Source organism: Durio zibethinus, chromosome 9, assembly GCF_047325235.1.
Source record: "Durio zibethinus cultivar Kanyao isolate XHJ-2024 chromosome 9, ASM4732523v1, whole genome shotgun sequence".
NCBI lineage: Eukaryota > Viridiplantae > Streptophyta > Magnoliopsida > Malvales > Malvaceae > Durio > Durio zibethinus.
The window spans coordinates 26,498,429-26,621,235 of record NC_143170.1 but is presented as its reverse complement, the minus strand read 5'-3'; the positions used below and the strand labels follow the sequence as shown (position 1 = coordinate 26,621,235).

General features: G+C 29.0%; 6 protein-coding genes and 6 pseudogenes across 13 annotated transcripts; 4 read left to right on the top strand and 8 right to left on the bottom strand.

Annotated features, from left to right (window-relative positions):
• The first annotated feature begins 15,427 nt into the window (after window positions 1-15,427).
• LOC111313046 (transcription factor BIM1-like) lies at window positions 15,428-21,234 on the top strand. Of its 2 annotated transcripts, none has more exons than XM_022913785.2 (12): window positions 15,428-15,666; window positions 15,794-16,245; window positions 16,436-16,510; window positions 17,544-17,915; window positions 18,634-18,739; window positions 18,835-18,971; window positions 19,151-19,262; window positions 19,779-19,848; window positions 19,937-20,032; window positions 20,156-20,613; window positions 20,729-20,858; window positions 21,002-21,234. In XM_022913785.2, the coding sequence occupies exons 2-12, from the start codon at window positions 16,209-16,211 to the stop codon at window positions 21,113-21,115; spliced, it is 1,707 nt and encodes a 568-aa protein (XP_022769520.2). In that variant the 5' UTR covers window positions 15,428-15,666; window positions 15,794-16,208; the 3' UTR covers window positions 21,116-21,234. The 2 variants fall into 2 exon arrangements, with proteins under 2 accessions (XP_022769520.2, XP_022769523.2); XM_022913788.2 differs by having other exon boundaries at window positions 15,439-15,666; window positions 15,830-16,245.
• Window positions 21,235-23,896: 2,662 nt separating this feature from the next.
• On the bottom strand, window positions 23,897-27,836 carry LOC111313035 (rhamnogalacturonan I rhamnosyltransferase 1-like). The gene is made up of 8 exons (XM_022913781.2): window positions 26,953-27,836; window positions 26,522-26,589; window positions 26,304-26,392; window positions 26,012-26,177; window positions 25,555-25,844; window positions 25,254-25,458; window positions 25,005-25,162; window positions 23,897-24,632 (listed from the first exon to the last, which is right to left on the bottom strand). The coding sequence occupies exons 1-8, from the start codon at window positions 27,212-27,214 to the stop codon at window positions 24,386-24,388; spliced, it is 1,485 nt and encodes a 494-aa protein (XP_022769516.1). The 5' UTR covers window positions 27,215-27,836; the 3' UTR covers window positions 23,897-24,385.
• A 6,731-nt stretch (window positions 27,837-34,567) lies between these two features.
• On the bottom strand, window positions 34,568-38,294 carry LOC111312996 (uncharacterized). 4 transcript variants are annotated; one of them, XM_022913764.2, is made up of 6 exons: window positions 37,734-38,294; window positions 37,280-37,380; window positions 36,435-36,532; window positions 35,837-36,039; window positions 35,530-35,582; window positions 34,568-34,952 (listed from the first exon to the last, which is right to left on the bottom strand). In XM_022913764.2, exons 1-6 carry the CDS (start codon window positions 38,110-38,112, stop codon window positions 34,929-34,931), a joined length of 858 nt encoding a protein of 285 aa, XP_022769499.2. In that variant the 5' UTR covers window positions 38,113-38,294; the 3' UTR covers window positions 34,568-34,928. The 4 variants fall into 4 exon arrangements, with proteins under 4 accessions (XP_022769499.2, XP_089622142.1, XP_022769495.2 ...); XM_022913760.2 differs by having other exon boundaries at window positions 34,797-34,952; window positions 35,837-36,045; window positions 37,734-38,279; XM_089766016.1 differs by lacking the exon at window positions 35,530-35,582 and having other exon boundaries at window positions 37,343-37,380; window positions 37,734-38,290.
• Window positions 38,295-40,375: 2,081 nt separating this feature from the next.
• On the top strand, window positions 40,376-43,228 carry LOC111317694 (uncharacterized; annotated as a pseudogene). Its single transcript, XR_002693511.2, has 2 exons — window positions 40,376-41,362; window positions 43,096-43,228. The product of XR_002693511.2 is annotated as an uncharacterized LOC111317694 (transcript).
• Window positions 43,229-56,645: 13,417 nt separating this feature from the next.
• LOC111317683 (dof zinc finger protein DOF5.4 pseudogene) lies at window positions 56,646-57,985 on the top strand (annotated as a pseudogene). Its single transcript, XR_016345254.1, has one exon. The product of XR_016345254.1 is annotated as a dof zinc finger protein DOF5.4 pseudogene (transcript).
• A 5,351-nt stretch (window positions 57,986-63,336) lies between these two features.
• Window positions 63,337-65,819, bottom strand: LOC111303575 (uncharacterized; annotated as a pseudogene). The gene is made up of 4 exons (XR_016345402.1): window positions 65,704-65,819; window positions 64,771-64,847; window positions 64,605-64,675; window positions 63,337-64,029 (listed from the first exon to the last, which is right to left on the bottom strand). The product of XR_016345402.1 is annotated as an uncharacterized LOC111303575 (transcript).
• On the top strand, window positions 64,020-70,627 carry LOC111303568 (protein MICROTUBULE BINDING PROTEIN 2C-like; annotated as a pseudogene).
• Window positions 70,628-70,759: 132 nt separating this feature from the next.
• LOC111317672 (protein BREAKING OF ASYMMETRY IN THE STOMATAL LINEAGE-like) lies at window positions 70,760-72,443 on the bottom strand. The gene is made up of 4 exons (XM_022920113.2): window positions 72,029-72,443; window positions 71,846-71,944; window positions 71,328-71,497; window positions 70,760-71,236 (listed from the first exon to the last, which is right to left on the bottom strand). The coding sequence occupies exons 1-4, from the start codon at window positions 72,314-72,316 to the stop codon at window positions 71,128-71,130; spliced, it is 666 nt and encodes a 221-aa protein (XP_022775848.2). The 5' UTR covers window positions 72,317-72,443; the 3' UTR covers window positions 70,760-71,127.
• A 2,620-nt stretch (window positions 72,444-75,063) lies between these two features.
• Window positions 75,064-76,098, bottom strand: LOC111303560 (flavonol sulfotransferase-like; annotated as a pseudogene).
• Window positions 76,099-81,180: 5,082 nt separating this feature from the next.
• Window positions 81,181-82,354, bottom strand: LOC111303550 (cytosolic sulfotransferase 17 pseudogene; annotated as a pseudogene).
• Window positions 82,355-88,066: 5,712 nt separating this feature from the next.
• On the bottom strand, window positions 88,067-92,817 carry LOC111312980 (hexosyltransferase GAUT11-like). The gene is made up of 2 exons (XM_022913758.2): window positions 92,285-92,817; window positions 88,067-89,852 (listed from the first exon to the last, which is right to left on the bottom strand). The coding sequence occupies exons 1-2, from the start codon at window positions 92,435-92,437 to the stop codon at window positions 88,401-88,403; spliced, it is 1,605 nt and encodes a 534-aa protein (XP_022769493.2). The 5' UTR covers window positions 92,438-92,817; the 3' UTR covers window positions 88,067-88,400.
• Window positions 92,818-95,432: 2,615 nt separating this feature from the next.
• LOC111312965 (agamous-like MADS-box protein AP1) lies at window positions 95,433-108,186 on the bottom strand. Its single transcript, XM_022913757.2, has 8 exons — window positions 107,730-108,186; window positions 96,906-96,984; window positions 96,557-96,621; window positions 96,373-96,472; window positions 96,247-96,288; window positions 96,120-96,161; window positions 95,908-96,020; window positions 95,433-95,772 (listed from the first exon to the last, which is right to left on the bottom strand). The coding sequence occupies exons 1-8, from the start codon at window positions 107,912-107,914 to the stop codon at window positions 95,661-95,663; spliced, it is 738 nt and encodes a 245-aa protein (XP_022769492.2). The 5' UTR covers window positions 107,915-108,186; the 3' UTR covers window positions 95,433-95,660.
• Window positions 108,187-122,807: the final 14,621 nt, after the last annotated feature.

Here is a 122,807-nt window from a genome sequence, read left to right as displayed (position 1 = left end):
TTAATAAATAACATTCAATAAATTAAATATTCGAATATCACCACCTATAATCACTTTTTTATATCATCAAATTGCCACCTCTTTTTAATTAAAAAAAAATGTGAAGCTTTGACCAATTGAGATCATATTAAGATAGCTTACAATGGTGTCATAAGTACAAATACGGTTATTTTCAATATCAAGTTGGACCATAAAAGGGTACACAACTTTTTGCCAAATTAAAAACTATGAATTTAAAATATTAGAAACTATAAGAATTAAACTATATATTTATTACATAATTTTTTTTTTACAAAACAAGTTAAAAAATTAATTCAATTGAAATGATTTTATAATAATGTATTTCATCTCATTTTGTTTGAGATGAACACAAATTATTATATTATTTTTTTATACATATAATCTTTGTATAGTTTGGGATTTGTAAGATTATATTTTTATTTATTATTTTTTGTATTCTAACCACATTAGTTAGCACATTCTAAATTAAAATTTTTATTTATGAATCTGAAATTTAATTTAAGTTATTTTATATAATTATTTTTAATAAGTAATTTTCAATATATTTGAGATTAAAATATTAATAATTACAATTTTTTAATCTTCAAATTGAAAAATCTTTTTGGTGTAAAAAATATTTTATTTATAAAAGAAACACAAAATTAAAAAAACTAACTTTTGTTTTCCTTAGCATTGGCTTTAAAAAAAAAAAAAAAGTTACTAAAATGAAAATTCTTACAATTTGCCTTGTGTACTTGATGGTTAATTAAAGGTAAAGGGGAGTCCTTGATGGGCAACATCGTCGACTTCAAGTTGAGAGAAGTCTAGAAGACAAAACATGGACCGTCGGATTTGGAAGTGGAGGGAGGAAGACGGCTGAAGTGTACGGAGAATCAAAGCAGTTATTGACAGTTGGAGGTAGTTGATAGGGCGAAGTAGGTGGCAAATGTCACCGTCGAACAGGTAACCACTTGCTGCAGTTTACGGGGCAGCAGGCAGCAGCAAAACATTGTGACAGTGTTGCGACTGCATAACCAGACAGACCAACCAAATCCAAACGTCTTATTCTGCATTCCCCCTACCCTAAGTTACCTATTGCACTCTTGCCATAGGAGTGATTTTTTTGTTGGTTCAATGATTTTTCTAATTTAAATTTAACCTAAGTCGAATTAATTTAATTTAATTAATTATCAGTCATTAAATTAATTTAAGTCTGTTAATAAAAATAATTTTAAAAAAATTTTAATTTTTAATCAATTCGATTCAATTCAAAAATTAAATTAACCGAAATTTTAATTAAAATATAATATAATTCAAATATAAAATAAAAATATATTAAATATATCATTTACTTTCATAATTTATTAGAGTTTTTAATATAATATTTAAATATTTTATTGGATAATTTTATATATTTTGTTTAAAATATGAGAAATTAATAGTTTAAAATATAATTTAATTTTAATATATTTATTATTCGATTAATTGAAAAAATTAACTGAACTAACTGAATTAAATTCGATCAATTAATTTTTGAAATTCATAAATTCAATTATATTAATAAAAATTAAATAATATAATTCGATTAATTAAATTTTAGATAATTTAATTCGAAATTAATTGAATTGACCGAATAAACATTCCTATAACCGACCATAGGTCAGAAGTGAGAACATCAATAATCAAGTATATGATTTAATTTTCAAATTGTATGGAAAAAATAACAAAAAGTAAAAAATATATAAAAATAAGTAATAAAAACAATAAAAATATATATCAAACATAGCCTAAGTAAGAATGTAACTATGTTTTTCTCATGGGTTACACATCAAGATCAATGATAATTACCAATGAGCCAAAAATCTTTGATCATGAAAATGAAATAACATAGGCATGAAATCAAAGCATGCTTGGAGTATATATATATATTGGACAAAACCCATTCATTGATGTAAATCAAGTTCCCTATCATCTCAAGCTTTTAAGATTCTGATAATAAGTTATCAAAAATAAACTTTTTCCTCCAAACCCAAATTTTAAAAGAATTATTAGCTAATAGCCTTTAAATTTAAAGAATTCATTTGATATTCTATCAGTATAATTTTTTAACTTTACAAAAGATTGACGTTTACTTTAGTTTTTCTTTTAAATTTCCTTTAATTTGATGGAGAAATATTATACCTTCCAATACCAAGATAGAGAGATTCTTTTAATATTCTTCTTTTCCAACTTTATTTTATCTAATCCAATCTTATTATTAAGTGGTAAGCTTATTTGTCAAGAAAGTGACTACCATTTTAGCTGGATTGCCAGTTGGAGGAATTATTAGATTTGATCAATGTTCAAATCTTTCTCATCATTTCAAATGTTCTAAGGCTCATCATTCTTTCCACACTTTGATTTTTTTTTTTTTTTGTTTCCCCTTTGTAATTATGCTTTTGAATACATGTTACGATCATAATAGTTCTAATGTTACTTGTTAGGTCAAAAAGTTATAATCTAATTAAACATTCAAGCCACCGAAAGTATAATCAAATAATCAATCAATGACACAAGAGATATTAATTTAACGTAATTCGACCCAATAAACCATGTCCGCGGATAAGAAAAAAATTCATTAGTTATAGAGAATTATAAACATACAATTAAATCAAATATTAATAATTAATACACATAGACCTTCATTTCTTTTAGTCCTATAAAGTATTTTCAATCTAAACATATACATACTTATGTGCATCCATGCACCATAATTACGTGGATCATTTCAATCTCTTCTAATTCACTTACAAACATTCAAATATATACATTCATAAAACATAAATCTTTAATAATTCTATAGAGTGTCTATCTCATAAAATTTTATAACTCTCTTACATTTTTTTATACCTAACTTTATGAAGATTTCACTTATTTTTAAGTATATAAACTTGTCTATCAAAAAAAAAATTTTTCTTGAAATTTTTTTTTTGTAAATCTTCTTATTTATTAAATAATATTTAATCAATTTTAAATAAATGTGTTATGAGATTTGAGTAACTATTTTTAACAATAGTAATTGATACTTTTTTATAGAATAAAGATTAAGTTAAAAGCTTGAATTTATCCTCGTACCTTTCGTATAAATAAAAAAAATAGTATTATTTTATATATAAAAGAACTCGTAATTTTCAAGAATATGATCAAAATACATATTATTCGATTGGCATAATTGTTGCATATTTTGTAATAATATTCTGTAAGAAAAATGATGCAGAAATTTTTTTTAAAAATGTATTAAAATATTAATATTTAATATTTTTGAATTAAAATTAAATTTTAAAAAATATTTTTATTAATAATTTAATATCTTGTATCAAGTTAGGTTGAAGCTAAACACAAAATTTTATGGCTAAAGCCCAATCCGTGGATAGACCTACCAAATATATGTTAAGAAACTGCTGACATCGAATTGGATCAAACATTTTTGTTCTGCATCAATGTCTCTCCTTATCCTCCCACTAAAGCAAAATCCTAACCAACTACTCCTCCCTTCAGCTCTTAAAAGCTTTTTGACTTGTGAGTGGAACCTGGACAGGGATTCGGCTGGGCTAAGATAAGTCCAAGCAGCACTCAAAACTAACATGGGCTAACCTGAACACAAAACTTCATCTACATCCAAGGCCCTGTAAAAGGGTATCCAACCATTTGTGGTAATTGTAGTAATGGCGTATGAATAAAAAAAAATTGTGCTAAGATAAAAAAAAAAATTATTATTAAATATATTAATAGTGATTTTTTTTTAATTCTATAAATAAAATTAAAATAATGGCATGTTTTTAATATATAAATAAAAAAATATATGTGATTATTAAAAATGGTAACAGATCTAATTGAAATAAATTTTTGTTCATCTTAAACTCGATTTGATTTAATATCTGCAATAATCGAATTCAACCTAATTCAATGATTTTTTTTTAATTTTTTAATATTCGAATCTAATTCTATTCGATATTATATAAAATTATAATCTATTTAATTCGATTCAAAATTAATAAAATATTATTTTTAATATAAATATAAATATATAAAATTAAATAAATAATTAAAAATAATTTATATATATATAATCGAGTCGAGATAAGTTTACCTAAAATCTGACTCTAAATTTTTTTATTATTATTTGATTCGAAACTCAATTTAAAAAAAAAAAATTTTTAAATATCAAATCGATTTAAAATTTATAAAATACGAATTGAAATACCATTTCTAATTATTATCTTAATTTGACAAAGTTAAAAAATTATATTGTTAATATATTAATTTATTTCTCTAAAACATACACTCAGAGAAGTTCCAAGAAACTAATTTTGACAAGTGTAATGAGACACTTGTCCTGGAATATATAGGACCACGTTTCATTGGTTAAGACCACCCAAAAGCCTTTGAATATAAATAAATAAAACATAAAAGAATTTTATCTGTTTATTTAGTCGAAGAAATATTTTCTTTAATCGTTTATTAAATTTAATAAATAAGTATATTTATAAATTATTTATCAAATATTTTATTATTTTTCATTCTTAAGTGTAATTGGTCTAATATGAATAAATTTTATTATATTTATATTTATTTAATCAATAAAATATTAAAATATTATTTATAATAATTGTTAAAGTTAATAAATAAATATAAATAATTTTATATAAAAAATCTTATTTTGTCAGAGGTCAACATACTTTTTTTTAGCATTGACTTTTAACCAAAAATATAAATAATATATAATTATTTATAAATTATTCAAATTTTATTCGAATAAAATTTAAATTTAATTTAATTATTATAAAATTAAGTTCAAATTTAAGTAGTTTAATTTATTAATTGAATTAAATTTAAATATTTTTATATTTGATTTAAATAATTTATGAGTGTAATTAAATTTTTATATTTTAATTATTTTAATTAATAAAAAATATCAAAATCGAGTTCAAACTTAAATATAAATAATTAAATTTTTATCAAATATAAAAAATTAAATTTACTTTTATATATTAATCAATCATAATCAAACGAGTTTAAATAATTTAATTTTTATTTTGAATAAATTAAAAATTTTAGATTAAATTTTAATTAAATTTTAAACCCTAAAATTTAAATTAAATTTGAATTTAAATTTAATATTATATCAAATTAAATTAGTTCAGACTGTTACCTCTGACTACTAACCCTTACCGGCCCCCCTTTCTTTTAAAAGCTTAATTTTTTTTATTAGATGAGATAAAAAAGAAAAGAATGAACTATAAACGATAGGTGAGGTGAGTTGGGAAAGTTGAGCACATGCCCCATTTTTTTTCATTTTAGGAGTGACGCACCGCCGTCTCTAACTCTTCCCACCACGTGCTTTCCTTTTTGGGTCCTATAAAACAACCATTTCCTTCAATGCCCCATCGGCCCATCCCCTTCTCCTTTTTCTTCCCTTCCTTCTTCCCTATTCCCCCCATACCTTTCAATTTGCTACTACTAGTATTTTCCAAATTTCCACTTATTATTATTATGGATTTTTGAAAAAAATTGGTAAACAAAGTATTAAAAAAAAACAATATGAAAATGAATGGTTCTCCATTTTGACTGAAGACAACACAAGAATCTTATTTAATCAAATGCGACCATCCTATTAAATTATTATTAGATACAATCAAGTTAAAAGAAAAAAATTTACAAACATGTTATGATATTTAAAATTAAAAGTATAATAATAAATTTGTTTCAAAATTAACATACGATGATACTATTATATTTTAAAAATTTTAAAACAATTTCTAATCAAACATTTTACAAAATATTCTTCAATTGTTACATTTTGATTGCATTTATTCTAAAATTAAAAGTATAATGGTAAAATTGTACAAATTAAAAATTTAGTGATAAATTTATACATTAATACATATATATTATGTTTAAAACATAATCATATGGTATTAGGGTAATGCTAACATATATGTATTTAGCTTATATCAACATATATAAAACTAATAGTAGCAACCAATCCAAAGAATTATTTTGCTAATTATTGATTAATTTCATTCTCAGATTGTGCAAAGTAATTTTCTTTACAACTAGCATCCATGCATGCATGTTAGCTAGGAAGGAAAAAATAAAAAATAAAAATTTAGCATCAAAATTTAAAAACATAAAAATGCAAAGAAAAAAAAAAGGAAATTATATAAATTATTATACTAAAATGTAGATATCTGAATCTCAAAGCAGATAATAGTTTAAAATTTTTATGCATTTTACTGTTTATTAATGCTAACATTTTAAAATTTTTTAATCAACCATTAAGCCTCTTCAATGCTTAAGAAAATTTGAAGATTTAAAAAAAAAAAAAAAGGAAAGATAAGTACGAGCCATGTCCATGTGCCACGACGTAGAGCCTTGTTTTTTTTCTTTTTTTTTTCACTTACAGTAACTAACAGACCGCGACGTCTCCTAACTGTAAAATCGTTAACCCAAAAATCTAACGGCGTGAAAAAAAAAATATATATATATATATATATATATTTATAAACGGAAAAGCACCAAGGGAGAGCAAGAGAAAGACAGGGGGACCCCACCGCATTCGAGGCGGCAGGTAGTGTGGCAGATGAACGGCAGGGGATGGGCGCACGTGAGTCGTTGATCCTTTATCGAACCCACCTCACGTGCTATACGTACTACGCTTATAATTTGCATATTTTACTACAAAACACGTTAAAAAAAGTCCATGTATTATTTTTTCCATCTCAAAATAATTATTTATTGTTGATTTTTTTTGTTAAAATAATTCAACTTTGGCTTTATTTTTTTAAATATTAAAAAAATGTTTTGAACAATTTGAAACTCAAAGTTTAGAAATTTTATTTTTAATATTTTATAATTTTATTAAAAAAATCAAAATTGAGTTGGTTTGACAAAAAAAGTCAATAAAAGATAATAATTTTGAGATGAAAAGAGTGTATTGATAAAAAAAATATATGAAAAATTTAAATATAATATAATAATAAGATAAAAAAATAATACAAAAAATATAAAATTGATATAAGTTAAAATTTTAATAAAAATTATATATAATTTTAATAAAATAAAAAAAACATATTTAATGCATTTTATGTTGATAATAATTATGATATGTAATTTTTTTATAAAATAAAATACAAATATATAAATTATTAGCGTTTTACATGATAAAATGCATGAATTGGCATACCTAAAAAACCAAATAATTGGTAGAGATTTCCTCCATACCTAGAGAATTGGCATATCTAAAAAAACCAAACATTTGGTAGGAATTAAAAAAAATATTTGAAAATTATCAAATATATTATCAATATAATTTTTAATTTCATATATATATATATAATATCAATATTTTACATGATAAGATGTATGAATTGGTATATCTAAAAAACCAAAGAATTGGTAGAGATTTCTTCCATACCAAGAGAATTGGCATATTTAAAAAACCCAAACATTTGGTAGAAATTAAAAAAATTATACATGAAAAGTATCAAATATATTATCTACATAATTTTTAATTTTATAAATGAAATTAATATAATGATATATTTTTAAGATATAATTAAAAACAAAAAATAATTAAAAATAGAAATGTATTATGCTATTAACAATATTTACAAATTTTAAAAAATTACAGTGATAATATATTAAATAATTTTTCATATTATTTTTATTTTTTAGTTATAAAACATTTTTATAAATTGCGGGAGATTCTAAATTGAGGGAAACGAGAAAACGGATTCGCGTAATATCGTGGCAAGGGTCCCACAATTATCGCAGCGTGAGTTGGCCACGTGATTTGGGAGGCTGAGGATGCGGTAGACAGACATTTTTAATCACGTGATGCGATGCGGATTCTACGGGTAATCTGACACCTGTTCTTTCGCTAATAATTAAAAAATTAAAACCCCAATTATTAAAAGTGAAGTGTGTTATTAATAAGTAAGTATTATTCTAAGGGGGAAAAAAAAAAAAAAAACCATTGTTAACTGATCCCAAAACGGATTCCGTAGCAAAGGAATGTCGATGTACAGGGAAAACTCTGTCACTAAAACAATGCTTTCGTCGTTAAAAATATGTATTTGAAGTCAACTAATTACTGTCGGTTTCCGATATTTGCGCCCTTATGTTATTGTCTTTATATTCCTGTTCTTCTCTTTTTCTTTTTTACAACTTTATTTTGTGTATATTCTCCTTATAAAAAAAAACTTAAATTTGCTAATTAGCAAGTGAAAAAAAAATAAAAGTTTTCAAGCCAAATTAGTTTTTTTATTTTTTCTTATTTTTTATTAGTAAATTTTAATACAACTATTGACAAATATGAAATTTTGCTTTATCGCTTACAACATTGATTTTTTTCTTTTTTTCTTTTTTTTACAAAAGAAACTACAATTAAAGGTAAAAAAAATTATAAATGTTGGAATTAAAATCACATATTTATTAAATGTTATATTTTAAAAGTGGTTATATAAATCTGTTTAATTAAAATTCGGATTCAAATTATTGCTTTTCTTTTTCTTATAACATTACCCTTTGTGAACTTGATTTTTCTTCCATTCATGCAAATATTGAATATTTTTTAGATATATATCAATGAATGATGATATCTTTTTATATACAACAAAGATGAGATCTATTTAAAGGTTTTTACTACCTCCTATATCTCTAGTAATGATCAAATCAAATGAAAGTTTAAGTAATTCTAATAATCTTGGTCAGATGAGTTCTAGCATCTTTATAGTTTTTTTTTTTTTTTTTAGCCATAAAGACAATAATTCGGCAAAAAAAAAAAACTTTCTTAAACAAGTTTTTTCTGATAACCAGATTACATAGTTATTTATTAATTATTGCTATTTTTATGGCCAATCCATTAATTAAAAATAGTATAAAATCAGTAATAAATATCAAATCTAGTGAATTTTTTTTTATGATTAGTCGAACATTTTAATTAACACAAATGGTTTAGGAGTGTACTTAAGATACTGGTTAATGAAATCTTTTTAACATTTCTCTTAATTTATCATCAACATTTAGTCCAAAATATTGGTTCAACCAATTAACCATATTAAAAATTTCACTACATTATTCGTATCAAGAAACAAGTTCCACCTAAGTTCTTTTCGATTAAAAAGGGGGTGAGAACTCTTTTTTTTTTTTAATACATAAAACAGTTGCAATTTATGAATAAAAGAATAGATTACATGTGTTAAGATTTAAACGATACTCAAGCTTTATTGAATGTATGAACTAAATGAGTTAAGCTAAAAAAATTCTTATTTTATGCAAAAGAAGGATCATCAATCAAAGATGTTGATTCACTTTTGGCTGTTGTCTATTCTTGAAATAACATTAAAATAGATAACAAAGAAAAGAAAAAGTGCATATAGTGTACATGAACCTTATGTGCTGGCTCTCGTATTGGGAATCTGTAATTACTTTATTATCAAGTTGTTTAATTTAAATGTAAGGTAGGATTAGAGATGTTATGGTCTTAATTAGTACTTCCTATTCTCACAAAGTTATAAAATTTTGTATAATTAATTAATTTGGTTTTATAATATTATGACCTTTTATTTTATGCTTTAAGATTCCAATGGTGGGATAATGGATAAGCTAGCATATAAAAAAATTACTCCTAATTATTAGTAGAGGATAATTTCTCTTGTATACAATGTCAAATCTTTTTCCATAGTGAATAAAACCACCAAATATTTAGTAGGTAGTAGATAGGTGACATAAAGAGATAATAAAACTATGAAAATGACCAAAAAATGAATAGGAATTACCCTTTCTCTCTCTCTATATATATATATATACCCTAATATTTTAGTTGAATCAAAATAAACATCAATTGTCAATAGATAGCTAATACGATGAATTAGCATAAAATTTATATCTATATATATATATATATAAATAGTGAATGAAAATTATCTCATTTCAAGATCAGGACATATCGCAGATCTCAACAATGACTTACATTGATATATGCTTTTTATGTAGTTCGAATTTAGCTCTATCATGAAAATCATAGATGATTTGGATATTTAACTCAAATAATCGACTAAATGACAAAGCTTAGACAAGACCAAGACATTGCAATTTAATCGACTTGAAAACAAAACCATGGATAGGAAGTTTCTAAGAATTGGCAGAGGGATTTGATAAAGACTTTTACCAAGAATTAAAGGATTAGAGAATTAGTGGATCCACATGTGAAAATTTATGTGTAATGAGAGAGAGAAAGTAGAATATTGAGAAACATGGTATAAAAGTTTGAAAGGAGAGCCATGTTCTACTAATTAAAACATGATATTAATTACAATATTGTGTGATTGAAAGATATATAATATATCATTGAATTAACCCCTTATTAAAATTGATTTGAAAATTGAAGATTTTGAGTTCTAACTTCAATCATATTAAAAAAACATTAAAAAAAATTATATAATATATAGTCACCCCATACCATTCCATTGTACCTATACTATGCACCCCATTGTGTGTGAATGCTCGCCATGATGGTTGGTGTTTAAACAATTAATCATTTCCTAACATAATTTTTTAATGTCAAAATATCATAAAATGATTTTTTTTCCCAAGAAACTAATGCCAATTGAGTCAATCGATTAGTTGTGTGACCCCAAATTTGGAGACTAAAAGTAATAATTTTTTTTCCATTTTATATACAACCAACACTAAAGGGATTGGTTTCATAGCTTAGTAAGAACTTAAACACAATTATTTTTCAAATTCAAATAAATTATATCATACAATTATATTGATTACGTGCTACATTAACTAATTTTTTTTGAAAATTTAGTCATGATTTTTTTGTATGTCCAAAATATGAATTTCAAATGGTGAAATTATTTTTTTTTTGTAGCCAATTTTAGTGCATAAAAAATAAAATAACATTTTTATTTTAACATGAAATTTGCATCTTGGGTAACCTTTTTCTTTTCATATTTTCATAAAAAATTTTAGCTGAAATTAAAAAAAAAAAAGTGAAAGCTAAAATGATCCATTTTTCATAGTTCCAAGATCAAATAATCATATGTAACATATGTAGCAACAAACAAAAAAATCTATGATCATAAAGTGGATAATAATTCTCATTTCCTTATAAATTTAACACATGATCCAAAAATTTTTCTTGGAGCAAATATTGATCCAAAAAGAAAAAAAAAAAGCCATATATAAATATATGTAGGGTTAAAACTAGTGAAGTGGGGGGGGGGGGGGGGGGGGAGAATCTAAAAGAAGCACATGGGGGGCCAAACATGATGGGCCAAAACTAAAGTCCCGCGTTTTCCGGCATAGAGAGAAGAGGACAAAAGGGAGAAAGAAGAATAAAGAGGCGCAGCAGCACGTGAGTCTTTGCCCTATAATGCCACCAACGAATTGCTCTGAGCTCCTCCCTTCTCCAAAACACAAATTTCTTTTTTTTTCTTTTTTCTTCCGCATCACTTATTAAATTAAGAAGATAATTAGAATCTGTGCCCCTAATCATCACCTCTGAACTCTGCCTCTGTCACTGTCTCTACCTCTGCTTTGTTACCATTATCTTTGTTTTTTTAGTACTTTCCTTTTTATGGACTCAACGGATAACTGTGCTTAAGTCAACATTTTCTAGTTACGTGATTTTTTTTTTATTTAGTTATAAAAAGTTTGTACTAGTGTTAAGATATAAAAACAATTGCAAGTACGTGATTTGAAGGTAAAAAAATTATAATTATTGAAATTTAAGTTTTAAATTTATTAAATATTATTTTTTAGAAATAATTATATAAATTAATTTAATAATAATAATAATAATAATAATAATAAATTTTGAGAATTTTATTCCTCCATTAAATACAATTTAAACCAACAATTATTTATATTAGAGTTGATACAATTAATCGAAATTCAAAAAAATTGTTTGATTTAATTGAATAAAAAAATAAATAATAGGAATCCTTCACACTCAAATCTAAAATGATTAAAATTTCAAATGAGTTGAAAGATTAATTTAAAATAATCAATACTTGAATTGATTTAATTTTAAAATGAATAATTTAAATCCATTATTGACTGAAATTTTTTTGGTTAAAGTATTAAAAAAAACTTTTAAATAAATTTTTTAAATAAGTTCATATACTATCATTATATCTAAGTAAGTTTTTTTTTTTATTCGTACTCAAAATAAGTATTTATTTCAAACAAAAGATAAATTTCTATTAAAGATTTATTTGAACACAAGTTAAAGATTAAGAGCTCATTTGTGTATAAATTAGAATTTTAAAACTTATTTAAATATAATAAAATTTATAAAAATTTATCTAAATAAAGTAATAAAATTCAGAAACTTTTTTATCATGTTAGTCTATTTATTTCTACCTCCATAGTCAACCCACTTACAACAAATGAAACTATTATAAGGTCTATTTGGATGGGTGGTGAGATTGATTCTGATGAATTTAAAAATAACACTAAAGATGATATTAATCACTGTAACAATGAGATTAAAATCAACTATTGAATATATATTTGAATATAAAAATAACAATGGCGATAAAATAAATTATAATGAGAAAAAAAAATGATCATTAAGATTATCAGACTAAAAATTGTATATAATAAATATTTAAATTATGTAACATTTATAAAATTTATAAATTATTAAAAATTATTAAATTATATTTATATTAATAATAATTTTATTAATAAATAATAATAAATAATAATAAATCAAATTAATAAAATTATATTATAATTTATAAAAAATTTAAAAAGGAATTAATTAAAAATAAAAAAGAAAGATAAAAAATAAAGAAGAAAAGAGATGATCGGTGGCCAACTAGACAAAAAATGTCTAGTGGCTAATTGGACTTAAACTTGCTCGGCAATTAAGATTGAGCAAAATTTGGTTAAAACCAAAAAAATCGAAAAAAATTGAATTTTCAGAGAAAATCGAGTTGAATAATTCAGGTCATATGTGTATTTTAATTTTTATTTTGGTTTAAATGGTTAAAACAGTCGGTTTTTTGTTTTAAAATACTTAAACCGAATAAATTGAAATGATGGTGAGATTAGCTTTAAATGAAATTGAAAATAGTGATGGTGATGAGATTAATTATTGTAACAAAAAAATTGAGTATTATAGCAATTAAATTAAAATAAGTGATAGAATATGTGTTTAGATGTAAATGTAATGATAATGATGAAATAAAATGTAATGAAAAAAAATTATTATTAAAAAAATGAAGCTAAAGTTTGTATATAATAGAAAATTTAAATTATTTATTATTATTGTAATTATCTATTTTAGTTAATTCATATTAATAATAAGGACATTTATTTTTATTCATTTATTAATAATTTATTTCATTATAAAATTATTTATTTATTTATGTATTTATTAAATATTTTATTCTATAATTGTAAAAATTATTTATTATACTAAATTAAAGAATTTATTTGAAAATTGTTAAATAAAAAATAAAAAGAAAAAAGGTTAAATGGTTGGCATCTTTATCTCCATACTATAGTACCAAGTCTTACAAAAATGAAAAAAATGGATATAATAAAAAGAAGAATTGCGGTAAAAACTCAAAATTTTGACTGAAGCTTCAAGCGCCAGTCGCAATTCAAGACTGCAACACGATTAAAATAGCTGCACCGTGCCTCCAAAATCTAAACGATGTATTAATGCGATTGAGACTTGCAACCACGTCGCATCGGTGCCAACTCGGATCCAAAGACCTCCTTACATATTGAGGTCACTTGCAGGATGGTTAGTCACGTGAGTCAATTTTGCTGGTGCGTCGATTCCTGGCTCAGATTCGATAGCGTCTTAAGTTGGCGAAATGCAGGGTGGGGGCTGGCCTAAATGACCTGACAAGGAAGCTTGCTGCCTTCACATGCTGTCCAGATGTCCTCGTGAATGGTACAGAAATCTCCAAGTCTACCTTAAACTTATAGCTTTATTAGGGGTACCCTCTCCTGTACTACTTTTACCCACCCATGTTGCTGTTTCTTAGCTGTGAGTGAATAGCGATCACAGAGTACCAATGCGTACGTACTAATTTAGGTCATGCACACTTATTATTTACTTACATTAAATCTAACAAATTTATGAGATATATATATATTTTTTTATGATCACTTAAAGAATTTGAATTCAGCAATCAAAAGACAAGTAATTTTTTTTAATCATTTGAGTCAGTATCCATAAGTGATCTTTATTTGTTTCTTACTCAAAAAGTGTTAAATTGTGTCTTATGGGTCTTAATTAATTTTTCTACGTATTTATTTACAAATTTTCTTTGCAATAAGGCAAAAAAAAAGACCAAAAAAGAAAAAAAAAAACAATGTTTCAATATTTACAAATTTTAATTTCAGGTCACATTTTTTTATTTCCAAAGTGTATGGTTAACCAATAAATCCATATTCATATATTGCTAAATAAAAAATTTATATTTGATATATTGTAAGTATATAAATTTTATATACCATCAATAAATTAAATGATAATAATTTATTAATGAAATAAATCAAATAATAATATTTTATTAATAAATAAATTTTTTTAAAAAAATTTAATTTATGTACGTTTATTTTAAAGATTTATATTTACTTATTAATAAAGTATTATTATTTTATTTATTAAAATATATAAATTTTATATATTGATAATATATTAAATATAAATATTAAAATTTATGGGTTCTAGCAAAATATTTTATCTGTTATAACTTAAACTTTTAATTTAAAAATCTCATATTCGCGTTTAAAAAAAATAAATAAATAAAAGAACAAGTATATTGAACTTTCGCATGGAAAAAAGAAATCATAGTAATCGATCCGAATTCATCTTAACTTCACAACAAAAAAAAAAAAAAAAATTCTTTAAATTACAATTTCTTAGCTCTTAAGTTTAAAACAAAATTGGTAATTTCTTAAACTCCTACCATTCTGCCAAACAGACTCAAAGGTTGAACCAGGGAAGGGGAGGTAGAAGAAAAAACCGATGTGGCGTTAAATAAAATAAAACCCTAAATAAGCCGTTGTTAAAATACTCGAAATTAGCCACTTTAGCCACGTTCCCTTCCCGGCCTTAGACAAAAAAAAAATAAAAAATGACACGAGTAAAATATTAATCGGGATCGCCAAAAGCATTAAAATATTCTCTAAAATTAATATATATAAAAAAAACACAAATTATTAAAATCGTCGAGTTTCGTGATCCACATATTGCCACACCCAAATTACACCCCGAAAAATAAATAAAAAATCAAACCGAGCCCTCAACCTTAGCCTTAACGTCGTCAACCCCGCCGCAACGTCGTTACTTCAACGCCGTTAAATGAAACGCAATAAAGAAAGTGTATAAAAGCATCTTTGAAGCAAAGAGAGTTTATTTTCTCCGACCCAAAGCCTCGTCTTTCGCCGAATTGCTTCTTCTCTACAAAGTAAAAGGGAGTTCTTTTGGTGGTTGAATTTTGAAGGAGATGCTCCGTAGCTACATTATTATACGTTTTACTTTACGAGTTTTATTTCAGTGTTTAAAATTCAGTTTTTCCTTGCTTCAAATCATCACTTCGCTGAAATTCCACGTTAAAATCGTTTCAACTCAGATCAAAGAAGGTCCGTTCTCCTTTTTTTATTGGATTGTTGTTTGAATCGGTTTGCTAGTTTTGACTTGAATTATGCATAACTCGATTTTTGCATAATCATTTTTTTTTCTTTAAATTGTGATATTTTCTTGTGGCAGATTCCGTGACAAGAAACTTAATTCTGATTCGTGCAGTTAAACGTGTGGAGAAGATCTCTTGGAACTGAAATTGTCGAATTTTCACAAGAAAAAACAAAAAGAATCGAGGAAAATTTCATTTCAAGCGTTAATTACGGTTCACAATTTTGGAATCTGAAGTCAATTATTTGAAAAAGCTTTTTATTTTGAAAGCGTCGGTAAATGCGCCCCTAATCTCAGGTGAAGCCGTACTTCTTTTTCGCGACGAAATTCACTTTCTCGACGTGAAACGGATCTGATAAAGCAATCAGGATTGAAGAATTTTCCAGTTTTTTAAATTCTACCGTTCAAGCTCTTTGAATTCATTGAATTGCTGTCGAATTTTCTGATCCAAAGTTTCACAGCCAAAAAAAAAAAAAAAAAAACGAAGCCATAGATGGAGCTTCCTCAACCCCGGCCTTTCGCTGCTGAAGGTAATTTATTTTACTACGTCGTTTTATTTTTTTAAAATGATTTACTTTCAATTTATGAGATAATAAATTCAAAATAAAAAAAAATGGATGGGAATAGAAATATTTTGTTTGTTGGTTTGGTGTTAAAATTTTAAGAAACTGTGAATTAGAATTTTTTTTTTCAATAATAATTTTCGTTTTGGAAGAACAGGAAGGAAACCAACGCATGACTTTCTGTCACTGTACAGTCATTCTAGCGTCCAAGATCCGAGGCCACCTTCTCAAGGTAATTTTTATTTCTTATTTTTAGGATACAAAAATTTTTTTTGAAAAATTAGTATAAAAATATTTGTTTTTTTATCTTCTTTTATCTTGCCTTATTTTCATTTTCATTTTATTTTTTATTTTATTATTATTTTAAATTATAAATATCGTTACATTTAGAGTTGGTTTTATTTTTATTTTTGAAAATTTTGGCCATCTTTAGAGAATTACAGTTTTATTAGGGATCAGGATTTGGAGTAGTGCACGTGACTGCATTTTTTTTGCGAACGAATGGATCATGGCCCAATTGAAACTTTGGATGGGTCCATTAGAAGAAATTAAATTAAATACTAATAGTCTTAAAAAAATAAGATGGTAGATGAGAAAATTCCAAAAAAAAAATTAATGGATGGTGGTATAAGCGGCTAAAAGAGTTTGCATTTTTTTTTTTTTAGTTTTTTCAGTTCAAATTTATTAAAAATTGAGAAAAGATAAATTTTTTTATTAATTCATTAAATTTGATGTAAAGAAAATTTTATTTAAATTAATTTAAGCAGATGTACTGAACGGAGCTGAAGAGTTTTTTATACATAAAATCATTTAATAATTGCGGTTTTGAATTATTTTAAGTACTAAATGATCAATGAAAAATTTTATTCTAATTCAACACCAACCCAACCCAAAACCGTTTTTGACGAGAATGACTTTCACGTGAAACTGATGGAGATGGATAGGGTCAACATTTTTAAATAAGCAGCGTTTTAAGCTGTATTTGAACCCATTGTTTCGATTCTTATGTACTTAATATTTTTGTATTGTTGTTTTGGTGTGATTTATATGTTATAATCTTTAGAGCAGCCATGAAAAAGCAAGAGAAAAGGGAGAATTGTCTGCTTATTATCATTTTCGATCGCCAATTTGGAGTTTGCCATGGCTGATTATTCACTACATTTTTGTCCCAAAAATTGAATTATCCTACAAGCATATATGCTATATGCTGGAAAGGTCTTTTCTTATCCCAGATTTGATTTGTTTGGTCGTGTCTAAATGAGCAGGTGGGTATCTTAAAACTCATGATTTCCTCCAACTGGAACGACTAGGGAAGACAAGTGCCAAGGAGGAAACACCAGTCGAGGTAGCAACGGCTGAAAAGCCGCCACCGCCTGCACCACCTCCTTCTGTGGAACATATTCTCCCGGGTGGAATTGGAACTTACAGTATAAGCCACATTTCCTATTTTAATCCACGGGTTCCAAAAGCAGAGGAGGCATTATTCGCTGTAGCTCAAGGAAGTAGTAGCGAGAGAAATGACGAAAACTCCAACTGCAGTTCTTACACTGGAAGTGGTTTCACTTTGTGGGAAGAATCTGCACCAAAGAAGGGAAAGACAGGGAAGGAGAATACCGGAGAAACACCCGTTGTAAGAGGTAAAAGTTTTTCTTACTCTATGTGCGACACTTCTCTACTAGCTAGTACATCATTTTGAAATAGTACTGTCATGCATGACTAACCTATGCATTTATTATCACCATTATTCTTGCAGATGATTTATTTGGAAATGCAAAACTCCGCTGAAATACACTTAAAATAAACCTATGGAACGCATGCTAAACATATGCAACTGTTAGATTTGTTTCCCATTTCATCTGCATGCGCATGCAAAGTCTTCGCTATAAATTTCGGCTTGGTGACTAGCGTGGAGTTTCGTAGCATATAAAGCTGCCAGATGTTCCTAATTATTGATGAATTTAAGCATGGATTTAAATATTTCATATTTGGTTGATTTTGTTTAATTTTGGATATATAAAATCCATACTATAACAAATTTTATACAGTCAAGTTAAAAGTTTTTCTCACCTGTGCCAATTCAAAATAAAATCAAAATTAACATTTCATATTTGGTTTCACTTTACTTTCACTATATTATACGTACTCTATGTTATGGTCCAAGAATGCATGTTTATCCGTCGTAAGCAACACATCAGTCAAATAATGGAATTGGAACCTTAGTATAGAAACTGAATCTAATGTTTAAAGTTTTTTGTATTTGAGTGGCAAATTAAAACAAATCAAAGTATAATTAAGTCCTTATTATCCATGGTTATGCTCGTTAACTGATGTCATTTGGGCTCCTAATTTTGACAGAAGCGGCGGAGAAGGGGGAGCAATGGGCTACATCGTCGTTGGAGAGGGCGTCGCAGTCGTCAACCAACAACCATCGCAATATTTTCGGCTCTCCCTCTTCCTCTCAGTCGGTCACTTCCTGTTTTCATTTCTTTTATGGCTGTTTTATTTATGTTTATTTCTTAGTTAAAAATTAAGGATATCTTTGGATCTCCTTAACAGGCCATCATCAAAGCAGAAAAGCCAAAGCTTCATGGAAATAATAAAATTAGCCAAGGGTAGCGCACAAGATGATGATTTTGAAGAAGATGAAGGTTCTGTTCTCAAGAAAGAGAGTTCTACTACTACCCATTGTAAAGGTAATCACTTTTCTTGGATTACACTACTCTGAATACTGTATATTATTGTAAATAGTAGTGACCTAAATAAAAATGTTTCTTGCTTTTGTTAAAGGTACGTATTTGGATATGGGAACTGTAATTTTTGAGACCTCAAATAAAATTTTCATTGGCCTTGTAGTTTTTTCTTCTTTTTGCAGGAGAATTGAGAGTAAAAGTGGATGGAAAGAGTGCAACTGATCAGACAGCCAACACCCCAAGGTCAAAACATTCTGCTACCGAGCAGCGGAGGAGGAGTAAGATTAATGACAGGCTAGTATAACTTTAACCTGCTTCACATTTAATAATTGTTAACCTTTTTCTTTTAAATTTGGATGAGTTTTATTTCTTATTTTGTGAGCAATTATCTTTGGTGATTTCTCATGTTGAATTTTTCCCTTTGCTCTCACAAGAAAATCCTTCTAAAAGAAACAATTTGAAGAATATTGAACGCTTTTGGTTACCTCTTATGATGAGATGGATTCCTCTTGAGAAACTTCTAGATTCTATAAATACTAAATTTACCATGCCCATGTTCTTTTTTTTTTTTTTTATAGAATGCAGTGAAAAACGAAGCTATGCTTCAACAGAAAATCTTCATTTGTTTCACATATTGGTTCCGATGTGATATGAGGGGGAATTTCATGTGGATTTGTGGATAGTTCGTAAATTATGATTGTTTGGAAGTCTTTCTCAAAGTGAAATTCGAAATCAAATGCTGTTTAGTAACCGGAAAGTGGAAATGTCGTGATACTAAATCATCATTAGAATCTATCAATTCTTTTGCAGATTTCAGATGTTAAGAGATCTCATTCCTCATAGTGACCAAAAGAGAGATAAGGCCTCATTGTTATCAGAGGTACATAGATTTCTTGTACTAGTTATGATTTATTCTTTCTGATTTCAAAATTTTGAACAATGGTGTGTTCCATTCCATCTACTCACAGGTTATCGAGCACATTCAATTTTTACAGGAAAAAGTACACAAGTATGAGGGAACATATCAAGGATGGAACCATGAACCATCGAAATTGATGCCATTGGTAAATTCTACACTTGGCTCTTTTAAACGAAAATTTGCTCAGACGATGATGATTTTTTTTGGCATTATAGTTTTTGAATATCGACAATTTTCAACGACTGATCATCAACTTTGTCTGAAACAGAGAAACGACCACGGACACACAGAAAATTATGCTGATCAATCCATAAATGGTTTGTCGTCGGCTCCTGCCTTAATTTTTTCTGCAAAGCTAGATGAGGAAAACATCACCGTCACCTCAACTATTCCTGGAACTGCACGTAACCCTATAGAATCTGATATGAGCTCAGCTACTAACTTCAGAGCAATAGACCTTCGTCCTGGAATGACGAATAAGACAATACCCTTTCCTATGTCGCTACAGACAAGCTTCTTCACCTCTGCCCGGAGTGCTGGGGTGGCAGCTCAACTTCCACCTAGATTGCCATCTGATGCAGAAAATTGTGCATCTCAGCCTCAATCTGTACAATGTCATACTGGATCATATACTACTAATGGCGCTCTTCCTACTGAAAAGCTGAAAGAACAAGAACTGACAATTGAAGATGGAACAATTAGCATGTCAAGTGCATATTCACAAGGGTGAGTTTTTACTTATTTCATTTTTTAATTTGATGAATGATCTAATTTCAGAGAAATTTCTTCATAGTCCTTTTAGAAATTACATGATTTGATACTTGATCATGGTGTTTGATAGGTTGTTGAATACTCTAACGCAAGCGCTGCAGACTTCAGGAGTGGATTTGTCACATGCCAGCATCTCAGTGCAAATTGAGCTCGGAAAGCGATCTAGTAGTTGGCCTATTGCTCCAACGTCCACACTTAAGGTTGTTTGCCATTGCTACTTCCTTTCCATTTTCTCTTTCATTATTATTAGAATTTCACATGAAATTCTAGCATCTTATTTAATTTTCATCTTGTAAAAAACCAATGAATTCAACCTAATTCTTCCCCATTTACCATGCTCTAGGATAGAGAGGCTCCATCAACGAATCAGGAGACGGCAACACGTTCTAGAGTTGGATGCGGTAAGAATTCTGATAAACCCCTAAAGAAGCTTAGGGCACGAAAACAACTTTCTTGACAATTCCACTATGTTTTTTTTTTTTTTTTTGGTTACCGGAGGATGTTAAGATCGAGTACTGATCATTGAAATTAAGAATTCAACACTCTATCAATAGATCATATGACTGTTGCTCATGATATTTTTTTTTTATTTAATTAATTCATTTTTTTTTTGGAGTACCAACAAAGATCCATGTACATCTAGTAGGCAAGCTTTGATCTTTGTTGGGATATATGCATAGAATTCCCACCAAAACAAATATGCATTATTCATCTTTCATTTTGTTGTAATTCACCATATCCATGCCAAAAACCTGCTTTTCATTGAAGGCTTCCATCATCTGAAGTTTCTTTCAATGCTGTCATTATTTGTTAAAATTTTTTTTTTTTGGGATACATTCATCTCTCTTGTTGGAACAAAAGAATTTTGTTACCTTTCATATACTTGAAATGCTTAACTGCAAAAATTTCAATATCTTATGAAAAGATTTTATCATGATTTACATGGAAAAAAATTATGGCTTTAATTTAATTTATTTCTCTTTAATTCATTGCATTTAATTTGTTCCAATGCCATTTTTTTGTCAAGTAATTGTGTTTACTTGACAATTATAATTAATTATTATATGTATGTATAATATATCCTTGAATAATCAATTAATAAATTAAAACATAATTAAATAACTAAACACACAAAATAGGACATGAACATAAGATCTCAAGATTCTAGAGTCTTTTCTTTACCAATGTATCAATGCCTTTTTGGCCCGTAGACAAAAGAATGTTTAACCAACAAAATTCATTTCATTTTCCTTAGGTATTGCAAAAATAAATTAATTTTATTTATTTATTTATTTTTTACAAAAGCAATATGAAAATTGTGCAAGAGGATATGAGTGTTAGGATTTGAAATATTAATTTAGCCAAAATATGAAAAAAAAAAAAAAAAACTCTTGAATTATATCTTCTACTTTTTAAAAAAAATAATTTTATATACTTTTATTATATTCAAATTAACTTTTATACATTGATTTATATCTAAATAAGTACTTATTTTAAAGGAAATATTGATTTATGTAAGGATTTATTAATGTATAAATTAAAAGTTAAAAACTTATTTGGGTGTAAATTAAAATTTTTGAAATTATTTGTATAATAAAAATATAAAATATTATTCAAATAAAATGATAAAATTCAATTTTTTTTTAATTAATGTAACCTATCAATTTCTACAAAAAAGGCGAATTACCGAGCTTACAAATAATTAAAAAATATTTAAAATAAATAATAATTTGGAAATTAATGTGATTTGGATTCGGCTCTTCTTCATCAACAGACAAAACACATTGGCTAAAGCGAGAGTCAATGTTATAAGGCAAACATGGTTTGATACTGACAGGACATTGCCTTAGCCTTGCCTACTTCAACGTAAACTCTAACCGACCCTTTTGCACTTGTCTTCTACGTTGTATTAATAATTTAAATTAAAAAGTCTGTAATAATAATTTAAATTTGGAAGTTAGGTGAGAAAGCAAAACTTAACAAACCATTGTAGGCCGAGTCGTCCTTCATATTATCTTGTCTATAATTTTGAAGTTTTTACTTGGAAGTTGGTAGTTATTTTTCATGAATGGTTCCACGCAATTGTTTAAAGGTGGCTTTTGGGGACAAAAACAATGAATGCCAAAACAAAGTTTTCCCCTCCTTTCTTTTGATGCGTAAGCAATTAGAATTACTCTTTGAACACGACAAATGTTTATCCCCTCACGTCTCAACCAATCACTACCTTTTGGACCTAAGAAGTAAGAACCAATGTTGTATCATTGATTGTTGCCACATTATTTTTTGATATTTAAAGCTTAGAGAATTTGAATTCAAATCATTCAAATTACTTTTTGAAACTACTAAGATTTACATCTTTATCATTGAAATTGAAAGTCCAATATTTTATCAATAATAGCTATTGACATTGTTACCACATTGTATTATTATTATTATTATTAAATTTAAAATTTAATTAAGTAAATTTATACAATCATCTTTAAAAGATGATATTCAACAAATCTAAAATTAAATCTCAACATCTACTTCCTCTTTCTATATTTTCACAACCTCTTCCTAAGTCCTAAGACGGTCTGTACAAACAATAATCACTTAGTGGTGTCAATCGTTCTTTGATCTTCTCTTTTTCTTGCCTAGGTGCGTGTCAAAATCTGTCACCCTTCTTTCAAAAGTATCTTTTTAATGCATTATCAAAACCAAGTTAAAGTGAATGCCCTTTGTTTGCTTATCTAATATCCTATGACTGAAACAAAATTGGCCTCATTTATAAATAGCAAGCCTAATTCAAATAATTCACAAAAAATGGATCATAGTAAATGGAAAGAACCAAAAGTCGGAAACACGTTTAACCCGCATGATTGGTTATGCTTTCGGTATCAAATGTGAAAATTGACTGCTTCAAGGAACAGACTAAATGCTCACCAACCTTGGTAATGGAACAAGCAAAATTGACAAATAGCCTCATTGATAAGCAAAGCAAACTACCATACTATTCCAACTAGAAGTAAAAACCAAGTCACTTGACCCGAAATGTCAAGTACCAATCATTTCAGCTTTGCTTAGCAGGAAGGAAGGAAAAAGGTAAGAATAAAAAACTTGTTAATACGATGGTTAAAATTCATAACCACTTTCCTATTTTGTTTGCTTAACTATTAGATTAACAAATTTTTCATTCCAAGCTCTTTACATCCTCTCTACCAAGCAAAGCCTTAATTCACAAAGTGTAGTAAAGATGATATTCAATGCTTTTAACCATTCCCTGCATTGATGGGGCCATATTAAAAAGAAATACAATGAATTCTAGAAATGTGATGTATGCTATAAACTAATTAGATCGTAGTAAAAGAAACAAAAAAATGCACAGAAGGGCAAGGGATTAACCTTCCATGAATCCAGTCTCGGTTACCCAAATCTATACTTGCATCCCTCTTTGTGTACAACACATTTTGATTTGATATTACCCTATACTGGCAGGGCAGATCTTCTATACTCAGCTTCTGATTATTTGCATATATTAAAAATTTTGGTGTCCTCCATCTGCTTTGCAAGAACCTCTCAGGCTTTCTTCAAGTTTTACTGTCCCCAATCATCTCCACAACTGCCTCCTAGGAAGAAAAACTCCATTATCTTCATACTTCTGTAGAGAAACTACCTTGTGGATTCAGGCATGATACCTAGCACTCTCAGAAAAAAACCTGATAAACATCGCAATCCACAGACAGAAAGATCACGTGCTACTTAGTTGACCATATGATGGTTGCAAGCACTCTTGTGGGTTGGCATAGAAGTAATCTTCTTCTTTAGGTCTGTCAGGGATCACCAACCTATTTGTTGGTTGCCCTCTGCGATCTTCATGAGATTCCTTCACAGCATCTGAGAACTCATTCCAATTTAGAGATCCACTATTGTACTGGTCTATCAGATCAACCAAAAGCCTTCTGTTCAATAAAATAGTCTGCTTGAACCCCAGAAATCTGAAGGAGCATTCAACATTCAATTGTTACATTTATGAAAAATACCTTTGACTATGCAAAACAAGAAAAAACACTATCAGTATAACCACTTGGAAGAGAAACATCATAAAAAACACTCATAAAATGGAAGATAGTGATTGGTTGAAACACAATCACGACTGAGGAAACTGCCCTTATTTCACAGCCCGAAATAAACAAACTATTGCCCTCTTGATGATAGATATATAAAAATGGTGATGTTAAAACATGGGTGTATTAGAATTTCCAAAATTATTCATCTCATCTGAATAAAAAAGGACTTTTGAATCATTCAATAAAGGCAAGAAAAGCTTTCTGGAAGTATTAAGAACAAAACTATCTGCAGAACTATACCTGCGATGGCCTTCAACGACTTTAGCCATGTTTCCATCATATGTAGGAATAAAAATATCACTCTCCAATGAAACGAGATAATCTAATGCTGCCATCTGGGATGAATGATTTTGAAAAAACCCAAGGTCTGATGGCTCCAAAAGAGTCTCCTTTCTAACCTGTTTTAACAAACAAAAGACTGATCAATGATACAGGAGAAAAAAATATTTAAATTACTACATTGAGTTTGCTGAACTTCTACCTACTTACCAATTTTGGATAAGCTGCAGCAAGACTAGCCATTCTCCTCTCTCCACCATATATTTCACCGGCTGCAATATAGATCTGGTAACTGTTATCAATGTCCAGCGCCCTCAAAATAAGGGCAGTTTCCTCAGGCGTCAAAGGGCACAAACCATCCTTCCTTTTCAAGTCAGAATTTATTATTTTTTCTTTCCACCAGGGATAAGCATATCTGCAAAAATGGTTGTGCGAGAAGAATGAGATTGAAGTTCAAAAAAAGTTTAGGCCTGCCGGTGAACTAATTGCTGAAGATTCATGTACAGCTCACCTCATTCTTGTCAACTCCTCTATCTCCTCGTTGTTGCAACCTTGGGTACAGCCAGAAAATGCTAGCATGTCCATTTCATATCTAAGATGAAGCACTATAAAAGGGCCATTTTGCCTCAGAAGCCTACAAACTCGTTTACCCAACTCCTCTATCTGAGAAGTGAATCTCAAGGCACTAAAATTTACACGACATCGCAGCTTCTGAATATCTAAAGGCTGCCCATTGTTGGCAAGTCGAGTATCAGTTCTATTCAAATGTACAACTTTATACTTCTGTATCAGAGGAAGAATCTGCAAGAAATAAAGAACAAAACATACTACTTTAAGAGGGGTCTTGGAGGAAGGAAAAGAACTGGAAAAGAAAAAAAAATTGAAAAAGAGAAGAAAGAACAAGCTAAATTAAGTTAAGTCTAAAATGCTCTAGGTGCATAAAACACGTGGTAATAACAGAATTTGACCTGGTTATGGTAATAGGATATATCAGACCAGCTAATTGGTGGCATGGAGTACACCATTCCCATTTCCACTCTCCTCTTAAGCCTAGGAGGCAACTCCTTCAATATTCGAACCTCATCTCTCAGTGATGTAATGAAATGATCCACATCAAATATAACTTGAAATTCACTACCATATCAATTAAAAACACATTTACAGATATGTAAGAAAAAGAATCTCAGTTCAAGGACTATATTTTATACCATCCTTATATCCAATAGCTTCAATCATGAGAGCAAAGCTTAGTTAACACACCTGGGGTCAGCCCAGAAGGATGTTTTATCCAGCTCCGGGACTATAAGTGTCACATTCAAATATCTTGCAATGGTAACCATGTCACAAATCTGTCCCAAATATGAAAGAACACGGCATCAATTTACACAACAAACAATGCACGAACTTACATAATCTAGACGGTTAAAAAAAATACAATAAAAAAGCAATAGTTTAGAGTCCTTTGCTAAAGCACTCACTGCTGCTCGCATTTGATTGAGACCTCCGTTGCATGAAACCATCAAGTAACCATTGTTCTTATATACCCCTAATGTCAACAAACAAAACATTATAACACTTTAGGATCTAAATTCCATAACCAGAAAAATTAACATGAGAAAACAAATATACAGTAAGTACCAAGGATCCCTAAAACTTAAATGAAAGAAAATTCAAGGGATAAACGGATAATGATTTCAAGCAAATATACACAAGAACAGGAGGATAGAATTCGATAAAACTAAGACATATGATGGATACATTGGAGAGCATCAAATTGATGTAAATTCAATCTAAATCACTATATCAAAAGAAATGCACTTCAGGAATTTGCGAAATCGTCAATAGAAAGAGCTGAAAATCCCCACAACGGAGGAGGAGGAGGAGGTGCTGGTGGTGGAGAAGAACTTACTTTTGGGAGGAAGGAGACGGGCGGGAACAGAGGGGACTTTGTCTTCAATAACAGAAACAGAGGAATCATGGTGAGAAAAACACGAAGGCCAACCTTGAAGGACGCGTGGTCCCCAGGTCTCTCCTAAAGCCGTTAATTGTACGATGCAAGTCCAAAGCAACACCGATGTGGTGGCGCGTATCATCCACAGCTTCATTCTCGAGGTCTTCAACTTCTCCACTCTCTCCCCTCCGCCTCCTCCTCCCCCCTTCATTATCCCCATTCTTATCCCCTCTTTTCCCCTTTCCCTTCAACGCTGCACATCTCTAGCAACAACCTCAATCTCCACTCTCTTCATCCCCTCAACACGACACCGCTTTGTTCCTTCAAATTCGATGAATGCAGGTCGATTTTCAGACAATTTTCATCTAATTCAGTAGCCACCACAAAAAATCAAAAAATAAAACCTAAGAGAATCTACGACGTCGGTTAACTTCCAAAAATAGTACAAAAAAAACAAAATCAATCAAACAGATCCAATTTTCTCCTCTTCTTCCCAAATGAAACTCAACAACTTAACCTAGTCCAATCGAATTAATAAACTAATTTTCAAAAAAAAAAAAATTCTACTCCTTCCCGGCAAGAAACTGTCGTGTAGTCGCCATTGAAACCCGCATGACGATCAAGAGAATGAGAGAGAAAGAGGAAATTTAGAGAGAAAACAGAATTAGAAATGAGAACAAAACGCCGCGTACTTGGCTATGCATTTACGACCAGAGCGAGGGAGAGAGGGCGATTGGAGCCGTACACCGCTGGGTGCACTTTTTGTAACCATGGTTTACGGATCCAAAGAATTTGTTGACTAGGGTTAGCTTTTGACTAGACTCCATTGACAATCAAATTTCAACCAATAAATGCCTGCCAGCTGAGTTAATATCTGACCGGGCCCAGCATTTCCCCTTCGGGCGGCCACCTGGTAAAAGAACACGTGGCGCTCTGAGGATTGGTGGTTCTTTGGTCGCCGTTAGATTCTAGACGGCATTAAATCAACTGTCAAGACGCCGACAATATATCGCGAGAATTTCGGAATGTGGGGTCGCCTTGCGTTGATCAAATCTAGATATAGAAAAAAATATCGGGAAAATTTTCATTTGCCGTTATGGTTAAAAATAGAAAGAAGTGTTTTTAAAAGTACGGTTGAAATGAATTAAAATATTTAAATATATAAAAATAAGGATTATAAAATAATTTTTTAAAAATTATGAATAAAATTACGAAAATTACAAAAAATAAGGATTATAAATGGGTTTATAATTTTCTTTCTTAATTGATGAAAATTTTAAATAAATTGTTAATTTCAGTAAGGAAATATTTTTTTTTTCCACACAATAAAGAAAATAAGAAATTAGAAAACCACAATTTGGGTTGAAATTTGTTCTAGTTTTGCTGCCTGTTGCAAAACATTGATTCAAAATTTTTTTCATAACCGGCTCTTAATTTTAGCCGTTTCCAGTCAGTCTCCGTCGGAGTGTCGATTTCGCGTTGAAGACGGCGTTCGTCTGTCAGAACAGTTCACGCCAGCGGCCCAGGTGTCAAAATCTAACGCTCTTGACCTATCAGATTGCTTGTTCAAGGTCCGTGGGATCCATCAAAAAGTGATTAAGATGGTCGTGCCCACAAAAAGCATATGTCTTTTTCATTCACGCGCTCGAGGCAGTAGGGCGGTGAATCGAACGGAAAGAGTAGAAATGTTTGGACCGTGAATTGACGCCGTTGATTGGCGATGGTTTATTATTCATGCTTATTGTTGTTAATGGCGTTGCTACGTGGCGAGATCCTCGCAGGGGTACAAATGAGCCGGTCGGGTCTAGTTAGGCATGGTCGAGGATCCTCTGGGACACTAGTGGATAGGATCACCATCATCTTTTCGATAGATTTCATATGTAAACAAATCGCTTAGTTAATGTTGGATATTTTACGTGAGATCGTGATAATATAACTATTGATGTAATTTTATTGTTCGTTATTTAAAATTATTTTATTAGATTAATAATTATTCATAATTAATAATTTTAGATTATTATATTTAAATTATTAAAAATTATATATTATTTTATTTAAAAATATAAAATAATTTTACATATTATAATAGTTATACAAGTAATGATTTTAATATTATTTAAAGATAATAATTTGTAAAATATTAGTAATATTTTATTTATTTGGTAACAAGATATAATTAATTATTAAACTAATAAATATATTTATTGATAGATAAATTAATTTTTATAATATAAATTATGTAAAATTTTTTGAATTAAAAAATAAAATTAAACTATTAAATTCATGATAAATGAAAAACAAAAAGATTACATTATATATAAAATATTTACAAAAAAGCAAATTATTTTTTATTTTATTATAATAAATATTAATTTTAAAATATAAAATAATTATAATTTTAAGATAAAGTAAATTTTTAGTTCATATATTGAATGAGTAATATTGATTATTATTAATTTTTCAAATCACTTAATCTTTATGATAAAAATTTTCAATATTTTTTGTGAGAATTAAATTATCCTCTAATATAGTAATTTAATCACTCTCAATTATCCAAAATTATGTCACATAAGATCATTAAATGTTTACCAAATACAATAATTTAATCATTATTTGTAAATCATCATAATTTTTGAAACGATCACCTAAAATAAACACTACCTTAATCAAATAAAATTAACAAAGCAACTTATAAAAGAATAAATTCAACATAAAATTTTGATTGAATTCACACAAAATAAATTTTAAATTTTAAAATGTCAAAAGCTTTTCTTGTTGAAATCAAATCATTATTAACGAGTCGTTTTGATTTTAAAATAGGTAATTTTGATTTTTTTTTCATTTTCATTTTCATATATTGCAGGTTTTTTTCCCACAAATTCAAATTTTGCAAATATAAAATATTGGATTATGGATTAATTATAATTTTTGAATTTATCTACATTTGCAAATAAGTATTAAAAAAAAAAAGATGTATCTTGAGGTTAAAAGTTTTGAATTAAATAATAATTTTGTTCATAATAAAAGAAACAAAGATATGAACTTTTTTAATGGTAATGAGGTTATTTCCAATTTATAATTGGAATGTAAAACTATATCTTACAATCTATATATCTATTTATATTTATAATATTATATATCTATCTTCTATCTATTCAATTACTAAATTTACTTAAAAATCAATATTCTAACAAAAAAATTATTAAATTTTATAAAAATATATTTTTAAAAAGTATTCACTCATTTAAATATATTTATCTAATTAAATACAATCCCTAAAAAAAAAAAAAAAAAACTAATGATTGTGGCATTTAATAAAACTATGGTTGAAAATGGGATATTAAGAAAATCTTCTATAATTATGCAAATTTTAGATATGTATATCTGTGACTACATTTTATAAGAATGCCCAAAAAAAAAAAGTAATAGCTTATTGGCTTTTTCTTGGTATGGTAATTGGAAATGAACTTTCTAAATAAATACTAAAAGAATTTGGTTTTCTACAAATACTAAAGGATTGATTTATTAAAAAAAAAAAAATTTTTTTGTCTATATTGATAAAGTTTTTTTCCCATTTTTATTCTCTCATCCTATAAGTTGGGTATAAGAATAAAACATAAAGGGGCCATTAAAAGAAGATTAGATTAATGGTTTAATTAAGCTACAATGTCAAATTAAACCACCAAAAGATTGTAATATTATCCTTCGCAAAAATAATTGTAATTAGTAAGATAAGCGTGCAAAAAAGTATATTTCAATCATTATTTACTTCAATTAGCCCTTAATTATTTTTCTAGAATGTAAGTGTGAATTTTTAATAAAAAAGTTTTGCATGGAATATTTGAGACTTCATATCTTGATCTATAACACTAATATTTTGACTGATAAATAGTTAAATAAAAAAATAGAATATGTCAGAGATATTTATTTATTTATTTTTGAAGTTTTAAACTTTATTTATATCAATAAATTTCAAGATTTTGAATGTGTAATTAACTTAATCTTAATCTAGTTAAATTGTGCGATCACTTTTAAAAGATGATATTTTTGTAAATATAAGATTCCAATTCTAATATATGTATTTTTTTTATCTATTTTTCAAACTACAATTCCTTTGAAAAAAGAAAAAAACTAATTGATCTGTAGCTAATTGAAGCTTTTATGCGAGCAAATTTATTTTTAAACAAGAGTAAAATTATATTATACTTTTTTCTTAAATTACAGGCAATAAATTTAATTGTTCTTGTAAATAAAATGAAAATTTGACCGATTAATTCCTTCATTTGCCCACTTTCAATTCAATAATTCAGGAACTAAAAAAAAAAAAAAATCTGAAAGAAAAACTTGAATTAAAGTTGAAAATGATAGGGAAACAAAGCAAATATTCTAGTGGGGGAAACATGCTAGGATTCATGAAATGGCCATCCTAAGTCCTAATTATTGTCATATTGAAAGAACAGAAAATGACACATTTTGACTTTAGTGGGGTACAAATTGTGGTGTGGTTGCACTCTCTAGATTCCCCCTTTAAAGAAAAGATATTTATAGATAAAAATTCTGGCTTTTGTATAGATTTTGTGTCGAATGAAATATTAAAAATTATATTATATTTTATATAAAAATTACGTATTATAATTTATATTAACATAAAAATATAAAATATATATTTTTAGATTTTCTTTTTAAAGAAAATATAAATATAGATAAAAATTATGGCTTTTGTATAAATTTTGTGTCGAATAAAATATTAAAAATTATATATTTATATCGTATTTTATATAAAAATTACGTATCATAATTTATGTCAACATAAAAATATAAAATATATATTTTTTGTTTTGTTAAACATATATATAATTATTGTTATAATTTTAAGTTGTATTTTATTTTTCATATTGTATTCATATTATATCATCATATTATATTTAGATGATCAAATTTACTTTTGTATTTGTCTAATTATAAAAGCAAAGAGATGCTCCCCCAGACTTCCAGACCAAATTTCGAAGGTTCAACAAAGAAGATCCTTCGATTTGATTTTAATTGTTTATTATATATTTGTAAATTGAAGTTAAGAATATAAAATCTTGTATTATGATTAAAACTAAGCAAATAACATCAAATAAACATAATGTTTTCATAGAAAAACCACCTAGAAGTTCACTAAGTTTGCAATCATATATAGAAATTATTATTATTATTTTTTAGTTTTCAAGTGAGTTTATATGATTATCATGTATTTATTTATATATTAAATGAGTAATTATTTTTTAAATATATACTAAATGAACATTTATCAATCTTTTAATCCGTTTGTAGTATTAAAAAAAGTTCTAAACGCAATTCCAAGTAAGTTCTTAATTTGGGTTATGGAGTGAAGGCAAAACGATGGCATTTTTTGCAGGCAACCAGATACCTTACGGCAAAGAAGGCAGTGTGTAGTATTCAAAATTCGGCAAAGGGGCAGTAAAGCACTTGACGTTGTTTTCTAAATCATTGTAATAAGATGCAATGATACCTATCTTATAAGACAACATTCCAAAGAATCCAAACAGCATGGACAAGATTCTAATAATCTAAAAAGCCAATATTGTTGGCAATTACCAAAGAAAGCCGATGGATCTGGTCTCCTCTCCTTGATAATTGTCGAATGCAATAATATAAATTAAGAGACTGAAGAAGCAATGAGAAAATCAATGAAAATTAAACATGTTTTTTTTTTTTTTTAACTTGAGATTATAAAAAAAAAATAAAAAAATTTGATCACTAAAATTAAGAGTTTAACATTTTATTAATAAATCATAGAGCTGATATGAGCATAATATTCAGTATTTACGATAATTTCAATAATTTCATTATTGATGTTCAATAGTGTTTGCTATATAATAAGAGTGAAATGCACCTTGAACCATATCTTATACACATTATCCCAAAACATATATATAATTATTAAATAAACAAATTAACTAGAAATAATCTTTCAAGTACAAGGCGTATATACTTCTAGCTAGTATGTAAAAATATAAATAAATTAATTTTTGAGAAAAAAAATCTAATGTTATTATTATTAATATAGAATTTTTACTAACAACAAAAGTTTCATTTCTTTGTTACTTAGGGTTCTATTTTAATAATAAAATTATGAATGCATCAAACTGATAAAGAAAAACTAATCTTTAAGATAGTTCAAAAAGAAAATTAAACATAGATAAAACTTGAGAATATCCCTAACAATATTATCAATAAATATAATTATAAACCCGTCCATGTTTCAGTTGTTATAAATTGATATATTTAATTATTTAACTTATAAATATTTGGTTTTGTTGCACAATAATTTTGCTAAGAAGCTTGAATAATAAGTATTTATATTAATTTTTTCTCAAAAATTAATTATAAAGGTTAAAAAATAATCAATAATGTTGCTATTTTTTTCCTTCGAAAAAATTCTGGGGCAAAGGCTTTCCTATCATATACAATGCCAGACCTAACTCTTTTACCTGATCATATTTATGTGCTTATGTCACGGGTCGAGACTTAAGCTCCGATCCGTGCGGCTCCAGGACTCGGACATCCACTCATCCGGCGTCCCAGATTAACCTAACTGCTACGGTTCACACCCTTGTGAGGTATTGTCCGCTCTGGTCCCTTTGACCTCACGGTTTTGTCCTACAAAACATGCCTCACAAGAAAGAGGTGGTGTGAACCCTTTTATACCCTAATAACCCTCCTATTATGTTCGATGTGGGATTCAAGACTCTTCGTTAGGTCCGTGACATTCTACCCCACCCAACCTCGTGACGCCCTCGTAACGGAAGCTGGCTATCCTATCTACCTCCCTCGAGGTGCTTGACGTGGATCGAACGGTATAGGGCTGGCTCTGATACCACTTGTCACGGATCGAGACTTAAGCTCGGAACCCGCGTAGCTTCAGAACCCGGGCATCCACTCATCCAACGTCCCAGATCATCCTATCTACCTCCCTCGAGGTGCTTGGCGTGGATCGAACGGTATAGGGCTGGCTCTGATACCACTTGTCACGGGTCGAGACTTAAGCTCAGAACCCGCGTGGCTTCAGAACCCGGGCATCGACTCATCCAACGTCCCAGATCAACCTACCTGTCACGGTTCACACCCTTGTGAGATATTGTCCACTCTGACCCCCTGGCCTCACGGTTTTGTCCTACAAAAGGCGCCTCACAAGGAAGAGGTGGTGTGAACCATTTTATACCCCAGTGACCCTCCTATTATGTTCAATGTGGGATTCGGGACTTTTCCTTAGGTCCGTGACACTTACACTTGGATGACTTTATTTTTTAATCTCCTGAAGTTCTTGAAATATACTCACTGAACTAACAGCTCATTGGTGACCACTTTTTTTTATTGCTTTGGTCCAATAAAAAGTAAAATTAAAAGAACCAATTTATTTCTTGTCCTATGAAATTTGGTTATTTGAGCATTAATGAAATAATGTTCAAATCCATAATTTTTTTTTCCTTTCCTATGAAATAAGGTGCGTAATTCTTCTAATCCTAGACTTCATTGAATAGCAAAGAGAAACTATAGTCCTTGATTGTAAAACTTAACTTCTATATACATAAAAGAAGGGAGAGAAAATGAGTTAAAAGTTATACAACTCTGCCTTTACAGGAAGAAGCAGATGTGAATAAATTAAATGAAAATTACATTTACTAAAGCAGAGCTTCTGTGGGTGAAGTTTAAAACACAACCAAGTTGTCACCCCCACCTCCTTACCAAAAGAGAAAGAATGTGACAGAAAAAGAAACACCGATGTTTTCTTATATAGACAGAGAGCTATGAATTACCTGCTAGTTCTTTGTTCTACGGAAAATGCTTTAACTAACAACATGGAGACTTCCTCCTTCTGATCTGATAGCAATGATTCACCATGTTGGGACCAGTTTCTGGATCTTCTATGATTTGTCCTTCTCATCATCCTGGATGTTCCAGCTAGTTTTAGAATAAATGTAATTACATTCATTTAAAAGATTGTGAAACTCCTAGCTAGGATAATGAGCTTTGAGCATATTGACACATCAAAATGATAATGGTTGGAAGGAAAACCGAAATGCAAGGAAACCAAATATGTTGTGATACATTTGTCCAATAGCACAAGCATGCACCATCACATAAAGTCCTTGATAAAAGTACATCAGGTAAAATCAATTTTGGGTCATTTTGTTCTCGGAAGCTTGCATCCCTTTATTTGTTTACTTTTTTGTTATCAAATGGTAAAATGATTCTCTTAAAATGGAAAACTGGTAGAACCGTAAAATCAGGAAGCTACAAAAATGTAGAAATCACACTGCATCGTATTCAAGCTCACTATTTTTTTTTTTTTTTTTGAGTAAAAGTCTGACTTAAGGATATGAAGTCATTTATATTGAATAGCTTTCATTTTCACTTTTAGAAGTCCAATCTACTGCATGCAATCTGACAAAGATATGAAACAACAAGATCTAGTCCATAAATTTATACCCAGCTAAATGATGAATGAGACAGAACTGTGCTTACCGAACTGTCCACCATTTTATCAAAATCATCATCAAAAACCTCATCTGTGTCATCTGAAGCACCAGTCAGATGATTAGCATATTCAAAGCATTCACACACACACACAAAAAAAAAAAGAAACTAAAAAAGATCTGGAAGAGTCATTTTTCATTTACACCAATTTAAAAGTATATCAATAAAACTTGACCATAAAAACAGTGACGTAGACTCTAATGTAGAAAAAAATTTGCAGGAATAAGGACAATTAACAAGCTACCTTAATGAATCAAGAAAGAAAAAAAGGAACAAAAAGAAAGAAATATTGTACCAGGGCCTTCATCACTGTCACCACCCAAAAGAAATGCATCCAGGTCTTGTTCAGTAGATGAGGTTGAATATTTACTATGCTGTTTGGTTTCCTTTGCTTGTGAGTTAGAAGTCATTTCAACATTTGAAGATTCCTTCACTTTTTCATCTATGACTTGTTCTACAGATTTTTGCTCAATGTCTTCCGTGTATCGCTTCTCGTACCTATAACTAACCACAAGTTAGCAGAGTTTACTGCTAGTAACAGAACAATTAATACTATAACCTAAGTAAATCTGACTAAGGATATGTACAATTAATTCTGACTAAGGATGTGTTTTAACGAATTTGAAAAGTTAATTGAAAAGAAATCAACACTAAATGAATTAAAAACTGTGTTCTAAAGGCTAAACTATTTTATGGCAGAATCATAATTCGGTCAAACTTTATATTTATTTATTTTTGGTTCAAAATTTTGTAAATTTTTAAAATACAAACATTAAAGAAAGGAAAAGCTCAAGGAAGAATATGAATATATTGAGAGAAGCTCATTTAAATGAAGCTTTTAAATTCAGGAAAAGACAAAATGGAGGCTTAAAATTGAAAGACAGATTACTTACGGGGCAACATGACTGTTTACTAGTATAAAGTATATCCTCCAGAATTTCCTTTCTTTCATAACACGTGGGCACAACTCATATCTTAACTTCGAAATTTCCTGGAATATAGCATAAAAGAAAATAAAAGAATATTCTTAAGGAATGGTAGACTTAGTTACTGCAACTAACAACTAATATCAATATGCTTATGCGTGTATGATCATGGTTACCATGCTAAAAATACAAAGTTACATTCATAGTTTGTATGAAACAAATACACATTAGACTGGTCAATTTGTCCATGAAGTATTCAGGATAGAAATTCCATTAAAAATTTCAGATAAAGAGCTAGCATCACAGAATGGTGGATATGATTCAAACCTCATTGAATGTTATACTTCCAAGTTCCAACAAAAGGCCATATATCCAATAAAAATGGAAGCAAAACACCATACTCTCGCAGTTATGAAGTTTGATATAAACCACGATAGTAACAGAACATTGAACAAAGAAAAAAGGAAATTTGCATTTTTAACTAGGTGAACAGGATTGCATTTAGGATCATTATTCTTGGACAACATCTTTCAAGATCTCGCGAACTCTTTTCCTAAGGATTCTAGAATTTTCTAGCTACCATCTTTCTATTACTATATTTCATCAAATTAGAAAGTATATGACTACATGGATAATGCAAGAAAATTTGCTGGTTCCAATACATTGCGCATAACTAAGAATAGATAAACCAATAAATAAGTGGATGGAAAGTAATCAAATGCAATTATATGCATGTTACGTAGCACTTGAATATAGTGTTCTTAATGTTATTTACAAACAATTAACATTTTAATCAACATATATATTTACACCTCAACTGTTGAAAGTACAAGATTGGCATGTTTTTCTTGCCACTCCGTAAGATCTTGCCTTACATTTGAGACTATGGGAACATCAGACATGGGCGAATCGTCTGCAAATTGAAAAGCTCATCAAATAAACTCAGGGTTAAAGGCAGATAAAAGAAAGCCTCCAATTTTCCTTTTCCATTTTCAAAACTCAATTGAACTACCTAATTCCAAAAATACACTTCAGAAACAACATTTTTAATTAAAAAAAAAAAATCTAAATTTAGAACATATGAATTAAGCCTAAAGCTTGTGCCATTGCATATAACATAATAAAAATTTAGAATTTCTTTCTCAGTTCCTAAATTTTCTCAGTAACCAATCATAGTATTGAATTTTCAAGCTGTCAAATTTCCTTTCCAGTTTCCCACTGCCTACTTTTTCTTAGCATCCAAACAAAACTTAACGAAGAATTTACCAGGAAAAGGAAAATCCTGAAAGGTGCTCAAAGTTATCCCTTTGACAAAATCTCTTAATTCTTCATTAATTCCAAACCTCTCCAGTTCCTTCTCTTGCTCCACCTGCGTCTCCGTGTTTTGTGGCGGCGCGATCCCTTCGGCGAGCGACGACTTGAAGAGGCCGGTTCGCCTCGTGGCTTCGGCTCTGATCTGGTCAGCTCGTTTCGACGCCTCAACCGCGATCTCCTTCGACCGTTTCGTAGCCTCGTTTACTATATCAACGAGTTTGGTGGACCCAATGGTCAGATCCGACGATCGCCTAGCAGCTTCCTTTGTTAGCTCCGACGAACGTTTGGCTGCTTCCTCCGCGAAGTTTCGCGCCTTGTTCCAAATATCCATTTCCGTCCAAGCCCAAGCCAAATCCTAGTCTCAACACCTTCTTGCTTTGGTTTCTTCGTTGGGATGGTTAGAACTCAAATGGAAGGGCAGAATTTGAGTGTACACGCCTGCAATGACTTTTATTAGATTTTTTTTTTCTAATTTTTTATTGGTCATCTTTTGATGTCAATGTTCCAATAGATAGCTTTTGCTTATAATTTTATGAATTTATATTTAGGATTAGCAAGCCAAATTGATATTATATAAAAATTATTATTTTAATTAATTAATTATATATATTTATATAATTATATATTTAAATATTATATTTTTAAAAATAATATTTTATTAATTTCGAATCAAATCAGATACGATTTATATAATATCGAATTGGATCAGATTCGAGTATGAAAAAAATAAAAATTTTTAAATCGGATCGAATTCAAGTTTAATAAATATAAAATCGAATCGAATTCAAGACAAACAAAAATTTATCTCGATTTAATCTATTGTTAACTTTATTTATATTCAATATATTATTTGTGTATAAATATTATACATTAAAATATTTCATAAAAAATAATTTTAATATATTTTAAAAATAAATATACAGTTTATATTTTGATACATAAATATAATATTATACATTGTTAAATGCACTATAAATTATTACACAATTATTAAAAAATTTAAAAATAAATAATTATATTAAAATAGTTAACGATGTGAAGAATTATGATATATTAATATTATATAATATTAATATACAAATAGTTTATCATTTTGCTGTAATTTTGGGTAGAAAATGACCTTCCTGAAGATTCTGTATTTTCAAGTATGAATTTAGAAAGGTACGGTGATTTTTGAATTCATATATAATTATTATTAAAAATTTAAATTATATTAATTATATATTTTTATATTATATTTAAATAATATTTTCGTGTTCTATTTAAAATTTTTGTCTAAATTTGGAGATGGAAAGTAGCAAAGAATGCTGCGTCCGGCTTTGCAGCGATTAAGGTTGGATTGCTGTTGTGTACGTGCAATTCATTGAAAACTTCAATGAAAATTTTTCCTTTTTTTATTTTTTTTGTTCAAATGGGTTTAGGGCAACACTCTTGACGGCATCGCCCAATTTTTAATTTTCCTTTTCACTCTACAGCCTAATGTTTCCAAGAAAAAAAAATTTTTTTTTTAAAGTTTCGATCGAATTTAAGTTTAAATTAAACTCAATTGAAAATTAAAAATTTAAAATTAGATTTGAATTCAATTTAATATTATTTTTTTAATTTAAATTTTTTTAAAAATAAAAATTAAATTACTTAAATTTATTTAATTAGATTCGATTAATATATAAAAATAAATTTAATTTTTATATTTGATAAAAATTTAATTATTTATATTTAAATTTAAGCTTAATTTGAAATATTTTATTAATTAAAATAATAAAAATATATTTAAATATAAAAATTTAATTAAATTTATGAATTACTTAAATCAAATATAAAAATATTTAAATTTAAATTTTTTGATAAATTATATTATTAAAATTTAAATTAAATTTAATAATAATTAAATCAAATTTAAATTTTATTCAAATTAAACGTGAATAATTTATACGAATTAATCAATCATTTACATCCTTAATTTTAACTTTTAAAACTTCAAACTCTTCTTTCTCTTCCACATATCGCCACGTGTCAAAGAAAAGGACAAGAAGTTCCAAACTTATTACACAACTCAGTTTGACCTCCATTAATATGTGTCCACGAATCTAAAATCTGAACTTATGTTGCATAAAGACAAGTATAATAAATTTCTCCAATAGTTTTTTTTTTTTTTTTAATTCTTTCAGGTGTTGCTCTTGGTTTCCCTGCCCAAAGAAACCAAAACCAACACACTTTCATTCACTTTCCTTTCTGTTCACTATGGATAAATAAATTATATTTGTTGTTTTAGGCTGCCCACTTCAGCAACCCAGCGAATATTCCAATTTTGGAAACTTGCAAAAATTCAAACGTTTCTGTCACTGTTACTCTCTTCCCAGGTTCACTTCTTCACTTTTACTTTATCCATTTCAGCTTTATATTATTATTTCTACTGTTTTTATTTACCGAATATTGATGTAATTTGTTGTAGTTTTAATGATTTTTACATTATTTTAGTGGAGATTAATGGTTGTTTTGTGGTGGTATTTTATTTGGGTTTTGTTTGTTTCCTACAATTTTGTTTTTTAATTTTAGGCTGATTTTGTGGGTTTTTTTTTATGTTGTTAGGGTTCGATAAAAAGTAGGATTTGGTGTAAAATGTTGATCTTAAGCATAATTTTAAAAAGACAAAGGCGATCTACGTTAGATTAGAGGAAATGGGAGATTTATCCGCTGCTTTTGCATGTGGGTTTTCTCAGAAGACTAAGGAAAGTTTGGTACATAAAAGATGGAAACCTGATTTTATCAGTCCTCAAGAAAATGAATTTGCTATTGCTGTTGGGTTTTCTCAAGGAAACTCTCCAGATTTCGTGATATCTGACCATGGTGTTTCCCCGATGATATCAGCTGATTTGCAACAGAATAGAGAGAATAAGAACCCGAATTCTTCGTATTTTGATTTGGTTAGTGCCGATGAAATTGACATGATGAAGTGTAGTTTAAGTTTTGGTTACATAACTAAGAAGAGTAGGGTCATAAAGCGGCGAGGGCAGAGCAGGAAGGCAATAATTGTGTGTTTGGCGGTGCTTGGACTTAGAGTTCTAAACATAGCCCTCCATTTAGCAGTGAAGATAGAAAAGAGCATGGTAAGATAGAGTTCATGGGAATCAGATCAAATGCTTGTGCAGATTATTACCCTGTTAATGGTTTTCAGGACATATCAGATCATGAAACACCGTCTACCAGCAAATATGCTTCTGAATATGATGTGGATGAACCTTGTTATGATAGTTGGCAACATGTAAATGCTGACGATTGTTGGAAGGTTGGTTGTCATGAATGAAATAATGTGTTTCTTAAATCTGCTGAGGTCTGAGACCAGACGAGATCCACGTGTAATGTGTAACTAGTGTCAGAAGATGGTTGGAGGACCTGGGATTTGGCAGGTATGCTGGTATTTTTGAAATGCATGAGGTTGATGAGGAAAATCTACCTCTGCTTACTCTAGATGATCTCAAGGAGATGGGTGTATCTGCTGTTTGGCATCAACAGAAATTGTACACTGCAATGCAGCAATTAAGAGGAGGCGGTGATTCTTCTTGAAAATTCTTCCGATCAATGTAAGTAATCTTTTTCTTTTTGTGAACCATTATTAAATCTCAACATTATGTGAACTAAATGGTTGCTTTTGCTGCTTTTAAGTACCATTAATTTTTGGCCTAAATTAAAATGCAAATTACACGAAAATTTTAATGGTTGTACTTGATTCTGGCCTAAGTGAGAGCTATATCTACAGCTTCCTTTTCTATAATTATTGGTGCATGTAATTTGTGTATAAATGGTAACTTGCTTCTTATTTAGGCATATAATTCAGTTTAAGGTATCATGCACGTTTTGCCCCATCTCTCAGTTTAGAGTGTGATTTGCAGTTCTGGATTGATGACTTTTATAATTCAGTGACAAGGAAAAATTATGACATAGGTTCTTCTTTAGAACTTAGAGGTGAACATTACTTAGCATCAGTTCCTGCAAAGCTTAGGTGTGGATTTTTGGTTTAATGCTAGCATTGTATCAGTTCGTGCAAAGCTTAAGTATGAATTTTTGGTTTACTGCTAGCCTTGTTGTTACGAGCTTTGCATCAAAGATTGAACAACATATAATTTTGACATTCCTAATCTAAACTGATAAGTACTTGAGAAATCCCAATTCTTTTAGAATTTTGGATAAAAACTGTGTCTGCACGTGTGTGTGTGTTTCTGTCTGAGTAAATGACCATGGTGTGCCACTTTTTCCTTCCTTTTAAGTGTTTCGGAAACATATTTTGATGGAAATAAGTAATAGAATGGTGAAGCGTGCCTTTAAATTGTCTTAATTACTAACTTTTTTTTTTTCTTGGAGATTTTAACAGTTTTAGTTTAATTTGGATAGGTTTTCCATGAGTAAGAAGTATGCGCCTTAAGTCTTACAGTTGGCTGTTGTTTTAGCACTTAAACGAGCTCTTTTCTCTTTTGTGCTATAATGTGCTGCAAATTTGGAAATTATTTAAGGTAGCTGATCTCGGAAGAAAATATATGGATCTTGTTATGTAATCTGAAATGTAAATGCTAATGTACAAGCAGCTTAATTTGCCTGAGAAAGTTACGTATCTCTTTTGGTGATGCCTTTCCGCTTTGTTTATCAAGTTAGCTCCTGCATGCCTCTCATGGCCTTTGATTTAGAATAAGGAGGCAGTAAATGTTGTTGTACTGCCTCATTAACCCTCTATTTTCTTCCTCAGGTGCCCCTTAACTTGTTTTCTAACCATTCTGTTGATCCAATGGATTTTTTAAAACAATCATACCTTTTGCTGTTGTGCTCGTTTATTCTTTGTATATGTTATGGATTTTTCAAAACAATCATACCTTTTGCTGTTGTGCTCATTTATTCTTTATATATGTTGAAGTAGAGCTTAATACGAAGAAATCCTATGCTTTTAATCAGTATTGCCAATATAGTGCTTTGCAAAGATCCCTTATCTTTTTCTTTGATGGGCTCTTTGAAAATGCAAGATGCTGACTATAGTGTAGTTTTGAGAGTTTCTTACATGATTGTTAGCTTCATATGCATGCTTGGAATAGAAATGTTAGATGTTGCTTAAATGATCATTTAGCTATAGTTGAGAGACATGTATTGTTCTTGCTTATAATTTTTTATTTTGTTTGGATGGCATCATAAAATGATTCAAAAATGTGTTTGAAGACGGGTAAACCCGGACTCTTGTTGTTCCTCTTTTTGATTCATTTGTAAACAAAATGCGTTGTTTTCTTTCATTTCGTTGAATCCCCCTAATGGAACTTGAAAGTCTAAATGCCAGGTCAGCAATATGTAAGGCACTTAATTACTGCAGCTCCAGCTACTTCTAAGTTCTAAAGGACTTCCAGCAGTAAGCTTTGGATTGCTTCAAATGTCACTTTTAAAAGAGTTGTGTTACAGACGGCCCATTCTGACAAAACATGTTACTCGATGATTTTGCTGGATATGAATGGTTCACGAACATTCCATCTTAGGTGGAGTTTCTGTTGATTTGCAATGGAATGAGATGACCTTATGCCTTTCACAGGTTGCACTGAGTTTTCATTTTCTTGTGGTAACGACTCCCAGTCTTCTGAGGTAGATGGAGGAGATCATTTATCTGTTTCAGTTTTACAAGTTTGGTGAGATAAAATGATTTGGTTAAAATCAGCATTAAGATTGAATATTTTAACGATGAGATTACAATCAATAATAAAAATATATGTTTAGATGTAAACGTAACAGTGGTAATGGATATGGTAGTCAATTGATTCACCAAAAGCAATTGATTGTCATAATTGAAAAATATTTTTATTTTTATTTTTACATTAAAACAATTGACTACATTGGACCCTTCCCCTCCGGTTCTGACTGTAGGGGCACTCAGCGGTCTTGGATTTCAACCTGAGTGTCTTAATTTATGAATTAAATCAATCTGTGTTCTGTGCTCAAGCTTATTTGTTAATATGCTTTAGTACCGTTTGTTCACTTCAGAGGCTAACGGGAAAACAAGGCCCAGTGTGCCACTCTTCATGATTGGGCCTCTATGTAGTTTCTTCAAACTAAGACTTCTACAGTCACTCTCCCATCTGTGAAGTTAAAATTTTTTCCTTGATCAAAAATATGTGAAAGATTTATTACCAATAAATAAATAAATGTGAAGATATTTTATCCATTATTTTGATTTCTTGTAAGTGCAATACCAGCTAGTGAATTGTAAATAGAAACTGAGAATTGATACTTACATGAGAAATATCGTATCTTGTCATTAAATATATAATAACGACATCTGAGAATCATTCAAGGGTGTCTGTCACAGCCGTCCGGACGTATGGGACCTAGATTTGCCTGTTATTATTAAGGCGCATGCCTGATACAACTGAAGTGATCAGGATATGCAGCCTGAAATGGAAGATATATAAGATCGAGTTCATGATGACAACAATAATATTAGTGATCAGCCAGCCAGCCTATACATGGACAAGGACATGGACATGGACATTATTCTGACTTCACACCCCACTTTGCTTGACGTGATAGATTTGGAATTGGTGGGGAAATGGTTGTTCATTATCCCATTGAACGATTTATAAAATTTAGGTCTTCTTTCTATCAGTACCAACTGATCGATTAAGTAATCCACTTGGAATCTTGAAAAAAAAAATGGACACTCGAGAAAAAAAATCTTAAATTCCCAATTGTTACCAAATATCTAACTCACTCAATTATGAACTCAGAATTAATTTGTTTAATTGGTCTTCATGAATCTAGCAGTTCTATATGATTGAAGTTTCTCAGATTCATCTTCAAAAAATTTTTCCAGGGATCTAATTAGAGCTTCCATGATGATATTGTCAGCTACCAGCACAATATGAAGTGCCAGACCAAATTATTTAGACTTGACTTTAGAGGCATGCATGTAGCTCATTTGCTTCTTGTTTTATGCATCTGTTTTGTTTTGTGGGAATAGGAAGAACAACTTGCTCCTGAAGATGATGACAAAGAACATAAAATTAACATAATAGATATGCAGGAAGCATTGGAGGATTTTTGTGAGAGTGAATTATGCGTTTGTTATTTCGTGTGTGGCTGGTGAGCTTTAGGTGAGCTTGCTCATGATTTCTGTGCTTGGAGTTTAGCTATGGAAAACCTAGCCATAGTTAGTCATAGTTTAGGGTTCACAGAAAGTGGCTAAGTAACCACCACATGATTTGACCTCTTGTGGTAGACCCTGTTTCTCTTTCTCTCTCTATCTCTCAAATTGATTCTAGCCTTTATGGGCATGCCTAACATTTTCAAACCTCCAATGCCCATAGTCTACCATGTCCATGTCTATCCATTACCAATTAACTCAAAGCCAAACCTAGAGCAGACCAACTTGTGTCTGAGCCTGGACCATTTTTAGTCTCTTAATATAACATGTGATGGAGATATGTAAAGAATTGAAAGTGTAAGTGGAAGAAGGTGGGGGTTGGAGAAATCATTAAGTAATTAGTAGGATAACTCATCACTAAAAATCAGTTCATATTATAAGCTAAAAAGCATACAAAGAAATATGATCTACAAAGTAGTGATTACTATAGTAGGACTATCTTCAAATGTAATTGCCATACAATGTGGAAAATGATGAGCACATGCTTGGGGGCAACCACTTTGATTGGATCCCTCTGAGTTTTTATTACACAAACACTAATGGCTTCCATCTGCAGACTGATGGTCAGATTCAGGCCACTTTCATTGGTACCCTTTGAGCAATTATTTAGGTTCTGCCAAGTGGTTGGTTCATCCATTAATTCAACCATCGTACCTATATATATATATATATATATATATATATATCAACTGTTACTCCATGTATAATTTTTCTTGATATAATTCAACCATGCCAACTGTTACTCCCACAAGAACAAGTACAAACGAGATGTCTATGGTAGGGTTTAGGACGGGTAAAATATTCTTTATTTTTATTTTTTGATTTTTATATTATATTTATTTTTGAAATTATATTTTACAGGTATTTTGAATTTAAATTTATTTTTATTTTTGTGGATATTTAATATATATGAATAATTTTTACACCCATACATTTTTTAAAAAAAATAAAAACTAAAAGTTATTTTTTAGTTTTTTTATTTTGCATATTTATATAATTTTTTATAAATATATTAATATATATTTTAAATAAAAATAATATTAAATTTAATTAATCTAAAATAATAATTTATATTATTTAATTAAAATTTTATTTATTAAATATATAAATATGTATAGAGTATGAGTATAGGTACGATGCATGTATTATATCTTTATATATAATAAAAATTAATATTATACACATTTCTATTCCCATAATATAATATCATTCTTATTTTCATTTTGATAAAAAATAAAAATATTCATTGAATAAAATTAATATCTTTAATTAAAATAATAAGTCAATTGTTTTGTTTTGTAAAGAGAGCATGACCCAATTTCTTTTCTCAGCCAATAATAGATTTTCATTAATAAGAGATAAGGCAATACCACTGTCTCGTCCCTTAAACATTAAAGTCTAAAAACTGAGACTAGATAAAGCTAAAGCCAAGCAAATTATAGTGTTAACAGTTCTATAGTTTATTGATAAAATGTTAAAATTTTAATTTAGTAATCAAAATTCAATCCTGACCACTTTAAATATATATATATATATATATATATATATAAACAAATTACACGCAAAATCATAATTGAAAAGGTTTTAAATCCAACTGGAGGAGCCAAATTTGGGTCTTGCCAAACCATCAACATTGAATGTTAGGACATTTTTACTGGGAAAAATCCACAGTGTACCCCTGCCTTTGGGACTTGGATTAGTAACTATAGAACAAACAACTGATTTCTTAGGTTGTGAGCACCACACATTAATGAGTCAAGTTCAAACATTTCTACTTGAATTCTTACAAGATTTTACATTGGTGTTGCCATTTGTATTTGTTATGTAATGATCAGTATATCATCCTTATAAGAAAAAACAAAAGCATAATTCACCATGCATAAAAAGGTTAAAAGTAAAAAAGATATTAAAAAAAATAAATAGTTAAGACATATTTCGATGGGTTTTACATAATTTTTTTTATAGATTTTACATGATATTGAATTATAATTGATTAATTGCATTAACTTAATTATAAGTGATATACTCACTTAGTTCCCAACCAAAACTAGGTAAGGACAACCCTAAGTTTGAATGGGACCAAATAGAAGAATTAGACATTAACCCATAATCATGATGAAAATTTAAGCATATGATTAAGTGTTCTAATCACAACTTTTTACATGAAAATTTTATCATTAATTTATTCTCCACATCATTTGTTTTAAAAAAATTAATCTATTGATACTATTATAGATGAAAAAGACATGATTGAGACTGTTGGAAAAAGAGTAGTTGGGACGTATTTGTTTGTAATTTACAAAATCGGGGCAGATGTGACCACAAGGTCCTGGAAGTTTTATCTTCCATTAACATCAAGAAGGCTTTGTATCGTATGAACAAGAAGAAAATGGACGAAAATGTCACTTGCATTTTGTTGTCATATTGGCATGTTGTGGGGGACCTAATTTGCTCCACTGTTGTAACACCCCTTCGAAATCCATGTTTTGTATGCTTCGTCCCTTTTGCTGTCCTCTTCTTTCTTATGAAGGGGTTTTGTAAATAACAGTACACATTCACCTTCACGTTTGCACTCATATATACATACATATATATATATATGCGTGCATGTGTGAATGTATTAATACAAACAATTATGTGTGTATCAATCAATTTTGTTCACGAACTTCTTTATCTTATCATAAGAATTATTAGTTATCAAAATGCATATATGAAATATAGGTAAAATTTGCGACCCCACCTTAGAGGATATTGTAAGGAAGGAAACTGGAGCATTTTTGAGGACGCATCGTTGGTGACAAACGTGTGATGAGTGATGATGTTGAAGTAGAAGACAGTTGATCCTTCAACTTTTTTGTTTTCTCAGGCAAACTAGAAATTTTATTAATGAAATCTGTTCATAAATAGGCTGGGATCCGAAGAACAAGATCAGAAGCATACATAACCACATAAAAATTGCAATGAAAATTATAAACATTTTATTGCATCAACGTATCTACCATCATATATAACAAACAACTCATATTTATCAACACTCATATTTATTTTACGTCGATTAAATATCAATTAAATTTTTATAATTTTATATTTAAATTAATTTTAAATCAGATGTCCGTCCAATAATTTACGACTTGATCATATATATATATATATATATATATATATAGATATACCAAATTATTTGTTACATACACATGCATGATACGATAACCACTTGATATTGCTTACAAATCCATCTGTGTAAGATTGAGTGTGGGTTTGGATTCCATAATACTTTTAGTGCAATGTAGTTGAACTCATTGTAATATTAATTGAATTCAAATATCAATTTTAATAATCATTCAATATAAATTTTTTTATAATTTTTTTTTAATTATAATTATAATAATTTTTTTAATCATAATTATAATAATTATTATTATTATTATTTTTAATTTCATTAAAATTAATCTTACGTTCATTCAAAAGGACAGATGAAAAAAAAAGGCATGAATAATGGACATGGATACAGAATTTTGCAGGGCCGTAGGTACTCCCATTGTTGTTTGGTCAAGCATGACAGTGGAGCAAATTGGTACAGTTGGGGACAACAGCATCACTGCAATTTGCACAATGGAAACAAGATGAAGTTTTGGCCCCAAATTATTGAATTCCAAAAGCTCCCGAACGGACCTGCAAGAGCAGCGCATCATTGGACGCTCGCTCTCGCTATCTAATGCACCTGGGGACCGGACCACTGCACCTTCAAAATCTACCCAAATTATAAAATCCACAAGACATTCTCAATTAGTAATTTTTTAATTTTAATAAAATTATTGGCCATTTAAAAATTATCTAATTATTCAAAGTTTAGATTTTTTTTTTGACATATAATGATACAATCTTAATCATTAGCTCATGTGCTTATTTTCTTAACAAGAGACAGTTATTTTTTATTATTTTATTTCTTTTTTTTTTGTTTTTTATATTCACAAGTGTCAAATCCTATTTTATTTTATTTGACAATGAGTTAGATTTTTTTTTTGAATGGGGTATCTAATTGAGGTGCATGTGGACCCATTTAAGTGACCAAATGTCAATAGAATTTGTTGAATGGTCTTATTAGCTAGATAGCATTACTATTATTCCAACTTGTTCAATATTTGTTCAATAGTCCATGAAACAAAGTCAAAATTTTCTAGTCTAATAATTTGACAACTTAATCAACTTTGAATTTTTCCATCCAAATTGGCCATATATTTCACCAACATATATATATATATATATATGAATATGATTCATTGTATTTTATTTTGAATATATGATAAACATCATAATATAGTCTGCGCATTTGACTCGATGATGGACGAATAAATTTATATTTAATAAGTTTGATTTAAATTGAATTTTTTTAATCAAAAAAAAAAAACCCTCAATATATTAAGATTTAATTTGAGTTATTGCAAGTTAAAGCACATGATGAATATGAAGATTCCTAAAATTTTATTTGGGTAATTTGTTTTGAGCTAGAGTGATTGCATGGAGCTATGGATCAAATTTTGGCTGATTCTTTGAGTTTTTTTTGTGGGTGCAAACAAAAATGAAGAGAGAGATCAATTAATTAGGTAAAGAATCCATGCAAGCAATCTAAAAGGATTGCAATTAGGGGCAGGTGGATGAGTGATTTTGACTAGATAAAAGCAAATACGGTAATTTCAAATATAATATGATAATGCAAAAATGATATGAAAAGAATAAAAAAATAATACGGTTTAAAATTTTAATAAAATATATATATAAATTTTATAAAATTAAAAAAATATTTCATATTTTGATTAGATAAACATAAATATGGTAATTTAAATTATAATATGATAATACGAAAATGATATAAAAAATATGAAAATGATAAAGTTTAAAATTTTAATAAAAATTATATATAAATTTAACAAAATTAAAGAAATATATTTCATATTTTGATTAGATAAACACAAATATAATAATTTAAAATATAATACGATGATACGAAAATTATATAAAAAGAATATGTAATTGATAAAGTTTAAAATTTTAATAAAATTATATATAAGTTTAAAAAAATTAATATATATATTATATTTTGATTAAATAAAAATAAATATGATAATTTAAAATATAATACGATGATATAAAAAATATAAAAATAATAAAATTTAAAATTTTATTAAAAATTATATATATTTAATAAAATTAAAAAAAATTCATATTTTGATGTAAAACTAAATGTAACATATAATTTTTATAAAATATAACACAAATATATAAATTATTAATATTTTATATTATATAATTAATAAATTATCAAATATAAATAGAGTCTAGACTAAGGGGTGGGGCTCATGGAGCCGTATGATGTTTGACAGGTGGGATCAATGGGTGGGGGCCTAAGGCTGTGCGGATGTCCTCTCTCCAACCGACTGGGCCTGAAGGACTGAGCCCGAATCATAACCTAGAAGGGTACGAATCAACAAGCCTCAGCCAAAACCTTTTTTTTTTGAATCTTACTTGTGGGACCGAGGAAAAATGTTCGAGAAAACTTAAAATCAAATTCGACATCGGTTTGATTTAAATTAATTTTTTATTCGGTTCAATTTTAATTTAAATATTATTATATTTTAGTTCCATTTAGATTAATTTTTTAATTATAAATAAAAAATAAAAATATTTGAATCAAATTATATTTTATTTATATTTTATCCTTAAATTTATTAAAACATATTAAAAATAAAACAAAATTAAGTCTCAAAAATAAATAAATTAAACTAAATTGATAAATTTTAATTTAAATTCAAATCAAAATTTTAAAATTTAAAATATTATATATTAATTAAAAATAAATGGGTAGCTATGCCTATTACTACTATTTTTTATTTAATAATTATTAGATAATATCTATTTATTTGTAAGTCGTAAGTTTTCAAATTTTGAAATCTTACAAAGAGAAAAAAAAAAAAAAAGAGAGGATCAGAAGAGCTCAGTGGGAGGGTGCCCCCCTCCCCCACCTTCCCATGTGCATGTTATCATGTTTCCCGTCGAGATAGATCAAATTTCACAAAATTTTCACTTGATTTTTGTACTCAATTTGATTTTCATTATTCAACCTTTCGGATTTGAACCGACACCTCTTCAATTTAAATGGTATTTTTATTTGATGTTTAATTTTTTTTCCTTTTTTTATTAAAATTTAAAATATGTATAACTTAACATATATTTTAAAGTTTACACTTTTACGCTGAAATATTATATATTATATATTTATTTTTATATTATATATAAATATAATAATAATATATATTATAATAATATTGTTGCTTCTTTTCGTTTCCTTTTCCTTGTTCGTACCTTTGTCCATAAACAAACAAACGGACCGTGCAATTTTGTTAGTGTTAAGTACATGGAAACAGGAAATAATGCATCGTTACCAAATGAAGCATTTTTGCGCAGGCAATTTCGACGTGGAAAATGTCCCTTTTGCACTACAGTCCCGAAGCCTAAACAATTTTCCTACTCTCAAATGTTCCATAGACAGCAAAATTTGAACATCACAGCTGATATCATCATGACAACCACCTTCAACTAAGTTACAATAGGTAGGTGAGGAAATGGGGATACAACTTTTGGGCTCCACAACTCATGCATCGATTATCACATCTTGGAACAGTTAAATTAAATTTAATAATTTATATATTTATATAATGTAAAATATTAAAATTTATATATTTATATTATATTTTATATAAAAATTATATATTATAATTTATATCAATATAAAAACATAAAATAATTTTTTTTAAATTTATATATAATCATTTTTATGTTTTATTATCATATTATATTCATGTTGTATCATCATATCATATTTTAAATTACGAAATTTAAGTTTTATAGATGAAAATTTTGGATTTGTCCCCATAGGGGGCCTAACACTTGGCCAAACAAGACAATCATTTTGCTTTTAATATTCCAATGGTTGAAGAACATGGAGAATGGAGGTAGACACTTGGAGATAACATACGTAGCCAAACATGGTCCTCGCGATTTGAGGGGGTGGTGCTATGTATTTATTTAGGGTTGCAGTGGGGATTTCATTTTCTTGTTATCGATTATATATATATATATATATATATATTTGCGATAAAGACTTTGATTGATATGTTTCTTTTCATTGCAATTGACATGGATTTTTAGTAAGCCCTTGTCACCTATTTGTTACATTGTGTTATAGACAGAGGTCCCCCATTGGGGAATTTAGTGTTGCTTTTGTGAAATTGCTTGAGTTTTTATGTGCTCAAATATAATTTGACAATTTGCTTCAACATGAGTGAGCATGTACTTCATACTTAATTTTTAGCCATACAGTAAAATTAATTAATTAGAGAAATATCTCATTTATGGGTTTTTTTTTTTAATGAAAAATTATTGATTTTTTTATAACGCCAAATGTTATAAATTGATGTAATAAAAAATGATAACTAGCTTACTTTAAGAAAAAAAAAAAAAGCAAAATCATTTCAAATTCATTTCCCCTCATCCATTTGAAAAGTATTTGAATAAGTTTTCTTGATATATTGACAAATTAAATATTCAAACTTTCTCTTATTGAAAGTTCCATCAAATATATAATTTTTTCAAAAACATTACCAATGGAGCAACGCAAACTTGCTTTAGCTTGAGAATGCTTACGTGCTTTTATTGACAATATTGGCCTGTAAATGAGCACCTGACGTGGTGCCATAAATGCAGTGCTTAATAATCAATGATGACATTAAAGCCTTTGAAGGTATTACCAACCGTAGCAATACTTAAAATTAGGTGATTGAATTTAAAATTTAATTCAATTGATTTATATAATTATTTTTAAAAAATAATATTTAATAAAATTAAAATTAAAATTATAATATTTTTAATTTTTATTTTTAGACTATAACCTTTGTTGTATACAAAAAAAAAAATAGCAATACTTTGTGAAATGATTAATTAATGTTAGTATTATATAATTCTATGTATTTGTCTGATTAATACACTAAAATTTAAATTCAATCTTATCATTTGAGTTAAGCTTTAAATAAGTTTATCTGTTAATACTAAATCCTATCTTATCATTTTAATTACGTTCGAATGAATTTATTCGTGTTTTATGTAAAAACTACATAGATGAGTAGGAATTAATTAATGATAAAATCAAAGAAACTTATATTATACTTAAAAATTTGTCAAGGCTATGATTGCACCACGTCAAGGCTTAACTGTGTGCTCTTAATTTTGTCACAAGAATGTCATTAAATGACTAATAATGGCTGGACTACATATGCCTATTGTTTGAGTTTGACTAATGAATTAATCACCGGAACTTGGTGTCAGGTTGGTGGTTTGGGTTGGGATCCAAGTTTTTAATTAAGAACAGTTGCATTTCAATATCTCAAAGACATATAAATATATATATTTTCATATTTATTAATATTATATTAATTGAATTTAAGATTTATTTTAATTCATTTATATAATTTTTTAAAATTAATATTTAATAATTTTAAATTTTAAATTTTAACATCGATAATTTTTTTAATAAAAAAAGGTTACCCCAATTAAATTCTCCATGAACTTTAGGTCAAAATCACTATTTTGAAACAACAATATTGCTCGCGAGGCATATGGCCTCCATGCCTCTTGTGCTATTGGTTTTGTAACAAGTAGGTGACCCTTAATAATGGTACCCTACCTTTTTTCCATTGGCCAAAAGCAAAATTAATGAAAGAAAATCAATGCGTATTCATAGTCAAATCTCACTCCCACCCTTTTTTTTTTTTTTAAAAAAATCTTATTCTCTTGTATTTGATTAAGTCGTATAATCACTAAATAATTTTAATAATAAATATAATTATTGAAATTTAAAGCGAAAACAAACATATAACATATATGAAAAATAATTCTCTCCCATCTCATAAAACTTATTAATTTTCGAAACTTCGGATTAAGTTTAAATTTCAAATTTAAATGGTTGACAAGTAGTAAAAATTATAAGATACATAATCAAGCTATTAGATGAGATGATATAAGGACAGTCTCAAATGTGTAAATCTTGGGTGGGTTAACAAGGATATATGATGTGATATTGGAGAGTAAACAAGTGGCACAATTAAGAGCAAGATTTATGGCATCCTTGTCGAATTCATTGATGGGGTTGAAATGTAATAGGGTTGGGACTCTAAGGATTGTGACCCAAAGTGGGGTTGGAGCAATATCAACTCAGCCTTCGGTGAGACCTAACCCCCATGGTGTCTTTTGAAAGAGTTCTTAAATTAAATTAAATGCAATGTCAATAAAAATAAATAATAAATTATATAATATCAAAATAAATTTTGAATATTTTTATTAATACAAAACACTTGTGCTTTAAGCAAATTTAAAGCTTAAATTTGGGCATACATATATTTTTTTTTATCTTGAATTATGATCACTTCTTCAAAAATATAATTACTCACATTTAACTTTGTTGCATAGTCATCTTCAAAAATTTTTTTTTTCATCTAAGTTATTGGCTGATTTAAATTAAATTTTGAATCAAAAAATAAAATTAATAAATTAAATGATTCAGAGGGTAATTAGGATAGACATATGGTAATCTTCTTAGGGGTTTAGATTGTAAAAGTTAAGTTCGCTAAGCAAGTGGTTTTGTGGTCCAAAAGAAATAATATACTAAAAAAAAAAATTCACGCATTATCATAAGTAAAATTTTTGTTTTGTCAATTCAACGTATATGTTTTATAAAATTGATCAAATTAAAAAAGATGAACGATAAAAAATCAAATGAGAATAATATGTGGATATTTTAATTAGTTTCATTTTTTTAATTTATCCAATAAAAAATACTAAAAACAAAAAATTAAAAAAGTGAAAAATTAAAAATTAAAAATGAGAAAAAAGCTCATAAAGGGTATTACATTGATACTTCATATTGAGTTTAAAATATTAATTTATAAAATTAAGTTAAAAAATAGCTTTATTAATATAACATATATAATTAAATAACAATAAAATATAAATTTTTATATATACTTTAAAATAACTCAAAACAAAGCATTCTAAATATGTTTATGACCCAAGCTCTTTTATTTTTTTTAAACTCAACCTATTTTAAAGTGTATTATTTGAAAACAAAATGATCAAGTACCCGTTTGACCCGTCTCAAAGTAAAATATGTATAATTTTTTTTTTAAAAAGAAAGAAAAATTAAATAGAAAAAATGATAAAAAAAGAAAAAAGAGACTAAAAGAAAAAAAATTTTTTTTGACATGTAACATATTCTTGATATTGGTGAGACAAAAAAATTTAATCAATATAAAATAAAAAATAATAAAAAATACACACAACGTACTCTTAGTTTCAAATAGATTCAATAAAAAATAAATTTAAAATCTTAAAAAAAATTGATAAAAATAGGTTCCACTTAAAAGTAAAATTAAAAAAAAATTATTAAACATAAAAAGATTGACAAAGAATAGAAAAAAAAATAAAGAAACAAAAAGAGAAAGAAAAAATAAAAAATAAAAAATAGAAAGAGGTGACTGGTGACTTAAATTTTAATAATTTACTGTTCATACATTACCAAAATTTAAGTGATGGATATGTTTTGAGTTTCATAATAGTTTGGGTTTGTAAAAGGACAATGATATCATCATTTTTACTTAAGTAGTTGTCGTACCAAAAAAAAATTAAATTTACATAGAAATCTCAATTTCTTTCTTTAAAATTTATTAAAATTTAAATTTTATTCATTAAAATTAATAGTACATTCTATTAATAGAATACAAAACTATTAAAATCTCAAATGTCCTTTACATATGAACTTGTTATCACCAAATTTTTTTTAATTATTTTTATTGTTTATAACTCTTGTAAGTTTCTTTTATTATAAAGAAGTTAGAGTGTATTTATTGTTTAATTAATTTTTGTATTTTTTTTGGGTATAAAAGAATATGTCACAATTTAAAGGTAAGGAAAGGAATTATATATATTAAAATTTGGATCCAAATATATTAAATATTTATTTTTTTAAAATAATTATATAAACAAATTTAATTAAATTTACAATTCAATTAAATTTTATAATTTTTGTCATCAATTTATGTATAACCTTCCAAATGGTTCTAACAATTTTAAACATACTGACAACACAATATAAATAATATATAAAAAATATAAAGATAATTGTTTAAAATTTTAAAATATATATTAAAAAAATTATTTTATATTTGATATATTTACATATTTTAAATATAAAATAACCTACGTGTCATTGAATGTCAGGACAGAGCAACTGCAATGGTACAGTAAACCAGGTAGTATTTGTTTTACAACCCACCAATTACATTACGCGACGTGGTTATACTAACACCAGGACGGGCCCAGCAGAGAAACTGGGGTGGCGGACAACTAGACAACCTGATTTTGTGGACATCAGTACCCTAACCTTTTTTATCCTCCACGTGTCCCATCCAACGGTCCCAATCTCTCTATCTGTACAGTACTGGATTTCCAAATCCCTCCCAACTTAATTTTCTCAAGGTCAATTTCGTACTTTCCTGTCCTATTCTACATACGCAATTTCGTTTCGTTAAAGGGTTAATTTGGTAATTTCGAGTATAATTTTGTTACTAGAAGATATGCAAAGGGATATTTGTCAAGACATGTTCAAAAACTCTCATGTGCTTCTTTATTTTTTTTTCTCTCGCAAACAAACTCTTCACTGACGTAATTTTTTTCTTGCAAAACGTCGCTGGAATCTGTGTATATATAAACTGACATAAATAAATCAGATTAAATCTCGAGTTTCCAACAAATTCGCTTCCATTTTTTGAGTGAAAATAGTTTTGAGTAATGCAAGACATCCACTCGATCGGAGTTGGCCGTATATTCGGCGGCGGCGGAGGAGGTGGGGACAGAAGGTTACGGCTGCACCACCACCACCAAAACCACCAAGCACTCAAGTGTCCGCGCTGCGACTCTCTCAACACAAAGTTCTGTTACTACAACAACTATAACCTCTCTCAGCCACGTCATTTCTGCAAGAGCTGCCGTCGTTACTGGACAAAAGGCGGCGTGCTCCGAAACGTCCCCGTCGGCGGTGGTTGCCGCAAAGCCAAGCGCTCGACAACCAAACCTACATCCGAAGCCACCTCCTCTGCACCGCCACGGCTACAGCATCAACAGCGTGATCAACGTAAAGAGAATTCTCGTTCTAGCAGTGAGAATTCGAGTCTTACTGCAGCCAATTCTAACGTCGCAGCAACAAATAACAACAACAGCAATAATAGTTCTGCTTGTGGGACTGCGGAGGCGCTATCGGCAGTAACATCTCACTCTAGCTTGATAAATGTAAGCGATTCGAAGTTTTATGAATACCCTAATAATTTAGGATTCGAGCCAGGATTGCTGGAACAAGGATCGGACGGCGGCATATTTTCGGAGATTGGGAGTTTTACGGGCTTGATTAGTTCGTCAAACAATGAAACGCTGCCGTTTGGTTTCGGTACGGTATTAAATGGGCAAGGAGTTGAGCAAGTACAGTCGCAGCAGCAGCAAAAGATGATGAGTATGAGAGGGGAGGAAATCACCGGGGGATTGGTTGATCAGATGCTGGAGGTTGAGCTATCAAATTTGCATAGTAGATCGGAGGGTGGAGGTTGTGGAGGATACGGACCGTTGGATTGGCAAGGGAGTGGAGATCAAGGGTTGTTTGATCTTCCTAACACTGTTGATCAGACGTATTGGAGTCAGTGCCAGTGGACTGATCAAGATCATCCTACCCTCTATATCCCGTAATTTATCTCTCAACTTTTTTTTGTTAAATTATTTATTAACTACAAAAATTAAAAAAAAAACAAAAACAAAAAAAAAAAGGAGAAAAAACTTCAAAAAAGCTTAGCTTAAGGTAAAGAAATTGAAGAGAGTTATAAGGGTATATGAATGTGACTGTTTCTTCTTGTGTAAATATTTTAATATTTAAGTTTTATTTTGATGATTTTGGAAAGTGTTTCCAGTTTGATCTTCCCGGTGTTCATGTGCAACTAACTTTGTTTTTAATTATTTTTTGGCTATTTTTCTGATGTATCTGGAATTAAATTAATCAAAATATAGAAAGTATAGAGTGGTTTGTTTTGTTTTGTTTTTGTTTTTTTTTTTTTTTTTTTCTGATTGAAAGTTTTATTTGTAGTTTTGTGCACGGTTATGAATTAATCATCACTAATGTCAGTTTCAATTATTTTTTTGAGAATATCTTAGTTTTAATTAATCAAATTAATTATATATTAGCTAAATAAATGATGAATTAGGGGTTTAGGTGAAGGTGAAATTGATTTTAATAGAATTAAAAATAATATTGATCGAATTATTAATTGTAAGATTAAAATCATTAATGAAAATATATCATTGAATGTAAATTAATAAAAATAATTGACTGTTACATTAAAAATAAATTATTATCATAATTAAAAATAATGATTTTTTTTCAATTTTACATTAGAAGAATAGATTATCGGAAGGTCTACCATTGGATCCTTCTCTAATTGGAATAAGAGGGGATGGTACAACTGCGTCATATGTGCGATGGAATTCAAACGGAGTTTTTAATATGACATTCAAAATAGCAACGCTTTTGGCTTGAAAATGTGCCGAGCCATCATTAAACCGGCGATGATGATTACAAAGCCGGAGTTGTTGATTTTGGTGAGGGAAATTATTCTATGTTATTTTATATTTAATAAATATATAATTTTTTATAATTTTATATATAAATTAAAATTTTTATTAATTATTAATTTATTTAAATTAAATGCTTAATAAATCATACATACAAAAAAAATGCTTGAGCGTACCACTACAGCTATTCCAAAATAAGAAGTCGGTTGGGAAGTTGATTTTCATTTTTGGTGGGTCCAGGAGTCCCATGTGCGATATGACTGCACGTGGCAGTTGAGAGACACCTGGGTCGGTTTGTCCTTCCCCTCTATCTCACCTTGGGGAGAAAATTTTTTAGTGCTCACCAGTCACCCCAGGGTAGATTGAAATGTAAAATGGCTATGGTGACGATCAAGATATGATGATGATGTGGCAGTCTCGGTACCCAATTAGGTGGGTGGTTACTGGTAAACTGATAATGGGTGGGTCCAGGGCATGTGCTGAAGCAGAAGTGGTCTCGAGTCTCATCCCCCATACGAGTCATGTATCCCACCATTTTCCAATGCCTTCGATTATCAGCACTGATTTTTCTGGGAAGTGAGTTCCGTTGTTTCTGATTTTTCAATGCCCTGTCCATCTCTCTATCTCTGGATGGATATGAATGATGATGATTGATGATGGAAAAGAATTTAGTATTTTTTCTGTATCATTGCTCAAATGTTTGGACCTTGTACTCTAGGGTAGGGTGGGGCAGTAGCGGTGGGGGTTTAACTTTGATGTGGTCCTTTTGGGGGATATTGATCTTTGCAACGTCAGGGATTGAGCGTTGGAGTGGTCCCTTTTGGCTGCAACAATGACATAATAAGTTTTCATCTTGATCTGTAGTTCTGGGTACAACCTTGAATAGGAGATTGCCTTTGCTATACAAAGTCTTAAATTTAGGATTGGGGGGGGGGGGGGGGGGGGTTATCCTTCATCAACTTGCCATTGGGAGGGTTCAAGGCATGAGGGCTGGGTCGCCACTAGCCCTGGGCCTGGTCCTCTGCTGTCCTTCTAGTTTGGCCAATGCTAGTGCTGATAGGCCTGGTGGTCAGTCGAAGTTTCCAGCTGAAAGCTACCAATGCTTAATCGAAACATACGTATAATTTTATCTCAGTCTCATTTAATTGTACTCTTAATTATTCATAAATGATCATTATATGTTCTTATTTGATGTCCTTTGCTAAAGTTGCAAACACGCTTTTTTCTCTTTAGGATTCCTGTAAATTTATTTTAAGAAAAAGCGAAAAAAAACGATGGCTGTTGACTGTTGTTCCGCAACATCCTGATTGACAAACCTGGTTATAATCGTGTGAGCTGCCGCCATTGCCATTTAGATTAGCCAAATGCCCCCAACAGCAGGGTATAGGCTAACTCACTAACCTTCAGGAGAGCAGCTGAAAAGAACATCTCTCTTTCTCTCTCACTGTCTATGAGACGGTGACTGTCAGTGTGATATGATGTCGTGTTGGATTAACCTGGAGATTACAGAACCTGAAAAGCCCGGAGCTGCATGTTAAGAATAGAGGAGTAGATTGTAAATATTAGGATTTAAATTTAGATTTGTTAAATGTCAATTTTTTTGAAAAAAATAATTATATGATTTAATTGAGTTAAAGTTTGAGTTCGATAATGTTAATTGTTATTCTTTGCAGCTAATTCATTGCCCAAATATCTCACTAAGCTGCCAATTGAAGACTAACAGAGATGATCGACCGTTGGCCATGGATTGGCCCAATGGGCACGGCTAGCGAACGTGACAATAGGCCGGATGTGACCTATGAGACTTCTGGTTTTTCCATCATATTGCCTTGATAGCTAATGGAAGGATCATAAAAAGATTCACTGGCAATGGACCATGCCGTGCCCAAGATTACCTTGGCATGGCCAAAGCAACACTGCGGCATGGGTCGCGACTGAAAATTGGTACCTCAAAGTTTAGCACATGGAGGTGGTCCTTGACTCCTTGCTGTGTGGTCATGGCCATTGGCCCTCAACTGGTAGCACTGATTCTGATGTCTGCAATTGGTGAGCCAATCATGGTTGCCAAATTGGGGCCTTCCTTTTGGGTTTCCATCAAACGTTTGAGAACGGTGTAGAGCAATTAAGAATTAGATGGTTTATCAGTCGGGACACTTCCAGTAATGGTTCAAAATGATTACTCTGATGCAAATGATCCCATGTCTCAGATTTGATTTCATACATATGCATTTCTTGCCATCAGACTGGGAAATGACCTTAAATTTGTAGAACTTGACCATGGACATGATGATGTTACAGATTTGCAGCTTGGCACTGTGAGAATGCTAGCAACCTGTTTGGATTAAGAGGGCCATATAATAGAGGTCAAGTGGTCCTTCAAGGAGCAATTATTGACAATGAATTACTCGTGCCCAGTTGTGGTTAATGCATTGCAGATTTGATAGTATATGAGATTATGTTTATGTCAAGGATCCTTGATTTTGCCTGGCCATGCCCAAGGTAGCTTGGCCCAACAACCAACCATTTGCTCAACATGAAATCACCATCTAAGATTAAAAAAACAAAATAAAAGCAGTTTGAATTTCCACCTAAATTATGTTTGCACTAATCCTGTTGTCTATAAAATCTGAAAGAGAAAAACCGGCATTGATTTGCTTGTCAAAGGTGACAAGATCACTGTGTTTTAGCTGGACATGTGAGAGAAAAGCAAAGCAGTAATGGCATGCATGAAAGTGAAAGTAGTGGAAATTTGGGTTAGTCAACTGCTTAAGGAATGCCGTAAGCACCAAGCGACTTTATCAACCCTTGCTTTGCACATGTTTGTCAATTTCGATTTCGATCGAACTCAATCAGGACTGCCACTTATCTTAAGCCAACTCCGGACTCCAGAGCACCAATGATGAAAACCTTACTATCTTCTACTTTGCTTGGCACGAGTGTTGTTGTAATTCCTGGTCCGATGATTCAAGAGCTCGTCGGAGCCCGAGTTGGAGAACTAATCAGACCTATCACAGAAAAGAAGGTCAAGAGCATTGGAAGTAGAGCTCCGGGATGCGTTTCCATTCTCAAATCAGTTATATGAGGAGAAGAAATTAAGCAAAGAGGTGAAGAAGATAACAAAGAGAGAAAAAGCAGAGAAGATATAAAAATGAGCAAGAAGAATACTTGCATGAAGGGAAACAGGGAAAATACTAAATTTTTTTTCTCAGGAATTAGGAAGCTGCTTTTGGAATATAGATAAGATCATTAAAAAACTGATTCTTACTGGATCATCATCAATTTGCTTAAAGTAAAATATAGCTTACTATCTTTGCAAGAACACGTTGACGATTTGTGGTTAATCAATCCAATTCATGATAAAAATAAGGGAACATTATTCACTAATCTCAGGTGAAATTTGTCGAAAAACCTTGCAACTGTGGAACAGCAGATGAGAAATGGAAGCTAAAATCAAAGGAGCTAACCCTATAAAATTAACTTTGTATCAGTCATTGACAGTATATCAACTCACCGATGATCATCCAAAAGCATTCATTGTCAACTAAAACCAAGATTCTTGCATCTTCTGAAAGACAAAAGAAATGAGAAAAGCTTTGTCTAAATTGACTTGGCAAGAACCAAATTTCTGTCTTGGCTAATTGTTTTGCAATCAGCATAGTTCCCAACTTGCTTAATGGTAATGTTGGAAGGTATGAATATGGATCAGGAAAAGAACACATATGTAAGACTTCAAAAGGAAAAAAAAAAACTGTATATTTGGAATCCTGCACAGCATACACATGAATACAAAATCAGACAAAAGGAAATAAAATACTATAAACAAGCAATATACAACAAAGAAAACAGGTTCTCCAACTTCGGTGCTTTCTCGGTTCTTGCTGGTCAGCTTCCACCATTCTTACTGGGCTGCCATTCCATTCTGATGGCAATCTGTTTGTTAAAGCCCAACAATGAGCTACCAGTTATTTTATGGATAATTGAGAAAAGCACAGTGAAATTATGAAGAACAAAAGTTACATGGGTAAAGCAAAAGAATGATTGCTGGCAGTGCTACTAGTTGACTGCAAAGAAATGCTACCAGAACATGGTATTGGGCTTGAAAGAGGATTAACTGCAAAGGAACCACAATCTCCCTGACCAAGTTGATTAATAAAGCTTTGACTTGAAACTGTTAGGCTTTGTGAAATCCTATCTTTAGTCCTGGATAAGTTTTCAGTTTTATGAGTTTGTTGACACTCTGGACCTTCTAAAAATTCCTTAAGGCTACACATGGTGGTTAAAGATGAATCAGAAAAATGAAGGGTGCTTCCACTCTCAGCTTCACTATGTGAAGAGACCTCTCTTAAATGGCTATTGTCACCAATTGATTCAGCTGCAGATGGTTTGAAATGGTTCAATGAAACTGAATCTTCAATTTGAAACTGCGGATGTGCTCAATTGATCAAAATCTGAACATTTTTATTGAGAATCAGGAAATTGTTTGGTGGATTGTTATTACGTATTGTAAAGTTGATGCAGGGGCAATCAAGTATAGAGCAAACGTTATCTGTTGCAGCTGCAGTACTTACCATTACTCCTAATAATCTTCAGCTGGTAAAATAACACAAAGAACATAGCCAGCATACCAACATACACACATTAGTCATAACTTTGGCTAAATCTTTTGTCAAGACTCAAGAAAATACTTCTTATTCTATACTTATTACCACTATTAACCTTAGCCACCATTGCAACCAATTCAAATTTCCATGACAAAGAATTAAGCATGGAAGCATCTAGCTTCTTACCTCTTTCAAGTGATGCATTCCAGGTATCATCTTCTCAGTGGACTTGTAAATGATTATCTATTCCATTAGAATCTTCTTAACCAACCTTCATTAAGTCATCAAGAGCATGTTGTTTCCTTGCGTAATTCTGAAAGTCCTGTTCAATCTCATTGGACAATATACTGAGATTTTTTCTAGGTCCTTCGCTGTTGGTGTCGACATGCTGCCGAAACTTGGAAGAGATATCCTTATAGTTCAATCCACTCCATGAAGGAACTTCTCTATCTATGAAAATATCCGTGACCGACTGATAATCACTCTCTTGAATAAATAAAACCAGTTCTGGCATGTCAGATGCCAAAAATGTCTCACAAGTATTATGAACTTCATTTTCTTCCTTACTTCTTTCGGCTTCACTGGGACTTGCAGTACATGATTGGATTCTTCCAAGCCATGACAAGGTTAGTTCCATGATTCTTGACTCCTCCATCTCCCTTTTGCCAGTTAACTTCTATATTGGTCTTTACCCTAAATGTTCTCATCCAGCACAGACTTCAGAGTTCGGACCAAAAACATGAACATGCATTCCATATGACTGCCTCTGAGGTGCACAGATTGCCAGCATGAAAAGGAAAAAGTTAGATTTGTGATAAGATTACAAATTTACAACATAAATGCATAACTAAAAAGACGAAGGAAAAGGCATTTTAGAGAGTAAAAAAAGTTAGAAAGGTGTGATGGGATGTTCAGTCTGGAATCTGGAAAGAGTTCACGACTTCTCATATAGGAAACAAATGTGAACATTTAAGTTTCAAATCTGATAGTTGGTACTGTGTAGATAGCCTCAATACCTAAAAATGTCTGCCTCACCACAACTATATTGATTTTTAAAACCATGACACATTCAAGTAGTACTCAAAAGTGTAAATCAACATAAAAAATAAATTAAAACCATCATGAATCCATCAATGAGGATCAATGCAGTTGTTTGTGGAAAAACCAACTTTTTATAAGATTGATTACTGTAATGAATACCCAAGTATTTGAGAACTTTTTCCTATCCCATGTATAGTTTACTGGCAATACAACAAGGAAAAAGGATGCAGGGAACTTGATGAAGAAATGATATTTTATATAAAAATCAGCACATCATTGGTAACAAAGCTATAAAATTACCAAGTTTGTATTCTTCTGCTGGCACTAACTTTTAGCAAAAACACATTGCTCTGTTAAATATCTGCAGCTACCTGAACCCAGCAACCAAAATGAAGAAAGGTCAGATTTGATAATGGCTTTGAAGAGATATGAAGAACGTTTGCAGCTAGTTTTTGTAGTTACTAACCAGTCTGCCACATTTCTGAATGAAGGTTAATTTTCCATCAACTGAAAATTAGAGACTAGATCATCCCCTGCACGATGCTATACATAAGACAATTGTCTAGTTAGAGTCGGTCACAAAAGAAACCAAATATAGGTGAAATCTGTATTTACAGAAAACAATTCATGAGCAAATTATATATCACAGTGACAAACAACAAGAGGGAAAGTAGTTACAGGTACTCTACTTTCTCTGCATACTCAACAAAGCAGCAACCAAAATTGACATAAGGAGATTACTACCATTAATAATTATTAATACACATTTGAAAAAAAGAATTGATTATGTAGCTACATCAGAACTTTTTCAGCTTGCAAGCCAAATGCTTGGAATCAATATCATTTGCCAGCAAATAAGCTGTACACAACAGTGTGAAGTGAAGAGCTTTAGTGACATAAAACCAGTAACAAAGTGAGCAAAGACCTTGGGCCTAAATTTTCCACGCCCCACTTGAACCGCAATAGACTATAACTCTTCATTAGGAAAAAAAAAGATGCCTCCTTTAAGTTGCTTACCTCAAGAGTCAAAGAGAAAGAGAAACAATAGCCATGAACCACATAGAAAGTTTAAAGGATGAATGAAACAGAAGCATATCAGATAGGAATGAGATGGAAAAGTAGTTGAATTTGGGAATTCAATGTGAAGATTGAAGAATGAATTAGAAATTGATCTCCCTGGCACAAAACTTTAAAGAGCTCAACGAAGAAAAGGCACATAGATAGCAATAAAAACCCAGCACATTAGAATAAGGGTTAACCATAATCTTTTAGGTGACAACCATTAAAAATGGAGAAACAGTCATGTCCTTACCTGCCTTAATAGCAATCCTACACGACTAAAGAATAGTTGCATAGACAAATTTAAGAAAACAAAATTAATATTTTAAAACAGTAATACCTTGAATCAGCCAAGGAAAAAAACTCAGACAAGTTGTGCATTTTCTTCTGCAAATACATATATGATCACCGGCCATTGATATTTGATAAAAAAAACATGTATGCAGAGAAAGAAATAGAGAGAGAAGACAAGAAAAAGGAGAATGAAGTAAATGGGCAGTTCAGAACTTTAAGATAAAATGTACTATAAGTCTCTGAACTCGTCAATTTTTTAAAATTTAGTTTTTTTAGTATTATTTAAAAAAATTTAATCATTATAATATTATTTTTAAAATATTTTTAATTAATCATTCGTAATATTAAATTTTATTTATTAAATGATTAATGTGATTATTGATATGGTGCAACTCAGAGTAAGATGTGCAATTTAGAGTGGCCAATGTTATATTGCGAAAATACTGGAAAAAGCTAAGAAAGAAAAAGCCAAAATAGTAGAGGAAGAAGGAAGTTTGTGCTAGTCCCTAATAAAGAACATTAAAAGTCGGTCTTTGAAAAAAAAGATCAGAAATTTTTTAAGTTGATAAAACATAATAAATATAGTATGATAGAACACTATATCAACTAGAATTTCATTATTGTCACTTTTATTAAGTTTATAGGCCCACGAAACGTTTACTCAAGTATATATGTCTCATAATGTATCTACTGAATATATGAAATAAGTTGTTGGTAATCTGATTGTTTTGAACTACATTTCTTTTAGTGATGAAGCGATTCCTTTAAAGAGATAAGAAAATATTAAAGCTCTTCACATTACTGTTAAGTGTGAGTCTCATATAGTGGCAAGGTTCTAAATGACATCAATTGAAGAGCCATTGTCAATTAGAACCTTTGCCATTATATGACTTTTGTACTTAACAATAATGTAAAAAGCCTTGGTACATATAGTTCGAAACCACTAGGTTACTAATAACTTGTTCTACATACTTGGTAGATACATTGTGAGACATATATACTTGATTAAACACCTTTAGTAAAGCATTACGGTGGGCCTATGAACTTAGTAAAAATGACAATAGTGAAATTCTAGCTGGTATATTGTTCTATCATGCTATATTCACTATGTTTTATCAACTTAAAAAATTCACAAGCTTCTTTTTTAGAGACTGACTTTTAATGTTCTTTAGCAGGGACTACCACAATGTTATTCTGACTTTTTTCTTCCTCTCATACTTTGTCTTTTTCTTTCCTAACTTTTTTCAGCATTTTCGGAGTGTAACATCGCCCACTTCCAGTTACACCTCCTACTCCTATTATGTTTGCAGTATTTAGATTGACCATAATATCATAATCATACTTTTATGGTACTGTTTTGTCATTCTAATATGAAAAATGGCTAGAGACTTTAATAGTCACTATTGGTTGGGAGATAGGACTTTCTGGCATTGGGGTTAGCTTTTCTTCATAATAAATTGTCACAGATCTACGCACGAACTTTGTTGATGCATCAATAGTAGACACTTTAGCTTTTGTCAAATCTTTTTTTTCATAAAATTCTATTTGACCCATGTCCATCAACCTTTGTACCTCATGATGGTACTGATCATAATTTTTGATAAAATGCCCCAAAACAACCTTATGATAATCACAACTTTCAGCTGATTTTATCATTTCATGACAATTGTAAAGTTTAATTGGTTCCGACATATCAACTTTAACTAAAGCTTCAAAAACTTTAGCCATAAAAGTTTTGACTTCATCTATTTTCCTTTTAACTTAGAATTCTTAACGATTAGTCAAAACATTTATTGTTGGTCTAGTATGATTTGGTAGAAGATTTTCATTAACATTTGGAACTCCTTGTTGGCTAATATCGAAGTTTAACATTTTTTCCTTAATTAACTATTGCACCTTGTGCTTTAAAGTAGTGCAATTCTCTATAGAATGGTCTGTATTTTCATAATGATAATCACAATATGCATTTAGATCATATCATTTGGGATACGGGGTTTTCAATGGTTCACAAATAACTGGAGCTAGCAAATGATTCTTCACAATCTAAGGGAACAAATCAGTGTATGTCATGGGAATAGGGTTAAAAGAAATTTTTTCTTGAGTATTTCTAGAGGCTCTTAGACTACTACCCTGATTAGGTCTCCATTCTAGTCTAATGAGTGCATTAGAATGGTTGTACATATATGTCGGTGTTTGAACGAATGGCTAAAAAGGGGGTGGATAAGTCGATTGTTGAATTAACTAATAAGGATGGGGGATGGATGTCATATTATTTATATGTGTATAATGGGTTTGGTACATTGGTGCAGGATATACGGTAAATCTTCTGATTTGTTGCCTTACATAGTTCATTACTTGCGTTTTATTTTTTTTATTTTTGGGTGCTCCACTTTACTTTGTGCCATTTATCTTTCTTATGTCAGGCTTGCCATTTTTTATGGCATTCTTAATATGGTGCTTTTAGAGTGTTGACAAACAAGACAGTTGTTTCTTTCTTAGTAAAGGGAAGTTGTATTTGTGCAACCACATCTCTCCACCTTTACACGTATTTTTTAAAACTCTCAATTGCTTTCTTTTTCATATTCTACAGAAATAAATGATTTGGAGCTAGCTTTATGATATGTTAGTATTGAGTAAAGAATACATTTATAAGCTCTTTCCAATAGTGGATATGAGTCTTGTCTAATTGAACATACTATTTAGCCGCAGAACCTGTAAGGTTATTCTGAAATTTATGCATTAGTGATTTTTCGTCATGAGTATATATAATCATTTTTTGGTAATACATGGTCACATGAGTTACCGGCATTTAATCCCATCATACTTTTCAAACTTAAGGACTTTGAATTTAGATGGGATGAGCACGTCCATAACCAAACAAAGATTGATCGTGTCCATAGTTATAAAAATTCATTCATTCTATAGCTCTAAGTCTTTCTTCTAGCAATTTTATCTTTTGCTAGAAACTTGAGTCCTTTACTATCTCAAATGCTTTCATTCCTAGCCTTTTTATCTCCTTAGGATCATTCAAATCTGGCACTTAAATCGGATATGAAGTTTTCATTCTTGAGGTAGGAATAGCTTGCTCTTGAAAATGGGTAAGTCCAATTGTTATAGGTATGCTTGGATAGACATATGGGTACCCTCCAATAAACGGCATCGCTTATGGTTGTGCCCCTTGAGAGGTTTAAGATCAATGTAGAGTAAAACCTAACAGATATGGGGATTTTTGTCATCTTGTCGTTGGTGACCTTTTTGAGCAACTTCTTTTCTAACCACTTCCTTTCCTTTGTCCATCGTTCTCATCATATCCAGTATCATATTAAGCTGCTATTTTATCTCATCTTGTGTTTTTTCGATCTTATCTATTTGACTATTTTATTCTTTTTCCATGGCTCTGACTCGTGAGTGAATATTGTATGAGTGGTGGACAAGTTGATTTAAAGCTTTCGAAGGTTGAACTATCTTTGAACATCTGTTACCATAATTCTAAAATTAGGATGTTCTAAAGATTTTACTAGAATAATAGAAAACTCATTCGAAATTTTTTTGATATTTAAACAATTAAATAAATAAAAAACAACAACAACAAAATAAAACAAAAGACCGTTTAATTAAAGATGAATTGAGTGCAACACAAAGTTATGTGGTACTGTCTTAGGACGGACACTGTGAAAGTGCTAATCTTTCTTCATATGTAACCGTATATTTGAACTTAATTTTATAATGTAAACAAAAAACTTATTCTTTTTACGAAGTCTTAATTGAATTTAGAATTTTTTTAAAAGGTGTAATTTTAACTTGGTGGCCAATCACTACTCAACAACAAATATTAGTGGTCACTCTTGATATTTTACATCTAGCAATCTAGTCTCAAAATCAATACGATTTGACATGTTGCATAACTGGTTCTCATTTTCCATTTTGTGATTTCTGTTTACGTAAAAGTCACTTGTCTACTGATCAGAGATGTGTATATAAAATTTATCCATCGCGAAATGCTTCTTGTTTCGTTATCATTATTGATAAATTTGCTTCTCTCATATTAGGCTAGCAGACAAGCAGGCTGCCTTGGAAAAGATGCAGTGGGAAGCAATTACATCTAAGGAAAAGGTGGAGAAGCTGCAAAATGATATAGACTCCATGCAGGGAGAATTTTCATCATTTATGCTGTTATTAAATGGTTTGAAAAAGAATAATACCATTACATGTGCTCAAGATTATGATGTAGCACCATATTATTTGGATCATCCCCTTTATATGGTAAGCTCACTATCGTATGCCTAATATAAACTTTTTTTAATTTGACTTTTCCTGGCTTTTATTTGTAATTGCTCTATTCAAAAATATCAAATGGTTATATATGGTAGAAGAGAATAGAAGTCCAAATATCTGCTGTTGTGTATTACTTGGTAATCTCATTTATAAGGCCTTCTTTCTTATAAACTTCTATTTTTCTATTCATGGCTCTTCATTCTTTTGGTTTTGCCATAAGAGAAAGTCGCTAGAAAGGATCAGTATCTTAAGGGCTATTATTGCTTCGCTATAACAAAAATCATTACCTTGAAGCCCATTAAGTGTGGATTCATATTTTGTCTTGTCCAGTCATGAAACATTCGCTTTTGTTATAAACAGGATGATGTGGATAACATGGAGATGCAGAAAATGGAAGAAGCAAGGCAAGCTCATGTTGCTGCTCTCGCTGCTGCCAAAGAGAATCAAGATGAAGAATCTCTTGCAGCCGCAGCCAGTACAAGGTGATATCTTCAATCATTTATTTTTAGATCAGGAGGTGCTGAAGAAAGCAATATAAGGATTTCATAAGCTTGAAGGATTTCACACTAGCTCATTGATGCTTCGGCATTATCAGGTTCATGCTGTAGCATTTATTTACTGCATCTCATCCCCCCAACACCCTTCCCTGTTTTTTTTTTTTTTTTTTTTTTTTTTTTTTTTTTTTTTTTTCTCTTGGTGGCTTCTTCTGTAACTTTTTATCCACTTATTATATGCCATTGTTGTATGTTTATATGCACGGGTGTAATTTTTTTGTTCAGCAAGGCATCTTCCATAACTACTATGGCTGCCTCTCCATCTGGCTGTTCTTGATGCAAGTTCTATTGTAACTTAAATCCTCATTCCTCATGTCTACTGGCAAATAGGTATTGTTTTCACTTAGCGACCACATTCGTGTCCATTTTTTTTTCTTATTTTAATAGTTGAGGCAGAAGGATTAGAGAACCTTGGAAGTGGGTTGTATATCAGAGGAAGAATCACGGAAAAATAAAAGCAGATGAAAGGCTTTCCTAAAAATTCTCCTAGAATCGAGAATGAAGTTTTCATTCTGTATATGCCAGATAATGTTGAACTGTTACGAGACTTGATCAGATGTACTTTGTTTTTGATAAAAGAATGATAAACATAAACACTAGTTTCTTCCGAAAAAAATTGAGAGAAGACAGAAGGAGGACAATCAGAATCTAAAACAATGAAAACGCACAGATAGGGCCTTGTTCTTCCTTGGGTTCATGCTCTCTGATTTTGGCATTTGCACTGGACTTCCCGACCATTCCCATCCCAGTCTGCAACAGTGTTAACCAAAGCAATCAAACCATAAGCTTCTAAGACCAGAAATTATTGCATTATAATCAATTAAACAAAGTTCACACTTACACAGGAAAGTCAAAGGATCCTGTGCTGCAATCAGATTGATTAGTGTCACTTGATTCAACAGAAACTGTCCCCCCGTTAGGTGTCACTTTCTCCTCTACCTGATGTCTTCTCCTTAATCTACCTGAAGCCAACTCTACCTCGCAGCTGATGCTGCTCCGCACTCCATCACCCTTTATGTAAAAGCGAAATGCCACCGTGAAGATTTCTCCGAACACAAATTTCTCATTTCTATCTAACGGGGAATTACCCTGGAGTTCTATAGTTACTAAACTATGCTAAATTTCATAAGGTACTGTTCTAGCTTCTGTCACTGCTTTGTTAATTCAAGTATCTACTAGATTTTTTTTTTACAAAAAAAAAAAAAAAGAAATGGCTGCTCGAGGATAGAGGGAGAAATTACAGGTGCTAAATTTTGATTTCTTGACTTATTAAATGCCACCTTTTAGTTCTGTTAGATTTTAACTTGAAAAAAAGTCTGAATAATCATAAAAGGATATTCAACAGAAAGCATACCTCACCTCTTTAGCAGGAATGATCTCTCCCTCAATTCCATCTTCATTTGTTCTTCCATCATCACTGCAGTGCTTATCTCTTTCTGCATCTTCAGCACAATTAAGCTGTTCCCAACCAAATTGTTTAGTTATGTTAAACAAGGAGAAAAGCCAAAAGGATGGAAAAAAAAATTACAACGCATAGTTGACCTTTCGATTCACAGGCCGTGAACTTCGACTGGATTGATTGGATTCTTCTGATTCTTTATTATCCTTCACAACGTCAAAGGCTCCATCTTCTCTAAAGCAGAAGACTATATATTCTTCATCAGAAAAACGTGGCCAGCTTGAGTTATCACTCCCATTTTCCACTGAGCCAGTGTTCCTTGAGACTGTTGGACTCAGGTTTATCTGTCTATCCGTGTCGCATCTGTTTTGCCGTGACAGTCTTCTATTACTCTTCTTATCTCTGGTGTCATCTTTCGTTTCAAAAACCATGTTTCTGATTCGAAGTTGTGGTGGCGATGAAGAGCGATGTGCCTCTGGTTCTTCTTCTGCAATTAAACAAATAAAAGAAATTGGCAACGTAACGAACTTTTCTGATCATCAAGATTCCCAGTTAAATGGTAAAAGCAGGTAATCAGTTTATGTTATCTGTTATACCTAAAGGGCACCTGCAAGCCAGGAAACATGATGCCAAGTCCCTTACTCTCCATCGAACAAACCTTGTCAGCGTCCACGGCGTGCACATACTTTTTATCTTCTCTGTAACAGTTTGATATGGAAAGAAATTGGAAGAGGGAAATGACCATTTGAATTTGAAAATTAGAGAAATGCATGAAATGAATGAGGGAGTTACAGTGCGAGCCAAAAAGAGAGAAATTTGTGGGGTAATAGTTGGCAACCTGTCTTAATTATGGCTAACAAATACATCAACTTTTTATTCAACCCCCTTTATTTTAACATTAGGCCCATTTTTTTTTTTTTTTATAAAGAAGTTTATAATTTAAAAATAACAAAATTATGAGTGTTAAAATTTAAATTATAATATTATTTGATGTTATTTTTTAAAAATAATTATATAAATTAAATAAGTTAAAATTTAAAATTACTTGCTAAATCAATTTAATAACAAAAAAATTATTGTTACAAAGATTGAACTGAAAATCTACCATTCAAAAATAATGTTGATATGACAAAAGTTTAAAGCCAAATCAAATGGTAAAGTCACATTATATCCAATAAATCCATCCATTTCTTTCATTGAGTAAGTTCTTGAATGCTAATATTAAAATATTTCTTATGGTGAATGAGGGGACAGACTTTAAACGAATATTGATATGTTTCCAAAAGTTAAATCGGGTTCCCATTTTCTGAAATGATAATTCGTTTCATAATTTCAGAATGAAAATCATTTTGGGAGTATAATTTCAGAACAGCTGTAGTTGACGTTCGAAAAGATATACAAACTGGTCTCTTTTATTTAATTTGATCATTTCAAGTACTGTAAAAAAGCCAAGAGTAAACATTGACAGGCTCTTGATACTCTTTTTCTTAGGGATACATTTAAAACAGTTGCACAAAAAAAAATCATGGATCAAGAGCAATGACAGATCTTGTCATATAATTTGAGGGGGTCAATTAAGAATATAATATATATATATATATTTTAAAGCATATTTTATTATACTATTAATATATATATATATATGCAAATAATATACTAATAAAAACATGACAAGTTCATAAAATTATAAAACAAAAATATTATTATGACAATATTATTTTTTTTAACAGTAATATGATTTACAATTAACCGTAAAATTACTAATTACACAATCCATCAATGAATTATTAATTTTTTTTGGTAATTTAAAATTAAAATAAGAAAAAATTTGAATAAATTAATCATTAAATATTTTATTAAAATAAAAAACTAAATATATTTTTAAAAGAATGGAGATGAAATTTTTAGGCTAAAAGTTATAATGTTTTTTCTATCCTTTTGTAAATTAATTCCAATATAATTTTCTTTGTTGGAAAAATAATTATAACATTTGATAAAGATCCAAAGTAAAAATAAATGTAGAAAATGATATGGACAGAAGTTGTAGTAAGCTATATCTTCCTTTCCCTAAATTTCTTGACCTCTCTTGTACCAAAAAAAAAAAAAAAAACAAAAATATATTTGATGCTTGGTTAAACACTTAATCTTGTTGAGAAAGTTGAAAAGTTAATTTGACTTTTGTTAAGTTCATTTAATTGTGATCTAAAACTTGTGACAAATTTTTTAATTTTAAGAATTTGCTAGTAATAATGGTTGGATATAATAAATGAACAAATATCAATATGATTTGAACATTTCTTAAATTACAATAATAAAATTAAAATTTTAAAACACAAAAAATAATAAAATTAATAGTTTTAATTTAGAAAATGAATTTAAATGTATTTAATATATATGTATGCATACTAAAAAATGTTTCAAAAGTTTGGGAGAACCAACCACCCATATCCAAGAGGAACATGTTTGATCACATTATAATGCTAAGTGTAAAAAAAATATTTATTGAGGGTACAAAGCAGGAGAGTATTTTACTTATAATATTTTTTATTATGATCTTCTTATTAATCAATCATAATAAAAAATTATGACGAGATCCATCACTTAAAAATGTAGATTTTACATAATTTTTTTTATAAATTTTACATAATACTAAATTATAGTTGATTAATTGTATTATAAAATTGTAAGTGATATGTTCGACATAAACTTTGTACTATACATTGCCTGTCCTTGTAGGAATCCACCTCCAAAAAAATGGGTGTACCATTTATATTAAATGGCATTATCAACATTCTTCTGTGTTGTCAAACACTAGCCTACTGCCATCTTGGAAGTCAACTAATTCTCCAAATGTCCGACCTTTCCTTTTCAAAAGAATTTATTGTTTTGGATTAGCAATTGTGATGTTTTGAAGACACTTTCATTTTTATTCCCCTCCATGTTGCTTTGATTCTGATCAAATCTACACTTCCTTACAATCTTTTGTGCCTCCCCTTTTCCACTTCCTCTAACTGCGGACAACTTGTAGGATTATTCACGTGATTGCAACAGTTTTTCATGAAGGAGCATACAAACATGGTGCGACGCAAATTTGGCTCCCGAATAGATAACCACAGAAAATAATTGAAATCTAACGATAAATCAATGACAAATCAATTTTGTTACAATAATAATTGTATCGTGTTATTATTATTAACGTCGGATCCTAACATGCTCTAATTGACTACAATAAGCAACAAGCATTGCGTTGCTAATTATTTCCAGAAACAGAAAGGGAAAGCAGAATGTTGAAAACAGAGGAATAAATTTGAGATTACAAGCTTGTAAACTTGAGCTGCTGCTTTCGGTCTGCAGGCTAGATTAATGTACTCACTTTTGAAGATCATGGTTTAGATTTAAACCCGAACCACTCAACTTCTGTTCTGTTATCAAATCCATACGTTCAGCCATCTCGTGTGTCAAATAGTTTTGCCAATCTCCGACCTTCCCTTTACGAAAGAATACATTATTTGGCAATTCCCATATTCCCTCCACACTTTCCATATTTATTCACCTCCAGGCTGCTCAGATACTCAAAACTACACATCCTTACAATCTTTTCCACCTCCCCTTTTTCCTCTTCTTCTAAGGAGAAAGGGTAGCCAATAAACTCGGCTAATTTCTTAACATAGAAAGTGGTATCTTCCGCCATGTCCTCATATTTCAAGAACAAAATTCTGTCAGGGCAATCCAAACTTGCTCTCCAATACCCTAAAACGTGGTCCCAGTATGGGCCGTATATGGATAATCCTTTACTGAATAGCTCAAAGCCCTTATCTAGAGGAAGGGGTTCGATATGCTTGGAAATCATCAGTTTGGCAAAAAAGTGATACATAGAAACAAACGCATCCTTGGGGTCCCTGCAAATGTAAACAATTTTACAACCGGAATCGAATATAGTTTTTGGTAAGGAAGAGTAGGGGATATGGGTGGCGATGAGAGGGTTTCCGGTATCTCGATTAATTGAGGTGATGCTACAGACCTCCAAACCTGGAAGACATTCATGTGGTAACTTGGAAAGTAAAGGGTTGGTGGAATCATCAAATGAGGTCCTGGAGACAATGGCAAAAGCGAGGGCCTTCAGCCAGGTTGTGCCCGTTTTAGGAGCGCTACAAAGGAATATATCCGACGGTTGAGCCCGGAAGTGTTGTTGAGCTAACAAGGTTCCTTCCATGGTGATCTCATCAGGGTACCAAAAGCCTTGGTATTTGAAAAGGTAGTTGAATAAGATCCAGCCTTATTCTTTGGGAAGGGTTGAGATAATCTCTTTGAAATTAGTTCTTGGACACCCTTCGTTTTGTCCCTCACCACCATTAGAAATATGGTTTCTTTGGGAACCTACACTGAACTCCATGAAGAGAAAGCAAATTGAGTCTGTAAATGGTTGGGAAAAGAATTGCTTCATCGACGTAAGTGAAAGAAAGAGGGACAAGGTTTTATAAGCAACCGATGTAGTACATGTTAAAATTAGAAGATTATATTTGTCATAAGGTTTTTTCATCCGAAAGACTCCATTGCTAAATTAAAAAAAAAAAAATGGAATCATTATTAATTTTTTTTGTATGTATGTGATCAGTCATTCAAAATTATTTTTTAATAAAAATCTTAAAATTAATTAAAATATATTAAAAGATATTTAGATTTAAAACATAAGGATTGGATCTAAGAGTTCAATTATGATTAAAGAAAGTATTAGTAATTTTATATCATTCATTTAAAGAATCATATCAATTAAATATGTGAAAGGTATTAGTAATTTTTTTATAAAATATAATTATATAATACTTTAATAGTATATTAATATTTATATATCGATAATATATCAAATATAAAATTTAAAATTATTGATAACAAGGTCAATGAAACATTCGTTTAGTGACAAAAAGGAGATCTTAAAATCTCTAGGTTCAAATTTCATTATATGTGAATTTGATGTTAATTATGTTTTTATTTGTTGGTTAGTTTGTTTATTTAATTATTTAATAACTTTTATATATGAATATAATATTCAATTATGATTTGATAACTTATAATTGTAATTTAAAAAAAAAATTATTGGTAACAAGTGAGTGGACGTTGCTTAATTAGTTAACGTTTCTAACTTTTAAAGCAAATCGCATGTTACTTATATATATAAATCTTTAATCATTCTTATAAAGAAGTAAGGAGAATTATAAAATGTGATATTTTATCGCAAATATTTATTGTAAAAAAAATTAGTAATTAGTTAAAAAAATAGTTAAAAATTTCCGTACTTAAAATTAATAAAAAAATTTTCAAATTATCTTTATGACTCCGAAGTACATATGTTGTAAGGTAATAGTACATAATATTTGATTTAAATGTATTTATATTTTATTTATACTTAATTATGATAATCATTTCTTGAGCTAACATCTATTGAATATTAAAGTTATAAAACTAATTTTATTTTCTCTTTATTAATTTTATATGTTGTTATTTCTTTTTTATTATTTATTTTTTTATAATGGTTTCAATTAAAAAAAATTCTGATAGACTACATTTTTTAATTTCCCCCAAGAAATAATAAGTTTTTTCTCTAATAATAATAATTAAAGCCTCAACTTTGGCAAGGGTTGAAATAATTAATCTCTTTTCCTGTATCGTTCTTTGGGAATCTAAACTTGAAGATAGAAAGAATTGAGTCTGAAGATTTGCTTCAAGAAAAGCTGGAAGTCAGCTATGATATATATATTTTTTAATTTACAAATTCATGTTTTTAACAAGTGGGGGTAGTTTACGTTGATTATTATATATTTTTATGCATAATTGCATGTGGCGCATTTTTGGATCTATGTAATATATATGTATATATATATATATTATATAATGATTTTCTTTCAAGAAAAAAGAAAAGGAAAAAAGAAGATAAACCTTTGTATAATTTATCCTGAATTATCCTTAAAAAAATTGTAGTTATAATTAAAGATAATAAGGAAAAGTCAAAAATAATTTTTTGACTTTTGAAAAGAGGAATTATTTTTGGCAAAAAAAAATTATTTTGACACATAAAAATATGAAAATAAGATATACATATTTTTAAAGATGTACTCATAATTAAGTATTACATTTATATAATCAACTAAATAATAAACTATTATGTCATTAAATAATCAATTAATAAAGTATAATTTAAATAAACAACCAAACTTATAATGAAACTTGAACCCAAGATTTTAAGGTCATATTCGATATATAAGATTATGATATGATATAATAAGATGATATTATAAATAGAATAAAATTAAATAATGTCATCCTATTTTATGTTTAATGTGTGTAAGGATTAAAATAGGATAATTTATTTATTAGTCAAAATTATCTTTCTTTAAAATTTATATAATTTAAATTATTGATTTAATTTTTAAAGATATAATAAAAAAAATCTAACTTTAATACCATGAATTAAAATAATCCTCTCCATTTTGAGAGGATTAAATCATCCTATATACAAAGAGAACGATAATTCTCTCTATAATTATATCTCTTTCAATTAGATACAAATTAAACATAATATAAAATGATTATCATACTATCTTATCTATTATTCTATATATCAAACATGACCTAAGGTTTTAAAACCTCTTTTTTACCACTAAATCAAGGCTTTATTAACTGTAAACGATATGATATTTATGGGACGAATGGATTATATATTACTCCTTTGTCTCATTTTAAGTGTCCACTTTCTTTTTTTGATATGTTCCAAAATGAAGTTTTTTTTTACACACCTTATACTCTTCCTTTTTCTATATTTAAATTTTATTTTTTATTTTTTATAGTAAGAAACATATTACATCAATATTTTAAAAATGTATTTATAATATTAAATACATAAAAATTAAAATTTTTTTCTTAATATGTGCGAAAATTAAAGAGAGATACTTAAAATAAGACAAAAGGAGTATAAGCAGTATTAAAAATTAATTATATTAAATTGTATGTTTATTAGACAAATCTATTATATTGGCAAAACTCTTAAACATGGTTGGGTTCATAGAAACATTATCGTTCAAGAAACAACTCAAAGGCTATTGGCTATTAAACTTGAAATAATGTATCATGAACCTAGTTTTATGAATATATGAATCTAATTAATCATAAATTAAATTAATATTAGATGAATGTATCTAATTGAATGTATTTAGTTTGATTGTGTCATTTGTATTTAATATTTTGAGTATAGATTCATCTATTGAGTTATACACTTCTAAGTGACTTGTTTTTATTCTTTGTGTGAGTTTTCTTTGAATGCCCAACACATTCTAACATTGGTCTTATCCAAAGCAAGGGGTTTTGGCCCCAAAAAAAAAAAAAAATGCCGTAAGACCTACAGTGGAGTGATTCAAGTAAACAAAAGCATCCTTGGTGTCCCTGCATATATAAACAATATATATTTTTTTTTACATTGTTAAATTCTCGATGACAAGAGCGTCACCATCAAAATTATATATATCATTTATATTTTATAATTGAGACTATTAAAGATAGAATTAAAATTTCAATACGTTATTAATAGATTATGCGACTATAGATAATTATTTTATTTTTTATAATTAAAAATTTTAAAAATTAAATCATAATCATTAAAATTAAGAGTTCGATATTTTAATAATAGATGACAAGATTGATGACAAATATGATTTGAAATAATATGGTGAAAACTAAATGAATAATTAAATACTAGTTTACATTTAGATTTTGTTAAATGTATTTCTATTCACCAAATTTTATTTTAATTTTTCAAAATTATTTCTGACTTTTACCTCTTTGATTTTTTTTAATCGGACGAAATGGATTACTAATTAGATTTTTTATAATGAAAATACATGTAGGTACTTATTTATCAACAAGTAAAATATTAAAGTACATTTTCCTTTGGATCATGACACACACTTGTTAGGGTAGGTCTTCAGATACCAAAATAGGCACAAGTTCTTTAGCTCCTATTCAAATATAGTAATAATTTAACTAGCTATACTAACAAGGTGTTGGCTCAATGTTAAGCAATCTGGTCCCAAACGGATTTTACTTGCCAAAAGACAAGGGTTTGAAACTTGGAGAAGGCCTTTGTTGGGAGGGAAGATAACCTAAGTAATCACTGTTCTTAGATCACTGATGCTTCACTCATTAGAATGGTGACACCATTTCCGTCACCATTTTTGTAAAAAAAAAAAAAAAAAAAAACTATTATCCAATAAACAAATAATTTATATTATATTATATTATATTCCTTCAAAATGGGTATAGTCAGGAAATTGCCAAAAAAACATCTCAAATGGGAAAAGCTGATATTGGCTAAAAATTTTAAAGGAGGATGTCACTATAATTAGACAAGAGAATTTTATAATTAACCCATTTGATAATAATTTAATTAACTATTATCAAATGCATTTCTATTCACCAAATTTGATTTTAGTTTTCCAATATCATTTGATTTTTTTTTTTAATTAGAGAGAATGGAATAAGAATATAATTTTTTTAATATAAAATTACATATGCGAAAATATATCATCTATAAATCAAATATCCAAAATATATATACCTGATACATATTCTCTCATGAGTATACCTGTTAATACCTTATAACGGGTGTAGTCTAATAATCCTTTCGATAAAAATACTTTCTCCCCTAAATATAGCCATGATCTCCATTCAATTTTTGAAGAGAAGTGGTAATGTTGCACAAGATGAGGGGAATAAGTGTTGGATTTGACATTGCCAAAAATGGTCGGATGTGAAACTGTTTCCAATACAAATTATGCGGAAGTATGAACAAAGAATGACTATTGGGGCTTTGTCCTGCTGATGAAATCTAATTCCAATGCAAGAAGAGCTCATGGTCTAGACACATAAAGCATGTTTAGTTCATTAAAATAACTGTTCCTTTTGTGTCTATTAATGCTAGATTTAACATGAAAATATTGTTTGGTGCATGTTAATTTTGGGTGGAATAGAATTCCCATGTTTGGGTCTATTCTTGATGGAAAGAAGATAAGGGAGAGTCATGTAGGAGTGACAGTTGAATCGATCAACTCACAAGCCACTTCAGAATTAAACTTGACTCCAATTGGATTTATTTATCAAATCAAACATACAATCTTTTTTTTTTTTTTATGAAGCAAAAATTAGATTGAGTTGATTTGAAAACATTTGAGGTGTTTCAAATTTCTTGTCACTTTACCTTTTAAGATTTGTAATCCCGAGTTGATGAATGCATGGTGAGACATCCCTCTCAACCAATTAAACAACAATATTTATTCTGAATCTTAACATGATCCAGTACACATTAATGGCAAAAACAGGATTGTTGCTACTTGCTAGAGTACGCACACATTATTGCAGAATTTTGTACGGAAATATTGGAACAGACAACGACAAAGAAAAAACCATTGGTAACCACAATTGCTTGAGCATTCGACTAATTACAGAGTTGAACCCGAACCGCTCAGTTTCTGCACTGTTATCTGGTCCAACACTGCTGCCATTTCAGGTGTCAAATAATTCTCCCAATCTCCAACCTTACCCTTCCAAAAGTAAATCTTGTTTTCAGTCACCATAGATGTTCCTTCACGATGCTCTCCGCTTTTATTCACCTCCATGTTGCTTAAATTCTCAAAACTATACATCTTCACAATCTTTTCCACCAACCCTTTTTCCTCTTCCTCCAAGGAGAAAGGATAACCGATGAATTTTGCCAATTTCTTAACATGTAAAACAGTATCTTCTCTCATTTCTTCATATTTTAAGAACAAAATCTTGCCTGGCCGTTCCAAACTTGCTCTCTAGAACTCTAAAACATGGTCCCAATAGGGTCCATAGGAAGATACTCCTTCACAGTACAGTTCAAAGGCCTCGTCCAGACGAAGAGGTTCAGTGTTTTTGAACGCCCGTTGCCAGGAAACAAATGCATCCTTGGGGTCCCTGCAAATATAAACAATTTTACAACCGGAATCTATTATCGAACTGGGTAAGGAGGAGTAAGGCATATGTGTGGCCAAGAGAGGAATTCCAGGATCTCGATTGCCTGGTCCGGAAGAGTGAGCAAGATCAAGCTCTTAAAGGGGTACACAGTCATGTGGCATTTTGGAAAGCAAAGGGCTTGTGGAATCGTCGAACAAGGTTCTTGTCATAATGGCAAAAGTGAGGGACTTCAGCCAGGTTTTGCCAGTTTTTAGTGCTCTACATGTGACGCTATCAGTAGGTTGAGCCTGGAATTGTTGTTGAGCTGACACGACTCCCTCTAGGAAAGCCGATTAGAACCAAAACCCTTGGTACTGAAAATGATCGTTAACAGGATGCCAGCCTCTTCTTTCAGGGAGCATCGATATTATCTGTTTGAATGTTTTTGGAAACTCTTCATTCTCTTTCTCAATATGATTACTATGGGAATCTAAGCAGGACTCCATGAAGAAATGGCTAAATGAGTTAAATGTAAATATTTTGGAAAAACGATTCTAAAATAGGCTTAAAAAAAAATGTTTGGCAAACTTGTAAGAAAAATTCACCGTCACAGAGTTTTTTAAGCTCTACAGCATGTTAGGATGAACAAAACTTGCGTTTAAGTTATTTAGGTGAAGTTTGTGAAATTTTTTTAAAAAATAATTTAATATAAATTTTAATAAAAATTTTAAATTGATAGATTGATAAATTAATAATATGCAAAAAAATTATTAAAAAAATTATTTATAATTCAAATTTGAGTAATATTTATTTAATGATAAAAATTTTATTAATAGTTTTATTAAAAATATCTATATCAAAATATATATCAAAATTTATTAAAATTTTTTTTTAAATTTGCATTCTTAATCTATATAACAAAATTTTTTAATATACCCATTTTGATTTTCGATTTTTATTTTTTTATAAAAAATTTCACTTAAGAAATTTCATCTAAGTCTTTTCTTGTTAATAAAGTAACTAATACCTTAAGGTATATTTAAAAAATAAAACATGTGATAATCTTTTAATTTTTTTGTGAAATTAAAAAATTATATTGACAATATACATATCAAATATTAACTCTAAAATTATATATAATTGAATAGATGAAAGCGAAATTTTAAAAAATGAAGAAGTTAAAGCCCAAGTATTTTTCTAAGAAAATGTTATGTGTCTGGAGTCCGGTCCAATGCTGTTATTGTTTTAAAAAGCTCACAATTTTTTGGTTTCTTTTTAACTGACAAAAAAAAAAAAAAACCATATTTTACATATGAAAGGTAGGGGTTGCTTAGGTTGAAAAGGGTGAGCCACTAGAGAGAAAAAAAATTGATGCCAAGTGAGGAGCAAAAAAAAAAGAAAAAAAAACTGAAATTGAAAAAAAAATTATTCATGATTTGATTGAATTAAAATTTTGTTAATATATTTACGACTTAATATTTTATATTTAAAATAATAAATATCGAAGTTAAAGTTTTAGAAATAAATTCAAAATGTATTTGTTGGATTATTTATTTGATAAAAAATTTTTAATTATTATTTTACTCTAATTTTAATTAAAAGAAAATTTTGTATATTTATTATTTGATAGTAAAAATTTTTTTAGTAGTTCATAATTTTTTTATTTACATTGAAAAACTTTTTACATAAATCTTAATGAAAATTATTTTTGCATTATTAATTATTAACTATTTACTATAAATTTATTATCATATATTACTTTCGTACTATTATATTTATCGCTTTAAGCAAAAAAAAAAAAAAAGCCTAAATAATTAAAAAAGAATTTAACAGATCCTAAGACTGTTTAGGCACTTATTAAAAACTTGACACTTCATGTTTTCTTAAAAAAAAGGTAAATAATATCACACACTCACTGACACGAAATTAACTCTCATTAGTTTCTCTAACCCGAATTAACCGCACCAACAAATGATTAAAAAAAAATAGAGAAAACCCATAGTTTGCATCATCATGTGCCAGTTCTTCAGCTTATGCATTTATCCTTCTTTACATGTCTTTAAATTATTTCATGATTGGTTATTTTTTGTTTGATGATCCCATTGGGCTTTCTCCTTTTGAAATATGACATTTTCGTTATTTCTTTCCCCTTTTTTTTTAAATCTTTTTACAATTTATAATGAAATATTTTGATTTTTTATTGAGTTTATAATTTATTTAATACTTTTTTTCTCTTACTTTAATATTTGGATTAAATACGATTGCTTCGAATAATTGAGAATAGAAGGTTATGGTTGATGGTTGAAGAAACTTGGAGATCAATTGACCTTAGATCCTTTTAGCTTATTATTCTTTTTCTATGTGTTTACATGAAGCCAATGATTTGGCTATGTTTAGCTAGATTTGACTGTGTTGTTGGGATTTCGAGGGTTAGGAAGATTCCACTCTCTCCTATAGTTCATTGTTTTTATTTATAAATTGCAATTTTTTTATAAAAAAAATTCATAATTTTTAGTCTTATTAAATTAATCAAGATAATAGAATGAAAGATAGTTAATTTGGTGCTTTATATCGCTTATAATCGTTGTATTATAATTAATCAATCATAATTTAAAATAAAATATATAAAAAAATGAAAGTATGTAATTTTAAAATGTATAAATGTTCGAATATTAAAAATATTAGTAGTAAAGTTTTGAGGGTAAGCTTTTTGTGTGAGTTAAAAGAATAAATAAATATTGTACATATTATATTTTATTGAAATTTAGTAATAATTTAATTAACCACTATGTAATAAACAAATAATTTTATTTATTGTATATAATATTCCATCAAAATGGGTATCATAAGGAAATTGCCAAAATATTGGGTAAAAATTTTAAAGGAAGATGCAACTACAATTAGACAAACAATTAACCCATTTGATACTATTGATGGCAGCCATCTTTTTTTAAATGATTTTTTTTTAAATACACATGATAATCACGTTATTGATTAATTAATTAAATAAATGTCACTATATATGTGTATTGTGATGAAGATCTAGGGGACTTCATTTTCTATTATTAAATTATTATTGTACCCTTATTCATTATTTTTGTTTTTAAATGTTTAACTTTGTTTGTTTGTTTTATTTGATTTTCTGTTTATTTAATTATCTTTGTATTTTTTAAATATATTTTAATTTTTTATTAATTTAAATTTTAAATTAGGATAGATTTTGATTAGTTAAAAAAAAAAAATTTTTTAAAATTTGAAAAAAAAAAAGAAATAAATAATAAAAAGATAATAAAAAATATTCTAATGAAGAAATTTTTAATAATGACGATGGTTGATTTTTTAAGAAAATTTTATATGAGATATTTTAAATTTTATCCAATTTATGGAAAATTTTAGAAAAAAATTCAATAATGATAATTGATATTAATTTTTTAATCAAATAAAATGTAATATAATTTGACAGAATAAAAATTATTTCAAAAATGATAAAATTTTGAAAATAAATCAAAATTATTTCCAAGATGAAATTCATAGAAATCACAAATTATTAATTTTTCAAATAATTTTTTATATGAAAAGTTTTTTTTAATTTGACTAAAATAATTAAAAAAATTAGATAAAATTTCAATAATTATAATTGATATTTATTTTCAAGTAATAATACAATAAAAGTGAGAAATTTATAAAAATAATGTAATAAATTTGGAAATTAAAATTTAGATCTATTGAATGTTTAAATATATTTACCTCTTATATCTTAATTAGAGGTGCAAATGACACATTAATATTCTTAAGCTTTCGGGTTTGATTTGAATAAAATTCAAATTCGATTCAATTATTATCGAGTCGAACTCGAGCTCGATTCATCGATCGAGCTACTCGAACTGAGTTCGAATATTTTTATATTTGACTCGAGTAATTTGCGAGTCTAATCGAACTTTTATATTTAAATATATTTTTATTATTTTAATTAATAAAATATATCGAACTCAAGCATAAATAATCGAATTTTTATCGAATATAAGAATCAAATTTATTTTTACATATTAATCGAGCCTAATCAAATGAGTTCGAATAGCTCGATTTTTATCTTGAGTCAAGCTCAAACTAAAAAAATGAAACTTGATCGAGTTCGAGCTGAGTATCAAACTTCGAATTTTAAATCAAACTTGAGCTCAAATTTAATACTATATCGACTCAAACTCGATTGATTATAACTCTAATGTTAATACATACTCTTTCTCTCTCTCATCCATGAAAGGTTCAGATCACTATTCATTTTGCATATTTCAATTTTGGATTAATAGATCCATGGTCTCTAACTTTGTGCCAGGGGTGGACCGCCGTATTTGGTTGTAGGAGACCTGGCCCCTCCAAAAGTATTTTAAACCCCTTTAGTATGTATATGCGTTTATATTAAACAAATTTAAATGGTTCTTCAAATTAATACTATTAATATTATTTTTTCTATAGTTTCATAATTTAATTTTATGCTTTGCATTTTAAGAAAGTTAAGACTACATTACTATTTGTGATTTTATTATGTCTATTAATCATTATTTAAAAATCTTAAAAATAGAGTTTTATTCTAAATTTTAAATTACAATTACGTGGTTTTAATTTATTAATTTTTTCAATATTACAAAATCTAATCAAGTATTAAATGTGTCTTTTTATTTTATCAAAGATTGAATCTTATTCAATTAAACTAAAGTTTATTATTCTATTGACTAGATGTTAATACTCTATCAACAAATCATATGATTATTGATGTTTTTTTTTAGTTAATTATAAATTTTTTCGTTCATATCATATTTCATTTTTAATTACTCCAAATCTCTATCTTGTATTGTTTTGTAATACTTTCAACAAAAAAATCACATTAGAATTATTTAAAAAGTTATAAAAGCACAATTAACTTTCAATCACAAAATTTTCAACTTTATTTTTTAAAAGCATTTTCTTTTGTTTGTAAAATTTTTTTTTAACGACCTATCCAACTCTATAAAAATATTGATTTGTGCATTTTTTTTATTTTAAATATAAAATATTAAAAGAATCAAGAAAGATTTAATATCTATTAAAAGATTGAATATTTAGTAATTTTATTATTAATGTAAAAGTTATTTTATTCTTAAACATTTTATATAATAATATTTTTTTGCATAATTTTATAAACTCAATTTTTTATTAATACATATTATTTATATTAATAAGTATAATAGAAAATGTCATAAAAAAGGTTAAAATATAATATGAATTGGTCCCTTTATAAGCAAATGTCAAAATTTGCCTCTACTTTGAGGTCAATTTTATTTTAATATCTAATTTTTAAAAAATTCTACTAGTGTTTTTTATTATCTAAAATTATATTCTTTTTATTCTTTTTTCTATAAAACTATTTAAATTAACAATAAATATCACTTAATGTCACGTGGATAGCGTCAATTGACATTTCTTGTGATAAAGGAATGAGCAAAATAGAATTTGCTCAAATTTTAGGGACAAAATGCTCCTATCTCAAAATTTTATATCTTTCAAATATAATTTATAAAATATTGAATTTAAAACGATATTTTATATTTTTTATTATAATATTATTTATTAGGTAGATATTTTTGTTTTTAATAGAAAATAAATTTTTAAAAATTAAAATTAAATTAAACCTTTTAAATTCTTTTTTAAAAATTTATATCATTTTAAAAAGAAAATTTTTATTTTCTATTAGAAATATTTAAAATTGTAATTTATCAATAAAATAATATTTTTTTATAGAAATTAAATTTTTTATTTTTTAAATGATGTGGATTTTTTAAAAAAATAAAAATTTCAACTTAATTTTAATTTTTGAAAATCTATTTTCTGTTAAAAATAAAAAATTAACTAATAAATTATAGTACAATAAAAACTATAAAAATATTATTTTAAATGCAGTGACCACGATGCTATTAAATCTCTAATTTTTAAAGTGATAACGTTACCATTGAATTAAGTGTTTGGATTACAACTGAATCAAATGTTGGAATGCCAATTTAATAAAAAAGGCTTTTGCTATTTAAGCTTCTTTTTACCTATGAATTATTTGGCCTCAAGAAACCCAAATCCATCGCAAAAGATGGACCTCGTAAAGTGCTTCACATTTGAAATAACAAAAACAAGGGGTGAGAATTACAGGGATTCAGCTATATAATATAAATCATAAGAGCAGAGCAGAGAGATTATTGCAATAATTGGTAAAGAACAAATAATAATTCCTACACTTTGCTTGAGGGGAAAAAGAAAACCCCATCAGCCAAAAATGAATTCCCACATATCTTTCATCTTTCAAACTTTCCCTTGTATAAAAGTCATTCTTTTCCTTTCAAGATACTATGATGAAAAAGAAAAACTAAAAGTTAAAAAAAAAAAAAAACAAAAAAAAAAAGAAATATGAAATCTCCTATTAAAGTCAAAATTTTCACTTTCGACTCTACAAATAAACGCGATCGGCCCTAATAGGTTTATATTGATGAAGATCGCATGAATTACTAGCAATAAAAAAGATAGCACATTTCAACTTGTGACACAATGTTGGAGATATGGGTGGCTCAGATTTATGTACCTTTCCCATAGAGGCTTGTACCTTCCAATGGCCAATTTTAGCCATGGCTTCATGTTCCCATTGAAGTGAACAACTGCTGCACTCTCAATCAGGCGGTTGTCAATGTTAAGATCATAACCTAATCCTAAGACATGCCATCTCCGATCAAGTGGTTCTGTGAGCCCATAAAAGGCTAAAAGACCGGCAGGAAGAGTTCCCAGTTTCCAGAGTGTTTGATCAGCATTTTGCTCCTGCCAGTAATGGTATCTCGCAGTGACATTTGCTTTCCTCCATGCAATCAGATCAAAAACATTCATGCCAAATGCCCATCCACATGCTTGCGGATCAAATTTTGAGCTGACGATTGGATTTGAGAAATTGAGATACTTGTAATAACGATGAAATGCTTCAAGACAAGTCTCCACTGCCCCATTTACGTTTCCATGCAAATCCAATGAGAAAAGAGGCGTTAGATCTTTCTGCACAACAACATCATCATCAAGGAATACTATCTTCTCAAGCTGTGGATAGATCTCTGGTATGTAAAATCGCAGGTGATTCAACAGGGAAATATATTTAGGGTTCCGCAATTTTGGCTCAACTTTTAACTCCTGATTTTCCCCAAAAGCATAGGCCTGTGAATCTACGTCTATTAGCTGCTTTACAATGGGAGCATAGGAAGCATTCAACCAAGACAACTCCTCCATGTTCTGCACCTCTATAGTGGACCCCTTGAAGTCATTGCTAAGGAACCAAGCCTGCATAGCTCCATAGCTAACCCCATTGGTGACAATGTGGAAAACTATCTGTTTAGGATGATCAGCATTGGAAATTGTAGAATTAACTACTACTGAGGTAGCAAGGACATTGTCTGAGAATATGCAGAAGTGGTAGAGATTGTTGTCCACGAGTCGAGGAGAGTTTCTCCGCTCATTTGCAAGGTCTTGAAGGGGCAGCCTTTGAAACCAATCAGCTGAAAGCTTGACAATTAAGCAGTGAAGATTCTTAGGAAATGCTCCTGCCATCAATTGTCCAAACACTGTACTCTGAACAGTTGCTGCATTAGCTCGCTCTTCTAGGGCTTGAATATGAGACTTCATCGTCACTATTGTAGTTGCAATGTCATAATGAGCATCTTGTGCCTTATAAATGAGTGATGATAGATGTCTGATTATTGGCTCTGCTTCCTCTAATGTTATGGGCTGCCCTCTCATTGCAGCTTTTGAAAGCAAAAGCTGGCAACTACGAATCTTTGAGCTTAGCTCCCAGGCAAGGTGAAGGTTATTGTGCTCTTTTGCAATTACAACATAAGCTTTGGCAAGTGTCATTTGCTCCGCCAACTGCCGAGAGTATGAGGTAGCACTCAATATTTCTTCAGTAAAGTTTAAATTCTCATGAACCTGCTCCCTTCTTGAATCTTCCTCCTGGCAGGGGGAATGTCAAAGATGAGTAAGTCCACCAATAATCATTTTAAAAGAAAATGGCAATAAATTACAGTAGTTTCAGTTAACCTTATATTAATTAGAATTGATGCTCATCATATCCAGATCATATAACATACTAAACGGAGGGAGATGGAAGATAAAATCAGATGTGCAGAAGCACTATAAAAAAGCATAATAGATTGCACCACCTAGATTTAGGATATTAATCTAACTTTATCACAAAGATTCCCTGAGAGCTCAAAGATCACATAGAAGACAAAGATATTCCACCTCTTTCTTCCTTCTGATCTTAAAGAGTGACCAGGGCAGTTTCAACCACATTTATTTTCCATTTCATCAAGTACTTATTTTCAATCAAAAGAATAAACTAACAGGTCTGCTTATTAAGGAAACTGGAAGTGGAAAAAATAATATAAGATGTCAACTTGAGCTGGAAAGTTGCCGCCAGCCATGATGTCAAAGTAATGACAGATTTCTGAAGATGGTGGAGAACAGACAAAGTTCATATAACGGATGCATTAGCAGCATCAATTTAGTGCTAGTACATTAATGGGAGTGGTAGTGTAGTGCTAGAGAATGGTTTCAAGATATAGCAAATTAGCAGCTGCAGGATTACTGTGGTGATGAACTCAAAAAAATTTCTCTCCCTCCAAGTTATCCACCTTGCATTCTTGTCAATATGGCTTCTCTATATGTTGCAGACCAGCAGTACAACCCCCACCCCAACCTCTTTTGTTTTCTGTGTGTGTTAAAAATTGGGGGGGGGGGAGAAGAAAGCCAGTTATAGATAAAAGAGACCAATTGCAAAAGCAAAGAATCCTATTTTCAGTTATCATAGGACTTCCATAAACCAAAATTACAAAACCATGTGCCTGTATCATCCACAAATCATATTGCAATACCAAATTTCAACGAAAAGGGGCTTACTATAGCAAGAAGATTAATTTTTAGATAGCTTCAACATCTATCATATGATTTCCCTCCATAATAAAATTTTAAGAACAAACACAAACAAAAGCACACAGAGACAGAGAAAATATGAAGTAACATGTTACTATGTGCAGGCATCTAATTTATCCAACACTGAAAATAATCACCACAAGAAATTATGACATTAAAGGTTTTACTTATTGTTTATCAGAGATGAGGCATACATGACAGTCCCTAAAATTTTGCCAGTCTAAATACCTTTTTTATTGTTGACACTGGGTAGAATTTTAAGCATATAAAATTCAGTATCTAGTTAAAATATGGTCTTACACCTGAATAGCTCTAAATAAAGCCTGGTTAAGCCTCATTAAACAGGATACTTATAGGGTAGTGTTTCCTGTAAAAAAATGATTTCAGAAGGGTACCGACCATAAACCTTTGTTACTGAGGGTTATCGTTCAGCTTGATCATACAGAGGATTGTTCATTCTAAGTAGGCAATTCATAACCAGGTTAAGATAGTATGATACCAAGCACAGCAACAAGTATTTCAAAACAACATTAATACTAAAAAGAGAGACCTAGCATACATGTTTGGCATTCAACCAGAGGTGAACCATATATGAACTTTATGTTTAACCTTATGTTTTTATATCCTATGGATGATTCTTGAATGAAGGACCCTCCACATTGATTAAGAAATTGAAAGCTCTATTCAACTCTCACAACGAACCACACACACACACACGCATATATATATATATATATATATATATATCAATGGTTGTGAAAATAAGAATTGGAATCTAAAAGTTGATCCATGTTTCTTTAAAAAAAAAATTGATGACATCCAAATACCATGAATATAATCTTCATAGTATGAGATTCACACTCCTTTCTCTTCATGAACTCAACCATCATCAGTTCATATCAATTCCATCAAAGAAATGGCTAGTAAACTTTTACTCTGTCACTTCAACAACTAGCACCAAAATGAAAGACACTGCTATTGGAACTGACAACCACAGGTGGCAGGCATGTTATTAACCAGGAACTCACACATCTAACTCCCGAACAGAACTAGTCTGAATTACTTGACTATGAATCCAAAGACGAATCAGAAATTCATTATAGCTACTGTAATTCAATCTAAAAAAGCAAAACAAGGTTACATATAAATAAATACATTAAAGCAACTATCTACCTATCCCACGTTACATGCTAACATCTAAACTAGACAATCAATCCAGAACTCTTAAAACCTTAATCAATAACCATTTTAACCAAATACAAAATACACCCTTTTTATCAATTCCTTTCATTTCCATAATTTGCATCAAACCCCCAAAAGTTTTTCAAACCTATCCACTTCCAAGTTACAATAACAAACTAAACCCACATAAACAACATCAGATAAATAAAATAAATAATGCAATATCAAAATTAAAATAAAAAAAGGACATGGGTTGTATACGTTCTTACATGAACAGGATGCTCAACCCGATCTTCATGATGATTATGATGAACTACAAATAAAACCAATACAGCAACTACAAACAGCCCAAGCAGCGCATAGATCCAATGCGAAAACCTCCTACGAACCGGGCGCCGGTAATCGGCAGCCCGCCGCCGCATCTTTCAACCAAATACCCTCCACAATTCACCACCAAATCAAGATTCCAGTACTACCCATTTATTCAGATTCGATCCAAAACAACACCTCCAACAAATTATATATAATCACTCCACACTTCCTTTTTTCACTCTATAAAAACTCTAAGCAGAAAATAAACAAAGTAACAAAGAACAAAAAAATAGAAAAACTGTTGGGGTTGTTTTGGGGATGTGAATAAGAAATCCTATTAAGAAGTGACAGTGATGGGATCTGGGTTTTGTTGCGTTAGCATGAATAAATGGGTAAAGATTTTAACCAGGGAGACCTTTTTTTTTGGGGGCGTTTTTTTTGGTTTAGAGATGTAAAGAGAGGGAAAGGAAAGGAAAGCAAAGAGAGGAGACGCACATGACACCATGTGATGGGCTTAAGCTGGGTTAAGCTTTGGTTACCATGGGCTTAAGCTGGGTTAAGCTTTGGTCACCATTTTTTCTTATGTTGAAATTGAATGCCAATGCCATTACCCCCTACTTTTGGCTTTAATAATAAAATTTTTTTTTGAGGGTTTTATTGTTTTCAGTTATTACTGGCCAATTTCCATGTATAAGTCAATGAAAATGGCAGGTGAATTGGCATTTGGCAATGATATTTTACCTTTTCCATGATGTGGAACCGTTACGGCTTTGCTTGTGCTATTAACACCCCATAACAAGTCACCTTTCATGAAAGAGTAGAGCAAGCTTTGATTTACTATTTTTAGGTGTTAATGTTTGAAGTGTTTTAACATTTTCACATGGCATTGATAGATAGAATAAGACAGAAAAAGAACATTATGGAAATTAAATAATTGAAAAAAAATAAAATAGTAGTTTTATGATCTAATTTAGTTGCAATAATAGTTTTTCAAGTTAGTAGAAACAGAAAAGAAATAATAAGAGGTACTGAAATTTCTGTTTTATGATTTTTTTTTGTCAATTTTATAATTGAATCTTTAATAATTCAATCATAAAATGCAAGTTCTAACATGATAAAGGATTCCAACCATACTCCCAAATGATATCGTAGTAAAAAAATTTTTACATCAATTTGATGATTTATTTGTGAACTCTTATGCAAAATATTTTTGTAAAATTAATATATAATTAAATAAAATTAAAATTAAATTAAATCAAATCCATACAAAGATGATACTTGAACAATGTTTTAAAACTTACCATTAAAATAAAGTTTTATTGACTTGTCAGTTAAAATTTTTAATACATAATAAAGGGTGGGTTTACATTCATATACTCACTTCGTATAATAATAAAATAGAAAATACAAAGAAATGACAAATTGGGGTTTAACGCAAATGCTTCATCCGTCTTCTTAAATATGAGGTTTTCGACGACACAAAGATTCGATTTATGATTAGGGTCAGCAATTCAATCCGTTTCAAATTAGTTTCGATCCGATTGGATCCTATGAGACCAATTTTTTTTTTGAAATTTGAGTTTTTGATCGGGTCAGATTTGGGTTTGAAGTAAATCCGACCCGACCTGATTAGATATTATATAAAAAATTATTTTTAATTAATTATTTAATTTTTTATTTATATATATTTATATAATGATATTTTTAAATATTTATATTTAAAAATATATATTTTATATTTTAAAAAATAATATTTTATTAATTTTGGATCGAACAAGTACGGTTTATATAATATCGAATCGGAATCAAGTTCGAGTATGAAAAAAAAAATTAGGAATAAGGTCAGATTCGAATTTAATAATATATAAAATCGAATCGGATTCGAGGTAAGCAAAATTCACCCCGAATCTGATCCGATGTCAACCTTATTTATGACACTTACTATTTTTTTTTAATTTTTTTAGATTTTGACATCTTATGTAAAATAATAATAATAATAATAATAATAATAATAAAAGATACGAAGGTTTTTCTTTTGGCACTTTTGTTCTATTGAGGATAGATTAATATGTAATTCTCTATTTGAATGATAGCCCAGTATTTTTTCTTTTAATTGTGAATATAAATCAGTTGTAGTTAATATTGACTTTAATATTAAAGGAAAGCGACCACTGCAAAACGTTGGTTTGCACTTGCAACTTGCAAGATTTTATTGACTGAATCAGGCACCCATTTTTGACCTTTAGATGGTATGTTAATGAGACCTTTTGTTTCAATGGGAGGAAGGGAAGAATACCATTTTTGAATCAAATTAATTGTAAGACAAAGTCATAAAGCAGTTGCACATGCTATTGAATGTGAATCACGTGCAGTTGTTACAAGCTGAAGAAACCAAAAGGATGTCTAAGGGTGTTTTAATTTCCTGGATTTGTCTTAAAGATTAATTAAATCTAAGACTATTATTTCCTATATTTACGTCATATAAAAATATTAATAATTTATGTATTTATATCATATTTTATATAAAAATTATAAATCAAAATTTATATCGATATAAAATATATTTTATTAATTTTATATATAATTTTTGTTAAAATTTTAAATCGTATCACTTTTATATCTTTTTTAATGTCATTTTCATAACGTACTATTATATCGTATTTTAAATTATCAAATCTTCATAAACTACTATTTGTCAAATCTTTTCATTGTTTTTAACACATTTATTATTATTTGAATATAAAATTTTAATATAAAAACAAATATTATAAAAATACTTAGATATAATATTTCATATATTGCCACCAAACCACTAAACTAAGAACTTTTTACCTCCAAATTAAGATTTCATTGGCGTATTTCTTTAATTAAAGAAGAGTTAGAATTTAGTCATCCCTATCCTTTAAAAGAAAAAAATATAATTTCTTCATAAAAAAAAAAAAAAAACAATCCATTTCTATTAAAAAAACTTCCTTTTTCTTTTTTCTTTTTTTTTTTTATTGAAAAGATTATTAATTTTATCAAAGTTGATACTGATAACCTCAAATAACAAAAATCATCCAAATTATATGGCATTTTTGCCCTTGCTTCTTAGTTTATAACTTTTATCAGTGAAACTGAAATGGTGAATAGGAAATATATATGGACCCAAATTGTAATTATAGTAGTTACATTTATGTTGGTTTTTTTATTATTACTATTATTATATATCAACACATTATTACTTTATTACACCACTGGACTATACAGATAAAAGTCATATATCAATCCGTGGCGTAGTAACTATGCATCAAAATTACATACATGCTAAAGTAAGGACTTTTACTTGTTTGGTTATTCAAAATGGCGAATCATCCAAGGTGGCAACAGCGCATTGGCGACACCATGTTGTGCTGGATTACTTTCCTCCTCTCTTCCAGCACTGCTCCTTGCATCATAGGTGCCACTGCACAATGTACTCTAATGAGATTAGTCATGGCACCGAGTCACTGATATTTTGATAAAATTGAGGTAAAATGGAGAGAATTAGATTTGTTTATAATTTCTCATCAGTTTTCAATTAGCTGAGATTCATAGAAACCTGATGTCGAAGGTCTGCACTGGCTGTGGCAGAAGCATGGAGGATGAGCCTTGGCATTGGTTTTGCTGCTCCCATAGTGCCTGCTGGGCAGCCGCCTTCTCCTTTTCCTTCACCTATTTTTGGCCCAACAACATTTTTAGTACTTGTTACAGAAGTACAGGATCGATCAGGTTCATAAAATTCACATTGTGGATATTGAAATTTAATTTCACCTTCTTTGCCAGTATGTTATTCTGCTCTTGCAATGCCTTATCCTGCATATGGAAGAAATCAGGCAATCCGTCCAGTAGCTCAAGTTCATACAAACATTTTAAACGTTTTTTCCACATAATATAGTACCTTTTTCTGAAGCTCAGAAATTGATTCAAACATGAGCTGATTCTGTAAGTGAAACATTCCAAGGTCAAGTTGCTTTCTGGGCCCAAGTTGCACAATCAAAAGCTTAAATTCTTTAAGTGATTTTACCTTTCTTGACCGTATATGTTTGAGGGCAGAATCAAGTTGTTGCTCCAAATTTTGAAGCTCTCTAAGACTCGAATTCTCCAGATCTTCTCCCATATAATGCCTACAAATATATTTTCTTTAAATATAATTTCTTTTAAGGTTGAAGATGACCAAATACATTTGAAACCTTGAATCAATTTAGTACCTTTCGTTTCTTTGTAAAACTTCCATTCTGGCTTTAAGTTTTGCATGTTCCAGAGTCCAGCTTCCCTGCAAAACATATTGAATTTATCTTTTATTTTCTTTGAGGATACAGAATTAGAAAAACATGGACGCATGCAATTATTTCCATCTCATAGAATATAATCCAACTGAATTGGCAGTGGCATCTCTAAGATTAATTTCACATTGTTATCCTTGTTAATCTGAAATAGAATAAAAGCACATCTTTGAATCCTTACTGAAACATGTGTAAGATGGCTGCAAAAAGAAAAGGAAGCATGCTTGACAAATTCTAGAATTTGGAAATTTCTCCATAGAGAGTGGGGGTTTACATTTTCATCAATTTCATTTGCAGCAAGTTGCCTCTCTGCATAAGAATATCTTTCGTACCGTTCAAGGATCCTCTCCATGCTGCACAAGAGATAAAGATGATTTATGTAATTCTCAAGCAAAAAAGAATGAAAACAAATTAATGAAGGGTTAAATGTGCTTCTATTCTAAATAGGCAATTACAGCTTACTTCTTAGTCTATCTGCTTATTCCATACAAAACATTTAAGTGTACTGGTTGTCTTAAGAGCTTTAAGGATAGTTCATATTTGTAACATTTCCTTCCTTTCTCTTTATAGTTCAAATTTTCAATCTGATGTGGCAGAAATGCCATGATAAGTCTTCAAGATTCTTTTCAATTAGCCTACAGGGAGTGTATATATGCACAAGACACTTCATTCCTATACAGTTTGATGAAAAAGAAAACACCAACAAAGCCAAAGGCAGAAGACTACGTCTCAGTGTAAAAAAACATATATTAGGAAATTTTCAAAGTACAAAATTGTAAAAGTTTGATTTGTTATCAGAAAGTCAGAGTGGTAATTAAAGTTTCTGTAGAAAGAGGTTACATCTAACACCAGTTTGTCATTAGATGTGCCTTGCAACTTTTTGGCTATCAGCCGTGCATAAATTTGAGACTACGTCCCCAACTCACTTGATGCGCGCAATCTCGGGATTCTGGCAAGATCCCAAGTCAATATCATACAGATAGCGTTCCTAACTTGGTAGACCTATATGTTATTTGGATTAACGGCGGACGTATCAGACAAAATATGTGTCCCATATATTGGTTGCATTTATTGGGAAATCAACACGTATATCAACACTCAATAGTAAGCTCAAATTAAGAATAAGAATACAAATATATTTATTTCGACCCAACTTAAAATGGCTTACTTCAAACCAAATCCACTATCAAATAAATTTTTATAATTGAGAGACTTTTGGAATGAGAAAAGTCAACTCTTCACTCAAAATTTAACCAAAAACTCAATTACACTCTTTTAATAGCCACCTAACTACTCTCTTAGTGTCTAACTATTTGAAATTATTAAACTAAAACCAAAACATCTTATTTATAAGGGTAAAACCCTTATACCTTTACTAAACTCTCAGTGTAGGATATAAGACAACTTAAACTCTTATAACTTCACTTTAACTTTTGATGTGAGATTATAAGATTCAAGACAAAACCCAACAAATGCTCCATTTGACTTGAATCTCTAAACACTTCAACAGTATCTGCAAAGCTAACACGCTTGCCTTTTTTCTTTTCTTTCATCACAGGAATCCCAGCAATTGAGCCTCCATCAAGCACATACAAGTGATTTTTTGCCGTATTCCCTCGTAAAATCACACTATCATTTTTTTACACTTTTAATGAATCACTACTACTATAGTATGTGTACTCCCGAGAAGTTAACTCACCCAAAGTAATCAAATCGTAGCTACTTTACATGACGAAGTATCCTAACAACACTATTGTGAGATCTAAGACGCGCACTCCCAATGTTTTGAATATGCACATTTTCGTTGTTAGCAACCACAAACATCCCTATACCTCTCATTCTCATCCAACTCCACAAAGCAACTCCTATTGTTGCAAACATAAACTGTAGCAGCTGAATCTAAAACCCAACCTTTATCAACTTTCAAAATCTGAGTCTCATCCACACAAGTCGTTAAAACATCATTATCATCATCAGACACAACAATAGTAGTATCACTCTTTTCTTCATCCGATTTCTTTTCATCATGCATCCTTTTGAAAGCGACCATATCCCTTCTCCACTTTGTATAGCGCACTTGAATATGTCCCTTTTTATCACAATAATAATATTCTATGTCATTATAATCTCTATCTGTTGACTTAGATCTCCCTCTTGATTCATCAATTCTCTTTTGAGTCTTCCCTCAATCAAAACTCTCTACAGCTAGTGTACTCCCCCTAAGTGATGAGTTTTGTATTCCCATAAACCTTTCATTCTCACATAACAGGACAGTCACATCATCCAACTTTAAAGTAGACCTATCAATCAACAAAGTTTGAACTAAAGGCATATAAGACTTGGGCAAAGATGAGAGCAAAATTAAAGCCTTCTCTTCACCTTTTAACTTATCAATAGAAATCGTCAGCAATTAAAAAATAAATTTATTAAACTCATTTAGGTAATTATGAAGATTCATACTTTATTTCATCTTCAGAGAATACAAATTTATTTTCAAATATAATTTGTTAGTTAACAACTTCGATGCATAAATACCTTCAAGCTTATCCCATAAACTCTTTAGAGTACTCTTAATCAACATCATTCTAATAGTACGAACAACTTTCTTTTAAATTATATTCCAATTACTGTCAGACATTCCCTCGGACTTACTACTCTCTAATGTACACAAATATATTTGTTTCAACCTAACCGAAAATAACCAACTCTAAAACTAATACTCTATCAAATAAATCTTCACAACTGAAAAACTTTTGAAATGAAAAAAGTCACCAAAATCTCCTTACTCAAAACTTAACCAAAATCTAATTACACAATTTTAATAACCTACTCACTTAGCTATTCTCTTAGTGTCTAACTATCTGGGATTACTAAACTAAAACTAAAACATCTTATTTATATGGGTGAAACCCTTATACCTTTACTAAACTCTCGATGTGGGATATAAGATAACTCATATTCTTATCTTCACTTTAACTTTCGATGTGAAAATATGAGATTCAAAGCAAAATCCAACAACATTCATGTCTTTGCCTAACATCACTTTCAACAGATTCACTTCAAAAAAATCCAAAAGTCTTTACCCACACTTTCTTTTATAAAAGAGGTCACATCTACACTTTTTTTATTTTTTTTTTATAAAAGAGGTCAAAGCTAAAGATAAAAAAAAAGTTGCAAGTGTTGAGATTCAAAAACTAGCCCTACTACATGCCAAAACTTAAAACTCACTGTGTGAACCAATTGAACTAAATTACAGTTTTTACTTTGCCCTCTATTTCACATAACATGTTAAATTCAAAACCAGGTATTGGTACAGTGGCACCTCCATTCCCTTTCTTCTACCTTGCAATGAAAAAACTGTGGTGGAAAATGCAGAAGGAACAAAATTCAGAGTTGAAACGAGAAAAAAAAAAGCCCTAGGAGGAAAGAAACTCAACGCCTAAATGTTTTGTTTATTAACAATTCATTGCTCCTGCAACCAATGCAGAAGTGAACTTTATGCCTTTGTTTTTTTAACAAATAACAAGGTGATAAAAGTGATACATAATGGATGAATTAAACAAATTTATCACTTTTTCTTTGTTAGACCAAAAAACCTCAATCCAATCACACCAACGAAAGTAAAATTAAACAATTAATTAATCACACAGGAGATAACAATTTAACGTGGTTCGACCCAATTAACCTATGTCCACGAATGAAAAACAAAATCCATTAGTTGTAAAAAATTATAAACATACATCAAATCAATCTCACTCAATAATTAATACTCATAGACTCTCTGAATCTCTTCTAGTCTTATGAAGTATTCTTAACTCAAATAAACACATATCAATGTATACCATTTCAACACAATCAAACACATATCTATATATGTCCATACATCATACCTATATGAATCTTCTCAGTCTCTTCTAGTCCATTTACAAATAAATATACACACTCATAAGACATAAAGTCCCAATACCGCTATGGGATGTTTATCTCTTAAAACCCTACAACTCTCTTACATCTTTTTTTCATATCTAACTTTGTAGAGACCTCACTTATTTATAATCATATAAATTTGCTTATTAAAAATTCTTATTTTTTTAGAATCCTTCTTTTGCAAATCAAACTTGCCTATTAAGAATTTTTTTTTCTTTTAAAATTCTTCTTCTGCAAGTTTTTTTGTCTATCAAATAATATCTAACAAATCTCAAACAAATCTCTTATAAGATTTGAGTCGTTATTCCTAATAATCTCTACTTAGACTCAAATTTCATCAATTATCAGTCCTTATGTTAAACATAATTCGCTTTATTTGCAATAAGTCTCACGATCTTCTTTTGTGTGTCTTCACACTTCATACAAATTAATTCTTAAAACATGCACTCAAACTTTTTTCTTGAATTGAGCTCCTCTAGGCTTGTCTCTTCTCATGTGTCGAACCATCAATTTTTTTCACATCTCAAACCTTCAGCTCTTCTCACATCTTGAACCTTCAGCTCTAATATCACTTATTAAGGATCACTGCAACTTTGATACCATTTATTAAGCTAAAAACCCTCAATCCAATTACGCCAGCAGAAGTGAAATCAAACAATTAATCAATCACACCAGAGATAATAATTTAACGTGATTCGATCTAATTAACCTTCGTCCATAGCGAAAAAATAAGATCCACTAATTGTAAAAAATTAGAAACATATATCAAATCAATCTCACTCAACAATAATACACATAAACCTTTTCAATGTCATCTAATCTTATAAAATATTTTTAACCCAAACAAACACATATTCATGTGCACCCTTTTAACACAACCAAACACATACCCATATGTACCCATACATCATATCTATGTGAATCCTTTCAGTCTCTTCTAGTCCACTCACAAATAAACATACACACTCATAAGACGTAAAATTTCAACACTCTTATGAGATGTTTATCCTACAAAATCCTACAACTCTTACATCTTTTTCTCATGCCTAACCCTGCAAAGACTTCACCTATTTATAACCATACAAACTTGTCGATTAAGAATCCTTCTTTTAGAATTTTTCTTCTCCAAGTCTTAAAAATCTTTCCTTTTAAAATTTTTCTTCTGTAAGTCTTCTTGTCCATAAAACAATATCTAACAAATCTCAAACAAATCTCTTATGAGATTTAAGTTATTATCCCTAACACTTTTTAGTCATGAAGTTAACAGTATTCTTTCTGATTTGAACTTATTTGTTCATCACAGATAATCTCGCTTAACAATATGTTGGTAAGGTTTCTAAAAATGGATTCTACTACAAGTTTGTGACTCTTGTGCTTCTTCTTTTTTTTTTTCCTCAACCATAGATTTTATTGATATATAGAAGAAAATTTTGCAATCCAACACATCTATGTAAAAACAGAGTCCAACAAAATCATGCCTAAGAACCCTAGCTTATAGTTCAAAATTATCACAATGAGCTTTCACTACTGCCAAGCATGGAAAATATTAGAACTCTCCACTCCTATTTTGGCCAAAAATTACTTCCTCGTGAGAATGAACAAAATCCATCACTCCAATATCTTTTCGAGCCTATCTATTTCCTCAAATATCTTCCATAATTTCCAATGCCAAGTTTCAACCACCCTAGAATTAGACATAATAATTAAAGCATTCGTTTTCACCCTAGAATTGTTTATTAACAATTCACTGCACCTAGAATTAGCTAACCACATTATCATCCATGCGAAATAAAATAAAGAATTAAACCAAACATGTATCATTCTTCACTCTTACACCTTTTCTACTCTCTGTCTCGCTACCTCTTATCCTCTTTTGCTTTCCTCACTCTCATGTATCTATCTGACTTGAATGTCGAAACGCACTCCAAAATACTATCTTCTATGCCCTTATCTTTTACTTTGCAACAGGTGTTACTCATTCTCCAGCAAGTTTCTCTCTCACCAGATCAAGAATTAAATCAACAATTTCCAATTCCCTACCTACTAATTCACATACTTTGCATCCATGACTTCTAATATAGTCTTGCTTCATAATTTCGGAATCATACTTTTACATATCCTTTCAACTTCTTTACTTCACTTAGTTCCCCATCTATGACAATAAGGACAGTCGCATTTGATTTTTAAGGGTGAAACACTTTTTTGAGAGTAATTATTCTTCTAAGATACCATAAAACTCAAAATTTTTTAAATCAAAGTAGTGAAAAAATTATATATAAAAATCTTTTATAAATGACAAATAGTCATGACATTTTATTCATATAGTTATAACGCTTTTGTTATGTAATTATTTTTTAAAACACAATTATTCAAAATATAAATAAAATTAATATTTAAAAATAAATAAAAGATGTAATACAAAAAATTAAATATATTCACCTAGCAAAAAATTAAATGCCAAATGTCCATCTTTTACTTTAAAATTACTTAAAATATTTTTAAAAAAAACTCTAAACTATTCCATTTTTTAAATAAATTTTTATATTTTTATTGTGTCTAAATAAACATTTATCCTTTTATTTGTATCCAAATATGCTTTTATTTAAAAAAATGATTTATATTAAGGATTTATTTAAGTGTGAATTAAATATTAAAAATTTATTTGGATATAAAATAAAATATAAAAATTTATTTGAGTATAAATTAAATTATAAGAATTTATTTAAATAGAGTGATAAAGTTATTATATCACTTAACCAAACTACCAAAGAATTTTGTTGTCTTTTTTATAGCTCTTATAATAAGTCTTTCCATCAATGTGGAATATCATACCCATATAACATTCAAAACAACTAACAATAGAAACAAAAAGCCACAGTTCTTGAGTTCTTTATCAGGTCTCATTGAGAAATCATATCTAGAGATTTAAATAACTAATCCGTACATGATTTTTTCAATGCATTTTGAAAAACAGGTAGCTAACAGGTTAGAGCTTTGAGCAAATTTTCCAACTGCTTTGTTTAACAAAGAATAAATCCTAGCTGAATGTGGCTGAGCCAAAATATATATATATATTAGCTGATTACATGAAACGGGCAGCTGCCCTAATTTCACCATTCATGGACTCAACTTTAGCTTTCAGGGTCTCACTGGTGACAAGACCAGTGTGCGATTATTGTCGGTAAAAACAAGTTCATGATTCTAAAATTTTTCAAGAGTTGACGTGGCTTTCCTCTGATTAAAAGCAAGCAAATCAAATCTCTGTTAAGTGTAAGACATCTAGCTATATTTTGGCGGACGTCCACTACCAGTCAAACAAGGATGAACGGTAGCTTCTTAAGGCAAAAGCCCTTAAAATCGTCCAAGGACAATTATAAGAATCCTGTAACTACTTAAACTAATTAAAGAAAACATATGATACTGAAGAAGCTTAGGAGTGTCAAGGACATTAGATGCCAGCATGTGACTTTTTATACTAGTGATGTTACTAGATTCACATGCTAGCAGACTAAAATGCATATGAACTGTAGTATAAACTAGGCAAAGTGAATTGCAAACTACATAAATTATTATGAAAAACTAAAGATCAATGATAAACGGTATGATAGTATGATGAAAAGTTTTTTCACAAGTCATCCAAATAAAATATTAATAAATATTAATAAATCCTCTTAACGAGAGCCGATTAACGTGATTGCTAGGTTAATTTAAAAAGGTTTAGGTGCCTTCTTGATCAATGGAAGGTATCTAATCCCTTTTTCTTTTACCCTATTACTCTTCTAGCTTTAACTCAGATTACCCAAACTTTTATTCGTGCCACTTGCATTAGCCTATATGCAAACTCAATATAAGCTTGCCCCCTTGAATTTTTCATAATTTTTTTTACCAAAATAAATCTAACTGCATATATAGTCAAAAGTTAATATTTACTCTGAAAAGTTGCAATTCTCAAGATAATCCAATTAGGAACCTTTTCTTTGCTTTTTTTTCTTTTTAACAGTAAAAATATCAATTTATTCAAAGAAAAATAAGAAAGAAATTGATCAAAGCCAAGCTACTAGGTTATTAGTTCCCTAAAGTACCTTGCTTCCTCTTTGAAAATTAAGTACAACATATTAACCATTAGTAGTGTTGATATTGTCAATAATTATTAGCGATATTCATAATTCAATTTTAATCAAATTAATTAATCAAATTAATTAATTAAATCAATTTAATTTAGTTAATCGATTGATCATTGAATTAATTTTGATCGATTAACGAAAATGATTTTTAAAAAATTTTGATTTTCGATTAATTCAATTCGAAAACTGAATTAATCAAATTAATCAAAATTTTAATCAAATTATAACATAATCCAAATAGAGTATGAAAAATATTTGAAATAGATCACTTAATTTTATAACTTGTTAAGAGTTTTTGATATAATATTATAATATTTGAATATTTTATTAAAAATTTTTATTTAGTTTGTTTAAGATATGAGAAATTAAGAGTTTCTAATATAATTTACTTTAAATGTATTTATTTTTTGATTAACCAAAAAAATGAATAACCGACTTAATTAAATTCAATTGGTTAATTTCAAAACTCATAAATTTAGTTCAGTTAATAAAATAATATAATATAATGTGATTAATTTGATTTTAAATAATTTAATTCGAAATTAACCGAATCGACCGAATAAAACCTTCTAATACTTATATGTATGTTAAAAAATTTTAATTTTTAATTTAAGTAATTAAAATTCAATTTTGGACAGTTTTAATTACAAAAAAATTAATGCTGATATTACTAAAGAATTAAAACATAAGAAACCATTTGCTAATTGGGAAACAATACAGATAACGGAAAAAATTATTTAAAAAATTAATCTTTTGGAAGGGGAAAAAAAAAGAAGAAAATCACCCAGCAACCCGATGCCACGATGGCATTGTAAATTAAGCAGCTTATTGGCTCGACACACAAGCTGCATGCAGGCAAGTTTAAAACAAAATTGTTGTTTGAATAATATATATACTCATGATTCATTAAAAAAAAAGATGAAGCATAGTTAAATGAATATTTAATTATTTGAAAATAGAAAATGACATATAACAAGAAAGAAAGAAATAATAGAAAAAGTTGACAGAATGAACAATTTCCAAAATATGAAATTTATATTATTTAAACATTAAATCAATATAGTATGGTTTTATTATTTAAGTAATCATTTACTTAAGTAACAAAAACTAAATGCTACTCAAAAATATTTTTTTATAATTAACCATAAAAATAATTCCATTTTTAGCTCTCAAAGAGGTAACATCAACATCCAAGAAATATATTAACTATTTATATCTTCATCTTGACTTTGGAGTTGTTCAAACTTCAACTAGAGGTGATAGTTTGAAAAACCTGAGCTTGCTCGAAACCCAAGAAGCTTATGATAACTTATGATAACATCTCATCATATGAAAATATGAATTAATTTGGGGTATGAATCATTAAAGTAGTTGGCTTCTCTCTAAGCCTCTCCATCCAAACCTTTTCAATCTAAGCCTCTCCATCTAAACATTAAGGCTTTTTCTATTTCGTGAAAAATAATTTTTATATTTTTAAGTATTTATTTGACAGATTAATCAATAAAAAATAATTATTAATCAGCAAAAAATAATTTATTGATTAATAAAAAATGAGATCTTTTTTTTTAGAAATTGTCTTATGAATTTGAAAAGAGAAAGACATTTTAAAAAAAATAATTATCTATGAGTAAAATAATTTATTAATATTTTCGAGTATAATTTTATTTATAAAAATATTATATTAATAAATAATATTATATTATAATGCATTAATAAATAATATTGTATAAGTAATATTATGATATATTCATAAACAATATTATATTAATAAATCATATATTAATAAATAATATTATAATATATTCATAAATAATATACTATTAATAAATAATATTACAATATATTAATAAATAATATAAAATAAAAGTAGTTTTATTTTAAATATTTTGTATATTAACATAATATTTTAATATTAAATATTATTATTAAAATATAATTTTTTTTAATATTAATAATTTTAATAATAAATAATTCCCATATATTTTAATAATAAATAATTTTAATATTTTAATAATAATTAATATTATTTAAAAAATAAAATTTTCAAAATAATAAAAAATATTTTTTATTAATTCATTTAAATAACATAAATTTTTTTTTAATTCAAGAAATATAAATAATCTTTAAAAATCAATTTTTAAAAGCCATTTTTATCGAAACAATCCTAACCTAAGATGTTTGAGAGACCAAAAATCTGAAAGGGCCGGAATTGAAGTACTTATTTTACTAAGAAAACACATTATCTATAAGTCAATGACCATAAATTAATGCCCAAAAGAGAGCCCAAGGGTCCCCCAAGCCCAAACTTTCCCTTGACCCATTACTATTATCTGTTGAAAACATGCATGCTTCGCAGTTCGATCAAAGAATCCTTTTCATATACTATTTCATGTAAGCCTTGGTTTACATGGAAGCAGCTGTCAAGTTGAGCATAGCCGTCTTCAGCGCCCCCCCCCCCCCCCCGGCACCTCACCTGGTGGAAGCTAAAGCTGATAGAACTATCACTAGTCTTGTCAAATGTACCAATTTTTGTCCAACTGCTCGCTTTCCTAAACAAGAAATTTCTCTAATTTTTTATTGGTAAACCAAAATGTAAAAGTCTCAAGAAAATTATAGTAGAGTTGACTGGAAATTTTTTTTTTTTGCTTAAATTAGAATTTCTTGAAGCTTTGTTCAAACAAAGATTAGACTTCACCATTAATAGAAGTATTAAGATTGTAGCGTAACATATTCACAATGAGATCTCTTCCTACACGTCTAATACTCTTTCTTTCTCTCAGCCCATGTGTTCATTCTTTACTGTGCTTTACTGTTCATTACTACAATACAAAGACTTCACCAGCTGGTTTTATTTCTTTTTTTTTTTCGATGAATCAATCATAATAAAGGTAAAAGCAAATCACTTTATTGCTGTTATTAGCAATTCAAAAATGCGAAGAAAAAAGAGGAAATTAGAAAAGACTATGAAATATGAAGACTTAAGGGAAAGAAACAAAGATGGAATGAAAAAGGATAAAGCAGTTTTAAATTAAGAAAAACAATCGTACCAAGAATCGGTAGAGTATTCAAAGAGCTTCCCTTTTGTTGAGAAGATAATCACAGCAACCTCAGCATCACAAAGGATAGAGATCTCATGGGCTTTCTTCAACAAACCCGACCTTCTCTTTGAAAAAGTCACTTGCCTGTTGATCTTGTTCTCTATTCTCTTCAGCTGAACCCTACCCCTCCCCATGCTGATATTATCCTTCCTTTCTTTTCTTGAAAATTTCGATCTTAATCAACAAACTCAAAACACCCAGAAGCAGGAAACTGACACTGGGTTCAGAGACAGAGAAGAAGGGGATTGCTATCACTTTCTCAGGCTATCTTTTGTCCAAAAAAAAAAATGGTTCCCTTGATGATCTCTTTGGCTGCTGGCTAAGGCAACAAAAATGCTGGTGTGGGAGAGCATAAGGGGGAGAGGGAGTGGAGTGGGGTGAGGGAACTAGCGTGTCTGTGCGTGCGTGTGTATATATATATATATATACATGTTACAGTGGAAATATATAAAGAAAAGATGGAAACCACATTGGTGAAGGAAAGCAGATTGGATGTCGAAAGGGGTGGTATTGGAAAACAAAGGATGGTTTGGTCAAAAGCGTTGTCGAATTTTGATTGGCTCAAACACCTGCAACCATCTTTTTTGTCTGCTCTCTAGGCCGCATAGATTTTACATTTTGTCCGTGGGTTTTAACTATTTTTGGTGCTGGCCCATTGTTGTACGGTCACGAAATTCTTTTTTTCTTCCATTTCTTTTTATTTAGTTATCACTCTTTCTTTTTTATTATTTTATTTTTCTTTAATAGTACTTTTATTTGTTTTTAATTAAGATCAATTTAAATTTTGTCCAAAAACTTAATTTAAACGATTTTTTTTTCTTAATAATAAAATTGGTAAGGTATTTTTCAAGTTTATAAATCTTTTATTTTTTTCTATGATTTTAGAAGTACATTTTCTCATATTAATGTTATAATTTTCAAATTTTATTCTTAAAATATTATCTATAATAATTGAATTTTGATTAATAAAAAATAAAATTATCTATAAATCATATATTATCGTTAGACCAATTGGTCGGGTTTTATTTAGATTAACCTTATAGAAGGATTTTAAATTTTGAATTTAATTCGATTTAAATTATTATTTTATTAAATAAAATTTTTATTTTTATTTAAATTTAATCTTAGATTTTAGTTTAAAATATTAATAAAATAAATTTTTATATATTTATTTTATAATGATTGGGTTTTTATGAAAAAAGAAAGCTTAGTCTTGAACAACAATTAAAAGTTTTAATGGGATTTAACATGATCATGAACACTTTTAATAAAAAAAAAAAATTTTTGTTATCAATTAAATTAATCGAATAGAGTATTTAATTATTTTATATGCATTAATCTATATTTTTTAAATTTTGTTAAATTTTATATTAAAGTATTAAGCAAATATTAGGATACAAATTCAAATTACCAATTTTTTATACAAATGCAAATTTTTTATTTAGGTATGATTAATCACCTAACTGAATTTGTCTCATTTTAAAGAAAATTTTTAAGCTTGACTCAGATATTTTTAAAAGATATACTATAATATATGAAATCAAAATTAGATCCCAAATTTTGGTTACATAGAAGAAAAATTATAGAACCTCTACAACATACATGTAAAGGATAGTATTAGTTTGGTTTTGTGTTATTTGAAGATTTAAAAATTTTATCAAATAATTAGTTATTGAAAATTATCTTAAAGTTACTCCAATATGTTGATAATAATTTTAAGACATTCTCTCACCTCAAAAGTATTTAATAAGACTATTTATTATGTTTTGAAGAGGTTCTATCGTTAGATTTATTTAATTATTATAAAAAAAAAAATTTATTTGTGATAATGGGATTTTAGGAAATCTTGGTATTGAAATTTTTTTTCTAAATTCTCTAATATATTAGTAAAATTTAAAAGAATTTCTCACCTAAGAATTTACATATTTATTATTTGCAATGCTTTTAGTAATTCAATTATCGGAGGTTTGAAATTGATTTTCATTAAAGCATTTTATTTTCAGAAATATCTTTTACTATATTAGTAAGATTTTTGTAAAAAATTCTCTTTCAATTTATTGGTAGGATTTTATAAAAATTATTTTTATTTTTTCAAGATTTAATTTTTATTGAAAATCATAAGGTTTTCTAATATATTGGTAAAACCTTATTTTACTAAAATTACAAAACTTCCAATATGTTGGTAAGATTTTTTAAAAACTATTTTTTTTGTTTATCTAAAAATATAATTTTGTTAAAAATTCATAAAATTTTTCAATATGTTAGTAAAACCTTATTTTGAAAAAATAAGTTTACAAGCCTACCAATACGTTGGTAAGGCTTTATTTTTTGTCTCTTTTAAAATTTAAATTTTGTTGAAAATCAATAAGGTTTTTCAATATATTAGTAAAATCTTATTTTGAAAATAATATTGCAAACATTTTAATATGTTAGTAAAGATTTTTATTCTATTGAAAAATTCATTTCTTGAAAACTTGAACCCTCTAAAATGTTGGTAAGGTTCATTTTTATTTGAAAAATTCATTTTTAGAATTATGAACCTTTTAATATATTGGTAAGGTTCATTTTTATTTGAAAAATATTTTTTTATAAAAATATTTACAAATAAATAAATACATAGATAATCAAATAAATAAATAAATAAACGATCAAATAAACAGATTAATAAATAAATATATAAATAAATGAAAAATAAACAAATAAATAAATAATAATAAAATGATCAAAAAAATGAAAATGAAAATATACCAAAAAACGACTGACTTGACTTGATGGCTAAAAAGGTGTGGCTGCAGGCACAAAGGACAATTGAACATGGCACGGCTTAGGACTAGTTGACTCAACTTAGAAGCTCACTTAGCTTAGGGGGAATCATAGGTCATCAAGATGTACGATACGATTTAGGTCGATTTAGGAGAAAGATTGGCAGGAATGGGCACACCGACTTATCTCTAATGATGAGGCTTTGGCCTCTAATTGGAATAAGCTTCTTGTTGACAACAATGTTATGGATCTGGAACCAAAAATGGCATATGAGGTGGCAAAACCATGCACAACCATAGCTGCTAAAAAACCTCAAGTGCATCAGCAGCTTATTTCTCCATCCATAGAAAGTCGCAGTGTTGTGAACACCTCTTCATCAATTAATAATGCCCCAGCAAAGCCATGGATGCGTTGGACACCCAAACTCAAAGTCACATAAGTAATAAAAAAAAAAGGGAAACAGAGGAAAGACTTTCTCCTTAATATTCCTAATCAAGGTCGATCTAGCTTGTTTTGGAGCTTCAAAATTGGTGAGACGGCAACCAAGGAAAATGTGAACAACATACCCAGAGGCAGCGGCATTAGACCAGTAGAGAAGAAGGGAGACTGCGATTTTGATTTCGAATCTACATCAATTCCAAGATTTTTTGTAAGTTTCAGCTAGAATACGTGAAAGAGAAGGCCAAGACTAGTTCGACGGAAGGTTTCAAAGCAAACTGGTAATTGGATGATGGTCGGGGAGCGGCGGTCAACAGATGTCAGTGACGACGACCAGTGATGGTGGCGTGAGGTGACACTGGAACCAAAATCTGGAAACCTTTGAGACTTTGCAGCTGTGTATTTCTAAAAACTTTAGAAAAGGGGCAGAAATTGAAAATTGAATGGTAGCAGCAAATCTTTATGCTTTTATATTTTGCATGAAATGATGTTGTTTCGTTTGCTAAAAATTCAATTGACCTACGTGTTTTTGTTCACCCGGCCTGTGTTCCATTGCCACTCGAGCTGCTAGCCCACATCATCAAATGGAGCTTGAACCACAAGTCGAACGGTCTCTTATGTGTGAAGTCGAGTTACAATCCTGAGTCGAGGTGTGATTTATTTTGATTTTTTTTTTGTTATTTTGCCTATCATTTTATATATTACTTTTTGAGTGAATTCAAAAAAAAAAATAAAAAAAATAAAATGATAAAATTTTTTAAAAAATACTTTTGAGAAAAAGTTGAAAGTATCAATTTTCTTTGAAATTAAAAGTTTTTCAAAAAATATTTTTGGAAAAAAGTTGAAAGTATCAATTTTTCTTAAAAATAAATTCTCAAGAAATGTTTTTTTTAGGAAAAGTAGAAAGTATCAATTTTCCTCAAAATTAAAATTTTAAAAAAATATTTTGAAAAAAAGTTGAAAGTATCAATTTTTTTTGTACAAAAGTAGTCATTTTTTTCTTCTTTCTTTTTATTTTCTTTTTAAATAATCCGACGATGGAGCCTCTGTAAGAGAAACAGTAGTTTTCTTGCATACTTTTGAGGTGAGGGGGTTTTTTCAATTTTCTGCTAAAAGTATTAGAGTTAATTGAGAATAATTTTCAATAGTTAATTACTTTGTAAAATTAAGCTCGTATCATCTTTTGATGGGCGTTGTGAGGGTGCTATAACCTTTCTCACACGTAACCGAACTCCCGAACCCTGTTTTGGTTAGTAAATTTGAACATATTCTTTTATGGACCCTTAAACTTAAGTGTTCCCTGAAATGATAGATTTCTTAGGTGACCAATCACACCTAGATAAAAAAGATTAGTGATGACTCTTGCAAGTCAATGTTTAGTAATAGACCACCGGATCTAGACGTTATAACACAAATGATTGCTATAAGATTAGAGAGGTAGGTTAGTATTTATTAGATTAAAACAAAAAAAGATAGTAATGCTAAAGTTGTTGTCTTGTATTTTGTTGATTCAAAAAAAAAAAAACTTCACTAGTTTGAAATTTTAGAGATTGAGAAAGAGATGGAATGTTTAAGTCAATGCTCAGATGAAGATAAACAAAACAATTGGACTTTATAGGAGCAAGCCAAAGAAGCACCATAAAACTATTTGTGTTTTATTTGAATACTTTGATGAAAGACTTAATTTTTTATGTTTCAATAATTTTTTTGGTTGTTGTGTAAGTTATTATTATTATTATTATCTTAAAAATATAATATTTATTAGATTTGATAAAAAATAATTATAAAATATTTTGAACTTGAACTCAAATATAAATAATCGAGTTAATTTTTAAATATTAAATAAAATTAATTGAGCAAACTCGAGTTACTCGATTTTCATCTTAAATTGAGCTTAAACTAATAAAATAGAACTCAATCAACTTAAATCGAGTTTTCAATTCTTAAATTTAAAATAAAATTTGAGTTTGATATTATATTGACTCAAATTCAATTGATTACACCTTTATACTATGTCCGTCCAATACCTTATTTATTGAGATTCTTAGATGTAAATTATAATAAAAAAATTATTTTACATTTATTTATCATTTTGTGTGCAATTAATATTTTATAAATCGATTATCAAATTTAACAATGTTGTGCAGTACAATTCCGGATTGGACCGATATCAAATGATTGAAAATAATATCTTTTTCAAGATATATCGACTCAGAAATTTTATTATTGTATCTTTTTCATGAGTACTTGGCTAGATCTAGCCCATTTAAGTAGGGTTTGAGCATACATTATAATTAAACAGGCTGAGGTTTTAATTTGCATCTTAAATATGTTCCCCCTAGTGAATGTAAAAAATATTTGACTACCAACAAATTAATAGTGCCTTGAAGTGATTATAAATAAGACCATATTTTGAATATCTCTCATTATTATTAACATAATTTCTGTTGCATTATTCATCAATGTTGTTTAATATATATTTTTAGGTTATTTATTTATTAATTAGATTTATATTTGATGCACCATGTACAAATGTTATACACTATTAATATATTACAAGTCATTACTTCATTATTGACTAAAATTAAAACTTAAAAATCTTAAAAATTAAATATCACAAAATATCAAATTAAAAGATATTTTTATAATTTTCTCTGCATTAAACTCTTTTTACATTTGCTAATCAATGATACGACAAATTATGGTGCACTATTAGTGTATAATATCTATATATTAATAATGCATTAAATATAAATATTTATTAATTATTATCTTTTTATTAATTTATAATTTAATCTTTTAGATGGATGATCTATTCAAGATTTTTTGGGTAAATTGGTTATTCATCAATTTTTTTGGGTAAATACTAGGAGCTTCATTTTAACTATTACTTGAGTTTATACACATACATACATACATACATACATATATATATATATATTGCCTATATATATCAATGGCTCATTCTATTTCAAATTAATTGCAGATCTTGAGAAACTACCTAAAATATCAGTCAAAATGCATCTAAGTTATATAAATTTAACTAATTTTGTTCAAAACATTACATTAAAAGAAAAAAAAAAAAAACCCTTTATATAAGCTTCAAATAATGAACAAACAATAAGATCTAGGCAGATGTACCTTAAGAAAAAAATTACTCATACTAAAACAAAAATGGTTAATGGTTTTTAAAAAATAAAAATTATCTTATACGCCATCGATTAAGTTTTTAAATTCTACCAACAAAATTAAAAGCTTATCATACATCTTTTTAAGATATATTAAAAATAAAAAATTAATATGATACAAAGATGCACATTAACAGTAATTTACTTTCATTAATAAAACAAAATTTTGATCAATTTTAAAAATAGTGCTTATGCAACAATTGCCATCTTTTCTAAAAAGGATAACGTCTAAGATTTGGTCTAAAGTTAAAAATTTTTTCTGAATTTTCTCGACCGTAAAAACAAAAAATTAATGAAAAGGGCATATTCAAACTTATAAAAAATCTCAAATACTATTAAAAAAATATTATTAATCATCAATCGTGACAGTTTTAATTTTATTTATTAAAATTCATATAAGAATAAAGTATAAAAAAATACAGGTAGTCACCGACAACCAGTCAATTTATACAGTGACGGTGGGCTATGTATCTGGTACAGGCTCTAACTGACCAATTTTTGAGGCCTGAAATGAAATGAAAAAGAGTCATTTTGGTGAAAATGGGAAACTGGAATAGACTTCCATATGCTGGGCCTAAAAATAGAAATACCCATGACATAAGCAATTACCAAAATATTTATGTCGGTTCAAATTTAAAGATAGAAAAAATATAATATTTATATTGATATAAATAGATTTTTTCTCTATAATTATTATTATAAACATCTCATTTAATCTGAAATATTTTTAATTTAATTTTAGGATTTTAATATTTTATTTAGTTTAAGATTATTTATTTTATTAATTAATTGATTTATGATTTAAAAAAAAATTGATTCGATTTGAAGTCTAATATTCTAATTAAAAAAGAAAATGTATTAATTTGAAAGGTAAACTTAGATTAAAAATTTAAAATTGACTTTGATTAGGTGATTGAAATAAACAAAATTTCTCTTAATGTGATTTAGATTAGAGGCCTATAAAAAGACCCTATTAGGATTAATTAGATACAAGAAAGAATCAATAAAAAAAATAAAGAGAGAAAGAGTAAAAAAAGGCAAAAAAAAAATCAAGAGTTTTTTTTTGTTGTTTTCTATGGTGTTTTGGATTTAGATAATTATAATTTTCTCTTGAAAATTCTGTGTTGGGAAAAAAAGATGAGATGAAACACAAAAGAGAAGCATTCAACAAAAAGTTTTAATAGTAAAATATTTTAGAGTTTCAGGTATATATATTTTAAGTTTTTATTTGATTTTTATTTAAACAAAAAAAAAAAGGCAATCACCATAGGCGAGAGATGCTAATGAAGATATAGGTTGTTTTATAGAGAAACAAGAAAGAAAATAAGGTAATTTTTATTTTTTTCTTCTTTATTTGTATATTTATTTATGTTACTTAGTTGTTTCTCTTTCTTCTTTTATGCATATTTAAAATAAATTTTATAATAAATTCATGATTCTTACTAAATGATTAGAGGATTTAAATTTTGAATTATAAATTCTATCAAACAATTAGAGAACTTCATAATGAATTTTTAAAAAATAATTTTTCAATCTTATTAAACGAATGGAGAATTCAAATTTTTATTAAATATTATCAAACTATTTGAGTATTTAATGACTTTTTTTTTTCAAAAGAAATTTTCAGGGTTTTCAAATAATTCCCACTAAATGATCAGGGGATATGCATTGATATAAAATATTACTAAATGATTGGAGGATTTTATTGTTTGTTTTCAAAAAATAATTTCTTAAAAAATATGTTAATGAATCTGATAACGAAACCTCTTCAGAGTAGGACACGAGTTTTCATGAATATTTTTGAGGTGAAAAAATTATCTTAAATCACTACCAAACTATTAGAGTAATTTTAAAATCAATTTTCAATAATTAAATTTACTTGGTAAAAATTTAAAAATATTTTAAGGCTTGAATAACATGAAATCAAACTGGCATCATCCTTTGATGGGTGTTGTGAGGGTGCTGTAACCTTTTTCATAATAATTGCACTCTCGAACCTAGTTCTGGTTTCATAAACATTAATCTATCTTTTAAAGATACCTAAGTCAAGCTTGAAACTTTTTTTTAAAATGGGATAGATTTAGTTAAGTGGCTAATTACACCTAAATAAAAAAAATGATAATGACTCTTTTTCTAATGATAGCTTTATGGATCTATACATTATGACAGTTTGACAACTCCATTAGAGATAGCTGATAGTTAGGCCAATAAATAAATTTGTGTTATTCAAGTCGAATATTTTAATTAAAAATATTTATTTATTTATTTGTCAAGCTTTTAATATTTATTTTTCAAGTTTTAAATATATTATTCTTCATTTGCATATGCATAACATGAGTTCTATACTTGGACTCTGTTTCTTAGAAGGGAGTAATGTACATACGCTTTCGTGAGATTTTATGTTTCCATATGGTTTAGCAAAATACTTTTATTCAAATTGAATTATTTTCATTTATAGCCTATGGTGGGTGAGGATTGGAATGTCTTACTAGTCTATGGTGGACAATGATGTAAGAAACAATTTGAGAACCTTTAAATTTAACTTAAACCATATGTAGTTAACCCTAAAAAGCCAATCTTAGATTAGAGCCATGTCCACCTATTGTTAAAATGTAACCCAAGTTAGAACACATGAAAAAACTTTGGTAGTGTCATTTGTATGAGTTTTATGATAAAGTTGAAAGAGTTTGAGTTTTATTCACTCTTTTATGTGTTGTTATAGGGCATTCATACATTTATTCATCCATACATCACTAAATTTTTATATCTAGCATCTAATGTATACATTCATCATTCATGCATCATTATGAGGCAAACATTAACTCATGTATCCATTTATGCATCATTATGAAGTGAATATTAACTCATGCATCTATTTATGTAGTCATTTGTCATCTGTGCATCATTAAATTGTTATGTGAATGCATTTATTTATCCATTCATACATCATTGAATTGTTGTGTATCATATTTAATATGTACATTTATTTATTCATTCATGCATATAAAAAAATGTTTCTAACAAGTTAAGATGATTTATGGCATCTAGTAACATATCATCCTAATTTTGGTAAAAAGGTTAGAGGATCGCTTAATCTCCATATCAAGCTAGAATTATGGTAAAGGGATAAGCTCTTTATAAGAGATGAATGGGCAATTAGAAGATATGAATGAATTGCTAAAGAATTTGAACAAAAAGAAAATAATAGCTAAATAGATTAATAATCCAATATACCTACTTGGTTTTGGCACATATTCTAAATAGATATCTCAAGGGGCTTAATATCAAATGTTATTTACTGTAAACTACCCTTACATGTATTTTGACATGCCTGCAATTGCTACTCTTACTCACTTAGCTCTTTTTCTTGATCCAACTTAAGTTTATAATTTGGATGATCCAAAAAAATAAGAGAAGCTGAAGAACATAGTAGACACCAAGAAAGGCTTTGAATTTCAATAGAAAATAGATTTTATTAAAAAAAAGCTTCAAGTTATTGAGGGAATGAATTTTTATGGTTCAATAGATGCTATTAAACTGTGCTTGGTTCCTGATGCGATTATTTCACCTAAGTTTAAAGTCTTTGAATTTAAAAAGTATGATGAAACCAAATGCCCCATATGCATGTTACTATGTACTATCGCAATATGACTGTACATACATGTGATGAAAAGTTGCACATCCATATTTTTTAAGATAGCTTTATTGGATTTGCTTTAAGGTGGTATATCCAATTGGATAGGTCTTGCATTTGTGGTTAGAAGAAACTAGCTAGGGTGGTCATCACACAATACAAGCACATCATAGATTTGGCTCCAGATCATTTATCTTTACAAAGTATGAAAAAAAATATTAAAAATTTTAAGGAATATGCCTAGAGGTAGAAAGACGCTATTGCCTAAATTTAACCACCGCTCACTGACAAAAAGACATGATTCTATTTGCCAATACTTTCAAAGCCTCATATTATGAAATGATGATTAGAAATGTCACTACAAATTTTATTGATATGATGATTTTTGAAAAGATGACAGAAAATGTAATAAAAAATGGTAAACTTAAGATAAGTGGTATAAATGATGCAAAGAGAGATGATGTGCCAAAAAAAAGAAGGAGATGCTTAAGTTATGATTTATGAGGGGCAACAGGCTAAAGGGTTCACCCCATATCAACCTTGTTCAATGTACCCACCTTATTACCTTTCTGTAAACAACTTCTTCTAAAATCCTTATCTTTGTCAACCTGTGCAACAGTTAGGCTTTTATGCAAATCCTTGTCCTCAAACAACAGTCACTCAATTTGCTACCCAATTAAGAAATAAGCTAAAAAGGTCAAGGAATAATTAAAAGAGAATTTCAATCCCAATTCTTGACCTTTTGCCTTTACTAATAAAGCATTAATTTATCAACTATGTTCTTTTAAAAACAATCCTAAATCCATTAACAAAAAATTATGATTCGAATAGTAGATGTGATTATCACATAGGAGCAATTAGACATTCAACTAAAAGAAATAGACAATAGAAAGAAAAAATTAAAGAACTTATTAATAATGGCACTTTGACCATAGAGCTTATGGAGTAATGAAAATCTATTTTATAATAGTTTTTCTTTTGGATATACAAAGTATCAAACAATTTATGAGAAGATTTTGAAAATTTAAGTTTGTTGTCTAAGTTTTGCTTTGACATATGCATGAGTATTTGCCTAAGTTTTGCTTTTAATTTTGTCTACGTATGAATTCCTGCATTATATGTGAAAATAATCTTGAGGGAATTAGTAATTATTGTCAAGAATGAACATATCTAGTTATAACCAATTCATACTCCAATTCAGTTGAGAATTACGCCATTCTAAAACTTGACTTCCCAAGTCTCATAAACTTGATTTTCACTTGACCGAAAGGGATTTCAATAATGATAATCTTCATTAAGGCTATGAGTAATGAAATTTACAAAATCTTTGTAAGCCAATGCATGAGGTGCTCTCTTAAAAATTTTGGATTTTAGGTAATTTGATAACTATCAAGGCTAGCCTAGACGTAACCTAACATCTCTAATTTTTTTCTTGAAATATAATCACTGAAAATGTCATATCCCTTAATATCTTTGTTCCACTTCTTGATATATGCAATATCCCTTTTATTTCATTGTCCTAAAATTTTTTTTTGCCTTCATTTCAGGGCAAGTTTACAAAAAAGTCAATTTATGCAAATTTTTAGTATCTTTTCCTCTGAATGGCATTGATTTTATCTTTTAGTGTGAATTATGAAAATCAAGATTGTTATATTAGAACTTTATTTGATGTAGTAATTTAAGCTTGAGTTACAAAAAAAAAATAAAAAAATAAAAAAAATTAATTGTAGCATCATGCATATGAGATATTCAAATGATTTCAAAATTAAAAAAAAAATCTTCTTCTAAGAATTACTTTTCAATGAAGCCATCTATATCTAATATGATAAATGCCCATCTTTCATGTTCTTTTCACAAAAAAAAAATTTCATTTGCTATCATTTTTAAGCTTATTGAATTCTTTTTTAAAGAATCCTAACCAAGGATCACACTATACATTGATGGATAAGTATGAAAGAGGATCTATTTGAGAAAGTAATGGATACAAAGTTAAGGGCAATGAAAGAATGCCTACAGTCAAAAGGCAAGTTTTCAAAATTTTAAGCTTAATTTGTTTGAATGTGAAAAAATAAAAAAAAAAGAAGAAAAAAATGAAAAAAAAAAGAAAAAAGAAAAAGAAAAGATGAAAATGCATGTTTTGAAAAGTGGAAAGAAAATTTTCATTGAGAAAAAAAATAATCATTGGTTTGATTACCCTTAAACATAGCCTATTTATCTTTTCTTTTAAAACCCCAAACCCTGGCATAAGTTAAGTCCTTTAAAAAGCCTATTTTGATCAAGTATGGATATTTAAATTGAAAAGATTTTCGTTAGAAAATCACCATTACTTTTTTATTTTGGATGAATTTTGAGTTTTCAAATGCATGATGGAATAGTAAAAAAAGAGAGAGAGAAAAAAGAAAAAAGATTGAATAGAGCTTTAAAGTGAAAACCAAATGAGCAGTCTAGAGCAAGATTGAAAGTAACTCAAGCAATGTCATTACAGGAAGGAACCAAATGAAAATCTTTGAGAAATTCAAAAAGATGAACCCTAATTTGAATATTTGTTTTGAAATTTGAATTTTTCTTTCTTAAAAATTTTAAGCTTATCACAGCTAGTCTTGATATTTGTTAAATTATCATATTAAGAAATTAAGAGAGTACAAAAGTGGAATGTGCTTTAAAAGATGATTTTTCATTGGTAAGCCCAAATGAAGACATATTGATTTGTTTTTTCCTGTCCAGTGGCAAAATTTCCTTTAAGACCTCAATATGTCAAACCATTTCATTCCTTTAACTAATTCAAGCTGAGATTCACTTTCATCATTCTATGCAATAATCACTAATTTTTAAGAGATTCAATCACATGTTTTTAAAAGAATATGCATTTTTTGGATCATAGAATAGTTATATGGGCAATTTCTTTGGTTGTCATGAACATGGGGGCATTTTTATGAAAAAATTTATATTTGAATTGACATAAATTGGTATGGATAAGAGATAGGTAATTTTATATCATCATGGTAAGAATGACTTTGTGGAATAAGAAGAATGGTCAAGGTAAAAGGTTTGAAAAAGATCCATGGATAAGATAAATAGTTTGAAAAATAGAATGCTTTGAGTTAAAAGAAGGGCATGAAGGATTATTGTTGAAAACTAACTTGTTAGCTAGTTCTAAAGCTCTGTGACAGAAAATGAAAAAGGGCTTGATGGCCTATTTACCTCAATTAAAAATTCATGACATTGATTTTGTATTACATGCATGACATTTATCTCATTCATTGCATATTCAATTGACTTTGGATTTTGATTTTGAAAGGTTGAGAATTTGAAAATATGAGATTCTGACCCTCGATTGAAGATAATTTATTGAGTATGAGATTTTAATTTTCAGTTGAAGAAAAATTTTCATGACGAAAGTGATAAGTTTTGAGCTAAGAAAATTTTCAAAATGAGATTTGTAAAAGTGTTTAGCCATGATTAGGGGGGAAACCTTTTCTAAGATGTGATGTTTTTATTTCAAAAGAAATGACTTTTTTAAAAGTTTCGAAACCTCTGTTAAGGAGAAGCTTTTTCAAAGATGAGAAATTATTTGTTAAACCTCTAGGTATGATTTTCAAGACCTTCGGGCATAATTTTCAAGGCCTCTGGGCATAATTTGTAAGGTCTCCAGGCATAATTCTCAAGACTTTTAGGCATGATTTGTAAGGTCTCCAGGCATAATTTTTAAGACCTTTAAGCAAAATCTCAGAAAATTAAAATTTTAAAAAATATGACTTTTTTTATAAGATTTTGATTCTCGTATGAGAAAAATATTGTGAAAATGAAGTTTGAAACCTTTGGATGAAGAGAATGATTTCAAGAAGAATTGGTAAATCTTGGTTAAAAAACTCTTTTAGTTTTAAAATTTCATAACCTCTGTTTAGAAGATTTTTTTTTTACCCCAAAATGAGAATTTATATGTGAATCCTTAAGACATTGAATTTTATATTTGAATTTTTCAAATGAGAATCTTTGAATCTTGGATGTGAATCTCTAAGATTTTAAAATGTGAATCTTTGATGAAAATTTGAAGACTTAAGCAAATCTCAAGAATCTTTTAGTGAAAATCATGAATCTTCAATTTGAATATTTGAATGAACCCTTATTTAGTTAAGAATCTCTTTTACATTTTTAAAGTTGTGAAACTTTTATTTAGAGGAGCATTTAAATATCGAGATTTGTAAGACCTCTAAGAATAGTCTCTAAGTCCTCTAGGCAAAATTCGTAAATCTTCTAAGCTGAATCTATTTTCATATTAAGATTTATAAGACCTTCAAACATAATCCCAATTCTTTTGGGCAAAATTCATAAGTCTTCTAGGTAGAATGTTTAAATTTTTATATTTTTCAAAGTTATTGAGTTTCTGTTGAGAAGAACCTTTTATATTTTTCAAAAGTTGTTGAACTTCTGTTGAGAGAAGCATTTTATATTTTTCATAGTTGTTGAGCCTCTGATAAGATGCGCATTTTATATTTTGAAGTTGTTAAGCCTCTGTTGATGAGGAGCTTTTGTAATTTTTTTTTTGTTTATAGGCCTGAATAAAATAAATATATTTTGTCTTTGAATAATTTCTGTTTTACAAAAAAGACGCAAAAAATGACAGTTTTAGATACTCCATTTAGTCTGAGATATTTTTTAATTTAATTTTAAGATTTAAATGTTTTGTTTAGTTTATAATTGATTTATGATTTTTTTTTTTAAAAAAGAGAGAAAAGTTTAATTTGGTTTGATTTGAGAGGTAGACTTGGATTAAAAATCTAAACTTGACTTTGATTAGGAGATTGAAACAAAAAAAAACTTTCTTTTATTGTGATTTGGATTAAAAGCTTATAAAAAAAAACCCTATTAGGATCAATTACATACAATGAAGAATTAATAAGAATAAATCAAGAGAGAAAGAGTAAAAAAAAAAGCAAAAAAAAAAGATTTTTTTATAGTCTTTTGTGGTGTTTTGAGTTTAAATAATTATGATTTTCTTTTAGA

Coding starts and splice junctions, on each gene's coding strand:
- LOC111313046 (XM_022913785.2), top strand. CDS start 16,209: ATGGAGCTTCCTCAACCCCGGCCTTTCGCTGCTGAAG. Junction 16,511..17,543: donor TCCGAGGCCACCTTCTCAAG/GTAATTTTTATT, acceptor CTAAATGAGCAG/GTGGGTATCTTAAAACTCAT. Junction 20,614..20,728: donor TCAAGTGCATATTCACAAGG/GTGAGTTTTTAC, acceptor GGTGTTTGATAG/GTTGTTGAATACTCTAACGC.
- LOC111313035 (XM_022913781.2), bottom strand. CDS start 27,214: ATGGGGATAATGAAGGGGGGAGGAGGAGGCGGAGGGGAGAGAGTGGAG. Junction 25,845..26,011: donor TATCCTATTACCATAACCAG/GTCAAATTCTGT, acceptor TATTTCTTGCAG/ATTCTTCCTCTGATACAGAA. Junction 25,459..25,554: donor GAGGAGTTGACAAGAATGAG/GTGAGCTGTACA, acceptor CCATTTTTGCAG/ATATGCTTATCCCTGGTGGA.
- LOC111312996 (XM_022913760.2), bottom strand. CDS start 38,112: ATGGATATTTGGAACAAGGCGCGAAACTTCGCGGAGGAAGCAGCCAAA. Junction 36,046..36,434: donor GTAAACAGTCATGTTGCCCC/GTAAGTAATCTG, acceptor ACTTGTGGTTAG/TTATAGGTACGAGAAGCGAT. Junction 35,583..35,836: donor TGACAGTGATGAAGGCCCTG/GTACAATATTTC, acceptor CTGGTGCTTCAG/ATGACACAGATGAGGTTTTT.
- LOC111317672 (XM_022920113.2), bottom strand. CDS start 72,316: ATGGTTTTTGAAACGAAAGATGACACCAGAGATAAGAAGAGTAATAGA. Junction 71,945..72,028: donor CACGGCCTGTGAATCGAAAG/GTCAACTATGCG, acceptor GGTTGGGAACAG/CTTAATTGTGCTGAAGATGC. Junction 71,498..71,845: donor AGATCATTCCTGCTAAAGAG/GTGAGGTATGCT, acceptor TTTTACATAAAG/GGTGATGGAGTGCGGAGCAG.
- LOC111312980 (XM_022913758.2), bottom strand. CDS start 92,437: ATGCGGCGGCGGGCTGCCGATTACCGGCGCCCGGTTCGTAGGAGGTTT. Junction 89,853..92,284: donor GGGTTGAGCATCCTGTTCAT/GTAAGAACGTAT, acceptor TCCCCCTGCCAG/GAGGAAGATTCAAGAAGGGA.
- LOC111312965 (XM_022913757.2), bottom strand. CDS start 107,914: ATGGGGAGGGGTAGGGTTCAGCTGAAGAGAATAGAGAACAAGATCAAC. Junction 96,985..107,729: donor GAATACTCTACCGATTCTTG/GTACGATTGTTT, acceptor TCTCTTGTGCAG/CATGGAGAGGATCCTTGAAC. Junction 96,622..96,905: donor CAAATGAAATTGATGAAAAT/GTAAACCCCCAC, acceptor TATGTTTTGCAG/GGAAGCTGGACTCTGGAACA.